General features: G+C 45.6%; 5 protein-coding genes across 7 annotated transcripts; 3 read left to right on the top strand and 2 right to left on the bottom strand.

The window, feature by feature from the left end:
- Nucleotides 1–3963: 3963 nt before the first annotated feature.
- On the bottom strand, nt 3964–4755 carry Iqcf6 (IQ motif containing F6). 2 transcript variants are annotated; one of them, XM_028895356.2, is made up of 2 exons: nt 4559–4755; nt 3964–4400 (listed from the first exon to the last, which is right to left on the bottom strand). In XM_028895356.2, the coding sequence occupies exons 1-2, from the start codon at nt 4661–4663 to the stop codon at nt 4032–4034; spliced, it is 474 nt and encodes a 157-aa protein (XP_028751189.1). In that variant the 5' UTR covers nt 4664–4755; the 3' UTR covers nt 3964–4031. The 2 variants fall into 2 exon arrangements, with proteins under 2 accessions (XP_028751189.1, XP_037064159.1); XM_037208264.1 differs by having other exon boundaries at nt 3964–4396; nt 4559–4639.
- A 49884-nt stretch (nt 4756–54639) lies between these two features.
- Nucleotides 54640–56737, top strand: LOC114711004 (IQ domain-containing protein F5-like; the record flags this gene model as incomplete). The annotated part of the gene is given in 3 exon segments (XM_037207901.1): nt 54640–54727; nt 56274–56507; nt 56510–56737. Coding segments are annotated over 3 exon segments (537 nt in total), but the record flags the coding sequence as incomplete, so codon positions are not given.
- Nucleotides 56738–68594: 11857 nt separating this feature from the next.
- LOC114710993 (IQ domain-containing protein F5-like) lies at nt 68595–70617 on the top strand. Its single transcript, XM_028895344.2, has 3 exons — nt 68595–68751; nt 68898–68996; nt 70102–70617. Exons 1-3 carry the CDS (start codon nt 68734–68736, stop codon nt 70594–70596), a joined length of 612 nt encoding a protein of 203 aa, XP_028751177.1. The 5' UTR covers nt 68595–68733; the 3' UTR covers nt 70597–70617.
- Nucleotides 70618–83699: 13082 nt separating this feature from the next.
- Nucleotides 83700–115275, top strand: LOC114710970 (IQ domain-containing protein F2). 2 transcript variants are annotated; one of them, XM_037207900.1, is made up of 6 exons: nt 83700–83740; nt 86299–86400; nt 95083–95171; nt 95315–95362; nt 113686–113769; nt 114828–115275. In XM_037207900.1, exons 3-6 carry the CDS (start codon nt 95154–95156, stop codon nt 115212–115214), a joined length of 537 nt encoding a protein of 178 aa, XP_037063795.1. In that variant the 5' UTR covers nt 83700–83740; nt 86299–86400; nt 95083–95153; the 3' UTR covers nt 115215–115275. The 2 variants fall into 2 exon arrangements, with proteins under 2 accessions (XP_037063795.1, XP_028751136.1); XM_028895303.2 differs by lacking the exons at nt 113686–113769; nt 114828–115275 and adding an exon at nt 95911–96366.
- A 9392-nt stretch (nt 115276–124667) lies between these two features.
- On the bottom strand, nt 124668–127282 carry LOC114710950 (IQ domain-containing protein F5-like). Its single transcript, XM_028895269.2, has 2 exons — nt 127197–127282; nt 124668–125206 (listed from the first exon to the last, which is right to left on the bottom strand). Exons 1-2 carry the CDS (start codon nt 127198–127200, stop codon nt 124680–124682), a joined length of 531 nt encoding a protein of 176 aa, XP_028751102.1. The 5' UTR covers nt 127201–127282; the 3' UTR covers nt 124668–124679.
- Nucleotides 127283–128856: the final 1574 nt, after the last annotated feature.

Here is a 128856-nt window from a genome sequence, read left to right as displayed (position 1 = left end):
ACCACAACATTCTTTCTCTGTTCTTTTTACCTTCTACTTCTTGTCATCCTCTGTATTCCAACTCGGAGAACTTCCTTTTGATCAAAAGTCTCTGTTCCCCCAACATATCTACTAGTATCCCTTTAACTCTCGCTCTCTTCAGTGTCAAATTCTAGGCTAAGTCTTTTATTGTCACGTGAATTCACATGTCACAGCTTTGGCAGTGACCAGAAACCTTTCTCCCTTTCAGTACGCTCCAGCTCCTCTATATAACAGACATTTGCTTCTAGACTTTCCATCAAACTCAATTTTTAGAGACAAAGCTAATCAGATTTTATTTGCTTAAGGTGATATATATCTCAGAATCTGCTTTGTAGCTGCGCCTGTCCTTGAACTTCTGATCTTCCTTCCTCCACCTCCAGAGTGCTGGGATTACAGGCACATGCTCCCATGCCCAGCATTTGTAGTACTGGAGATCAAACCCAGGGCTTTGTGCATGCTAACCTATGCCTACAAGCTAAACTACATACTTAACCTGACCAAAGACTCCTTCCTGGACACCAGGCATTTCTACCCTGATGGCATGTGGACGGGGATTGTGTTCTATTCAGTCAATGTACCAATGATGACATGGCAGTGGCTGTGGCCACCTGATCTTGATTGTATGCATGACACAGAAAAGCAGAAGATATGACAGGATAGTGACCTTGGAGCTGTGTGATCAGAGCTGTTTGGTGATTTATCAGGTGAGGAACTTGAGAGCACAGGGTAAGACTTTGGGGACAAGGAGACTAGATGCCATCTGGGGAGCCATTGCATGACGGGCCTTTAATGTACTGGATACTTAAGAATCCTATGTAGTCTGAGCCAGTCTGAGGGTTAATATCTCTTTATTAATAGGAGAACAGTCTGGGGCACACAGCTCCTGGTAATGCACACGTCACCAGGGGAAGTAGCAAGAGTGAAATTCCAGGTCCTCCCAGAGTGCACTAGGGCCCACCCCGGCCCTGAAGCTGCAAGCGCTCCCCTTCCCACACTGAGTATTTTAGTGGGTATATTCTCAAGAGTTCGTTATGCAGCTTGGTTCTGAGCAATGGTGAGGAACAGCAGGGGCCTGTGGGGGCTGCCTTTAAAGGTTTCACCTCTCACCTCTCCCCTGCTGAGGAAAGGGGGCTCATCTGAAGGGCTGACACTGGCCACAGGTCTGACTGCCAAAGGGAGCGTCTCTCCTCACTGCTCACCCACTCACTTCCTCTTCCTTGGAGCTCTCTAACGCACCCCTATAGCTCCAGACCGTCCTTGGTTTCGTGGGACCCCAGACTACTGGCCAGATGCAGCTTTGAGTCTCCATTGCTTGGACCTGTATGGTCTCATCTTCCGGCTACATACCTGGTGGGACAAGAGACCCTGTCTACTTCCCCTCCAAAGCTCTTCCTATGCCCCCCACTCAGGGACCAGGAAGGCCTGTGTCTTTCTGAGCCACACTTCACTGTGCACTCTTGGGTCATTGGAGAGCACAAAGCTTTGATGACCTTGAACCTGCTTGGTTTAAGTTGGAATTCTACATGGCTGTCTCCAGGTAAGATCACAGAAGCTCATTGAAAAGCATCTACCTCGCCAGGTCCCATTTGTGACCACACATTGGACTTTTTTTTTGTTTGTTTGTTTGTTTTTGTTTTTCAAGACAGGGTTTCTCTGTGCAGCCCTGGCTGCCCTGGAACTCACTTGGTAGCCCAGGCTGGCCTTGATCTCACAGAGATCTGCCTACCTCTGCCTCCCAAGTGCTGGGATTAAAAGCGTGTGCCACCACCGCCTGGCGCACACTGGACTCTTGATGCCGACCTCACGCCAGCATACTCAAAAGGAGACTCTCTGACTGGATGGTATTTTTCAACGGCTTAGGAGAGGCTAATGTTCTATCAGGAGGATCAGAGTCTTAACCCTTGCCAGCCCAGGTTTTAAACACTTCTCGCTGTTGACATGGTAACAACATGGCCAGTCTAGGAGGACCCCCTCCTGCTCAGCTTCATGTCTTACCCACCTCACCTCACTCGTTTCGTGGAAAGCGGGAAGAGAGCTGTGTCTGGAGTTTGTAGAGGGGTCCTTTGGAAGAACAACATCCATTCAGAAAGTCAGATGCCCAAAGGCATCACCGTCATCTGCAGCTGTGGGCGGTGATGAGAACAAACTGAACTCTGAGCCCTCACAGCGGCCTCTGCTACTCTGGAAACTACTACACACACACACACACACACATACACACACATGCACACACATGCACGCACACACTTATACATATGCACACACACACTTACACATATGCACACACACATATGCACACACATATACACATACTTACACATATGCACACACACTTACACATATGCACACATACATACACACATATGCACACACATGCACGCACACACATATGCACACACATACACATACTTACACATATGCACACATACATACACACATATGCACACACATGCACACACACTTACATATATGCACACACACATATGCACACACATATACACATACTTACACATACTTACACACACTTACACATATGTACACATACATACAACACATATGCACACACATACACACACATGCACACACATGCACGCACACACTTATACATATGCACACACACACTTACACATATGCACACACATACACATATACACATATGCACACACACACATATGCACACACACATATACACATACACACATATATGCACACACACACTTACAATACACACATATGCACACACATACACATACACACATATGCACACACACACTTACACATATGCACACATATATACACACTTACACATATGCACACACATACACACACATACTTACACATATGCACACACACATATGCACACATATATACACACTTACACATATGCACACACATACACACATACTTACACATATGCACACACACACACACATACACAGCACACACAGGGGGAGTTGGGGTTGGGGAAAATCTTCTCCAGCAACAATGCCACGAAGACTCCTGCCTTCTGCACACCTACAAGCTGCCCTTCCTGCCCTCCATGCAGAGCCAACCACCCACAGATTCTCAGGAGAGGAACATCTGAGGTTTCTCAGATTTTCAGAATCTGAAATTTTCAGACTCCTGAGGGAGAGGCACCTCAAGCTTAGAAACAAGGCAGAAATGATGAGAGACGAGCCAAGACTGTGAGAGACCCAGCAAAGCCGAGTTCTGGCAGCAGCCACTGCCGAGGCTGGCCCTGCAGAGGGTGGCAGTCTGAGGAGGGATCAGCCCAGCTGCTTCTGAGGACAGTAGGATTGGGGGGCTGTGACCCCCAACCCATGGCCTCCAGTCCTCCTGCTTGTGTGTCCACCCCATCTGCCCCTCTCCCCTCCCAAGCCCTGCCTGCTTCTCCCAGGGAGTGGCCAGCAGAGGCAGGGAAGCCTTGATGCTCAGCCTCAGGGGACAGAGACAGCAGTCACAGCTGCTGCCCTTCCACTCAGCTCTGGCCCTCCACAGGGGCTGGCTCTGGAGCACAGCTTCCCCCACAAGCCCACGGGACACGTGTGTGCCCTGCTGCTGCTCCGCTGAGGTGTGCAGTCCTCCTGGCTCCCTGCCAAGCCCTGTGCGGGCCTCAGGGCCCTGTGGTTCAGGATGTGGAATCCCTGGTTTCCCAGATGGCCCTGCTGCAGACAGACTCTGTTAAGCTGAATGGAGATGCTTCGGCAGGAGTTGCAGGAGAGCAGAAAACAAGGCCTCTTCCCATGCTGGCGGAACCCCAATCCAGCTGGTGGAGGCGCCAGCACCTGGCCGGAGCCCTTCAGTCCCTTTTGTGTGAGATTGGCTAAGTATGACATTAGGAACCGGGGCCTGGGGTGGGTCTCAGGACAAGGGCACTCTGCCACACCAGGGAATATTTCTGAACGGAAGGTGAGGAAGTTAGAGGCTAAGTTCCCTCTGAGGGTGAGTCTATGATCAGTAAGTGTCTTTATTGGGAGGGAGATCCAGCCCCCCATGGCTTTGCCAGCACCCTAGGTCATAAGAATTTCGATGTCAAGCTCCAGCTGGCTGGCTCTGACCTCATAGTGGCCCCGGATCATGCCTCGGGTTTGGCTGGCATGCCAGCGCCAGTGAGCCTGGATGATGCAGGCAGCTTGGCGTGCCTGGAGGAATCGTCTGCGGGTCTGCCACATGCGGACACGCGCCTGCACCGTCACCACTGCCCATTCCTGGCAGGTGTAGAGTTTTAGTGCCAGGCACCGTCTTTGCTCCAGCATCTTGGTTTGCACCGACCTCCACCAGCACTGGATGGCCCACGCTCCAAGTGCTGCATGCAGTAGTGTTCGCCGGACCATGTTGCCACGCCACCATGACTGAATCTTTATGGCTGTCTTCTCTAACTGATGGGGGTGGGGAGGAAGAATGTGGAGATGTTCAGTGGGGCTCTCTGACATTTCTATCCCCACTTCTGGTACTCGGGAGGAAAGGGGACTTGGCTTGGGCTGTCCTGCCCTCTGGTCTCTAGACCCCACTCATCTTATTGCCAACCCCTACTCACCTTTACACACTGCTCGATATCCACTAGGCAAGTCTCTTCTGAAAGGGCTGTACTCACAGTTTGTATGTCCATGGCCTTGGTCTTTAGAGTCCACTCATCTGTCATTTAGGCTATCCTAGTTTTTGGCCCCGCCCTCAACTATTAGTCACATGCCATCATTAGACTCCGCCCATCTGCACAGGAGTCTTCTCATCAGGTCCTGTCTGCCTGCATTTTTAACCACAGCCTTGCTTCCTTCTGGATTGGGCAAGCTCTTTACTCATGTACTCCCATCCTGGGGGTCTACAGTTTTCTGTGGCTTCCAGTTGCTTCTCAGACTCATCTCTACCCGCTGGTAGCAGCCGAGAGCCATAGAACTTTCTTGCAGGTAAGAAGGTCTTCAGTTAAGGCTGCTCAGAGCCGTTGTGGGTTTGGGCAGGCTTCAGTGTCAGGGTTCCTGGGAGGGTGCCAGGCGACATGAATCAATAGAAATGTGGCTTTTTTGTCCAAATCTCTCAGCTTTGACAAGAGAGGGCCTCTGCCCTTTCTTCCCTATGCTCCTCTGCCATGTCTCCGCGGGCTTTGTGCGGAAAGACAGCTTCTTTGAGTATGCAGTGAACTGAGCTGGGACGCGGCTGGTTGAGATTAAGAGCAGAGGCCTGTGTGAGTCACAGTTGCCTGGGAGAGCAGAGACTTCTGCTATTCCTGTCATTCTGCATCTGCTGTGTTCATTCACCCTTTGTCACAGCGTGAAGATGTAAGGACAGAGGTACCGCTATTGTGACATCGCGTGTCCCGCAGAACCTGGCACCAAAAGTACGTGGACTGCGAAGGAGAAGTGAGGTCTGGAAAACAGGGGGCCAGAGACCTACCGGAGAAAACCCTTCCAGCTGCCGGCCGCATGATTCCCCAAGCTGAAGTTTCTATTTTCATCAACATTTCAAAATTGATTTGTTCTTTACCTATGTGTGCCCGAGTGAATGTCTGTGCACCACGTGCATGCAGGGGCCTGTGTAGGCCAGAAGAGGGCGTCAGGTGCCCTGGAACTAGAGTTACAAGGTTGTGAGCTGTGGTGTGGGTGCTGGGAACCAAATCGGTGTCCTCTACACGGACAGTCAGTGCTCTTAACTGCTGAGCCATCTCTCCAGCCCCTTACCAATGTTTGACTAGAGTTGAAGTTCTGTGCTGTTGAAAACATAGTTGGTGACGCAGGGCTACAAGTGCACACATAGACCATCACCTTTCTCTTTTCTCACCTACTTTTTTTTTTTTTTTTAATGTAGAACTGGGAATTAAACCGCGAGCCTTCTACATACTAGGAAAGCACCTGTACCCACATACCTGGGAGAACGGATACAGACAGGGGACTCCTGGGTGCGCACTGGCCAGTCAGTGCAGCCAAAATGGTGAGCTCCTGGTTCAGTGAGAGGCTGTCTTAAAAGGGCGGGGGGTAACTAAAGAAGGCTTCTGAAGAAGTTGACCTTTGGCCGCCACATGTGCAAGCATAGGTGAGCAACTCCCCTCACCTGCACACACACACACACACACACACACACACACACACACACACACACACACACTTTTTAAGAGAATTTCTCAGGATCTCTGATTATTGGGCCAAGCCCAGGAGAATAACAATGTGTGGGTTTGCAAGAAAAACATCTCACGATTTAAGCAACCCAAGTGTCAATAATAATTTTTTTTCAGAAAATGATATAAAATCATTGTATGAAGGAGTACTTAAAATATGTACAGCTCAAGGTATAGGAAAGTATTACCGGGGTGGGACAGTTAATGTAATGAAACATCATGAGCATTCAAAAGCTGGTGATTGGCAGTGACGTCCTGTCCTAAAGGCTCACTTGACTTTGTATCTGCAGTTCTGTGTGCTTTGTGCTTTTCTGAAAATTGACCTTTTGAATGCTATAAGCTCTAAGCCCCACAAAACCTGAATCTGTCCCTCCATGCTGGGAGCATGCCATTGTGTAGCCAGATCTCCTGGGAGCTCACCAAGTACTATGTTTCTAAGACTCAGCATTGGGATTGGAGCCCAATGACCCAGGGACAAAAGAAGGATCAATACAGAGACGACACAAGCCCTGTGGGGTTTGGGAAGCCATTCTGATTTCAGCGTGATTGCTCCTTTTTCTTCGTGGGAGGTTTCTCTGGGTGTGGATGGCTGTGGGACCATACACAGTCCACAGCGTCTGTTTATGTGTATTTGAGGCTCCTACTGCCTCACACACAGCATGGAGCTATCCATCTGGATGTGTTTCAGGTCCAGCCAAGCAAACTCTCCGCATCGTGTTCAAAGTTCTGAAAAGAATTCACCTTTCTCCTGTTGATGGCTCTCTAGCCGGATTGTCAGTCACCCCACAGGCGTTTGTCTTTCTGGTGAACCCCCAGTGCTGACATGAGAAGTCTGTTCCTCCAGGACGGCTCACACAGAGGGGGCCATGGACATGACCATCTTTCCAGACTCAGCCATTGCACCAGGTTGCTGTGACCCAAATGCCACTTCCCTCCCCATTTTCCTTATGCATCTCCCCCTCCATCCTGGCTTTGGGGGAGGTTGCCATGGTATCCTGGCTTCATTGCCTTTCCGGATGAACTTGAAAAAACCCCGTTTGTCCTTTTATGCTCACATATTTTTCAGTTACACAGTGGCAGCTGGCGTGCTGGGGAGTACGTGGTCTGACTCTGGTTCGAGTGTGCTCCATCCTCTAAAAAGTTCATGTCTTGTAAACTTGGTCCCTAAGATGGCTCTGCTTGGAGATGAAACATCTACAAGTAAGGTCTTAGTGGGAGGTCTCATTACTGGGGTGCTGCCCTACAAATGGATTCATAGTTTGGGAGTCCTGAAAACCCCCAATCAAAGCTGTTGAAAATGAAATCGATTTCTCAACTACCCTCTGGCTTCCCCATAGTTCCACCATTCAGATGCCACCCACCCTGAGCCAACACTGGTGACAGGCCCTTGAATCTCAGTAACTATGAGTTAAGTGAACTTCTTTCTTTGTAAAGGTGCTTGCCTCCAGGTCCTCTATTACAGCAATAACAAAACGGACTAAGGCAAGAGGTGGGAAGAACTCCCTGATTTGCACTAAGTAGTCACGGACCATGAAGTTTGCTGTTTCATTATGGCTCCCTCCCCATACAAATACACTGAGGCCGGAGGGATGATGTAGGGTGTCCTTCTGTATCGCTCTCCACCATATTCCCTTGAGGTGGGGTCTCTCACTGAACCTGTAAGCTAGGCTAGGTAGCCAGCAAGCCCCAGCAATTTTCCTAGCTCTGTCCCCCACAGTTCTGGGGTTACAGGAGTCCATGCCGCCAAGCCCGGCTTGTCGTGTGGGTGTTTGGACCTGAACTCAGGTCTTCAGGCTTGTCCTTCAGGCTTGTCCTTCAGGCTTGTCCAGGAGGCTTGTCCAGGAGGCACACTCTTACTCACAGAGCCACTTCTCTGCCCCTCTGCTTGCTTAATTTTTTTCTGATTAAACATAGGATATATTTTTTTATTTTTATTTTTATTTTTGCCTAAAATTTTGATATACAGAAACATCAAAAGTGGGAAGTAAATAATTTCTTAGGAAATTTACCCTCAAATATATCCCTCTGTGCCAAGCATACACTGACTTCACTTGTTACAGTAGTTAAAGCACTCAAGAGATTTTGATAACTGAGTATTAGAGCATAAACATGTATGATAATGCCATAATAGCATTCATTACTTTGTATGCTAACCTAAAAATTAATAAAAGACAAAAGTTAAAAAGTAAAATCTAGAAATGCTCAAAAATCATGAACATACACTGACTTACATAAAGTGATTGATAACATAGAGCATAAACGTGTAGACAATGCCATATAGCATTGTATGCTAACCTAAAAATTAATTTAAAAAAAAGACAAAAGTTAAAAAGGTGGACACACTCACATGAAAATGGAGACATCTGGAACCAAACTTTCCCTTGGCAATCAGTGGTTCTCCTTTTACCACAGCTGCGCCCAGCTTGGATGGTTCCTAGAAATTTATAAACAGCAACCTGTGGCCTAAGGAGATAGATAGATATATTTCCTTATATATGCTTATAAAGAAGTTGTATTTATGTTTATAATATATAGTAGATGTATTTCTGTGTATCTTTTAAGATCAAAGTTTAAAAGCATCTCACAACATCAGGCATTTAACCCTCTAAAACTGCCCCATCCAGAGGCTTGGGCACACTCTGATATTTAAGAATCACCTCCACTTCCCAGTTCTGTTTTCACCTAAACCAAAAGGAATTCTGTGTCCATTGAGTGGCCATCCCCATCGCCTCTGCCATCCCAGTCCTTCAGTCTGTGCGTTTGCCTGTTCTGGAAATTTCATGTAGGTGGAATCATATCGCAGGGGCCTCTCCTGGCTGACTTCTTAGAGGAATGATTTAAAATGTCATCGATGGGGCAACACCTGCCAGTATTTCGTCCATTTTTGTGGCTGAGTAGCATCCTGCTGTGTGGCCATATCACATTCTGTTTAGATATTCATCTGACGGTGGACACTTGAGTTATTTCCACATTCTGATGACTGTTAATGGTGCTGCCACAAACAGGCATGTACGAGTCTCTGTTCGAACACCTGTCTTCAGATGCTGGGAGATGGCAGTTAAGAGCACAAACTGCTCTTCTAGAGGACTGGAGTTTGGTCTAACGCCCACATCAGGTGGCTCACAGCTGCCTATAACTCTAACTACGGGGACTCCGACAACTTCTGGTTTTCATAGGTACTTGCACCCACATGAACACATCCACACATAGGTACATGCATACATAAAACTAAAAATAATAAAATGAATTTTTTAAGGATGAGGGGGAGAGGGGAGCTGGGGTAGGGGCTGGGAGGGGAGGAGGGAGGGGAAACTGTGGTCAGGATGTAATATATGAGAGAGGAATAAAATAAAATGCAAGCCTCCGTGCAGTGGTTTCTGCCTCCCGAGTGCTGGGGTTACAGGCGTGCGCCATCACCTCCTGGCTCTGACTTTTGTTTTTACACAACTGAACCATTTTCCGTGCCCATCAGTCTCTGCATTCTCACATATACTTGGTATAAGTCCCTTAAGACATTACAGCCACCTTGGATGTGAAGTGGTAGCTCACTGTGATTTGGGTTTTCACATTCCTGGTTTTTTGAGACAGGGTTTCTCTGTATACCTCTGGCTGTTCTGGAACTCACTTTGACAACCAGGCTGGCCTCAAACTCACAGAGATCCACCTGCCTCTGCCTCCTGAGTGCTGGGATTAACGGTGTACACCACCACTGCCTGGCTCATTTGATAACTTTTTAAGCAGTGCCTATCAAAGTTTTTCTTGTACGTATCCAGCCATAGGCTCCTATGTTTGAGTACTTGGTCCCCAGTTGGTAGAACTTGATGTTTTAATGATGGAGAAAGTGAAATTATTCTTTCACTTACATTATTTGATATATAAAAGTTTTTAATTTTCATGAAATCTGTGATGGTTTGGATGAGAGTGGCCCCCATGGGTTCATATGTTTGAATACTTGGTCCCCAGTTGGTAGAAATGTTTGGGAAGGGTTAGGAGGTGTGGCTTTGTTGGAGGAGGTGTGTCACTGGAAGCAGGTTTTGAGGTTTCAAAAGATGCGTGCCACCCCCAGTCCCTGTACCCCACAACCTGCCTCCTATTTGTGGATCAAGATGTGAGCTCTGTGCTGCCCCTGCCACCATGCCTTTGTTCCACTGTCGTGGACTCTAACTCTCTGAAACCATAAGCCCCAAATTACATGCTTTCTGTTCTGAGTTGCTCTGGTCATGGTATTTTATCACATCAGTGGAAAAGCAACACAAGATCCAACATCTGCTTTGCCTTTGCTGTTCGTGCTTTGGTGTCCTAACCAAGGAACCTTTCCAAAACCCAAGATCATTGGAGTTAGTTGCATGCTTTCTTTTAAAGGAATTTTATACTTTTTTATCTTTCACAGTAACACCTTCAATAGACTTTGAGTTGGTATTTGTAAATGGTGCCAAGTTAGAACTTAACTACTCACCTTCATGGTGTTACCCAGTTGTTATGATGTTTTTGGTAAAGAGAATACTACAACCCCCATCTTTGAATTCTTGTTAAAAATCAACTGAACATAGCCAGGTTAGGTGGCACATGTCTTTAATCCAGCACTCAGGAGGCAAAGACAAATGGATCTCTGTGAGTTTAGGGCCAGCCTGGTCTACAAAGCGAGTTCCAGGCCAGGACTATGTAGAGAGACTCTGTCTCAACCTCCCCCCTCAAAAATGAACCAAACATAGCTGCATAGGCAGGATTATTTCCCGTCTTTCCATTTCATTCCAGCAATGTGTATGACTACTCTTCTACCAGTACCATACTGTTTTGATTACCGTAGCTTTATAATAAGTGTTAAAATTGGCAGTTGAGAAGCTTAAGTCCTCCAGTTTTGTTTTGTTTTTTTCCAAGATGGTTTTGGCTCTTCTGAGTCCTTTGTGTTCCATATAACTTTTGTCATTAGCTTTTCAAGTAATTTTTTTAAAGACAGTGGGAATTTTAGTAAGGATACATTGAATCTATAGATTATTTTTCTACCTGTGAAATTGGGATGTCTTTGTACATGCTTAGATCCTCTTCAACCTCTTTCCACAGTGTGGTATGGCTTTCTGAATACAAGTTTTTGCACATGCTTGATTAAATTTATTCCTAACAATTTTATTCTTTTTTTGGTGCTCTTGTGTTTTTTTTTGTTTTAGTTTTTCAAGACATTGTTTCTCTGTGTAGCCCTGGCTGTACTGGAACTTGCTTTGTAGACCTGGCTGGCCTCCAACTCACAGAGATCTGCCTGCCTCTGCTGGCATTAAAGGCAGTATGCCACCACCTCCAGCTTTTGGTGCTCTTGTTTATAGATAGAACTGTAGCTGGAAGTTTTCTCCATCCTGCCCCGTCCCACCAGGCTCCATGTTCTTCCAGTCTAGTGGCCCAGCAGATACTTATAAAATAATTACTCAGAGGCTTCTTATATTAATTATAACTGCTTGGCCATTAGCTCAGGCTTATTACTGCCTAGCTCTTACACTTAAACCAACCCATTTCTATTAATCTATGTTTTGCCATGTGTTCTGTGGCTTTACCAGTCTGCTGGCATGTTGTTCCTTCAGCTGCGGCTGGCATCTCCTGACTCAGCCTTCCTCTTCCCAGAATTCTCCTCCTCTGCTTATCCTGCCTTTATTTCCTGCCTGGCTACTAGCCAATCAGCACTTTATCACCCAATCAGAGTAGCACACATTCACAGCATACAGAATGACATTCCCATCATTTATTGCTAGTATGTAGAAATGCACATGGGTTTTACATGTTGGACTTCCAGCTTGCAGATTTGCTGAGCCAGTTTCTCAGTCCCAGGATTTCCTTAGATCCTCCTAGACTTTCTGTCCCAAGGCCTTTCATCTGCAAATGGAGATTGGGTCTGTCTTAGTGTGCTTCCTTGCTTAATTCTCTGGCTAGAGTTTCCAGGACTATGCTGAGGCAGCTGTGAGGAAAGAAGCACCTGATTGGCTGATTGGAACTGCTGATTAGCTAGACTGGCTGTCTAGTGAGTCTCCAGAGAGCCTCCTGTCTCTAAATCCCAGCACTGGGATTACAGATGTGTGTCACCATGCTGGTTTTGCCATGGGTGCTTGTTACCTGAGTCATCTCCCCAGCAGCCCCTGCTTTTTGAAGTAGGGTGTCACTATATAGCTCCAGCTAGTCTCAAACTTTCAATTTAGCCCAGGCTAGCATATGGAGTATTGGGATTATGTAGGTAAGTAAGGGTTTGTGTGTGTGTGTGTGTGTGTGTGTGTGTGTGTGTGTGTGTATACCATGGCCCAGCTTCCTAGCTGATTCTTTATCTCTTTTTAATACACATTTATTTACCAATTTCTCACTTGCTCTCTGTATGTATGAAAGAGAAAGAATTCTAAAAAATCACTCTCCTTCCTCAGAATGTTATTGCTAATTGTTTTAGTAAATTTTCTGAATAATTTTATAAAAATCTGCATGTTTTGTTGTGTAGCTAATGATATCTTTGTCCTGCTATCTTAGTGGCCATTTTGTGGTTCAAACAGATTTTCTTTAAGGCAAAGAAACGTCCCACCCCAACTCCCAGTATTTGCAGAGGTGCTCTATGTGGATTTGGGGGGTATTCTTTGGCTTTCTGCCAGTTTACAGCTGTGAAGAACTTTATATTAGCCTTCACTTTCCGCTTGTGCAGAGTCTGAAGGTTAACCAGAAGAAGGAGATGAGGTGCCGCCATAATGCTTAGGCATTAGACCTTGTCCATTGAGATGGATACTGTATGAATAATGGAGACATTAAGGCCATGGGAACAGCATAGTTCAACAGACAATATGAAAACACTTGCTATGAACCAAAATGCTGTACACAGCCACTCACCCCATTATGGAGAGTTGAGCCAAAAGAACAGGTCACATTCTTTACTCAGAGCCAGGGTGAGAATGATGTTATTAATATCTGTACTTGCTGAGCCACAGCTGTTAGATTAGCTTGTGCTTGGCCAGAATTATTTATACCCTCAGCAGGTTGTTCTTCGATGGCATGGACCCCTTCCCTATAATCTAGGCACGTGACATAGATGCTCACACAGACAGAGACACAGGTACACAGGCACAGGAACACACAGCACAAGTCAGCCATCTGACACCAACCATCTGGGCCAGAAACACATGCAAATGTTTCATCAACCCAAGGCTACGCTACAATAGATTTGTGTGTTTGTTAAATTTGCATCCGCCTGACAACTTGAATGGGTAGAGCTGGGATGCTCAGTTCACTACCTGCCAGTAAAAGCAACAGGCTTATGGGAATAAACACAGCTTACCTTTGTTGGGATGGACATGTCCTAATGGGGGACGGAGGGAAGGAGGCTTGGCTAGCTGTCTACAAAGAGAGGTCAAAAGACACTGGAGCCATGCTGTGCTTTCTAGACACTGTGTTGTGATTCTTTTTAATTCCTGGGAAGGTCAGATATAGATAAAGCACCATTAAAGCCACTATACACAGGAATTTCAGTGGATAGATGGATATAATTGGGAAGCAACATTGTAGGGTTGCCTTCAGGAAAGGGCTCCTCACCTGTCTCCAGTTGGGTGACCAATGGATAGCATAAAGCAAAACAACTGATATTTTAAATTCATAGAGGGAGTTGTTGGAGAATATAAAGATAATACTCCCCATGGAGACATTACTGATTACCCCTGAATTACCAATATGGGCTATGTGACTGTGCAAACCCAATTACAGTGAGGAGAACAGTGATAATATGGCCTGGAATTTAGTATAGTTAATGTCCCAGAACAAAGGGACATCTACTAGACAAGGATTTTAGCAGTCTAGGGGCCAGAAGCCTATGGACAGAGGGAATTGTACACCCTGTATAAAGAAACACTGTCTCCCAGAGTATCACAAAGGCTACATGCTTTGGCTCATACCAACATTGCCATTCTTAAGACAATGTTTACCTGTAAGGCTGATATCCACAGATATTCAAGACATTACCTGTTCTGGTCCACCCACATCGACTGCTCTTCCAGGCTCCCTAATGCAACCACGCAGCCTTCCTGAGCTTCCTATAGCCTTAATGATTGGCCATTTGGCCACATCTTTTCAGATGAAGGCATTCCACAAAGATGAGACTGGATAGAGGATTTCTCTCCTTGCTACAGGGTAGATCAAGCACACGATTCATTTGTGACTATCCAAGAGTCAGTAAAAACGTGGACGGAGGGCTGACTGTAAGCCATAGTGTTCTGCATGGCCAAGAGAACTGCATCTAGTTCCACAAGGTGGTCGTGGCAGGGGAGTTTGTTCCGCAGTACTGAGTTTTGGTGGGAAGGCGAGGTCATGACCTGGCAGCTGAAGCTTGCACAAAATGATGCTACAGACTGCCAGCAAATGCTGATGCCTTCCCAAAGGAGAGGGGTAGTTAGAGGATGCAGCTAATAAGCACTGTGGAGATGTGTAACCCGTGCAAAGCATCCCATCTTTGTCATTGATTGACTTAGAGCACTAAGGCAGCCAGCCAGCACTCTGCCCTAAGGGTGAGAAAAAAGAAGTAGGTCCAGGTGTTTGTAGTGTGCCTTCCATAGGCACTGCGCTTGCCTGGCAAGCAGGCCTGTTGCCTGGTTGTTGGACTATGGCTGGGGGTCCTTCACAGGGGCTGTTTGTACTGGGAGATGCCTTTGTAGCTCTTGTCTTACAGATGCCCACTTCTGTCCTCATCGGCCATCAGTCTGGTGCTCCTGTTGTCTCCTGGAGTACTGGTGAAGATCTGGCCTGGGGAAGCTGTTGGTTCTTCAGATGGAAGGCATAGATTAACACATATCGCCACATAGGAAACTAGTTAAAAAGCTTAGTACTTACAGATCCTGATCAGGAGGGATCAGTGAGTTGGGCGAGGAGTCTATCTCTAGGTCACTAGATGAAGAATGAAGAGTCAGTAACTTGTAGGTGAAGGGGAAGGGAGAGAGAGGGAGAGGGAGAGGGAGAAGTGAGAACACATGCCAGCAGTATGTATAGGGAACAGGATGCGGATCGCTTTAAGTTCAGTGCTTGAATGCCCACATAATAGAAAGAGGGAAGCAGTGAGCCCGTTTGCTAGGCCCAAAAAACTGTCTGTAAGGTCCAAGAGAGCGACGAGCCATACCATGCCTGGAAGACAGCATTCCACATCATCCAATCCCTTCCTCTGCCTCCTACAGTCTGTCTGCCCCGGCTTCCATGATGTTTCTGTGCCTTAGAGGGGCTGGCGTAGCTGTCTCATTTAGAACAGCCTCTTTGTCTCGGCACTCGGACCAGTTATGAGCCTCTGCAGTAATGGGGCCCACTGCAAAAACAAAGCTGCTCCGACCAAAGCCAACAGCAACCTTGATCTAAGTAAGGGTGGTGGTGTTTGTTTTTTACTCTTTTGGGGGACCCACCACCCAGCTCCCAAATAAATCACACACAGAGGCTTATTCTTAATTATGAATGCCCAGCCTTAGCTTGTTGTTTCTTGACAGCTTTTCATAACTATAAATTAACCCATCTGTCTTCTGCCTCTGGGCTTTTCCCTTTCTCTATTCCTGTATATCTTTCACTCTTACTCCATTGCTGGTTGTGTAGCTGGGTGGCTAGCCCCTGATGTCCTCCTCCTTCTCTTACTCCTCTTTTCCTCCCAGATTTCTCCTTCTATTAATTCTCTCTGCCTGCCAGCCCCGCCTATCCTTTCTCCTGCCTTGCTATTGGCCATTCAGCTCTTTATTAGACCATCAGGTGTGTTAGACAGGCAAAGTATCACAGCTTCACAGAGTTAAATAAATGCAACATAAAATAAAGTAACACACCTTAGAACGGTATTCTACAACATAAAGGCATAAACATAACTATTTAGAAAGCAATTTGCAGGTGCATCATGTCCATTTAGCAAAACAACAATAGTAGCTTTCCCTCCTAGGACCTCCCCAGTCACAGGCCATGTCTATAGTACCAGGTCAATAGCACTAGATGCGAATCCCTTCCCATGAAGCGTGTCTCAAACCCAAGCAGAAAGTAGTTAGTTAACCCCATCACAGCCATGCCGCTGCTGCACTCTTGAGCATATTTTGCCTGGCAGGTCAGTAGTTTAGCATGCAGGCATCACAGCTGAGTAAAACGGATAGCGACATTTTCCCCGAGTGGTGGGCAAAGCACCTTCTGACAGTGTGAATACTAACCAGCAGGGAGGAAGCTTCCAGTTCAGTTCCAGCTAATTTCATTGTGTTCTGCAATCAAAGCACATGGTGCCTTAAACAATAGTGTCTTATCATCTAGTTCTGGGGACAGGAATAACAGTATCAATAGCTTATACTGTTTTGGGGAGGGACCTCCATGGACTCTGGCCAACAGCTCATAGAAAGGTAGCCTGACCCGGCACTGAGATCTTCCTTTATATCCTTATGGATCCTGGGAACGGCTTTACCCACAGGTATGTTCTGCTTCTGATGCCCAGCGGCGATCTTTGATGCATCATTCCCATTGTAAAGCTCCTCATCTCTCTTCTGTGTGCATCTTCCAGAATGACAGGAAGGGGGGAGCTGGTCAAAGCCTGCGTTCTCCAAAACGTTCAATCCCTGGGCTCTTCCACCCAGTGGTTTCGCTTTGTTTTGTTTGTCCTACCATTACCGCTTGCGCCAGGGGGTAGTGGCTAATGGATTTGCTTCCAGTGGTTTCCACAAACACCCCTGGGCAGCTGCGCAGTGGAGTCTGGCTAAATAAAGGCAAGCCCTCTAGGCCAGTACTGTGGGGAGACAACAGACAGACAAAGTAAGTGATCACAGTTCTTTCAGAGTAAGTCCATGCTGGTGTCGCTGAGCCTCTGCTGCGGGCTGTAAGGCTGCCTCTGAGCTAGGGAGCAAGGGTGAGGTGGGTCCAGGGTGAGTTAAACACGCCACCAAGCTCTCTGATCAAGAGTCAAGGTTTGCCTTGTTCGGTTTTCCTTCATTAAGCACTCACCCAGCTGCTTTAATCTTTTGACTGGTTTCCAGATTCCAAGAAAATTGACTCTAACAGTTTTGGACAGTGTTTACTGTTTTGGTAGAGGGACTTTTTATTTCAAGTACTGGAGATCAAACCCAGGGCCTCCTGAATACTGAAAAAGTGCCCTCTCCCAGCTGTGTACCCACTGTTGTGTTTTTAACATGGTAGCATTGACCATGAAATGGCTTTCTCTTTTTCAAAGTATGTCAGGACAGAAATGACTTTTTAAAAATGGTGTGTGTGTGTATGTGTGTGTGTGTGTGTGTGTGTGTGTGTGTGTGTGTGTGTGTGTGTGTGTGTGAGAGAGAGAGAGAGAGAGAGAGAGAGAGAGAGAGAGAGAGAGAGAGAGAACTAACAATTGCTACTTAACAGTTTCTGTGAGTCAGGAATCCAGGAGAGTTTTACCCAGATGATTCTGCCTTGAGGCTGCCATTTACATGATGACTGGATTGTTGTCATCTCAGGTCTGGACTGGAACTGAAGAAGCCTCATCTAAGCTCATGCGCCCGCCTGAAGCTCCTGCGCCCGTCTGAAGCTCGTGCGCATGTCTGGTGGCAGAAGGCTTTAGTGCACATTGGTGTCCTTGTTTCTTTGTGTTTGATTTTTCACTAGACTTCTTGACTCTGTGAATTTAAAATTTTAATCAACCCCTCATCAAAAAAGCTTCTTTTTGCAGCAGAAGAAAACAAAGCCCTAACTAGTCAAAATGCAGAGAACAACTGGTCCTGAGGTTCCCAGCCCCAGAGCATACATCTGCAATAGCACCTCTACACTTGAGACTCAGGGAACATCTGGGGAGAGAGGGCGGAGAGATTGTAAGAGCAGAGGACTCTAGGAGGATGTGCCTTCTAGCTATGACAGGGAAGCAACACCCGTGATGTCTCAACAGCATGGCTGCCTAAACAAGACCTGAACAACTCCAACAACAGTTGACATCCCAGCTCGGATGGGGGAAGACTCAAAGGCTCATAAGGCCCCATCCCTAGAGGAAGAGCTACAAGCGATTAACATCTGCTGAGAAAGCAGGGTGAGTTTTCCAGCAGGAGGAGACCCCTAAGTGTTATCCACTACCAGCTGGTCAGCTCTAGAAACATCCATGCAGGCGACACTGAGCAGACTCAGCAGTTTGTATTTAGATGTTGATTTGTTATATGTTGATGTTGCCTTGGATTTGGGATTGGACAGACAGGAGGAGAGGGAGGGGAGAATGACATAATTATATTTTAATTACATAAAAAATTTAAATATAAAAATGTCATCATTTTGGAAATTTCTCAGCCATATTTTTCAGCAAACAATTTTTCTGATTCCTTTTGCTATGGTTTGGCTAAGTGCCCTGCCCCTCACAGGTGGTGGTCTCTGATCAAGGCTTGGTCCTTAGCTGGGAAAATGATGGGGTCTTCACAAGGTGAGACCTAGTGTAGGGGTTTAGGTCCCTGGGGGCATGCCTCCGAGCAGGCTGTGAGGCCATGGTCTCCTGCTCATTCTCTTTCATCTCCCTGTTATGTATGACATGAGTGGTCGTCTTCTCTGCGTGCACGCCCAGCATGACTGCTGGTCACATGCCTGTCAACCACGGAGCAGCAGATCACAGACTGACAACTCTGAATGCATGAGCCGAAATCAGCCCTCTCTGCATTTGCTGTAGTATCAAAAAGCTGGCTCGACTTATCTCCCCTTCTTCCCTCCCTCCCTGCTTTCCTCCTCCTCCTCCCCCTCCTTCTCTCTCTCTCTCTCTCTCTCTCTCTCTCTCTCTCTCTCTCTCTCTCTCTCTCTCGTCCTTTGTAATCTGTTAATCTGCCAGTTATATTTTTCAACTCCGACACTGTCATGTTCATCTCTAGGAGTTCAATATGGATCTTTTTAAATATCTCCCATGTCTCTATATTTAAGCTTTTGACCATATGGAGTGCAGTTACAGTAACTGTTTTAATGTCCTTGCTTTCTAAGTTTGGTATTTGGGTCAGTTTTGATTGACTGTTACCCCCACCCCCCAAATATGGGTGGTATTTTCCTGTTTCTTTGCCCAGTAACTTTTTGGTTGGATGCCAGTCAATGAGAATTATACTTTGTTGGATGCTAGATATTTTTGTGTCCCTATAAATACTCTTGGATTTTTCTTCCCCTGGGATACCATTAAGATACTTGGAAACAGTTTGCTCCTCTTAGATCTGGCTTCTAAACTTTATTAGGAAACGAGAGAGTCATGTTTAGTCTTCCTTATTCCTTGCTGCTGACAGAGGCCATTCTGAGCACCATATCTGGCTTCCTAAGCTGTAGGTCACGACCCCCAGGGAATTGAATGTGGGGATTGTACAACATTTAGCAAGAGGAAAAGGTTACTGAAGGTGCAATGGCCAAAATGCGTTCGAATTCCGAGGTGTTTGGGCAGCGCTTACCCATGTTGCATTGCACAGCTTCCCTGCAGCTTTGGTTCTGAACATGCAGCATTGTGTGCTTTGCACTGCGTGTGCCGTCACTCTGGCAGGTGAGAGGAGGGCGGGGTTAGTACCACGGGACCTCCATTTGGTTTGGGGTTGTGCACACACCCCTCTCTGGCAATAACACACTTGGCAGCCCAGTTCCTTCACCTGCATATATTATGCAGTCTATATTATGCGCAATACCCATCTCCAAACAGTGCACCTCGCGATCTCAGAAGCCTCTGGAACCCACCTGCATTAGGCTATGTACACTTCCATCTTTGCTCAATGTTATAGGTTAGACAGCGTCTATTCAAGTACATTCCCAAAGTATCTAGGTATGAAGAACAGAAGTACCAATCTGGCCTGGACTGGCTTACCATCTTATGCCTATATACAATTGGGCATGTACATAATTAAAGTCAGATGTATTATGGGAAGGGACATGTTCAGTAGAGAAACCATTATGTAACTCATCAATCAAAATAGAAAACTGCCCAAACTACACCCCTTAGTAACCAGCCCCTCTTGAACCCCATGAAAGGAAGACCTGACTAATAACCAAGGCCCTTGCATGTCCTTACTCACACGCCCACATCAATCTTGACAGTGCATCTCTCTATAAGCTGCATGCACTCTTGCTTTGCTCCAAATGAAATTATCTTGCTTTTTTTTCACAATTCTGTGTGATCCCTGATTTTCAGTTCTTTGGATCAGACACCCGCCAAGAGCCTGGAAATATCTGGCCCCAAATCCAGCCCCCAGCAGCATCACCAGGCAATAGCAACAAACAGCCTGGGCCACCTAGGCTCCAGGCAGACTGCGGTGTACTTTGATCTGCAACATTTTTACTCTACTCCGGAGTCTTCTGCTCTTATAGAAGCAAAACCAAATACCGAATGTTTTCCTACAGCCATTCTTCAGCATGTATCACTTTAATGTATCTTTGGACTATATAATGTTAGAATGTTTAATTTGGGGAATTGCTATCTGAGTGGCTGACTTGACTTTCATTTAAAAAAAAAATCATTAGATGAATTTTGGCTTGAGATGAAGGCAGAATTTCCAATAATTTCTGAAAGATTCCCAAACATACTTTTGTTGTTTTGTGCTATGCATTTATGTGATACTATTCACATAAATTGATAATTATAAGATGAAAATATTGACCAACTCTGGAAAGCATTAACAATGCTCTTCATCCCACAGTGTCAACTATCCTGCCAAGATTTAACTCCTTTTGCAAAACTAAAAAACTACACCCATCTCACTAGCATACAAATTTGATTCATCTTTAATACATGATAAAATATATATACATCTACATTTATTTAAAATAAATTCCTTTATGATTTATTATCAGTAAATAATTGCTTCATATATCTACTTTTAAATGCCTAATATCCAGGGTCACCTAAAAGTTTTTGGGGCAAAAGAGGTTATGAGTAGAAAAGTTTAAGAAACTCCGCTTTGTCCAGTGTCCCATCCACCTGATCTGGGTGCTGTTCCTGACTGTGTGGGCACAAGACACTGTCTCACTACCTGTTATTTTCACCTGTCTCAGGTTTCAGGCAGGTCTGGACGGCATACTACTGAATACTCAAGGAAGGATCATCTAAAGATCTGCAAACCTCTCTCTCTCTCTCTCTCTGCGGTTTTCTTCTTTCCCATGGTCTGCACTGTGAATTCCAGCCTCCTTGGCTCCCAGTCTTATTAAACTACATTAGATGATGCCAGATTGTTAGTTTGTTTTCTAGACTATGTAGCCCAGGCTGGCCTCCAACTCTATCCTTCTGCCTCAGCCTCCCCAGTGATGGGATTACAGACAGGGACTACCACACCAGGCTCACGTTGCTCTTTTGAGAGCTGTGTTAACTCCCATTGCTCTGCCATCCATGGCTGAGAACACTCATCTCTGCCAACAGTACTTATTATCACACTTCTGCAAGATCCTTCTCAATCTCCAGGGTGGAAGGGATTCCCACAGTCACTTTACTTTGCATTCTCAGAACAGATTGAGCACATTTTTCTAGGTTGATTGATAAAATATTTGCTCCTCTATTCAAATCTTTTTGGCCCATCTCCCATTTGATTGTATTTTACTCTGTGACAATTCCAACTCTAGACATGGAAGCTTCATCTACCAACTACTTTGTAATCCTGCCCGCCCTGTCTGTTTTATTTTCCTTTGATATGTTTCCAATGAAACCTTTAAATTTTGATATAGTCAAAATGAATATCTTTTTCTTTTTATTGTTTTCATTGGGGGGGGGGATGTCTTGCTATGCATCCCAGGCTGACCTTGAACTCCTGTATCCACACCCCACAAACTGAGATGATTACAATCATGAACCACCATACATGGCTGTAGCTGTGTTTTTCTTTCTTAGTTTCTAGGTTTCTACCTGGACTAGATAGTTCTTCTAGTTAAAAACTAGAAGGCTCTGGGCCTGGTGCCATGGCCCTGTAATCCCTTGTACTTACAAAACAAAGCAGGAGGTTCACAAGATCAAGGCCAATCTGAGAAACTTAGGGAGGTCCTACCTGGAAAAAAAAAGGGGTGGGGTGGGGGCTGGGATACCATTCAGTGATCGATGCTTGCCCAGCATCTATGAGGCCCCCAGGTTCGATCTCCACTGGTGGGCTACTGGGAGAAGAGACCTGCTGTGGGCAGGCAGCATCTGAGAAACTTTGTCTTTCATAATCACAGTACTAAGGTAGTCAAGGTCCTAATAAAGGCTGCCCTGATGCTGGCCTGTTGCAAACTCCTCTCTCAGTCCCTCTGGCACCAGCACTGTGACCTCCCGGATCAGAGAGTGGCAAGGAGAACATGGAGGGACCGTTAGCAAGACGGGCTGTCAGGTGAACCCTGGCTGGGGTGCATGTGAAGAGATGTCATCTAGACTGTACTTTGGTGTGAAGGAACATGCTAGAGCTTTGCTGGTGGCTCCTCGCCATGCCTAGCTGGATCCAAGTCAGAAACCCCAGCAACTGGGAGGACTCTCTCAGCCCCCTAGGAAGGGTCTAGACTGCCCTTAAGCAGATGAGAGGGTGGGGTGGGGGAGGAGTAGCTAGGAAGTCTGCCGTCCTGTAACCCAAATAACGAATACATAAGACGGATGGAAGGGAGTTGCTCTGCATGGCCGGATGGAAGCAGTTCCTAGAAGTAGAGGGTGGCTGATGACAGTCCCCAGTGTCAGGAGTTGAGATAACTCCATAGGAACTGGTCAGGGGGACTTCAAAGCTCCCCATCCCAAACAGTGTAACATCATGCGTCTCATCAGAACTAGAGGAGAAGACCGTATTTCAGAAGACACCACATACCTTAGAGCAGAGGTTCTCAAACTGTGGGTCATGAGCCCTTTGGGGGAGTTGAACGACCCTTTCATAGGGGTCACCTAAGACCACTGGAAGACACAGGTATTTACATTACAATTCATAAAAGTAGCAAAATTGCAGTTCTGAAGTAGCAACAAAGTAATTTGTGGTTGGGGGTCAGCACAACACGAAGAATTGTATTAGAGGGACCCAGCATCACCATGGTTGAGGACCACTGCCTTAGACAGTAGACAGAGAGAAAGTAAGCTAGGACCAGAGAACCCTCCTCCCTGCTGGCTAGCCTTTAACGTGTGGAAGGGGGCCGTGGGGGCTGCTGGGAAGAAAAGCTATTATCGGTCTTGCCCTGCTGCGAACCATGGGTCCGCCGTAAGGCAAGATGTGTCTGTCCACCTGTACGCTAGAGTCTTAACTGTTATGGGGGTGGGCAACTGGCCTCTGATTAGATTTGAGGCTTGCTCCATGGTGAGGGGAAGGGACAATGCCTGGTACTGTAAGCCCGACTAACAACCCAGGCTTTGGGAGGTCATAGTTAGGGAACTTACTACTGTTGCTTAACTAAATTGACATGGCATCAGACTGCCTTCTGAATAGCTATGCTCATACCCATAACTCCTTACATTGAAGGGCAGTGACTGCAGAGACTCATGGGAGCTGAGAACACCAGCCCTAAATGAGACATTCACACTTCCTCCTCTGTAGTGATACAATGTGTACCCTAACAAACTTGCCTGGGGATCAGAGGACAGAGCCAGCCACTAGATTAGACACAGAGGTCAGACAGTGGTGGCACACACCCTTATCCTATCACTCAAAAAGTGGAGATCATCTGGATCTCTGAGTTCAAAGGCCACACTGGAAACAGAGCCAGGCAGTGGTGGCACTCGCTTTTAATCCTAGTACTGGGAAGCACACACACCTTTGTTTGTTTGTTTGTGTGTTTGTTTTTTGTTTTTTGAAGACAGGGTTTCTCTGTATAATTTTGGTGCCTATCCTGGATCTTGCTCTGTAGCCCAGGCTGGCCTGGAACTCACAGAGATCCACCTGGCTCTGCTTCCCAAGTGCTGGAACTAAAGGCGTGCGCCACTGCCCATCTTTTTGTTTGTTTGTTTGCTTGTTTGTTTGTTTTCATACACACCTTTAATCTCAGGAAGTAATATGGCAGGACACAGAAAGATATATAAGGCATGAGGAAACAGGAACTAACTCTCTCTCTCTTTCTCTCTCTCTACTGAGGATTTCCTAGAGGTAAGAACTTGTGGCTGGCTTGCTCTGCTTCTCTGATCTTTCAGCTTTTACCCCAATATCTGGCTCTGCGTTTTCTATTAATAAGACCTTTTAAGATTCGTGTTATACTCCTCTGATGTTCATGGAGCTTTATGGATCAAAGAAGAGGCAGTATATGCAAGAGCTGGAAAACAGGGTGAAAACGCAAACTGCCGTTCCCTGGACTCCATAGAACCATGCTCTTAACTCACAGTATGGCTGCCGGCCCTGGGCTCCCGTAAGACTGGCCCTGTCAACAGTGCTGGAAGAGGGTGCTCACGGGGCCGTGCTTTTGGTGCTGAACTGCTAGCTGGTGAGCAATGCTGTCTCCTGTCCTGTGTACACTGCTGAGCCCACCAGGCTCCTACAGGTGGCTCCAGAGCCATGGTCGCGCAGAGGGTCCTAGTTAAGCCCAGTGAATCACAAAAGAAAAAGACATGAACACGAGAGGGATTTGTAGGCCGTAGTGGAGGGGGAGGATGGTCAGGGTGGCCCTGAGACAGGACAGGGTGAGAGCAAGGGTGGCTGGTGTGCATTGGGCATGTGCGTGAAATTACCCAAGAACAGGTTTAACTAATCAAAAAGTGAAATAAGATGCCGAAGGCAATGGGGAGCCAAGTTTGAGAACACCGAGGGAGTGAGTGGGCCCCTAGCGAAAAGCACAGCCCCAAAATCAACCAGGAAAAAGAAGAAAACCTCAGCAGACCAACCAGTGGAGGCGATGAGGTGGCCCTGTGTTAAATGTTGAGCTGTTCTTAGAATAAAACTTGTTCTTATCATGTTTTGAGGGGCGGGGAGGGATGTTGAGACAGAGTCTCTGGTAGCCCAGGCTGGCCAGGAACTCACTGGTAGCCTAGTCTGGCTTTGAATTAATAGCAGTCCCCCGGCTTAGTTTCTTAGTTTTATTTATTTATTTATTTATTTATTTATTTATTTATTTATTTATTTATTTATTTTTTGGTTTTTCGAGACAGGGTTTCTCTGTGTAGCTTTGCGCCTTTCCTGGAACTCGCTTTGGAGACCAGGCTGGCCTTGAACTCACAGAGATCCACCTGGCTCTGCCTCCTGAGTGCTGGGATCAAAGGCGTGTGCCACCACCACCCGAGGCTTAGTTTCTTAAGTGCAGGATTATAGATGTGCACCACCACACACCACCTTTATTCTCACTCTTGATGTCTTGTTCTTCGGACTCACTGCTGGGCCCTACTTTGTGATGTCTCATTTCATATTTTCATTTCTATAATCAAGAGTGAGGTTGTCCTATTGCCAAGGTCAGCAAAAATACCCCCCATGGGTCATCTAGCCTATTGCTCATGTGAGTTGGGAGTGTTTCTTACAGCGCCCGGCCCTTGCCGGGCCAACACAGTGCAAGGAAGTATGTGGTGGAGAGATGGGAGAGGAAGAGGAGCCGAGCATTCTGTGAGCTGTGAAGAGAGGCTGAACTGGATGGAGCTGCTATGGCAGTGAGGAGCACTCTGATGTGAGAGCCCTGCACAGTCACCTGAGACCGTGGTGATGTCTGGGTCCACAGTCCTTATGCAGCCAAGGACTATATTGATGTCAGTGGCCTGTGTTACCCTCGAAGCCTAAGGATGTCTGGGGTATGTAATGCGGCCAGAAGCCATGGTGATGTCTGAGGATCACCCTAAGCTGGCTCCACTGCCACCAGCCACTGCACAGTGGTACGAGCGGTGACATGGGCTTGGGAGAGGAGTTGGCCCTGATGGCATGGATGCGGGAGAACCCTCACTGGGCGGCACAGGAGAGCTGGCGTTGATGGTGTGGGCATGGGTGAGCTGGTCCTCCCCTCACCTGGGCGGTGTGTGAGAGCTCATGAGGCTGGAGAGCTGGCCCTGCCCAGGGGCACTGGAGAGCTGGCCCTGGTGATAAGGCATGGGCAAGCCAGCCTGATGCCTTGGGTGTGAGAGCTGGCCCCAGCTCTCCCTGGCTGCTGCAGGAGAGCCGGCCCTGCCCCTCACCCGGGCAGAGGGTGAGCCATCTCTGGCGGTGTGGATTCGGGAAAGCTGGCAGGCTGACCAACTCAATTACCATCTAGGCCCTGATCCAGGGCTTTAAATTGGCCCACCCCAACATCTTTCCCATCTAGGATCTGCTGGAGGGCATGAAGGGCCCAGCCCTGCAGATCCATAGCTGGCAAGATCCCCCCACCTCCCCCACAGTGCAGGGCAACAGCAGGGTATCTGAGAGTCTCTATGAGGGTCCAGGATTGACGTTGAAGCTGAAGCCAGAGGACTTGAACTAGCCTAACGATTCACGGCGATGAACATCCTTAAGGAAGGAAAGCTGTTTGGGCTGATTTGGCAAAGGGGTATACAGCACGACACACTGCAACTTCCAATGCCACTACAGCGGATGAGCACGTGATGGATGCAGGAGAGATGGGGGAGTGGAGCGGTACATGCACAGAAGACTACGGATGATGGAGGAGCAGGTCGTTGCCCAGAGGGGTTGATGAGATGTTTTCTGGGTTTTGTTTTTTTCATTTGTTTATTTTTTAATAACTTTTGTTGGGGGAGGCTACCAGGGTGGAGAGCAGATATGGAAGGACTGGAAGGAGAGTGGGATTTGGGTACACGGTGTGAAATATCCAAAGAGCCAATAAAAAATTATATTATAAAAGTATGTGTGTATGTATGTATGTGTGTATGTATGTATGTATGTATGTGTGTATGCATGTATGTATGTGTGTATGCATGTATGTATGTGTGCATGTATGTATGTGTGTATGTATGTATGTGTATATATGTATGTATGTATGTGTGTGTATGTGTATGTATGTGTGTATGCATGTATATGTGTATGCATGTGTGTATGTGTATGTATGCATGTGTATGTATGTGTGTATGTATGTATGTATGTATGTGTGTGCACCACATGCACACCCAGTGCCTGCACAGGCCAGAAGAGAGCATCGGATCCCCTGGAACTGGAGTTACAGGCAGTTGTGGGGCACTGTGTGGGTGCTGGGAATGGAACTCAGGACCTCGACAAGAAGCAGCAGCAGCAGCATCTTAACTTCTGAGCCATTGCTCCAGCCCCTGCTCTTTACCTTTTTTAAAAGTGGCTGTGAAAAAAATAAAGATATTTGACAATTACCTCAAATTTAGATTTCAATGTCTATAAATAAAGACGAACTGAATATCACTATGTAACTTACTTAGTTAAGAGGTTGGAACAAGGGCCACGTGCTTGCAAACCTGGAGTGTCTAGTTCTTCGGGTCTCCACAGAAACCTAGTCTACTTTCTTGGGGAGCCTTGTTTCATCAGTTGATGCTGCAGTTAAGCTGCTTTGATAAAATGCAGGGATTCCTTTTCCTGTTAGGTAGAAGAGTACAGAGCTTTAGATGCCAGGCATGCAGCTCATGGTTAAGCACGGATGTGGGCACAAGGCCCTGGATCTGGGGCAGGGGGAGAAAATGATGGATCTTTGGAATTATCTCCTCTATACATTCTGCATAAAACTTACCTATGAAACCATTAGGTCCTAAAGCAGTGGTTCTCAACCTTCTCAGTGCTGTGACCCTTTAATACAGCTCCTTATGTTGTGGGAACCCTCAACCATAAATTATTTTTTTTTTGCTACTTCGTAACTGTTATGTTGTTATGAATTGTGATGTAAATATCTGATATGTAAGATATTTGATATGTGACCCCTGTGACAGACTGGTCCACCCAAGAGGTCACAATCCACAAGTTGAGAACCACTCTTTAAGGCAATATGTGTAATTTTTTTCACCCCCTCTCTCTTTATTCTTTAATGTGGGTCCTAAGAGTCCATATATTTTGTTGGTCTCTACAAACCATCAGCTTTTGAGCTTCATTATAGTTCCTGAAACTTTCATTGTTTGCTCTTCCATTTCATTGACTCAAAACTCCTGTCACCTCCTCATCCCCATTCATTTTGTTTTTATTTTTATGATCAATGCTAAGCTTTCTTTCTGTCTTTCTTCCACAACACTGAAAGCATCTGAGGGTGAAGTCCCTGCCAGTTCCAGTGGTGACTGGGGATGGGTTTATTTTATATTTGTGTGCTTTTGAAATTTCACTTGGATTTTTTTCATCTACCAAGGGCTTTAACTTCCAGTGAGGAAAGACATTAAGTTTTTAATTATTACATTGTGATTTTTATAAGATATGGCCACCAAAATTACTTTTAAAATTACTTTTGTATTGCTTTCAAGCATCCTGTGGTAGCCAAGTGTATGGCTCCTGTTTTATTATTCTGGGGCAAGTAAGTGGTCACACCCTATGTGAAGGAGCTGACAGATCGGGATTCTCGTCTCCCTCCCTCCCTCCCTCCCTCCCTCCCTCCCTCCGGTCCTGCCTCCCCATCCTTCCTCCTTTCCTTCTGCACAAAGATGGGTATGATGTTGAAGAACCACTGAGGGAGTGGCCATTGCTTCCCCTGACATTAACAGGACGTTTCCTAGGCTTTTCCCTTATCGAGCATCTTAAAGTCCCAATCCAGGTCCATTAAAAAAAGAGATTTATTTATTTATTTATTTATTTATTTATTTATTTATTTATTTATGTACTTGTTATTTATTATATATATATAGTGTTCTGTGTGCAGGTCAGAAGAGGGCACCAGATCTCACCATAGATAGTTGGGAGCCACCACGTGGTTGCTGGGAATTGAACTCAGGACCTCTGGAAGAGTAGACAGCGTTCTTAACCTCTGAGCCAGCTCTCCAGCCTCACCAGGTGCAGTTTTTTTAAATCAAGAATTTATTGGACTTACAATGTATAACATTAATTACATGATTTCAGAAAGAAAAAGCAGCAGGTTCTCCTGCATGCTCAGGTCCGAGCCTATAATACATATGTGCATAAGTAACCAATGTTGAATATAACATGTAGAAAGGAGAACAGGAAAGGTTCATATTAGTGGTGAGGAAGGGCTGGGTGCAAGTGAGACACGTGAGTCCTCAGAGAGCTTAGGAAGCTGATTCAGCCCTGTCATGGATTTTTAGGGGGAGGTTTTTTTTTGTTTGTTTTTCTTTTCCTTTTAATTTAAAGACTTATTTATTTATGTATTTCATGTATATGAGTTCTCTGTCTCCACATATACCAGAAGGAGTCAGATCTTATTACAGATGGTTGTGAGTCACCATGTGTTTGCTGGGAATTGAACTCAGGACCTCTGGAAGAGCTCTGAACCACTGAGCCATCTCTCCAGCCCCTTTAGGGGGCAGATTTTGGCTAGAGAACAAGTGCATAAAAATATATTTGGTGTGAAAGTGTAAACCCAATGTGAGCACAGTCGCAAGGCAGCTCTTCTAACCGTGTGGATGTTAACTGAGCCGTGCAAACTTCACATGTGGTTAATTTCTCTCTCTCTCTCTCTCTCTCTCTCTCTCTCTCTCTCTCTTCTCTCTGTGTGTGTGTGTGTGTGTGTGTGTGTGTGTGTGTGTGTTTTGTTTCTGTTTTATTCACAGGTTCTTTTTGATAAAGTTTTAATACACACTTTAAAAACTATTATTTTTCTAAAGGAATGACTTTTCCCTCGCAGACAGGATTGCACAGTGTTTCTTTTTGACCTATTAATATGGCAGATTGCATTGACAGATTTTTCTACAGTAGAATCCTCAACACAACAGTAGACCTTGGCCATGTGATACTTGAGCCCCTCCCCATGTGGTGTGGACTACCCATCTTACTTGTGTTGGTAAGAGTCTGTCTCCAGTTATAGACCTGAAATGCCAGGTCTTCACTCACCAGCTGTCTGGTACTTCAGTGGACATTTGACCCATCAAACCTGTGAGGTGTTTTTTTGTCTGAGCTTGGGATCCAGAACACCAGGATAACACCATGGATATACAACTTCCATTGACCTGCCTATTTTCTGGGCCTGGTCACCAGACTTCCTAACAGTTGGTGAGTGACTGAATATTGCTTCAGTATGTGTATGTTCCTACTTAAATGAAAATGAACCAGGATATGTTGTTTGTAATTACAAGCAATGCATGGGTGAGATAAGCTATGTTCATTGGTTTGTTATTTGAAACTACCATGGATTCAGGTGTCAATATGTGTAGATGAAGTTATTCTGATCATTTCCTACGTTTGCATCTCCTAATCTGATTTTCTTTTTTTTTTTTTTTTTTTTTTTTTTTTTTTTTTTTTTTCGAGACAGGGTTTCTCTTTGTAGCTTTGCGCCTTTCCTGGAACTCACTCTGTAGACCAGGCTGGCCTCGAACTCACAGAGATCCGCCTGCCTCTGCCTCCCGAGTGCTGGGATTAAAGGCGTGCGCCACCACCGCCCGGCTCCTAATCTGATTTTAGTGCCAAGTACATGCTTTTTGTCTTATTGTGTTGAACTCACAGTCCACCGGGCTCAGCCTCCCCTATAGATGGCATGTGTCACCATGCCTGCCAAGAATGTTTCTGTAGGAAAAATTCCAGGGGTAGAATAGCTACATCATAGGGTCTGTGCATTGTCACTCAGTGTCAAATTGTTATCCAAAGACTTTTTGCCAATTTACTTTCTGAGCAACCAAATCTATAAAGCTGCTTATTTCTCTCCCCCCTTGCCAACGCAGAGGACCTGCCACCAATATGTTCTTTAACTTTTTTGTGGATGAATTAAGCATCTTCACATATGTTTGGGATATTTTTCTCCAGCCCTTTCTGTTTCTGTGGAACTGTCTGTTCGTGTTTTGGACTAGGCAGTTGGTTTCTCTTCTCCTTTCAATTTGGGATGTCTTGGTTTAACCTCTGACCTACGGGCATCTGATGGTCTGGAATTTAGACTCAGTTGCCTTTATATTAATGGTAATGGCTGCTGGATCTAGGGCAGCCTTCATTCAGACCTCAACAGGAGGAAATGCTGTTTTAACTTGGGCACAGTGGCTGTGCCTTAATCTAATGCAACTTCAGCCAGTAATTGTGACTCCACAGTTACCGGCCTGCTTTTCTGACAGTGGCCTGGCTGATCCGGCCACAGCCTGGCCGGGATTCTGTTCTTGAAGGCACAAGCCCTGCCGCTGCCGCTAAAGCTAGCTTTAACTAAATCTCTATCGTTCTATTTATAACTAGGACTCGAGACTCAAAGGCTGGGGTGAGAAACTGCTAGCTCAGAGAGGTTGAGGAACACCTAGCTCACCTTCTCTCCTTGCCGGTGTCTCCCCTCTGCCCCCCAAAAAAGTCCTTCCACTCCACCAAACAAAAAACCTGCACCACTCCAAATCCCTCCCTGCTGCTTCCTGTGTGTCTGTCTCTTCTAGATGCTCCCTGACACTCTCTAATCACTTTCTGTCAGCTAGTTGCTAAGTCAGCCTCCTGACTCAAGGTTAATTTTATTTAATTAATGCAAATGCAATTTGGGGTTCACAGTGTGATCAAATATCCCCCAATAAGGAAGGGAGTACAGCATCATTGGTTCTGTTTCCTAATTCAAGACATTTGCTTTCTAGCTGTAGCCACTGATTCTAGAAAGGCTTTCATTGAAGTCTGGCTAGAAGATTCCATGTTTCCTATTAATAATCATCTGTTCTGCAAACCAGTGAGAAAGTGTCACATAGATATGTTAGTATTTTAATGATTTTCTGCTGTGGGATGTCTTTCTGTATGCTGTGAATATGCATTCCTCCCATTGGCTAATAAATAAAGCTGCACTGGCCTATGGCAGGGCAGGATGGAGCCAGGCAGGAAATCCAAGAGAGATAGGAGAGGAGAAAGGAGAGAAGGGGAGATGTCAAACAGTCGTCCAAGGAGCAACATGTAATGGGACACGGGTAAAGCCATGGAACATGTGGTAATACATAGATTGATTGTTATGGGTTGAGTTAAGTTATAAGAGCTAGCTAGCAAGAAGCCTGAGTCATAGGCCATAGAATTTGCAATTAGTATTAAGCCTCTGAGTTTTATAAGCAGCTATGAGACCACAGGCCGGGCAGAACTGGAGAAACTTAAGGCTATCATTTTCAGTAGATTATATGAGTAGACCAGATTCACATATCATGTGTAAATAATTAGAAATCTGCTCCCTAGATTTCAATATTTACTTTATTCCCAATTTCTTTTAAAATATTGACTTTAAATATAAATATAAATATAAATATATATAGAGAGACAGACAGACAGACAGAGACAGAGACAGAGATACAGACACAGACAGACAGACAGATACACAGATAGAGTCTTGGTATACAGCCTTTGCTAGCCTGGAATTCACTGTGCATACCAGGCAGACCTTGAACTCTCAGATATCCACCTGCCTCTGTTTCCTGAGTTCTGGAATTAAAGGCGTGTACCACTATGCTTGGCCCCATTTAAAAAAAAAAAAAAAATTCCAGACAGGGTTTCTCTGAGTAGCCCTGGCTGTCCTGGACCAGGCTGGTCTAGAACTCAGAGATTCACTTGACTCTGCCTCCCGAGTGCTGGGATTAAGGCGTGCACAACCACTGCCCAGCTTTAAAAAAAAAATTAAACAAATAAATCAACACTACTTTTTGGGAAAACTGTATTTCCAAAAATTTGAGCATTCCACTAAGAAAGTTTGTGTTTTGCCTTGTTTCTTTTTTAATTATGTTTTTATTTATTCTTTGAAGATTTCATACAATATATTTTTGTCATCAGCTCTGAATTTTAATGGATAAACAATGTTCCTTTTGACAAAACCACATAAAGAAGGAAGACATTCAAACGTGCATTTCCCAGCATGGCGTGATTCGGCTGACGAGGAGCGCCCCCTAGGGGAGGCAAAAATAGCAGCAGCAGCTGCAGGATTTGTTTGTCCTTGCTGGTTTTAACAAATGTTTCAGGCCTGGGTTTTTATCGGAATCCTTTTAGACAATGGGTCCATGCTGGTAAGTGTTAACATTATTCAGACTAGATGATGGGATGTGCTCTTTGTCAGCTCAAGGCAATCACAAATGGCCCTTTCCCCAGTGCATGGGATCCTGGTTAGCTTTAAATGTCAACTTGGCACAGTCCTCTGAGAGGAGAACTTCAATTGAAGAATTGCCTAGATCAGATTGGCCTGCAGGGGTGTCTGGGGGTGAGTGGGGGGGTTGTGTTAATTGTTAATTGATGTAGGAGGGGCCAGTTCACCCTGGATGGCACCATTCCCTGGACTGGGGTCCTGAAGTGTCTAAAAAGCTAGCTGAGAATGAAACAGTCTATGAACCAACAAGTACTAGTCTCCATGGTCCCTGTGTGCTGTGCAGAAAGTTCCTTGGTTGGGGGTAATGCTGTGTGGAATAGTAAGCAAGCCCACCTTCAGCCTTGAGTTCCTGTCTTGACTTTCCTCAGTGATGGGCTGTGGCCTGGGGTTGTGGCCTAAAACAAACATTTCTCCCCTAAGTTGTTTTTGGAAAGAATATTTCACCACAACAGAAATGGAACCAGAGCACATGGGAAGCATATTGACAGAGTACAGGGACACACTGGCCTGTCACTCACAGGAAGGTGACCTTGGTCGAAGTTAGGGTAGCTATTTGCCTGTGACATTTGCCTACAATGGGATTTCAATACTTTGTCAACAAACACCCAGAACACAAGTTCTGAGCTTAGTGTTGCTTGGAAACCGGGACCATGCTCTCTGACTAAGGACAGACGAGTGTCTATAACCTGTGCTGAGTGGCCTGTACTAAGGATGGGAAGGCCGGTTTACTTAACTCAATAGTTATTTAGTGAGCGCCTCACAATGAGCCAGACACCATTGTAGGGGCTGGGGTCGCATCAGTGATAACATGGGCAAGATTCTAGCAGCTTCAAGTAGTGCTGGGGACAGAGAAGACGGAGCGGAGCAGGGAGCGGGAGCATGCCAGGGTGGAGAGGAGGCCCCAGTTCTAGTCACATGCAAAAGGAAGCTCCATTGAGAGGTCAACTGGGGGGTGACCACATCTAGTCCTGACGCGCGCGCGCGCGCGCACACACACACACACACACACACACTGAAGCTCATATGTATCTTGGCATGAATACCGAGGATCTTCCTGGTCCAGGAGAGGCTAGAAGGCTGTCAGGACAAACTCCCATCTCCTCTCAGGTCTTGACAGGGACATGCGGCTTCCTGACCATCACCCCTCCCCATACTGCAGCAGGATCTGTACCCCTTAGCAGCAGTCTAGAACTGGCTCCCATCGGTGAGGCATCCCACCGTATGTGTGGCAGTTTCTGAGCCTCTCTGTTGTCCGAGCTGAGAACCACATTATCATCTGCATCTAAAGTGGCTCATGGTGTCTTTACCAATTGGATCAATCGGTCCTTGACCTTGATTTTCTCCTGTTATGTGTGCTTTTCGGAGCACTGTGCACCACAGACGAATTCCCATTCCTGACCACTCTGAATCCGCTAGACTAGGAGAGCTATTGTCATGCTGACCACATGCCTGTTGCCTAGAAGGACATCAAAGGCCAGTCAGAAACAGAACTGTTTACACCTTGATCTCCAGCAGTTGTCTGTGTTCCCAGAGAGAGGAGGAACCTGAGTCTGCCTTCTGTGAGTCGCTGGGACTCTGAGGGGATGGAAGCCCTGGGCAAACTGGCCGGTTTCTCCTCTCAGGCTGAGGAACCCAGTGCTCATTAACGTCTGCAGTGAGGAGCTCTGACTGCCAACCCAGCCGGCTGGTAATGGGCCAGATTTGACTCTAAGGCTGAAGACGGAAATAGTCCCAAGGAGATTAATAATTGCCGTCTATGCAGTCGGTAAAATGTAATGATTAAAAAGCAGGTCGGTAGTTTTAATTAAATACGCCAAACAGATTTGTATAATATCTTCAAAGGTCAAAATAAAACAAGGTAACACAGAAAGCTTAAAAACATCAGGAGAGGGGCCGGAGAAATGTCTTTGCAGTTAGGATCACTGGCTGCTCTTCTCGATGACCTGAGTTTGATTCCCAGCACCCACGGGGCAGCTCACAACCATCTCTAACTCCAGCCCCAGGGGATATGATGGCCTCCCCTGGCCTACGTGGGTACCAGGCACAGACATATGTGCAGGCAAAACACCCACACACATGGAATAATAAAAATGTAGAAGACAAGGATAGATAAAGATATGTCTAGCAAATTCGAACAAAATGAACTGTTATAACAAAAAAGAGTTTAAATGTTATAAATAAGAGGGATGTTTTACAGTACGAGTTGGCAACCAAACCTATTGCCTGTTTTATTTTTGTTTGCTTTTTGTGGAGGATGACCTTGAACTCCTGATCTTGGGCAGCTCTCCAGAAATCTTCCAGGCCTTTGGTACTGGTTCAGGACTGCTGAGGTACTCAGCCTTGAAGATGGAGGGTTCTCAGCCTCTCTGGCAGGAGGCAGCCATATTTGGGCTATTCCATCTGTATCACGTAAGCCAATCTAGTAATTTCCCCTTAAATAGATCTTCATGCCATTGGTTGTGTTGTTCTAGAAAACACAGAGGAATATAAATGGTGGTGTGCTGAAGCCTAGGAGAACCTGCTAAGCCAGGAAGCTCTGTAACTCACCCCCTCACCTGACACTGGTATTCACGGAATGTCACTGGTAATCATGGAGCTGAGCCCTGAGTGATGGGCACAAGCGTGTAGCAGTTCCCTGCAGAGCTCACACCGGTAAGGAACTGGGGCTTGGGAATGGACACTGTGGAAATGACAAACTTTCTCACAGTGCCCATCCATCCTCCTCTGTGTCTGAAATCTTGAAATCTGTATTTATCTATGAGGAACATGCTTGAAAGCCCACAGGAGTGAAAAAAGACTAGACTCAAAGATGAGGGTGGGGACCAATAAAAGACATAGGCAAGATGAGCTAGGAGCAGTGTGCGGGACAAGGGCCATTGTGGTCTTAACCCTCTGTCTTCTTTATCACTATGCAAGGACGGGACTCCGGGGGCCACATGGGGGCGATAAGAGAGGGCACATATTTATACTTACCCCTCTAACTTATTTCTGTTGTTCTTGTAGAGGTCTGCTTTGTTTTGTTTTAACACGTAGCTCAGGCTAGCCTTGAATTCACTAAGTAGCCCAGCTGGGCTCCACTTCTCCAGCTCCTTGCCTCTGCCTCCTGAGTGCTGGGCTAACAGACATGTGTGTAATTTTGACAGACAGAAAACGGGTAACTGTTACATGCTTCCCACAAGTCTCTTCCTGAAGAAAATTCAACTGTGACCAGTTTCTTAATCCCTGGACTGTGGTCACTCTTGATCTCATAATGTCCCCTTTTCTCTTCTTTCTCACGCTAGGTGGCTCAACCATCCAGAAGGAAGCTAAAGGAATTTATTATTGTTTAGGGGTTGTAACCGTATCCACCCATTTGGCAGGGAGTTAGTAGCCAAGCGAGAGAAAAGTGAACTGTAAAACAAGACTTGTCTCTTCTGCCTGCACTGGCTTACGTTCCTCTTAGGCCAGAAGCTGGCCAGTCCTGGTCATGGCTGAGTATTGTCCCAGCAGCTGGACCTTCTATTTCTGAACATCCCACCTGTAGAGGGAGACAAACGGTAATAAGTCACTCCTGCTGGCTGCTCCCACACACGGTACACCTCCTCACAGATGGCTGATTGTCTCGCGGGTGGACATTTGCCCAGTGTATAGGTATTCCTGTATGGCTGCATGCTGTTAATGGCTAGACATCCCCATTCATTCCATAACAATTGTCAGTGACAGGCATCTCCTCGTGTGACTGTACATTGTCTTCCACCATGCACGCTTCCGTCTGGATATCTCCACAACGGTACAGGGTAAGGAATGTGTTGATTTATGTGACCACCATGACAAATCACCACTCACTTGCTGACTAAAGGCAACAGAAATATGCTGTTACAGTTGTGCAGACTAGAGTCTGGGGTCTGTAGGCCTTGGCACCCCTAAAGCTCGAGGGGAGGATCTTGTCTTGCCACAGCTAGCTTCTGGGGGTCACCAGCACTCTTTGGCTGGAGGTCACACTCTCCAGTTCTGTAACTATCTTTATGTTGCTTTCTCTTTTTTGTCTCTCTCAAAACTCCCTCTGCCGCCTCCTGTGTGTGCGACATGCACGTGCATGTCTAGGTGGGTGCCCATGTCCACACAGGCCACAGGCCAGAGGACGACACTGGATATCGAGTATCCTGCTTTATCGACACTCTGCCTTCTTCCCTTGATGTGGGTCTCTCACCGAACCTGGGGTTAGGCTAACAGACAGCAAACCAGCAATCCCCCTGTTCCCACTCCCCAGCACTGGGGTTCAGTGTATGTGAACACACCCGGCTTTTTATGTGGCTTCTAGGGACTTGGACTCTTTATGCTTGGGCGGCAAGGGCTGCTTCCCACTAAGTCCTCTCTCCAGTCCTCCCTGCGCCTCCTTCAGATGAGAAGACATGTGACTATATTTAGTTCACACCCAGACAATCCGGGATAAACTCCTTTCCCTCCCAAGGCCCATAAGTTAAACACGTTCGCAGATTCCAGGGAGTGGACAGGGACGGCTTCCTGAGGACCAGCTTTTTTAGCTACACAAGGCCTATTTTTGAGCTGTCAAATGCAGCCTTAGAGGCAGTTAGATTCGGAGCCCCAGACGATGTTCCCAGCCTCTCCTCTCTTCCCGTCACATCTGCTCAGGCTTCAGTGACAGCAAGCCAGATGCGCTTGAAATAGAGACACCTTTGGCACAGAGGCCTGGCTGTCAGAGAATCCAGCTCATCAGCAACCAGGCTGTTGCTCCCAATGGCAGACCGGGCAAGGCTCGTGTCTGAAACTGACCCTAGGACTAAGGCCCAGTGCCAAGAGAGACAGGAAGGAGCCTATTGCAATCCCCCCCACCCCCACCCCCCAACCCCGCCAAGGGAATGCAGACGTTGGACTCTGCTCTTCGCAGCTCCTGCTGAGGTGTTTCCATTCAGAGTCTCGCTTAAGTGAGTCTGGCCAACTAGGAAACCAGGGATTCCGCATCCTGAACCACAGGGCCCTGAGGCCCGCACAGGGCTTGGCAGGGAGCCAGGAGGACTGCACACCTCAGCGGAGCAGCAGCAGGGCACACACGTGTCCCGTGGGCTTGTGGGGGAAGCTGCGCTCCAGAGCCAGCCCCTGTGGAGGGCCAGAGCTGAGTGCAAGGGCAGCAGCTGTGACTGCTGTCTCTGTCCCCTGGGGCTGAGCATCAAGGCTTCCCTGCCTCTGCTGGCCACTCCCTGGGAGAAGCAGGCAGGGCTTGGGAGTGGAGAGGGGCAGCTGGGGTGGACACACAAGCAGGGTAGGACTGGAGGCCATGGGTTGGGGGTCACAGCCCCCCAATCCTACTGTCCTCAGAAGCAGCTGGGCTGATCCCTCCTCAGACTGCCACCCTCTGCTGGGCCAGCCTCGGCAATGGCTGCTGCCGGAACTTGGCTTTGCTGCGTCTCTCTTGGCATCTGTGACTCACTCTCTTCTCAGCTGCCTCTCAGAGTCTCTGCTTCATTATCTAGATCTGAGGTGCCTCATTTTCACCGGGCTCCCTCAGGTGTCTGTGACACTTCAAACGCCTGAGGTCTGCCCCTCCCCGGGTTTTTAAGCAGTTGGACCCTGGAGAAGGGCTGGACCAGCTGGGAGCTGTGCAATGGTAGACAGGTCTTCTTCCCGGGCTTTGCAACTGAGGGAAGCGTCTCCAAACCCCAAGCCTCTTCTGTGTGTGAGGGTGGTGGCGTCTCCAGGTCAGCTGGGGCATGGTTTTGGGCTCAAGGTTCAGTCTGATGCCCAACACCATGCTGCAAAGACTTAGCCCCAGACCTTTGAGTTTTGTTTTGTTTTTATATTTGTGTGTGTGTGTGTGTGTGTGTGTGTGTGTGTGTGTGTGTGTGTATGCCTGAGGAGACCAGAAGAGCCCCAGAAGTTGGAGTTACAGGTGGTTGTGATGTGGGTGTTAGTACTCCTTACTACTGAGCTGTCCCTCCAGCCCTCATTGGTTTGTTGTATCTCTAGTGTGTGTGTGTGTGTGTGTGTGTGTGTGTGTGTGTATGCTCATGCACACACACACACACACACACACACACACACACACACACACACGTATGCACTCCAAGTGCAGTACCCATGAAAACCAGCAGAGGGTGTTGTATCTCCCAAAGGTGGAGTTATAGACAGAGTGTGTCCTGATGTGGATGCTGGGAACTGAGCCTGGGTCTTCTGTAAGAGCAGTACACACTATAAAGCACACAGCCATCTCTCCAGGCCCTGGCTTATGGTTCTTAAGATAGGTTCTGAGCCAGGCGGTGGTGGCACACGCCTTTAATCCCAGCACTTGGGAGGCAGAGCCAGGCGGATCTCTGTGAGTTCGAGGCCAGCCTGGGCTACCAAGTGAGTTCCAGGAAAAGGCGCAAAGCTACACAGAGAAACCCTGTCTCGAAAAACCAAAAAAAAAAAAAAAAAAAAAAAAAAGATAGGCTCTGAGCTGGCCTCAAACTCATGACCTCCCTGCCTCAGCCGTGTGAGTGTTGTGATTCCAGGCACCTTTCACCACACCCAGCTCAGGCCTACAGCCTTGACTCACTTCTTGGTCTGCGGGGCTCTCTTTGGGCATGTTCAGATAGCTTTCACCTCTTCTACTCGAAGCAATGAGAGAGAAACCCTGTGCCGTCATTGTGAGAGCTCCGCCTGCTGTCACTGAATAGCTAAGGTCACTGTGCCTGGAATTCCATAAGTCCCTGGAGAGATCACTGATGTGGTGTGTGTGTGGGGGGGGGGGGTTAAAATTGGCTTTGAAGGGCTAAGCCAAGCACTCAGTGAGCCCAAGTGACTCATTCTTTCTGCTCTACAAATGATCCAAATACAAATTTGAAATGAAATTAGATTCTAAGTTGGGGGGAGCACATAACCTTTGCAAACATCTGCTGACTAGGGTTTGGAGCCTGATGGGGGCAGGGCAGAAGAGAAGGCCGCACCTGGTGAGACCGTCTCCCAGGTAGGTGGCACCTGCTATTGGAGTCGCATAACTCCATAATGTGTCAGGAAGAAAGGCAGGAAGTTAACGATGCCTTACCATTTACCTGGCATATGCTTTTAAAGAAATCCCCAGGCCTGTGCCAGAGGGTGGGTACAGTTTATCAATAGTCAGCCCTGGGAACTGGACCTGAGCTGAGGCAGAAGATGCACCTCAGGAGAGAGGTTCTGTTCTTGACTGGGGTCAGCTGACTCTCCTCCATTCTCACGAGCTCTTCAGAGCTCTCTTTGCCTTCAGTTCAGCGTTTCAGCCCCTCTGCAGTCCTTAACATGTTAACAAGCAGTGACTGAGGCTAATTCCCTAAAGAAGAGGCAAGTGGGTATACCCTAATCCATTGGGGGGGGGGTGTCTAGCTTCTTGTTTCTAGTTCTTCAAAGTCCACAGTGTCTGATTAAATCCCTGAACATGTACACACACACACACAAACACACACACACACACACACACACACACACACACACACACTGTAAGGCTGAGAGAATAAAATGGCTAGAGACCTCAGATCCAAAACAACACACCCAGGGTGAATCCCCTGACATTTCTTTGGCCAGGGTACCCTTTATTTACTTTTCTTGCCTTATAGCAATGACTGTAACTTGTAGCATTCGTTGAGTAACAGTGGGGAGGGGCAGCTTCCTGGCCTTACTCTTAATTTAGAATTGGCATTGAAGACTCCGGAAATACAAATGGTCAAGGACAAGAGCCACCCCCTCCCAAAGTCCTCTTTAGCCAAAACACCAGAAAAATGCAGACCAAGATAAAACTGTTAGGTATGACCTCTCTACTCCAATCAAGTGCCCAACAGCCCACCGTGACCCATGCCATCCAAGGCAGAGTGGGCAGCCTAGACTCCTACCTTCCCCAGGTGGCAATAAAATCCTCCAGCCCTCCTGCTGGGATGGTCTCAAAGAAAATTGTTGTAGGTAGAAACATTTTAAATGCAGGAAAATTAACATATTTACTATGTTGAGTCTTCCAGTTGGCATGCCTTGTCTCTACCTATTTAGATCTCCAATTTCTTCCATATGTCTTTTGTAGTTTTTACCATACAAGCTCTGCGTGTTTTTTCACTGTACTAAAGATATAAATGGCATTAAAATTTGGGGGAACCATTTGCTCATTCAATGTAAAAATAAAATTGACTTTTTGTATGTCTTGCATCCTTGACTTTGATGAATTCACTTACTAGTTCTAGAAGTTTCTGTTTTATTTCTGTGTGTCACATGGGATTTTCTGGATATGAAATTGCGTCACATGCAAAAATGGTTTTCTTTTTTACATTATGGTAGACTTGCTCTTTAATTTACTTTTCTTGCCTTATTACACTGGCTACTCATAGCCCTCTGTTGAATAAGATTGAGAACAGTTGATATATGAAAGGCTACTGAGTTTTGTCAAATGCTTTTGTGTGTGTGTTATGTGTATACATACTGTGTTTTCATGTGCAGATGCATGCATGCATGTGCACATGGAAGCCAGAGATCTATGTTAGGTGTCTTCCTTAGTTGCTATCCACCTTATTTTTTTGAGACAGGATTTTGCACTGTCTTAACTCTTACTCTCTCATTTGCTCAGTGACTTGGCTAGGCTGGCTGGGTAGTGAGTTATCAATTGCACCACCTCCCCAATACCTCAACTATTTTTATGCAGCAATTAATATGACCATATCTCCTTTGACCTGTTAATATAGTGGATAGTTGTTAGTTGGGTTTTGAATGTTGACCCTGTGTGGAATAAAATATGCTTGGTCATATTATGTAACTATTTTTGCATGCTAGGTTATAGTTAATATTTCTAAGGACTTTTGCCTTTATGTTCATGAACATAGTTTTCTTTTTGTTAAATTTTTCATTTTGGTATCAGGACAATATTAGTTGCATTGACAACTTGGGAAGAGTTATCTGTTCTTCCATTTCCTAGAAGAGGTTGTAGAATTCCAGGAAAGGCACAAAACTGCACAGAGAAACCCTGTCTCGAAAAACAAAAACAAAAAAAAACAAAAACAAAAAAAAAAAAAAAAAGTTGTAGAAATTGGTTTTAATTATTTAAGGGTCTGTTAAAATTGGGGGTGGAATTTTTTAAATTGTAGATTTAATTTCTGCCACAGTGTAGCACTGTTCATTTATGTATTTCATATGGAGCATATAAAAATAGTTTGTATGTTGAGATATTTGTTCATTTAATCTAAGTTTTCATGTTTATGTGAGTAGAGTTGTTTTGGAAATCCTGTGTTATCTTTTGAGTATTTATAGTGCTGGCAGAGATAGCCATTCTACATCCTTTCTTTCCTCCTTAAAGTATGTCAGCTTCATTGGTCTTTGCCTAGAACCAAGTCTTAGTTTCATCACTGCTATCATGTTTTGATTTATAGTTTTATGGATTTCTGTTCTTGTCTGCATCATTTCCTCTATTCTATTTACTCTGCCCTTCTTCCCCCAACTCTCCATATGAGAGCTCAGGATGTTGATTTAGAGGTGTTCTAAAATCCCCCCTCTCACAGCTTTAACAGCCTCCCACAAACTTTGGTGTTATATACTCACAACTTATTGCCCTGGAAATTCCCTTGGGTATGCAAATATTTAGATGTGTGCTACCTATGATCAGCAGGAAGAGAGTGGAAGGGTTAAAGAAGAAATGTGGAACATAAAAGACCAGATGTGACAGACAGCCACATGTGTGACCTGTGAGGACATAATGTCTTGTTCTTTTCTAATGTGGATGGTATGGCTCTTTTAAATTAGGGCCAGAATTAATTACTGATCCTCCTCCTTGTGTAGTTTTTACCTGAAATCAATTAAAAGTATATTTGTTATTTAAAAAAGCTATGATTGTTTGCTTCTGCTTACTTTATATAACCTCCTTTGTCTCTCTGTATAGTTCTCTGAGATAGCTACTCCTACTCACTTTGGTTTCTATTTGACTAGAATAGTTTTTCCCAACCCTTTACATTTATCTCTGTGTATCTTTACTAGTGGAGTGAGTTTCTTGTGGATAGCATCACTGGGTCATTTCTTGACCATTTGATTAGAAATTTAATCTATTTACCTTATAAAGTTATAAGGATATGACTATTTTGCATTAGTATTCTTTTCCATCTCTCTCTTCCTCCCCCCTCATAACTTTTGTAGTTTGGTGGTATCCTGGTTCATGTATTCTTGATTTCTATTGCTTGCTGAATTCTATTGCTCTCCCTCAGCCACCCACTTTTTCTGTTGGTTTCCTCCTAAGGTCTAATTCTTACCTTTGAGAGCTAGACACCTGCTCTTTATTACTGAATGCTTTATTTAATCAATGGCCCCCTCTTTGTGATCAGCCATCCATTGCTGCTACTGGCCGTCCCACTCCCTGACTATTGTGTGACAAAACCTTTCCTAGGGAGATGCAACATCCACATCTACGTGCAGGACTCTGGCGGCCATGGCTCTGCAGGCCTTGCCCTTCTCCCATCCCCTCGGCCTTGCTAAAAACCGTTAGATTACATTCCTAAAGCTAGCCACCAAAGTCTATTCCTTTATTTGGCCACTTCCTCTTCCTGAGACTGACGGCCAACCTCCAGCTATCAAAGTATTGAAATCCAGCAATCAGAAGCCCCATTTGGCTCACCTAATTAATGTGCCCAATTAAAATTAAACACCTCACCTAAACACAGGGTTTCCCATTGTACCTTTATAAGCCGCCATTTGCCTATGTGCCACATCTATCTCCCATGTTTATTTCTTATTCTCTATCCTCTGTCCCTCTGGGGTAAATACATCTTCTTTGTGCTGAGAACTTGGCCTTGGGAGTCCTGAGCCGATACTGTGCCTTTTCACTATGATTCACCCCAGATAGGGAGCCCATGTCAGACCAAAGAAGGATACCACCAAAATCCAACTTGGAGAACCATGAGTTTTATTTGGGTTACTTACGGGAATATGGGTGGGGGGTTACTTACGGCAGCAGAAATGACTCAAAGACAGCTACATCACCAAAGTTCACCCACCCCACCCCCGCATGGGTGACAGCTCATATAAGCTGGGAGTCAGGAGCACACTGCACAGCCTGCAGCCAGCTCAACAGGTTAGAGAATATCCTTTCCAAGTGACTCAGTTGGTCAAAACCTTTTCCAGACAGCTCAGCAGCTCTATGGGTTTCTGCTTCTTCCAGTCAAAGGCTCTGGTCTTAGAGTCTTGGCAGCTCAGCCTCACTTCCTTTGAGAAGGACTCTCAGCTTTTATTGTTTATAATAAAGGAGGGGCCTAGTGAATCTGGTCAGTTTCATGGACTTCCTGCAACTATTTTGAGTTGTTTACCTTCCAAGCTTCCTATAGTATGGAATGTTTCACTCCATGGAGGAACTCTTACACAACACTCCACCCCTTCTCTGGCTCTTATATTCTTTCTGTTCCCTCTTTTGCAATGATCCCTGAGCCTTGGAGGGGATGACTATAGATGTCCACCTTTGACTAAGAAACAGACACTTGTTTTCAGGAGCTTCATCATGGGCTATGAGTTGAGGCTGATAACTAATGTTTCTGTACTTGATAAATAGGTTTCATTGCTGGTGCAGTAAGTCAGATCAAGCCGAATTAAAATGACCAGGTTTATTGGGCCAAGCACTCCCGGTGACCTTTTCAGCCCCCAGGGACGAGGTGGGGGAAGGGAGCAGTAGAGGAATCACATGGTCATTCCAGAGGAGGGGGGGTTAAATACCCTGTAGGGCGGGAGTGATGACACATGACACATCTTCCACAAGCTGGGTTTGTACCCAATGATAAGCTTTGGGTGGGGACTTGGGGAGGTGGCAGCCTCAGAGGAGGAGCAGAACTCGACTTTTGGTGGTATTTCTGAGAGGGCAGGGTGTGGAGAGCGAGGAGTGAGGCCGAGCTAGAGATCCCAGCCGAACAAAAACAACCATGATACAGAGGAGTAAACACGCATTTAGAAGGCAGTTTGAGAGGTACATCCTATCCATCTAGTAGCAATGAAATAACTTATGGTTGGGGGTCACTACACCATGAGGAACTGTACTAAAGGGTCGCAACATTAGCAAGTTTAAGAACCACTGAAAATCATGGAAGTTGCTTCCACATTTGGACCTATGACCTCCCCAGCCACAGTTTTTTGTTCAAGCTTACCAGTACCATGCTTGAACTCCCTCTCATGGAGCGGGCCTTGAATCCAGTTGCAAGACTGTTGGGCTTACCCGCGCGAGCCAAGCCATTATTGCACAAGCAGGCACATCCTGCCTAGCATGTCAGTACCTCAGGAGGCAGGGTTCATAGCCAAGCAGGGACATTAGTGACAGTTCTCTACCAAAGTCTTCATGGCCTCCTCTGGCACTGTGAAAGCCAGCAGGCAGGGTGGGAGTTTCCAGTTCAGTCTGTTTCTCCATTCCTCCAGTCAAAGCACGTGGTGTCTTCAGCGACAGGTCTTCCCACCTAGTTCTAGAATACGGCCAATAGCAAGAACCTTTCTGGTCTGTAGGGCCTGGGGGGCTTCTCTGGCCAACAACTCATAGCGAAGCAGCCCACCCCTGGCACTGGGTTTTCATTCAATAACCTTATGACCTCTGGAGGGTACCTTTTGGATTTTCTTTTCCTTTCAATTAACCCAGCCCCGGTTGTAAGGCAGATGAATGTCTCACTGTACCCGGTTGTCTCTCCAATGGCTTCCCGAGTCTGCGAAACACCTAAGGGTTAGTGTTAGTCACTATAACAAAACCTGTCCAGAGGACAGACAGACAGACACGGCACGGCAACATCCTGAACCACCCTCCCATAACAAATAGTGGGGTTACAAAGATAACCCTGGCGAAGCACCATCAGAGTCCTTTGTCACCTGTTCTGAGCAAGTGCTGGGTGACCCCAGAGGTTCACAGCTAAGAAGATACTCAAGTAGAACATAAGCAGCGTCTAATACAGCGTGGGAAGGTTCCAGCCATTTGTTCCACTTACTTCCTCCACAGATCAAGGTTGGGTAGAAAGCGAACTTGATGAGTTTCCTGTGATCCTCAGCCCTTCTCTCTGAGGCATTACAGTTACAGCTATCCCGGAGCTCTTCTACAGACCTTCCCTACATCTCTCCACACCTGAGAGACTCAGTGAGCATGACTTAATCTGCTCAGGCCTGCCACCCAGGGCCAAGGGGAACTGGTGCTCTCTCCTGCTGCACCAGCCTGGCCCTGGTTATGGCTGTTGCCTCCCCATCTACCATTCCTGGCCTCTGGGGGAGTTCCTGACAGGGCAAACCAGCTCCACCTCTAGCACAGACGTTTGCTGGAGGGAGCCGGACCCTCCTTAGTCGAAGGGTATAATTTCCCACCCCTGGGGCAGGCTTGATCATCTTCACTTGTACTGTTCTGTCTCGGGTGTCTTCTGTGAACTGCTCTTCAGGCTTTAAAGCCTTCCAGAAACTCCTTAGCACATAATTTGGCTTTCTATCAGTTCTTTCCTTAGGAATGCCAGCTCAACATAAATCCTGCCATATTTGTCTTCTGTAGAAGAAAATTCTTAGTACTCAGTAAAATCTGCTTCATTATTTTTTACCACACACCCAAAAGGAAAAAAAAAGTATTTTAAGTGGTGTTAATGTGCTATTTGGGTTTTATCAACTTGACACAAACTTAGACATATCAGTGAAGAGGGAATCTTAACTGAAATAAAGCTTTCATAAGATTGGCCTGTAGACAAGTCTGTGAGGTACTGTCTTTATTAATGTTGATAGAGGAGGGCCCCGTCCAGTCTGTGCAGGTGGTCCTGGCTTGTATAAGGAAGCAGGACGAGCAACTCATAGAGATCAAGCGGCTGAGCAACGTTCCTCCGCAGCTTCTCTCTGCCTCCAGGTTCCCTCCCCGACTTCCCTCGGTGGTAATGGATGATCTGAGAGGGGAAGGCGAACTAAATCCTTCCCTCTCTAAGTTTCTTTTGGTCATGGTGAGTTGTCATGGCAATAGAAACTCAAACTAAGGTGGAAATTGGTACCAGGAGTGGGATGTTGCTGCAAGAGACTTGACCATGCCGTCTTTTGAGGAAAGTGGAAGGCTTTGAAACTCTGGACTAGAAAAGTGGTTGAACTGCTCTAAGCACAGCTTCACGGGCCATCCTAATAGAAGCTTGGAAAACAGTGCTGAGAGCAATGTGGACTGCGGAGGCCCAGCTCAAGAGGTTTCAGGGAGAACAATATTAGTAACAGGCTAGGGACTGTTCCTGTGATAGTTTGACAAAATAAATAATAATAATAAAAGTAGCTCCTAAGAACTTGCCTGAGGCTAATTAAAAAAGAAATGGACTGATAGATTTCTTTGGTGGAGAAGCTTTCAAGATCACCTAATATTGACTCTGTCATGTAGTTATTGGTATTTATTCTCAGACAGGTCTACAATGAAAAGGAGCAAGTGGGGAAAAAAATACAAAATGTGCCTTTTGAAATTAAAAAGAGCACCAGGAAACTTAATGTTGCAGGCCAGATTTTTGCTGAAAGAGATTAGATTAAACAGCCCTGACCTGTGTTACAGTAAAGGGGAGGATGCCCTCAGGGCAAGACCCTCCACCTCAGCTTCTAACTCCTGGAAGGAGAGGGCCTAAGGGATTTTCCGCTCCCAGAAACAACAAACAAAAGCTGCTGTAAATGTCTTTCAAGGCCCAGGCTCCATCCCAGCCTGGCAGTCCAACCTGGCAATGTTGCCCATGTGGCAAGGAGTCAAGAATAAAGAGGTCATGGAATCTACTGCAGTTTCGGAGAGCAACCAAGGCCAGACAACGTGGCAGGAGAGTGTCTTCATGAGGCCCTAAGCGTGCAAGAGGCCCTGAGAGGTCACCACGTGAGGCTGTGGATGTGAAGCCTGAGTTGCTTTGGAGACCTCAAGACACTGGACATGCCATGGGCGTGGACAGCTGCCAAAGACAGCTACACAGGATTAATAGAATCCGACCAGGAAAGAAGAACTGGATGCTGCAGGCAGCAGAGTCCGAAGTGTGGAGCCATCTTAGCCCATTGATAGCAGACACAGAGCTGGGGTTTGGCCTTTGGCCTGCTGGGGTTCGATCTTGCTTTGTGTTAGTTCTCAAACCCAGGACGAACTAATGAATGGCTAACTGAGGTGCCTATTAACATATCAAAGTGAACTCTGGACACCAGCTCCTCCCAGCATCCTTCAGTTCCTACCAGGCACAGGGTATGGCTGGCATATCTCACCCTCTACCCTGAACTCTCCAGACCAAGGACTAGGCTGCCCTTCCCCAGCTGCCCTTCCCTGTATAATCCAGCCATTTTGGCTATGCTGGCCCCTTTTACCTTTTTGCCTCTTGGCCTCTTGGTCACCCCTTTAGGTCCTCTGGCTCTCCCCTCCCCTCACATGGCCAACTTAGTTTGTCAGCCATGTCCACTCAGGATTTCCCATGTCTCTGCCTCTGCCTCTAGCTGTATTCCTTTATATCTATAATAAAAACCCCAACCCCTAAGGAACAGTCACGTCCTCCTTTTATTTCTTTCATGCTCCTGTATTTCCTCACTATGCCTCATTCTTTTGGAATGGTAATGTATATTCTGTGCCATTATATGTTGAAAGTATGTAATTTGTTTTTAGGTTTTGTAGGAGCTTGCAATTAAGAGACTGCCTTGGCTCTTTGGACTTCTAACCTGTGTTGAGACTGGAGGATTATGGAGAATTTTGACGTTGCACTAAATGCAGTTTACATTATGATATATGACCATGAGTATGAGAGTCAGGGAGTGGAATGTGGTGGTTGGGATGAGAATGTGCCTCCCCTCCCTCCCCCCATAGGCTCAGATCTTAGAATACTTGGTCGCTAGTTGGTGGCACTGTTTGGGAGGTTGAGGTGTGGTTTGCATAGATCACCGGGGGGTGGGCTTTCTGTGCTGTTCCCAATGCGTTTTCTCTGCTTTCTGTTTGAGGTTCTGGATGTGAACTCTCAGCTGTTCCTGAGACCATGTCTGTTGGTTTTATGCAGCGCTGTTTACCCTGTGAGGAAAAGTCACGAGGCACAACAAAACCCACTATGAGAGTTTTATTAGGAAAAGGGAAAGGCGGAAGACAATGTGCTCTTAGGCCTATGGAAATGGTTGTGCAGAGAGTGGAAGGAGGAGGAAGGGGGAGGAGTCTGTGTCCCGCTTTTTATGGATTTTCCTACACATGCACCATGACTGTGTGATCACGCTGTGCACAAATTACACGACCGTGCAGTGCACGGATTACATAGGAGGTAAAGCCCTGGAGTGACTAAACTTCTGAAGAGCGCATGTGCAGTCACTAATACCGTTGCTCTCTCAGGTGAGATCTGTCTGGCTTTGGGAAACATGTAAGGGCCTGGTGACAGGCGTCACCGGGTGGTAACTTGGCTCAGCAATGCCCCTGCCCAGGAGACCACATATTCCTGATAACTCGCCCACAGCAATGGAAGAACAAGGGGTTCCAGTGTTGGTCCAATGTGTGCTCCTCAGAAAGGAAGTATTGCAGAGAGGATTTTCTGCCATTGATGAGAGGGAGGGTCTGAAAGAGATTCTTTAGGAAAACCAGTGTGAGCCAGCCAGCCAGCTGAGCCAAGTGACTGGAAACAGATGGAACCAGACATGCTATGAGGCGCTGGAATGTGTGAAGAAGAAATAAAGCCAATAGTTACCTCCTGGGAAGTCAGTCAGCCTCTCAGCAGCAACAGCAGAACAGAGAAAGGAGCAGCGACTCAACTTCCGGAGAAATCTCTCTGTCTCTGTCTCTGTCTGTCTGTCTCTCTCGCTCTCTCTGTCTCTCTCTGTCTCGCTCTTGCTCTCTCTGTCTCTGTCTCTCTTGCTCTCTCTGTCTCTCTCTCTTTGTCTCTTTGTCTCTGTCTCTCTCTGTCTCTGTCTCTCTCTGTCTCTCTCTGTGTCTCTCTGTCTCTCTCTCTCTCTGTCTCTGTCTCTCTCTCTCTCTCTTTGTCTCTCTCTCTCTCTCTCTCTCTCTCTCTCTGGTTTTTTTGAGACAGGGTTTCTCTGTGTTGTCCTGGCTGTCCTGGAACTCGCTCTGTAGACCAGGCTGGCCTCGAACTCACAAAGATCCGCCTGCCTCTGCCTCCTGAGAGCTGAGATTAAAGGTGTGTGCCACCACCGCCTAGCCTCAGACCTATCTCTTAATACTGTTGGAATGGGATCAAATACCAAAAGATTTTTCAAATTTCAACCAACCTCATTGTAAAAGCTTTTCTATCAGTCAGATGAGGTGGTGCACACGAGGGAGCCCAGTATTAGCACCGGGCAGGAAGACTTGCTGTCTGAGTCACTGTTCCCTTGCTGTGAAGAGACAGGATGACTAAGGCACCTCATAAAAGAAAGTATTCTGTCAGAGACTTGCTTACGTCTCAGAAGGCGATCCATGACCGTCATGGCGGGGAGCGTGGCAGCAGGCAGGCAGACATGGAGCTGGAGCAGTTGAGAGGTCACATCTGATCTACCAGCGAGAGGCAGTAAGCAAGATCGGCCTGGTGTGGGCTTTTGAAACCCCAAACCCCACCCTCAGTAACACACATCCTCCAAGAAGGCCACACCTCCTAATTCTTCCTAAACAGCCCACCAACCGGAAAGCAAAACTTCAAATACAGCTATTCTCATTCAAACCACCACACCTGGGCTACATACTGAATTCCAAATCAAAAGGAACTACTTAGTCAGATTCTGTCTCAAAAAAACGGGGGCCCAGTGAGTAATGGCACTTGATCCTGACACCTGAGATCTAGTCCTAGGACTAGAGAAAACTGACTCCCAAAAGTTGTCCTCTAACCTATCCATACTCACAGAAGTATGCATGCTGTCATGTCTTGTGTGCGCACTCATGTACACACACACAGACACAGACATACACACACACAGACACACACACACACACACACACACACACACACACACACACACACACACAAAAGGGAAAATCAGCATGGCCTGGTAAACTGAAGATGTACAGACCGATGGAGCTCCAGGCACTACATGGTAGTGGGTGGGCAGACTGACCCCCATAGCCCCAGGTAACAAGCTATGATTCCTTACACGGTTCCACAGAAGACCCTTCTCGACAGTCAGTCATGGATGCGGGAGGGGATCGTGGAACCTTACCCCTTACTTCTAAACTGCTAAAAACTGGAAGAGGGGGAGCCGCCTCTTCAGTTACCCACTGCTGTACCCACCAGGCTCCAGGGGTAGTTCCACTCCCAAGGCCTGGCAGAGAGCCGTGGTCACTCAGAAAGACAGTAGCTTGAGGGAAAGATTAAGAGGGGGTTGACAAGTGAGGGAAGAGAATGGAAGACGAAGAAGAGCGATCAGAACACATCAAACAACGTGTATGAAATTGTCAACAAACGTGATCAATGAAAAAAATGAAAAGAAGTTATAGAAACTCGTGGTGATTAAACAACTCTATTGAATAAGTGGGTCATTGGAGAAATGAAGAAAAAAGTTTAAATTCCTAGAATTGAATGAAAACGAAAATGCACCATACCAAAACAATGGGGGTACAATTTAAAGCAGTCTTAAGAAAGAGGTTTATAGCTCTAAGTGCCTACATTTAAAAAAATAATCAGAGAAGTCTCAAATAAAAAGCTAATCATACACCTTAACGTACTGCAAAAACAAGAAGAAACCAAATCCACAAGCAGTAGATGATGAGAAATAACTAAGATAGACGTTTAATGAAATTGCATAGAAATTAATGAAATAGGAACAAAAAATACAATCAATGAAATGAAGAGTGGGTCCTTTGAAAAGATAAACAAGATTGTCAAGTTAGTGAAAAGGAAGAGAAGACCCGAGGTGACAGAATTAAACATGGAGAGAGAAATTACAACGGATAACAGTGGAATTCAGAAATCTATGAAGACGCGCCTTAAAAACTTACATTCCACTAGACAGGAAGATCTAAAAACGATGGATGGATTTCTAGGTGTATGTGACATGCCAAAGTTAAACCAGAATGAAATAAATAATTAAACATAAGCAATGCAACAAAGCAGTAATTTAAAACCCCCCTAAGATCCCAGCTGCTGGCCTTGGGGGGGGCATGCCTTCACTCCAGCACTCGGAGGCAGGGGGAGTGCCGAGACTTTGAGCCCAGCATGGTCTGCATAGCCAGCCCCAGGTCATCCAGAGTTACGTGGTGAGAGACTCTGCCTAAACAAACAAACAAACAAACAAACAAACAAATAATAAGCAACGAAGAAAAGAAACAGAAAGAGGAGGCTGGAGAAACCGCTCAGCGGTTAAGCGCACCGGACTCTCTCCAGGTTCGATCCCCACAGGGCAGCTCTCCATTGTCTGGAGGTCCAGTTCCAGGGGACTCAACACTCTCGCACAGACACAACAATGCATAGAAAAGATGAAGAAATCACCGAAAGAAAGAAGAAAAGGCCTCTGGCTGCAAGTTAGCTCCGTGGGTAAAGGCACTGCCCGCCAAACCTGAGGACCCGAGGCCAATCCCTGGGACCCACGTGGTAGGACAGAACTGGTTCCTGCAAGTTGTTCTCTGACCTCCACAGGCACACCATGGCACACATGTGCGCACTCACATACATATACACATATCAAATATAAAAAATATTCAATGCACAGGTCAAGATTAAGTATCCAGACCTTCAAAGAACTAAAACCAGCTTTGGATGTCCTCAAGAGTCCTTCATTGTTTTTTGAGACAAGGTCTCACTATGTAACTGCGGCTGGCCTGGAACTCACAGACACCTGCCTGCCTCTACCTCCTGAATGCCAGGGTTAAAGGCAAGTGCCGCCATGCTCTGTCCCAATCCCCGCCCCCTCCTTTGTAGTGATTTGTAACACATGCATATAAACACAGACCTTGTCCTTCCATTTGACTTGCTTGGCCGGCGCTCTTTCCAAACAGTACAGGGACAAGCTTGCTTTACAGCTTCATGAAGCATTTGATTCGGTGAGTTCTCGAACTGTCTAACCACCACAGCACACAGTCCACTGCTCTGTGCTTCCTCGTGCTGTTTGCAGGCACTTCCTCTATATCCTTATTCTAGCTGTAAATGGTGGTCGGATCTCTCCTGCCCGGGGATTAGATCTATCATCTTATATCCAAGGAGCCACTTGGCAGGTAATCTTACGTCGGGTTCATTTAGCACACTGTGTTACTGTGTGTCTGTATGTTTTTGTTGCCACTGCTAGAGATTATTTGGTTACATAAATATGATTAGTTTTCTGGTCATCTATACTGGTGGACAATTGGGTTGTTTCCTCTTGACTGGTCAAAAATAAAACTGCCATGGACATCTGTGCACACACTTTTTTCTCATTGTGCGTTGGGGAAGAGCATGCTATGGTGCACGTGTGGATGTCATGGGACAGTTTTGTGGACTCAGTTCTCACCTTTCACCTTTTCATGGGATCTGGGGATTGAACTCAGGTCCTTGGCCTTGTATGACAAGCACTTGACTCAGAGAGCTGACTCACTGAGACATCTTGTCAGCCATGTGTCGTGTGTGTGTGTGTGTGTGTGTGTGTGTGTGTGTGTGTGGTGTTTGTGTGTGTGTTTGTTGTGTGTGTGTGTGTGTGTGTGTGTAATTTTAAGATAGTGTCTGCTGTAACTAAGAGAGCCTCAAACTTGGTATACGTTGCAGAGAATGGACGGCCTTGAACTTCTGATCCTGTCTCTACCTCCTGGGTGCCAAGATTACAGGTATGCACAGCCACACTAAGTTTACAGAATGCTGGGGATTGAACCCAGGGCTTCCTAGGCAAGCACTGTACCGTCCACACTGCAAACCTTAGCCCGAGCACACACACTGTGAAGACACATTTTCATTTTCCATCTGTTCCCAGGAGTGGGACCTTGAGTTATAGAGCAGATGCGTATTTGGCATTATTGGAAATTGCCAAACCATCTTCCACAGTAGTAGTTTGGGTCACTTCTGCCAAGAACAGGAGACTATTACTTTTTCCTCCACCCCCTTTAAAGCTATCCATGTTTCTGATCTCATTTCTCTAGGATGGACATATTTTCAGGAGCCGTTCATGAATCTCCCTCTGCAAAGCGCCTGCTACGCATTTTGTCACAGGCTCATCATTTAGATCCACTGTGTGACCGATCCATGTACTGGAACCTCTGTTGATCTGTCAGATTGTACTAATTTTAATAATTTCAACTGGATCAAAGTAACTAAGATCTTCCACCTTTAGTCAATGAACCAGCGTTGCTTCATCCTGGTCTTGTAGCCCAACTTGGGGAATTTCTGTAGGAATGAATGGGATCCTAATCAACTCTTAGAAGCCATTCTGATTCCTGTATCACGGGCGCCCTTATGACATCATCACAGGCTCCCTCCCCTCACTCTTCCTGCCAGCCTCATGGCTAGAGGAGTATAGACCTGAGATGATGGCTCCATCGTAACCCCAGCCATGGGATAATTTAAAGGATTGCAGACCTGGGAGATTTGAACCATCTATCTCCAAACATGGGCTCTCATTGTAGTGTAAGTTGTAGGTTATAGAAGGTGGATTTCTAATTAATCAGGAAACAAGTCCTGTGTGTAGGGATGCTGGGGGAACTGGGCATGTGTTTAAACGGTTATGTAACTGTTCAAATAATAATCGGCTCACAGATGTCTCCTTTAACTCTGGTTATAGAGGGGGGATGGTTGCTGTGAAATCACAATTGATGAAATCTACATGATCAGGGAGCTACCAGTGTCAGCAACAACAAAGGAACGAAAGCCGAAGAAAAAGCCAATTCTTCCATTCTCTTCAAAGGTAGGTGGTGGCAGGTCTCGAGGTTGGAGGTACCCCTGGGCTGTGACACCTCTGACCTATGTCACCCCACGGTGGTATTCTCCATTGTTACAACACAGAATGGTCATGGAGTTTATGTTCCGCACAGATCTGTGTGAGCAAGGTGTTGGGATGCTGCTTGTCACTCAGAGCAACCATCAGAAACCAAGAAACCAGTTTCTCTGTCCAAAGCTGGGTTGGAGGGAGGTTGCTCTTCTTATCTGCCTGAGACATGATGACTGGTGTGGAGGGAAGCCTCAGAAAATGAGAACAATGCTCTGTGAACTGGGAGTGGGGTGTGAGATCTGTGTTTGGGGAACATATCTAAACAGACGAACTCAGACATCCAGGATTGTGTAAGAGTATGGGTATGTGTAAATATGCATGTGTGTGTACTTGCATGTGCATGTATGATTGTGTTAACTGAAGTTTAAGGTTTGGGAAGTAAAAGAAACAGATGAGGTTAGGACCCCAAGTTGTGTGGGGAGATAAATTTAATATTAGGACTTAACCGGGGGAGGGAGCAGGTTGGGAACTGTGGTAGAGGAAGAGAAGGCAGAGTGAATGAAGAATGCCAAGTTCCTGTTAGGAAGCCTCGGCCTCAGTATGTGGTCCTGCCCAGAAAGATCCGTGAATTGCAAGGGCTTGCTCTAAATTGGCCAGCCAGGTTCACAGACACCTCAGTGAGGGGCTAGAGAGACGGATCAGTGGTTGCTCTTCCGGAGGACCTGAGTTCAGTTCCAGCACCCACATGGCAGCTTACACTTGTCTGTAACTCCATTTCCTGGGGACCTGATGTCCTTTTTTGACCCCTGAGGACACCAGGCACACACATGGTGCAAACATACATGTAGACACAACATAAAAAAAACTTGCAAGAGTGAATGTAGCACATGATATAAGTGGGAGCACAGGGACTCAGAGGTTAAGGTGCTGATTGTTCATTAACTGATACGGCGGACAAAGGTGACCAGAGGTGTATGCCTTCCTGCTTTCGTGGCTCATTCTGTTGCCCTGCCCAGTGCTCGGGAACTTGAGAGGCATCCGTGGTTAGTGACATGGGATCAGGGCATCTTCTGAGAATACTGTGGGGAATATGATCTCTAGAGGCTTTCTCTTATATCTTTTTTTTTTTTTTTTTTTTTTGCTTTTTTTGGTTTTTTTTGAGACAGGGTTTCTCTGTGTAGCTTTGCGCCTTTCCTGGAACTCGCTTTGGAGACCAGGCTGGCCTCGAACTCACAGAGATCCGCCTGCCTCTGCCTCCCGAGTGCTGGGACTAAAGGCGTGCGCCACCACCGCCCGGCCTATATCTTTATTCTTTTTTCATGCAAATATATATAATGTACTTTGATAACATACTCTTTCTTAATCTCTCTTATCCCTCACCATCTCCCGTGTGTGCATGTGTGTGCGTGTGTGTGTGTGCGCGCGTGCGCGCATGACCACATGAGGAGGCATTTGTTTACATAGTTCAAGGTAACTTACCGGTAGCTACACCCCTGAAAACTGAAACCACTGTTTACTTTAGACCCCCAACACCCATTTCCACAGCCTTCATCTAACAAAGTACTGAAGGCCAGAAAGATCCAGGCCTGGTGGCGAGGCACCCTGGTGCGGCGCACGCTGCTGACGGCTGCCCTCAATGCTTGGATCATTCAGTGCTGGTGGAGACAGACACTGGCCAGAATGCTGGAGAAGAGACGGCTGACAGTTCTGCGCCGGATGGCACGGGAAACGAGGGCCTGTGCCACTATTCAGTCCTGGTCCGAATGCTGCAGGTCCGCCAGTGGTACCTCCGCTTGCGTTACGCTGCCCACATCATCCAGGTGTCATGGCGCTGGTACAACTGCCATTCCCGTGGCTATTTTGAGGGCACCTATGAAGTCACAGGGGACAAACTAAGTCTGCGGCTTGACATCTTCCTGGGATCACAGGTTTGTCGTATATCAGACTGCATATCCTTGCCAATAAAGAACTGATCAGGTCTTCTAACAGATGGCACTGGGTCTTTGTGACACACACCACTTGGCGTCCCTGTCCAGCAGCAAGTCCACACAATGGCCGCAGACACAAAGCACCACCCGAGCTTGTCCTGCGACAGCAGCAGCATGTGTCTGAACTCACAGGGTCAGAAGATGTGAGAGCCCTGGACCACAACAGTGTCTGTGTCTGATTAGCAAAGCCTGCATGGCGGAGAGTTGGGATAAAGTCACCAGGAACACTGCTAGGTGGCAGTTCCCCTTGGCTGTCCAATGTGCCACTCTCTCGTCGTCGTCATCCTCTAAGGTCTCCCCACCGACTTAGAACAAGTCTGACAGCCTACTCTCCCTCTCAACCGCCATGTCCACAACCCTACATGGTGCAGCCATATCCTTCAAATTCTCCCAGTGTCCTCTTGGACACTCTGTCAGTCATTAAGTAGAACATGCCAGCCTTTTTCCTGTTCAGAATTTAGAGCTTGTCTCCTGTTCCCGCAGGGCAATGGTTCTCAACCTGTGGGTCTTGGCTCCTTTGGGAGTTCACATATCAGATATTTACATTATGATTCGTAGCAGTAGCAAATTAGTTATGAAGTAGCAATGAAGCTGGGCATGCACTCGAGAGGCAGTGGCAAGTGGATTTCTGAGTTCAAGGCCAGCCTGCTTGATGGTCAGGTTGCTTTCATTTGGGCTCTTATAAATAATGTCACTATGAACACTGAGCAGTTTACAACCCCACCAGTCATGGGATTGTAAAACTAAGGGTTTTGAGCATCCTTATATGAATAGTGGCCATCTGTAGAGTATCTATTTGAACAAATGCCTGCCTATTCAAGGATTTGAAAATTACTTTAATTGAGTTGCACTTACCTTTAACAGTCACAATAAGCATTTCTTTAACACATAAATACACAGTTCTTGATTCTACACAGGACCTGGATTTGTGGCTCCATCATGGATGAAACCCTGCTCTCTAGGAATAACTTCCTCTCCACTCCAGGACAACTCTCTTGGAGACAATCAACTCAGTAGACGTGGTTGTCTCAGCTCATCTGAATCGTCATCTCTTTAGATGTTTCTCTGCTCCTACTGCCCTTTCTCCCCTTCTTCCTCTTCATTCTTACTAAAGTAGAGGGCACCAGTCATGGGAAATGTCAGAGCAAATCACAGCTTCATCCGTGGCACACGCCTGAAAGCACTTTAGGGCCACTTCAGTTACTGAAAAAGATTCCTGAGAGAGGAAATTCTAGGTGTTTTGATGGGGTCACCCCCTCTCCCCTAGTCTCTAGTTAGTCTCCATGCAACAGGGAAGAGTGCAAACACCACATGCAATGCTGTTAGTTCCTGCTGCAAGCCGCAGGAACATGGAATGGAACTCAGCTCCTATCACAAAAGCTACTACTGGAAAGGTCAAGGACTTTTCTGAAGGTCAAGCCATGGCTTAAGAAGCCTTGGTGATATTTTAGCTTTTGTATATTAGCTGATTCCTGCAATGATTTCCTTGTATGCTATATATGCCCCCAAGAACTCATAACAGTGTATTTTATCTGAAATACCTACAAGCATCTAAGGCCAAATAATCTCCTGAATTAAGGTAAATTAAACTCAGACCCTTCTTTCTTATACAGCCTTAGTGGTATTTATACTAACATTATAGACTCCTAACATTTACCTAATCACTTCTAGGAATGTAGATTGAACACATAAATTCCCTTTTTGATATATTAACCAAATTTAGCTCTCAGTTGACCTCCTCCTTTACCACTCCCCTTTGGGGCTGTAAAAGAAAGCCTGGTGGTCACTGCCTGAGGAAAACTCTTGTCTGCCTTTATGACCCTGTAAGAATTCAAGCCTGGTGACCTTGCTTTGGCTAGAGCACTGCTATTGTAGGGTATATAACTGTAAACCGCAGAGACTTAGAGAGGGTTTAAAGGATTTTGACTAGACAACTAGATAGAGAACTAGAAGAATGAGATGGAAGATGAGGACGATGGGTAAGAGTGAGATAAGAAAGACCAAGATGGGGCAGAACTAAGATGAGAGAATCAAGATAGAACTTAGAGGGGACAGTAGATAAATATAGAGAGAAATCAGGCAAGAAAGGAGCTGGGCACGAGAACAGAACTGGAGCTGTGTAGATAGGATTTTACCCCAGAGGAATAAAGTAGACGGACTAAGAGCTCGGTGTACTTAGATTCTTTCCCCGAAAATAGTTCTCACCATTTGTAGCTTCTATTCTGGGCCCCTGGGAAGAAGATTGTTAAGGCTGGTCCTTAATAATATTTGAGAAGTTCCCTCTGCTTTTCCTCAGTTCTCATACACTTAAGATTTAACACAAAATGAGATCCTTAATTTCTAAAGCACTGTGTATTGTATCTTACAAATATATAACTTTTCTGCTTTTGCCTGTTTCAAAATGACTATGATCCTGTTTAGTGAAATTATAAAAAAAAATTAGATTTATTTTTATTTTATATGTATAGGTATTTTGCCTGCATGTATATCTGTGCACAACATGTGTCCAGTGCCTTTAGAGGCAAGAGGGCATCTGATCCTCTAGTTATGCATGAGTCACCAAGTGGTTGCTGGGAACGAAACCTAGATCCTTTCCAAGAGCAACAAGTGCTCTTAACCATTAAGCCATCTATCCAGACCCTAAGCAAATGGTTTAAACCTTCTGACACTTTTGACAAATCTTTCCAAATCAAGCCTTTTGATCTCAAACTAAGTTTGGAAGGTTCCAGAGGCCTCAGAAAGTATCTCCAATGATTTGTAAAAGACGTGAGTGGCTGGAGAGAGGTTCAGTAGTTAGGAGCACTTGCTGCTCTTGTGGAGAACCTGGGTTTGATTCCCAGCACCCATATAGTGACTCACAACCACCTGTCAGCTCCATTCTGGGGGATCTGACACCCTCTTCTTACCTATGAGGCACTGTATACGTATGATGTTTGTATATACATGCAGGCAAACATTCATACACATAATTTTTTGAAAAAATAAGTATATAAAATATTTGGAAAAGAATTGAACTAATGAGGCTTGATGTTACATTCTGTGAGAATAATTGTGAAATAAGTGATACTAACCCTTCTTTAAATTACACTGCGAGTGTATGACATTGAGATGAGCGTTCTAGAAATCTGAGATGTCCTGACATGTTATCAATCATAACTCTCATTAAATGTTGGAATGCTGTAGACCACAGAAATAGAAAGAATTCTGGTTAGAGACTGTCTCCAGGTAATAGACTGGGGAAAGCTGGGGAATAGCTATCCAGGTGGGTGGTCCCTGAATACTTTAGCTGAGACAGGAAACAGGAAACAATACAGTAAGAGGGCAAGTCCAGAGCATATCCCAGAGGGATTGGCTTAAAGTGAAGTGCTACCTACTCCCCCACCCCCACCCCCGGGAACTCTCAAGAGCAGACACAGGAGCCACAACTTAACACAGAGAGGTTCAGAAAATCTGCCCTGTGCTTTTTGTTCTGGTTAGAGTTTTGGTTTCAAGACAGCATTTCTCTGTGTAGCTCTGGCTGTCCTGGAACTCATTCTGTAGACCAGGCTGTCCTTGAACTCTTGAGATCTTGAGATCTGCCTGTATCTTTGAGTGCCAGGATTAAAGGCATGTTGTTTGAGTTTTTCTGCCTGGCCCGCAGTCAGGACAAATTTCTGTCACCCGCCAGTCCCACAGCCGCTCAGACCCAACCAAGTAAACATAGAGACTTATATTGTTTAAACTGTTTGGCCTAATGGCTCCGGCTTCTAGCTATCTAGTTGTTACATCTTAAATTAATCCATTTCTATACATCTATACCTTGCCACGTGGCTCATGGCTTACCGGCATCTTCACATGTTGCTCAGCCTTCCACTTCCCAGAATTCTCCTCTCCTTGTCCCGCCTACTTCCTGCCTGGCCACTGGCCAATCAGTGTTTTATTTATACAGAATGATATCCACAGCAAAGGCATGCCCAGCTGCACTGTGTTTTTAAGGAATAGAAAAATAGGGGGCACTTCTTGGCCCTGGGTGCTCAGCACTTTGTGCTCAAAACCCAATATTCAATGGAGCAGTGGCAATTTGGAAACACTCCTTCTGTAAAGGTCATGACTTTGGGAGCAGGGAGGGGCACAGGAGGAGCTGGAGAGAGGGAGAGTCTGGAATTATTTAGGTGCACTGCTTATATATGAATTTCTTAAAAAGATAATAAATAAATAATTATGTACGTAGACCCCTTCCCTGTCAGTGGCCCAGCCGACCCAGACCATGGCGTCATGGGACGATATACTAAAGCCTGGACAACAGGACTGTGAGATTACAGGAAAGAAACTTGGAATAAGAGCTACTAAGAATTTGGTGAGCTGGGAACCTGGTCCGAGCCAGAGTCTGGAAAGAAGCTCACCAGGCTCTAAGCTTGGGGAAGATGACACAGAATCAGTGTGGTGGGAAAATCTTTTTTACACTGTGAAGATGCATCTCTGCCAAGGCGCCTTCTGATTGGTTTGATAAAGAGCTGAAGGGCCAGTAGGCAGAAGAGGATAGGCGGGACTTCCAGGGAGAGAGAGGAACTATGGGAAGAAGAGAGGTGGGATTCGCTAGCCAGACATGGAGGAAGTGGGATGTATAGTATGGAGGAGAGGTAACAAGCCATGTGGCAGAATGTAGATTAATATGAAGGGCTAATTTAAGTTTTAAGAGCTAGTTGGGAGGTTGGAAAGATGGCTCAGTGGTTAAGCATACCGACTTCTAGAGGACCCGGGTTCAATTTCTAGCACCCACATGGCAGCTCACAACTCTCTTTAACTCCAATTCCAGGGGACCATGACAAAACACCAATGCATATAAAAAAAAAAGAAAGAAAGAAAGAAAAAGAGCTAGTTGGGAATAAGACTAAGCTAAGACTTTTATTAATAATTAATGAAAAGCCTCCTTGTCATTATTTGGAAGCTGGTAGTCCAAAGAGAGTCTGACTCTATTTAGCGTCCAATGTTAGGCACGTATATTCAAGCACAGAGCAGCTGGTGTGCTACCTGGTGGGAGACCAGATACAAGTGCCTGCCACAGTGTGCGGCCCAGTAACTCCCAGAGCTGGGGTGGGTAAATGCAGCTTCCAGCTGGTACCCACAGCCTTGAGGCTAGGCTCTCACTGAGAGTCAAGCAGCGGCCCAGAACCAGTGTGGTAGCCTGCTGGACCAACCTGAGGAGGGCAAAGCCAGCAACTAGCACCATGTGCTAGCTGCAGGAGCATAGAAAACCAGGTCCAAAGAGAAATAAACACCTCTGAACAGGTACAGTACTCTTGAAAATGCGCTTAGGTGATGAAGAAAGAAAAGAAAATGGGAATAGACAGTCATAAAAAAATGAATAAATATAAATAGCTTAAAAATGATAAAGTTTTTAGAGAGAGTAAAGTACTTATTTATATAAGATATAAAGTAAAGATATAAAAAATAAGCCACATAAAAATGGAAAATATTATAACACAAGGTGTCTGGATCCTATATAGTGCTTTATTGTTTTAAATTTTTAAAATGCTAATGAACAAAAAACCAACAGCTGGTGAGAGACATTGGATTGTAAAAAACAAAACTGCTAAATTAAACTATTCTATGTATTTTAAGGATGTCTTAACTTCATAATGGAAGTCAGAAATGTGTTGCATTGGGCAATAGGTTATACCTTTGTTTCCACAGGAAATGAAAAGCTATGAATTTCTTCAGAATTAATAAAGATCAGGAGACCTCCTGAAAATCTTGGCTGCAGACATAAGGGATGAAACCAAGAAAAACTACAGGACAGGTGACGTACATGCCAATCCCTCTACATGAGAACGGCTCTGAGTTGGATGAAACATGATAAATTTTGTTGGCTACAGAGTCATCATGCCTTATTATTACATGCCATCCTTTCCTATGACGTAGATAGAGGTTTGGTTATGCAGTCCAAATGGATTTATAAAGTTGACAGATGACTTTTACCTGCCCAAACTTAGAGCAGAAAATCATCTTTAGCTGATTTATACACGCTGCACATTCCATACTTGTGTTAATGTAGATATGTGTGTCACCTTTAAATTTTTGTGTGATTTCAGAACGAAAGGACTAGACACTAATGAAGACAAGACAAGTAGGCCAGGTGATTCAGCCTCACAGAATGCCTCTGTTGCAGTTTCCTAAAAAATCTGCATCCAGAGCAACTTCAAAGTGTCTAGCTGAGATAGTCCAGCCTCACAGACTATTCCAGCCAGGACTTCAGATAAGCCCTGCATTTTCTCATCTCACAGAGACTGGACAACAAATGATACAGCTAGCTCTCCCAGGACTTGACCATTATCTCAATTTCCTCAGGGTCCTCTGACAACAGGAAGTAATTTTAAGAACATGACACCCAGCTGGGTGGTGGTGGCTCACGCCTTTAATCCCAGCACTCGGAAGGCAGAGCCAAGTGGATTTCTGTGAGTTCGAGGCCAGCCTGGTCTACAGAGCGAGATCCAAGACAGGCACTAAAACTACATGGAGAAACCCTGTCTCAAAAAAACAACAAAAAAAAAAAAGAAAAGAAAAGAAAAGAAAGAAAGAAATGCAGGTTAGTAGTTGCTTGGAAGCTATTATTACAAACTTTTTAGGATAATTAAGAAATGCAGATTAGTAGTTAGTCATGTATAACAACCAAACTTATAGTCATGTTAGATATGTTTTCAAGGTCAGACATATTTTAGATAGATTAGGTGGTCATCAAACACTTCAGAGATTTATATAATATGGCATTTAAAATGTTTTAATAACACAGGGCTTTTCATGACTGTGAGATACATCTGCTCCTGGCAGCACCAATCTACTTCAGAGAAGATGATGGGCACTGAAGAAGCTGCATATGGAGTTTGCTTTCATCGTGGCAAAGCTGGCCACTGGGAAAGAAGCTATCATGCCCCCTCCACTGCTGACAGATTGCTGTCCAAACTGGACAAGCAGGACACAAAGGAAGCTGACTGCTGAACTTTGCCAAGACAAGGTAGGCCAATCCTTCAAAATTTCTCCTTCACAGGAATTTTAGGCCTGTAGGCCGAGGGTGGATGCCCTAATGTTGCAGAGGAAACTTGGGTGGCTATCCAGGCAGCCAGATGTCTCCGTCATTTCTATAGTTTTTGGAAGTTGCTTGCTCTGTATTCCCTGTTTACTCAAGTAATATTTTATCTTTCTTGGATCTCTGATGAGGGTTGAAGATTAGATAGTCTTACAGTTTTCCTTGTTATTAAGTTCAGAAAAGAAACTCACAAAGGAGATGTAAAGTTTATAAAGATTGAAGGACAAAAAAGCTTAAGTTGTTTATCTAAGAAAGTGCTTTAAGGTCTAAAATGTTATTTTTAGGCTGGTAATATAGATATGATAGAAAATGATCTAGGTACAAAACTTTGGACTCATCAAGATAGGATAGATAATAGAATACTTTTTCTAAAGTTGTCAAATACAGATGAACTGGACATTGTGAATGTAATTCTTACCTGATAATTGTTCTTATTGTATACAGTTTTACTGTGTTAGAGTTAACACTTTTTCCTTTTTATTTAGACAAAAAGAGGGAAATATTGTGAGATAATCGTTTTGTACACTACAAAGATGTGTCTCTGTCAAGGCACCTTCTGATTGGTTTAATAAAGAGCTAAATGGTCAATAGCTAGGCAGGAGGGGATAGGCAGGACTTCCAGGGAGAGAGAAGAATTCTGGGAAGAAGAGAGGTGGGATTCGCCAGCCAGACACGGAGAAAGTGGCATGAATAATATGGAGGCGAGGTAACGAGTCATGTGGCAGAAGGCAGATTAATATAAACAAGTTAATTTAAGTTTTAAGAGCTAGTTGGGAATAAGCCTAAGCTAAGGCTAAGCTTTCATACATAAGTCTCCATGTCCTTATTTGGGAGCTGGAGGTCCAAAGAAAGTCCGACTATAGAGCAGGGCTTGCATCTCATCCAGACTCCAGAAGGATGTGTCCAGATCTGAGATGCCACCTGGAAACACCACCTATGGACCAGACCAGCATCTGTAACCTGATCTCTTAAAAGAAGATCCACAGTGAAAACACAGTGATCAGAATGTGGTATATGAGGGTATGAAATCGACAGAGGACAAATTTAATAAAAGATTAAAAGAGATTAAAAAACGATCGCTGCTCTAGTGCCAACCATTTGGAATTTAAGGGACACGGAAAGGACTGTGTGCACTGGCACATTCATAAGGAGTCCCCGAAGCGAGAGAGACTTGTGAGTGTCGGGAAGGCGTGCCAAGAGACGGAAGCCAGCAGACACGGGAGTGTTCACACGCTGCACCTCCCTTCGTTCTCTCCTTCACATCTCCTCCTGTTCTCCTCCTGTATTGACACCTCCTCCCCTTCCTCCTCCCTCTTCTCTCCTCCATCTCCTCCCTCTCTCTCCTCCCCTCCCTCTCCTCCCCTCCTCCTCCTCTTTTCTCTTTTCCACTCTTCTCTCCTTTTTCATTGTCCATTCCCGAGGAACAGAGACTGGCCACGTTTCTAGTGTCTCTGTGCCGCAGCCTCCTGAGAGCTGGCTTCTTCTATGCTCCATGATCACTGCTTTGCACCCCACCTTTAGTCAAAAGTGCCTCCGCTCTTGTTAATATCATTCCTTCTCTACTTACGTTCCGCTCCTCTGCTGTTTCCTCTATGACCCCAAAACTAATCACTAGCCTTACTATGTTTTTTTTTTTCCTTCCCACATTCCTTCCTCGGTAAATGAGACTACAAAGAGATGAATGAAGGAAGGAAGTCAACACAAAATAAGAAAATAAAATTCAATAAAGAGAAAGAGTGAAGGAAATGCTTCATTTCCGAAATGCTGGAAATGGTAAGTCAAATGCAAAGCCCCATGAAGGTTTCCCCAATAGAATGGGTCACAAGCAGGGCAGAGTATCAGGGCTTGAGGACAAGGTAGAGGAACTGGAATATCCAGTCAATGACAAAGACAAATAAAAATATACAAATGTAATATGCAAGATCTGTTGGACACTATGACATGGCCAAGTTCATGAATGGTGGACACACAAGAAAAATTTAATGTCCAAAGTATAAAAGACATTTTCAGCCGGGTGGCAGTGGCGCATGCCTTTAATCTCAGCACTCGGGAGGCAGAGCCAGGCAGATCTCTGTGAGTTCGAGGCCAGCCTGGTCTACACAGTGAGATCCAGGACAGGCACCAAAACTACACAGAGAAACCCTGTCTCAAAAAAACAGAAAAAAAAAAAAAAAAAAAAGACATTTTCAATTAAACTGTAAGAGCAAGTTTCCCAAGGCTAGGAAAGAGAAGCTTATCCAAGTAAGGATAAGAGGCATTTAGAACAAAAGAAACAAGACCAGAAAAGTACAGTACATACCATATTATAGTTAAAATGCTAAATATAGGGAACAAATAAAATATATTGAAAACTGCAAGAGAAAACCACTAACCTACATATAAAGGTGGGCTCATCAGAGTAAGAGCAGAATTCGCAACAGAAAATTTAGAGGCTAGGCGGGTTTGGAGTGATGGATTTCAAGTTGTGAAAGAACGCAGCCACCAACCTACACTACTATACCCAGCATCGCCCGTCATGATCGGAGGAGCAACAAAAGCTGACTAAACAAACCCATGACCAGCAAGCCAGACCTCCAGAAGATACTGGAAGACATCCTCCAGACCAAAGAGAAAGATACACACATCCATGAGTCTGCAGGGAAGAAGCCGTGCAGGACAGCAGTTAAGCAAATGAGGAACAGAAAACCAAATGCTACAAAAACCAACAAAATGACAGGAATTAATACACTCTGAATATTAATGCTTCCAATTCCCCAATCAAAAAACACTAGCTAGAAGGCTGGATTTTAAAACAGAACCTGTGGGCCTTAGGAATTAGCACAGTGAATTGAAGTGCTTTCCATGAAAGCTTGAGGACCTGAGTTTGATCTCCAGGATCCACATTTAAAAAACAAAACAAAACAAAACAAAAACAAGCAAACCTTGAGCTTGGAGCAGCCATCTATTAATCATAAGACCGACCAGCCTGGGCTACAGAGTGAGACCCTGCCTCAAAAAAAAAAGTAAGACTTTGCTGCTTTCTCTGACTCAGCATACAACAATTTAGTTAACACAGCAAGCAGGAAGCTAAAAAATAAAGGATAAACATGCAGGAAGGAGGGACCCGAATTTCTGATAACAATGCGCTCAATGATGGTTGTGTCTCCTGCTAAAGGTGACTGAGAGAACCGATCAAATGGCTTGAGATTTTTCTTCATGAGTGAACTAGAGAAAAATGTGCATGCACTCATCTGTGTGTGTGTGTGTGTGTGTGTGTGTGTGTGTGTGTGTGTGTGCATGCATGTGTATGTGTGTGTGCATGTGTACTTGTGTGGGTGTGTGCATGTGTGTGGGTGTGTATGTGTTGTGTATGTGTATGTGTGTGCGTGTGTGTGCATGTGCATGTGTGTGTGTGTGTGTGTGTGTGTGTGTGTGTGTGTGTGTGCATGTGTTTGAAGGCTGGAGGTCAACCTCAGGAATCCTCAGGAATTCTTCACTATGTTTTTTGAGACAGGGTCTCTCCCTGTCTGGAACTCCCCAAGTAAGTTAGGCTGGCCCAAGGAATCTGCTGTCTCTGCCTCCCAGTGCTGGGATGACAAGACAGAGCTGCCACACCTGGCGTTCTCACGTGGGACGGGATGGAAACAGGGTCCTAACACTGGTAGGGCAAACACTTTACCACCTGAGCTATCACGCTAGCGATTATTTTAAAATTTCTGGGCTGTGATCCAAAGAAAGAAGGAAATCCAGAGACTCCAGTCTTCCATTTGGGGTTGTCCAACTCCTTTAAGATTCAACAAATGCGTCTTGCACATCCCAGGTCCCCTGTGCTTCTCCCCACCAATCTCCCGGGCCTCCTCCTTAAACACTACTCAACCTCTTAACTTCCTGAGGATTGGCATCCTGAAGTGGCCTCTGCCACTCCCCTCAGTCCCTCATAGTCCTAGATCAGCTTCCCACAAACTCCGAGCGCATCCCTCATTTTACCCCTGGGTGCTTCCTCTGAGGGGAACCAGGGTCTGAGGTCTTACTTACCAGCTTTTCTGCTCAAACTGCCCTTCAAGTGGGGTTTCCAGAGCCAGGAACAGATAGAGATGGGGCCCGGCTTCTGCCCAAGTGGCTGCCCCTGATCTGCTGCTTGCAAGGATAGAGAAAGACAAACAGCCAAAGGGGTTTGTGCCTTAGGTAGGGCCTAACGGTTTTCAGGCCTCGAGTGCCTTGTTTTCTGAGGAAGCTAATAACATGAGCCTTACAGATAATCCAGGATGCATAATGAAGATGTGCCTGCTTCTTACCTCTGTCCTCCACTCTGTGTGTGTGTGTGTGTGTGTGTGTGTGTGTGTGTGTGTGTGTACATTCAAGTTGCTGAATATAGTTGAGCATGGCCTTGAATTCCTGATCTGTCTCTACTTCCGGAGAGCTGGAATCACAAGTATGTGCACCCATATCATTTATACAATGCTGAGGATTGAACCCAGGGCTTCATGCTTGCTTGGCAAGCAGTCTGCCAGCTTATTACACCCTCAGCCCATGTGTATACACTTTGAAGATACACATTGTAATCTTTCACCTTTGCCCAGGAGTGGGACCTTGAGTTGTAGGGTGGATACATATTTGGCATTATTGGAAACTGCCGAACCGTCATCCACAGTAGTTTGGATGACATTTCTGCCAACAGGCTGGAAGAACTGTTACCTTCTGTCTCCACCCCCCATTTAAAGCCCAACTTTGGGGACTTCTGTAGGAATGAATGGGATCCTACCCAACTCTTAGAATGATTCCTGTATCACAGGCGCCTTTATGACATCATCACAGGCTCCCTCCTCTCACTCTTCCTGCCAGCTTCATGGCTGGAGGAGTATAGACCTGAGACGATGGCTCCATCGTAACCCCAGCCATGGAGGAATTTAAGGAACTGCAGACCTGGGAGAGTTGAACCTCTATCTTCAACCATGGGCTGTCTGTGTGGGGTAGGCTATAGGCTGTAGAAGCTGGCTGATTTCCAGTTAATCAGGATATGAGGCTGTGTCTAGGGAAACTGGGCATGCGTTTAAAGTAACATAGTTATTTAAAGGACAAGCCACTAACAGCTTTCCCCTTAACTCTTGTTATAAAGGTTGTTAAAGCCAACAAAACCCCTGTGGAAGAAGTATCAGAACCAAAATCCAAAAAGAAAAATGAAAAATCAAAGACCACACCTCCACCTGAAAAAAAGGTAGGTGGTTTGAGGTTGGAGGTCGCCTGTGATCTGTCACATCTCTGATCGATGTCACCTGGACTGATCGCGGTCTTCTCCGTGGCCTACACCTTAGGCAGTCATGGAATTTATGCTCCACACAGGATCCTTGTGTGAGAAAGAGGGTTGGGATGTTCACTGTCAACAACTGTCAGAAACCAAGGCTGTCTCCAGCTGGCTGGAATGAACAGCTGGCTGGAGTGAACAGCTGGCTGGAGTGAACAGCTGGCTGGAATGGACAGACAAGAGGCCGCTTCCCTGTGCTGTCTCCTCCAGTTGCCCTGCTGACCTGAGAAAGGCAGGGACTGAGGCCTGAAGATGGGTGTGAGGAAGAGAAACCTGCAAGAGTAGGAACAGCGCTGAGTAGGGGGGAGGTGTGAGGGCAGGATTTGGGCTGTGTGTTGTCAGAGCGTACCTCACAACCAGAACTGTTGAGGAGCATGTGCGTATCTCTCTCTCTCTCTCTCTCTCTCTCTCTCTCTCTCTCTCTCTCTCTCTCCCTCTCCTCTCTCCCCCCCCTCAGTGTGTGTGTGTGTGTGTGTGTGTGTGTGTGTGTGTGTGTGTGTGTGTTGAAGTGCAAGGTACTAAAAGCAAAAGAAAAGTGATAAAGGCCTCAAATTGTATGGACAAGGATGCTTAACATTAGGACCTGACAGGTGGCGTTACCAGGCTACAGGTTGAGGTAGAGGAGAGAGCAGAGTGAGCAGAGAATGCTAGCTTCCCATCAAATAGAGGGTCTTCTGGGAGGCTGTGGGCCCTGTATGGGATCCAGTCCAGATGGATCCTCTTAAGTCACAAGGTTCTTCCTCTACACGGAGCAAATGTCTCATTCTATAGGTTGAGACTCAGGGCACAAGGTGATGTGTGCTCATTAATTGGCATGGCAGAGAGAGAAGATCAGAAACAGAACAGAAATAGTACTGGCGTTATTCCCTGGTCTCCTGGGTCAGGGGTTGACTGATCAGGGTTCCTCAACTTGAGAGGAAGCGACGGCCATTGACTTCGAATCAGACCCCTTTCAAAATTACCCCCGGGGCTAAGTGGCGATACGCCTGAATAACCTTTCTTATTTTCCCACCCTCAGACCAAGGAAAAAGAATCACCACGGCCAAAACGACCGCCGCCGCCGCCGCCGCCGCCGCCGCCGCCAAAACTACCACCACCACAGCTGGCAGCCAAAACGATCCAGGCCTGGTGGCGAGGCACCCTGGTGCGGCGCACGCTGCTGACGGCTGCCCTCAATGCTTGGATCATTCAGTGCTGGTGGAGACAGACACTGGCCACAACACTCCAGTGGAAACGCATGGAGGCTCTGTACCGGATGGCACGAGAGACAAGGGCCTGTGTCACTATTCAGTCCTGGTTCCGAATGCTGCAGGTCCGCTGGCGGTACCGCCGCTTGCGTTATGCCACCCACATCATCCAGGTGTCATGGCGCTGGTACAACTGCCATACCCGTGGCTATTTTGAGGGCAGCTATGAAATCACAGGGGACAAACTAAGTCTGCGGCTTGACATCTTTCTGGGATCACAGGTTTGTCGTATATCAGACTGCATATCCTTGCCAATAAAGAACTGATCCATCAGGTCTTCTAACAGATGGCACTGGGTCTTTGTGACACAAACCACTTGGTGTCCCTGTCCAGCAGCAAGTCCACACAATGACCGCAGACACAAAGCACCACCCGAGCTTGTCCTGTGACAGCAGCAGCATGTGTCTGAACTCACAGGGTCAGAAGATGTGAGAGCCCTGGACCACAAGAGTGTCTGTGTCTGATTAGCAAAGCCTGCATGGCGGAGAGTTGGGATAAAGTCACCAGGAACACTGCTAGGTGGCAGCTCCCCTTGGCTGTCCAATGTGCCACTCTCTCGTCGTCGTCATCCTCTAAGGTCTCCCCACCGACTTAGAACAAGTCTGACAGCCTACTCTCCCTCTCAACCGCCATGTCCACAACCCTACATGGTGCAGCCATATCCTTCAAATTCCCCCAGTGTCCTCTTGGACACTCTGCCAGTCATTAAGTATCTCAAGTAGAACATGCTAGCCTTGTTTCCATTCAGAAGTTGGAGCTTGTGTCCTGTTCCCCTAGGGCATTCTCTCCTAAGAGCTCACTCTGTTCAGCGTGGTCTCTGCACAGACACTCCCTAGAGGGGACTCCTCTGTCTTCCTGGTTTATATGGCGATTCCTGCCCACTTTCTTTGGGCTCTAGTTGGTAACTTTAGAGTTACCTGGTTGCAAAGTCCTCATCGAACCGGAGGTGTCCACAGACCTTCTGTTAAACAGCCAGCTGCAAGGGGACAGGGCTCTGCACCCAGATTTTGTAAAGAGCATCATTCCTCCTTGTTGCCTCAGGGACTGATCATCACATTGTATGTGTGTGTGTGTGTGTGTGTGTGTGTGTGTGTGTGTGTACATGCACTTGTGCTTTTTGTGTGTTTAAAAATGAAAATCACTCATTTAAGAGTAGCTATTAAGGCAGTGCCATTTAGTGTGTTCAAATTGTTAAGCAGCCACCACCGACATAGATTTCCAAAGTATTTTTATCACACTACATAATCCCCTTCCCTTTTAGTGGCCAGTCCCCACTAACCTCTCCTCCAGTCCCTTGTGCCCTTCAAAATGTATCCTGCCCTTATAGAATTTATCTATTCTATTTCATACAAACAGTCATAGCCACACATCTTTCATGTATGGCCTCCCTCAGTACACAGTGTTGACTGACAAAACTCATTCACATCACAGTGAGCATCATAACATTACTGCATAATATTCTAGTGTGAGAATCTATCACACTGTTTTGCATGTGTTTGGGCTCTTACGACTAAAGACACTGAATGGTTAGCAGTTTACAATCCCATAAGTCACGGAAGAGTTGGGTGTATTAGAGTGTACTGTTGGGCAGGTAGTCAGCATGGTCCAGAGGATAGTTAAACATCATTAAAATCACCTCTAATGCATGGGTCTCAGAGAAGAGCCTCCTACACTTCACTAAACAGCATAATTGCTGACCACATTCTGATGCTTACCCTTATAGCCACAGATAAATGTAGCTCTCACTCCTCATCAAAGAGGCTTCTTTTTGCAGCAGACAGACCATTACAGAAAACCACAAATGTCATTTTTCAAATTATTGCCCTCCTATGCCCTGGAATGGTTCTTCATTGTGGGTTTTGATTTGCATTTGCTTAGTGACCAAGGATTTTGAGCATCCTTCCATGAATACTGACCATTTGTAGAATATTTATTTGGGCAAATGCCTATTTGAACATCCGAAAAGCATTCTAATTAAGCTGCACTTTTATAGTCTCAATAAGCATTTCTTTAGTGAAAAAAATACATGATTCAAGATTCTTCCCAGGACTTGGATTTGTGGTTCCACTGTGGCTCAAACCCTACTCCCTAGGAGTAACTTTCCTCATACCTCAACACACTTGAAAATTCGCTAAATCAACCCAGTAAACATGGTTGTCTCTGAATTACCATTGCTTCTCTTTCCCTTCCTTCACTCTTCTCCTTTTCCCTTCCTCATCTTTCTTCTTTGTTAAAATAAGGAATTCAGTCAAGGCACACTCCTTTTATGAAATCAGAATTACCCTGACAACAAAACTAGATAAAGACACAGTAATGGAGTAAAAACAAAATTATAGGCCAAGCTCCCTGATGGACATAGATAAAAATTTTCCCAATAAAATACTTGCAAACCAAATTCAAAAGTACATCATAAAGATCAAGTTCACTGCTGCGGGCCGCAGGAATATCATAAGAACTCAGCTGGTTATGGCGAAGTCACTATCTGGAGGAATCAGGGAATTCCTCCAGAGGAAGCCAAATCCCAAGGAGTTTTTGGTGTTATTTGGCTTGTTATATATCAGCTGTATTCTGTTATGAAAATCATGTGTTCCTTCATAGTTTTCCCAATTGATTTTTCCCTAAGAAGGGCTAACAATGTGGACTGATCACTCTCTAGACATACACATTCCAGGCATTTGGAGAACAGCCTCAGGAAAGGCTTTCTCTGGAATCAGATATCTCCTCTAGCCACTTTCAAGGACTAAAGGAGACATCACCCAGGTGGTCACCCAATTTCCGAGGATTAACAGTGATAACAACCCACAGGCGAGTCTCCTGACTTAAGGTAAATTCCACAAGGGGACACCGCCTAGGTCAGGTAGACATTAAGTAATAGCTTTACACAATTTAGCTCAGACCCCTCCTTTCTTACAGCCTTACTAACTTTATAGACCTCTAACTACTTACCTAACCACTTCTAGGAATATTTAGATAACCTTCTGTGCTAACAGTTATGTTCAGCCAGAACTCCCAGTTCAAGCCTCCCTGTAATTATCATTATTGGTAGCATCCGGCCAGGTCCATCACCGGATGGAGGAAAGTACCTTATCAGAGATACCTCTGTACTCTCTAAGAACAGACTTAAGCATCCAGGCTACCTGTTTGAGAAGGCCTGGTGGATGTGCTAATTAAACTTAACTTCCTCCTTTCCCAAATCTTACCTCCAGTTCCAGATCTCCCTTTAACTATCACCAGGGGCATCTAGCTGTACACAGGTTGCCTAGAGACTGAGCACACTTTCCCCCACCCTGCAGAAAAATGGCAGATAGCTTGGACAGACAGGAGCTACAGGAAAAAAGAAGACAGTTTTATTTCTCCCATTGACCTAGCAACTTATAGATTCTTAACACTTTCTACCAACCACGTTTAAGATTATAGTTGAGCACATAAGAACCCTCTTCTTAGATATTACCTGAATTTAGCCTTTAGTTAATTCATTTCCCCATTGGTCACTTCCCTTTGGGGTTGCAAGTGATAATTAACAGTTATTGCCTCCCTGTGTGATTCTTATCACCCCTCCATTTGACCCTGGAAGCCTTGTTTTGCACTGCTAAGGGAATACTGCTTGTAAGTGTATATATACCAGAACTCCCAAGGCACGAGAAGACAGAGAAGAGAGAAGAGAATGGAAGAACTAGATGGGTAAGAACTTGAGAGGAACAAACTGAGATGGGAGAGAAGTAGATTGAAGGGCTACAGCAGAGTACTAGAGGAACGAGATGGAAGATGAGGAAGAGCCAGATGAGAGAGAAGGAGACGGGAGAGGAGATGATATGGGAAGGAACAAGATGGATGAGAACCTAGAAGGGGCAGAACTAGACAAAGGAATTAAGATAGAACATGGGGGGGCAGTAGATAAATATAGAGAGAAATCAGGCAAAAAAGGAGCTAGACATGAGAACAGAACTGAAGCTGTGTATAAAGGATGTTATGCCAGAGGAATTAAAGCAAGTGGACTACAGAACTCGGTGTGCTGAGATTATATTTCCTGATAATAGTACGCCGTTAGTAGTTCTCTCTCCTGAGCCCTTGGGATGTATAATATTGAGGCTGGTTCCTCTAATATTATACAAGACCTCACATCAGTCTAAAAAAATTAGGGATAGTTTTATATGCACACATGAATAAATGTAATGTCTCACATAAATGGACCCAATGTAAAGAAATCACATGATCATCTCAATAGATGCAGAAAAACACTTTGATAAAATTCATCATCTCTTTATTATTCAGGAATTATTCTGAAGAGACTGGGATTGGTGAGAATATTTCTTGACATAATAAAGGCTATATATTACAAACCTACAGCCAACATCATGCTGAATGGAGGAAAACTCAAAGGATTTCCATTAAAAAATAAGAACAAGAAACCAGGCAGTGGTGGTGCACACCTTTATTTATTTATTTTTTTTAGTTGCCTACTCTTTTTTTTTTAAATTTACTTATTTAATGTATACAGAAGCGGGTGCCAGATCTCATTACAGATGGTTGTAAGCCACCATGTGGATGCTAGGAATTGAACTCAGGACCTCTGGAAGAACAGTCGGTGCTCTTAACCTCTGAGCCATCTCTCCAGCCCCTACTCTATTTTTTTTTTAAAACAAAGTCTCATGATATAGAAATGTAGGATATAGATATATGATAGGATAAAAGGGTAGATTATTGAATCTGCTTTTATTTTTTTATTGTTTTATTTTTTGCTTTGATCATGGTATTTTTTTGTATCTCTTTTTATTTTTTATCTTTTTATTTTATTTTATTTTATAATACCATTCAGTTCTATATATCAGCCACGGGTTCCCCTATTCTCCCCCCTCCCACCCCCTCCACTTACCCCCAGCCCACCCTCCATTCCCACCTCCTCCAGGGCAAATCCTCCCCCGAGAATGCGATCAACCTGGTAGACTCAGTCCAGGGAGGTCCAGTCCCTTCCTCCCAGACTGAGCCAAGTGTCCCTGCATAAGCTTCAGGTTTCAAACAGCCAACTCAGGTGCACACCTTTAATCCCAGCACTTGGGAGCAGATGCAGGCAGATCTCTGTGAGTTCGAGGCCAGCCTTGTCTACAGAGTGAGTCCCAGGACACTATACAGAGAAACTTGTCTCAAAAATCAAAAACCAAACCAAAACAAACAAAAAGTAATTCTACTGTTCCTTTTCTTTTTTTCTTTTTCTTTTTCCTTTTGGTGTTTTGAGACAGGGTTTCCCAGTGTAGCCCTGAGATTTTCTCAGAGTGACTTTTAAGCACAAAAACCATGTCCTGGGTTGACATACTTCAGTTAACAAGAACAGTTAGCCAAAAGAGGAATCACAGAAGCCAAAAAGCAAGGTTAGTCCATTTAGAGATCACCCCAGAGCTATGGTCTTTGATGGATTAGGCCTTTGTTTTAGTTTTGGAAGGTGGTGCTGTCTACGTGCTGAGTTTTATGGCCTAAATGGTATTTCCATTGTGGAGTCAGTTGCACTAAGGTCTGGGGGGTCTACTAATATCTGGGGCCCTATTGTAAAGAATACTTGTCGCTCCTTCAGAGGATTGGACTTTCATTTCCAACAACCATATTGAGCAGCTCACAATTATCTGTAATTTCATCTTCAAGAGATCTGATGACTTCTTCTGACCTCCATGGCACTGGCCCACACACAATTATACCAGACCCAAAAAAGCAAATATTGCATGTTTTCTCTCGAATATGGAATCTAGATTTAGCTACACACACACACACACACACACACACACACACACACACACACACACACACACGCTGGTGGCTGTGTCAGGGAAGCAACAGGTGTCAACTGAAGTTCAAGGTGTCAGCCCACCAGGAGGAAACCCTCTGATGGGTCAATCTCAGACAGGCAAGGCCCTGAGACTACAGACCCTGGAATGTCTTTTGCTTCTGCTGTGCCTTTACAAGTTTGCTACTGCTATCTTTCTCTGGTATCTGGCATGGTGTGAATGGGTGTGAGTAGATCCCCTCTGCCTGTAATGTAGTGTGTTTGTCTCACAAAACATTCTTTTCTGCTGGGCATTTTTACCTGTGGATTATTATGAAGATGATTCCTCCCTAAGCTGTAGTGTCTAACTGATAATGATAATGTTAGCTTAAACAGTTTCAATGAATAAAAATAAATACAAAAAAAAATGCCACACTGCTAGGGCCTATGAGTTTCACCTAAGGAGCTGCATAGATCTCAGTTCAGGTTAATGATTAAGGAAGACAATTGAGTCCCCAGGAGCCAGGCTGGCTCTAATTCTCTTAATGCTGAAAGATGCAGGCATGGGTTTCGGCGTGCATCATTAGCTGAAACAAAGCCTTAAAGTAACTTCAGGTCAGAACAAATGCTTTCATAATAGTTTTAAGATGAATAACCCTAGAAAATAATCTAAAGTTCACAAGGACACACAGCTGAGTTATAGATTCATTAGGTTGGGGACAAAAATACAAAGCAACCCAATTGCTGCTAGTACTTTCCTTGCTAGGTTTGGTTGGTGATCAATGGTAATGATTAATTCCTTGTGCCCATTTTTGCCCTCAATCTCCTGAGATAAGAAACTATTGATGAGTGTGTATGTGCCCCAAAGATTTAAAGTAGAGCTGACTGATTCTTTTTCGTATAAAAAAGTTTAGATTTGTGATTCCTTTAAGATTACCTTTCAAGGTAAGTAATAAAGTAATTGGCCCTTTCTTTATAACTGCAAAAGGCAGCCTGTCAGGAAAAGACCCGACTGAGAATACCTTCCTTGCCCACATGGTTAATCTATAACAAGTTGCTTGGGTATGAATGTATGTGGGTTCTTGGAATAATTTGTTTTTCACCTGTAATATGTGAAATGTTTAATCATGTAAGGAATATGGGAAACATGCTGTTTTTTACTGTTTGTTTTGTATTCATTGTAATCATTCACTTGAAAAACAGAATGTAACCACATTGTAATTTTTATACTGCCTGGAAGATTTTTACTGGGGTATATAAGCTGTAAGGGGAAGAATAGAGATAGAGTTAAAATGGGCTAGAAGGAAAATATCAAGAATGAGAGAAGGAAAAACCTCAAGAATGAGAGAGTTAAAGTTAGTTAGAAGGGAAACATCAGGAATGAGAGAATTAGAAGGAACTAGAAGGGAAACATCAGGAATGGGAGAAGGAAATCACTAGGAAAATAAAGAATAGAAAAAGCAAAAGAAGAATAAAGAAAAGGTCTGAAGGAAACCACCAAGAGAGTGTGTAAGCATGTTTTTTCCCTTAACCCCCTCAGATAGAAAAGTCTAGTATGTGCTGATGCTGTGGATTTCCCTTTGAACCCTGAGCTATCTAGAGGCTGGTCCCCCAGGCAGTGATACACACACACACACACACACACACACACACACACACACACACACACACTCCATGAAATCAGAGTAGGACTATTTGCAAGTAGGAAGGAGGGGGAAAGTGAGGACAGGAGTGTGATGGGGGTGAATATGAGCAAAGCGCAATGGTATACGTGTGTGAAAATATCATGAAATTCATGATTTTGTGCACAACCAAAAATATTAATTTAAAAGACTTCAGATGATGAGAGTGTTTTTTAAAAAATATACTAAAACTCCCAGAACGTAGAAAAACAAAACAAAACCAAACAAACAAAAAACTGTAAAACAGATAAAAGCTAAACCTAAAAAATTGGAGAATGCATCTTCCATATAATAAAGATATTCAAGATAAGAACTATCAAAAATTCAGTGTTTCTCAGAGTTAAATAAAATGAATTTCTAGCTAGGCATGGTGGCACACACCTTTGATCCCAGCCCTCAGGAGGCTGAGGCAGGTGATCTCTGTGAGTTCAAGGCCAGCCTGGTCTACAGAGTGAGTTCCAGGACAGCCAGGGCTACAAAAAGAAATCTCATATCAAAAACCAAAAAAAATTTTAAAAATTTTAAAAATGAATTTCTAAACCAAACAACTAACCAGGTATAGAACACAATAAATGTACAAATGTTCAATCCTGTCTCTGTATGTTTCATCTCATATTTTCAGAATATCAGGGATACAGGAAATGTTTCCAGAGAGGGAAAGTTAGGTCCTATCTCATAGACAAAGGAAACAGACAAAGACAAGATTTGAAACACAGTCTCTAAATTCTGAAGGGAAATTATTTTAATTTAAATTTTGATAATCTGCCAGGTATGGTGGCTCACACCTTTAACCCCAGCATTAAACCAGCAGAGAACTGCAGAGCTCTGTGAGTTCCAGGCCAGCCAGGGCTAGATAGTGAGACCCTGTTTCACATTTTTAACTTTAAAAGAAAACAAAATAAAATTTGATAATCTTTTTTTTTCTTTCTTCCCAACACAAGGTCCCACTTTGTAGCTCTAGCTGTCCTGGAACTCAATATATAGACTAGGTTGGCCTTGAACTCACAGATATCTGCCTGCCTCTGTCTCCCAAGTGCTGGATTAAAGGCATGTATCACTACACCCTGTTTAAAATATGATAATCTTAAAAGTCATCAATCAGAATTGTAGAACAGTAGTAATTTTCAGACATGCATTCTTTCCTAGGACCTGTCATAGGATGCACTCTATGAAAATAAAGGCTACATCTGAGAAAGAGAGACCTGTTTTGAAGGACAAGTTTCCTGTCACTCAGTGAAGACCTCAGTGTACAAAATAAATCAGAAGCTCACAGGAAGCCTGTAAGTGGAGATGAGAAAACACGTGTTTAAAACTACATGCTTGGGGCTGGAGAGACGGCTCAGCAGTGGAAAAACATTTGGTGTTCTTTCAGATGACCCCAGATCAATCCCCAACACCCATATCCAGTGGCTCAGAGCACCTGTAACTCCAGCTCCAGAGGCACTGATAAAAGGTTGCCTGCAACCCCGGGAATCCAGTACACAGAGGAGTCCACCTAGAGAAGAGTAGAAAACAGTGAGGAAGACCCCAACAGAGCAGCTGATGCAAATGAGGGGAGGAGGGAGGGGGAGGGGGAGAGAGAAACAAGTCCTTCAATTTACCCTCATTTATGAAAAGTCTGAGGGCAAATTAGGAAAAGCAAGGCAACCACTAGCTCCAAGAAAACCAAAGGAAAGTTCTGGAAAGGCTGTGCACTGGTGCTGTACCATTTCTGAGTCCAGAGCAGTATATACAGTTACAATGATGTAATACTGAGCTATTATAAAAAGAGGGCACTACAAGCTTACTGCGAGCAGGGTAGACAAGTAGGAACAGAGGAAGTCTTCATCCACACACAAAGAGCTCAACAGAGAACATCTAAATGCAGAAAATACAATTTTCAATAGAGCATGTTACTGAGGTGTACACTGTGGTGAGATTTTGTTTGTGCTCTAACAAATAAAGTTTGCCTGGAGATCAGAGTGCGGAGCTAGCCACTAGAGGCCAGGCATTGGTGGCACACACCTTTAATCCCAGCACTTGGGAGAAGCAAACAGGAAGTGATATGGCTGAGAGGAGAGAGGAAGTGCTAAGGTAGGGTGGAGACAAGAGTTCGGCCCCTTTCAGTCTAAGGATTCCTAGGGTGTGGTGATATTGTGTTCCCCAATATATCGTGCACCCTAATAAATGTATTTGGGTCAGAAAACAGAACAGCCACTAGACAGACATAGAGGCCAGAAAATGGTGGCACTCACACCTTTAATCCAGAGGCATCCAGAGGCAGAGATCTGCCGCCTGGATCTCTGTGAGTTCAAGGCCACACTGAAAACAGCCAGGTGTGGTAACAAGAGCATTTAATCCCAGGAAGTGATGGCAGAAAGCAGAAAGGTATATAAAGCTTGAAGACCAGGAACTAGAAGCTTTTGGCTGATTAAGCTTGTAAGCTTCTAGCAGCAGTTCAGCTGAGATCCATTTGGACAAGGACACAGAAGCTTCCAGTCTGAGGAAACAGGATCAGCTGAAGAACTGGCAAGGTGAGGTAGCTGTGGCCTGTTCTGTCTCTCTGATCTTCCAGCATTCACCCCAATACCTGGCTCCAGGTTTGTTTTTATAAATAAGACCTGTTAGGATTCCTGCTACACTAGAGGTAAGAAGTCTCTCTAGTGGCTGGTTGCTCTGCTTCTCTGATCTTTCAGCTTTCACCCTGGTATCTGACACCAGGTTTTTGTTATTAAGACCAATTAGGATTCGAGTTACAGTGTGTGTGTGGGGGGGGGGGGCATAGTTAAAAGCGACTGAGTGATGGGGAAGACACCAGGAGAAAATTAGGCAGGAGACTCTGGTTGTTTTCACTGTTTACTTAGGATCATTGAGTAAATGTGAACAACTGTGTTCATGATGCTAATACAAATGCTAAAATTAAATGTCAGCAAACCTCGACATCACGTCAACGCTGTCTGTGGACTGACAGACACCCTGGCAAAGTCAAAAGACAGATGACAGTCTGGGGATGGGTTCTAGCAAAACTTCTCCAGCAGGGGGCTGGGATTCTAGAGGAAGTTCACGGGAACAAACGTGGGACTCAGGACTGGACAACTTTTGTAAGATTTTGTTGTCTCTGCAACAAACACCTGTGACACCCAGTTGAAAGGAAAAGTTTGTTTTGTCTGACGGTTTGGGTGGTTTTAGTTCATCCTTGCAGGACCGATTACTTCTAGGTCTGCAGCCAGGTACAACTTCACGGTGGGATGGGAAAGCAGAAATGCCTGCCTCGAAGTAGCCAGGAAACACAATTAGACACAGAGGAACAGGCCAGGAGAAATACAACCTCCAGAACATGTGCCCAGTGACCTATTTGTCTGAGGTAGGCCCCACCAGCCGAAGTTCTAGCACCGCCCATTGTGGTGCCGCCTCCTGAGATCCGAGCCTTCAAAACATGAGCCTAAGAGGGACATTTCATATCCAAACCATAACACAAGCCTGGAGCTGAAGTTTTTCTGTGTCCTGCCTGCGACAAATCTTTCCCACTCGCGTCCCCCAAGTAAACACACAGAGGCTTAAATTAATTAAAGCTGCTCGGCCATTAGCTCAGGCTTACCACTGACTAGCCCTTACATTTAAACTCAGCCCATTTCTGTTCATCTATATGTTGCCGCGTGTTCTGTGGCTTTACCTGTGTGCCATTACATGCTGCTCCCTGGACTGCAGGCTGGCATCCTGACTCAGCCAGCCTGTTCCTAGAATTCTTCTTGTCTTTTTAATCCCACCTATACTTCCTGCCTGGCTACTGGCCAATCAGCTTTTTATTTGTCAACCAATCAGAGCAACACACTCACAGCATACAGAACATCCCACAGCACAGGCCAAGGACAGAATAGGTCAAGTGGCACAGAGACATCAATGGCCAGAATGTGGCAACAGAAACATCTTAAAAAAAAAAAAAAAAAAAAACCCTAAAACAGGTACCAAGAACTGGGTATTTGTAAGTATTTCCCTCATGGGAGTCCTCAGAGAGCTTGGCAAGGAGTCACAGGCACTATCTCCCTGTTACCCAGGAGCAGGCAGACACCACAAGGCCAGAAGACTTGCCCAGGGCCACTAGGCCTGAAGCTCAGACACTCACCCCAGAATCACACTGCCCAAGTCCTCACTAGAGACCCCGGGGGGTGGGCAGGTGACCCCACTTTCCATCTTCACAGCTTTGCAAAATTCAAATGGGCCGGGCAGATGAGAGTGGTTCCACTGGTGTAAGGATTGTCCAGAGGATTGTTAAACATTATTAAAATCACTCTAAGGCATGGCTCTTAGCGGGGAGCCTACTCCACCTCACTAAACAGCGTCATGGCTGACCACAGTGACGGTTGTGACAGGAGCAGAGTGACAGCGGAGACAGCGGCTACAGAGCTCCAGCGCCAGCGACATCAATAGCAAGCAGCATCGGCGATGGGGAAAGGTGCCTCCCCCGGGGGTGGTAACCGTGACAGCGGCCGAAACGTCATGTGTCATCCAGAGGGTGGCCCAGCAGGGAAGGAGGAGAGGCAGAAAGTGAAAGGAAGCAGAGAGTTGAGGCTGAAAGACCATGGAAGGCTGAAAATGACCAGTGAAGACCAGCAACTGCTGGGCCTGGTCACTGGGAGCTGACCAGGCGTTAGTGTAAGGCAAGTGTCTCAGACACCATGGAAGACAGGCAGAGAGTACCAGGGAAAGCCAGCTGAATCAGTACGGTAGCAAGGCCCATGTCCCTTCTTCCTGTGACAACATGAAGTATTCTCCTCAGTGACTAGTGACAGGATCAGCCCTGGTGTGGGTCAGAGCAGCGGTCATCACTGAGCCAGTAACATCTCCCATGTCCTGACATCTCTAGCCCATTCCTAGCAGGAGGGTACCAGACACGTGTTTCCTCTTCACCCGGTATCATTGAGGTAGGAGAAGAAAGACCACCTGGTCCATGAGTCATAGATATCCTTGTGATGTCGTGGTCATCTCCTCATTTCCCACCTGCCCTGCCCCTGCTGAAGCTAAAGGAGCAATACCAAGAGGGAAATGAACATCTGAACCCCTGTCCTCCACCATGGTCAGTCAGACTCACTTTCCCTGGGGTGGAGACTTATCCCTTGACAGAAGGAAGCCCTGGATGATGCCATGGGCTTCAGGAATAAAATAAGGAGCTGGGGCATTAGACATATCTTGGAGAAATTAGTCTTCACCCATGACCCAATGAAGTGTTTACCTATATTCTATTAATAAAAACTCAGGAGTCAGATATTGGGGTACAAACCTACTAGATCAAGAAAGCAGTAGGGAAATGACTAGCCAACTCTCTTTCTCCACTCTCTCAGATTGAAAAGCCTGAGAATCTCTCTCTCCAAGCCCCTCCCTTTCTCTTCCTCTATTTCTCTGTCTGGGCCCTCCAAAATCTGTATGGCTAATTCTGGTCAGCTAGTTATGGACTCCATCCCTTGATTCAAGGTTTAACTTTATTAACAGTCTCAGAGTATCGCTGTGCAATCAAATATCCCACAACAGCCCAACTATCAGAGTGTTCTATTTTTGTGAAGAGACACCATGACCACAGCAACTCTTAGAAAAGAGAGCATTGAATTGGGGCCTGCTTACAGTTTCAGAGGTTTAGTCTGTTATTATCATGGTGGGGAGCATGGTCGCATACAGGCAGACATGGTGCTGGAGAAGTATCTCAGAGTTCTACAAATGGATCTTCAGGCAACTGGGAGAGAGAGACTCAGGGCTTGGAATGGGCTTTTTGAAACCTCAAAGCCCACCCCCAATGACACACTTTCTCCAACAAGGCCACACCTCCTAATCCTTCCATATAGTGCCACCCCCTGGTGACCAAGCATTCAAATCTATGAGCCTGTGGGGACCATTATTATTCAAACTACCATACCAACCCTATTCTGGTTGCAGAAGTCTGATCAAAATAAGAAAAAGGAAACACCAGGAAAAAAAGAAAAAGCAGAGAACAAAAAGCAACTGAAGGTAGGTGAGGAACTGGAGAGGACAAACCCCATGATCTCACAGTCCTTGGACTTAGACGAGCCAGCTCTGCCCTGCTGGACTGGTTCAGCATTATCTGTTTCTGAAATCCACCCCCTGAGTAAACAGCATGCAGAGCACAAGGAAGGTGAGACCCAGGGTGGAAAAATGGGAAAGTGGACAAAGGTTGGCATGAGCCCCAAAGGCCGTGGAGTAACTTGAAAGGTAGGAATAGACATTAATAGAAACAAGGTGAGGGAGACCCTGGATGGCTAGGACACTGCGAGACGCATTGGTGAGCAGCATTCTGGGCTCAGAACCGAGTCACAGGCCATAAATTCAAAGTGTCTTCCCTGTAAGGGCCCTTTACTTCCTATACACAGAGAAAGGCATTTTCCCCCAATTCCACCTGTGAAGTCCATGCGGCAAGTGTAATCCTGCATGGTAGATAAGGATGCTGTAGCTCAGAGGGTGAGCCAGCGTGGCCCATAACCATGGGTAGACAAAGGCACAGGTAAAACCCCTCCTGTCTCCCCCTGTGTCCAGGAAGAGGGTTGGTTGTTAGAGCTCCGTGTGTTTGATCGACAAATGCACTGGGAATCCTTGTTAGTTGCTTCCTGCAAAAACATGCAGAAGAAAATAGTTCAGCTCTCACTTTTTGACCCCCCCAACCCCCCGCCGCTGCCGCCCCCCCCGCCGCCCGCCGCCCCTTAGTACTAGATTTTCTATGGTGTATACAGTCCCCTCCTCCCTAAGCATGGTGATATTCTTCAAGACTCCAGAACCGGCAGGTGGGGCTCACAACCACTCACTTCTCGTCTCCGGTGACTTTGGTTTCCATCTTATCACAGTCATCCATGCCTGGGCTTGCACGTAGACCCCAGTTTCACATGTGTAATCCTTAAAAAAAAAAAAAAGGTAATCCTTCACAGATCACTTCTTTTGAAACAATAAACATGGAGTTTGAGAAATGAGGCAAGAAAGAGCAGATGCACTCCGAACCCTGTTCTCAACCATTAATTACTCAGAGTAATTTTCATGGGCTCCTTCCCTCTGCCCTCTCATGACCACCTTTCACTACCACTGCGGCCCCATTCCTGTACCCTCCTCACCCCGCTGAAGCACTGACACCCTACGTCAGGTGTCCCTCTCTGTGGCTACCCTGCCCTGCTCTAGTCGGTCCCTCTGATCACCATGGCCTGCCATCCTCCACATTGCCATTCTTCTCACCCACTCGGGCCCCAGGACTGTGCCAGGCAACTTCTCCAGGTGAACACGGTCCTCACCAGGATGAGGCTCCTGCCTCCTCACTGGCCTGCTGACCCATGCAAAGGTCCCCTTCATTCACCTGAGCACAGAAAGTATCAGCCTCTTGTTGTGTCACGGTCTGACTTCCTGCAGACCACTTCTCATCCCAAGGATTTGATCCGCGTTAGAGCTGGGAACTTGGACCCCTGTGTGGACGCCTCCTGCATGGCCTGGGTTCCCTGCTGGAGACCCCTCTTATGACAATGCCTACTTACCTGGCTTGACATCCTCACTGGCTTTGTTTAAGGCTAACTTTTTTTTGCCAGCTGTATTTACTGCCCACTCTACTGAGGAGGAAAGGAAATTAAAAGGGGGGGAGATGAGAAGAAAGTACACTTTTAGATTTTTTTTTTTTATGAAGTAAACAAACAAGACACAAGACACCTGTGGAAGAAAATTCTCAGTCCCTGCCTAAAATATGCTTTAGGGTCCCTCTCAAAGGAAACATAAACATCCAGAAACTCAAAAACAACAACAACAAACAAACAAACAAACAAAAAACCAGAATGCTTGACACTGGACCCAAATGATGAGAGTAGCCTCTGACCGCCCTCTCCCTCTACACATTTCAAAAATATCGATTGCACCTTTCAAAAGAATGTGAGAAGGAACAATCCACAGGTAACAGCCATGTAGAATCCCTAAAAGATAGAAGGTAAATGTGACAAGACAAAGAAAATAAGTCAAAGTTGTAAATAATATATTTTTTAAAATAATTTTTAATATAATTGGGGAAGTGAAGAGAGTCCACGCTGGCCATCCGAGCTCAGAAGCCTCGGGCCCAGGGGCTGCCTGTGGGCTGTTTGGACTCTTCCTCCAAGAGGAGCGATTGACTTGTCGGTCTCCAAGAGGACTGAGGCTGGCTCAAGGAGCCCTAGCAGGGTCTAGTGCCACACCCTACCAGGACACTGACACCACATCCCCAACAGCCTCCCCATCCCACAGAGACAGACAATCCAGAGGTGAGAAAGGAAGCCCAGAGAATGGGGGAGGGAACAGCACACGGTCAGTCCTCAGCGGATTTCCCACTGTTGACAAGAGGCTTTGCCCGAGGCTTTAGAACAACCAGACTGAAGTCAGGCAGCTGACAAATGAGTTCTATGCAGGGGAAGTTGTATGCAGGGGGTTTTCACTAGTAGGAAACAAGGTCTGTGTTTAGGCTGGCAGTCCAAAGGAAGCGGTTGTGTGCGTATTAGAATCAACGCTGACTTGGCCACAAAACGATCTACTTTGTCCTTTGACTCTGATTATAGGAAAAGCAAACCCAAGATAAGAAAACTAAAGCTGTGAAGGCAGATGAAACCATACTTCAGAAAAGGAATACAGAGAAAATGGAACCCCCACCCCAGCCAGAGGTAGGTGGTATAGGGAGGGCCCCAATGTTAGAGGGGGGTGACCCCTGATCTAACACGTCTCTTGATCCACACAAAGTAAAGGCTTTGCTTGTGGCCCATACCATAGGGCAGTCATGGAATTAATGCTCCAAGCATGGCACATGTACAAGTAAAAGGTCTGAATAAAACCATTACCCTGAATAACCGTCGAAACCAAGACTGTCCCAGCTAACTGGGGCAGCTACACTCCCCAACATTGCTATGAATAGGGCTTGCTTGTCCTTGACTGTCTTATCCAGTCGCCTTGTTAGAGAGGCAGATGACTGAGGTACAAAGATTGGTGTGTGGGGGAGGAAATGTCCCAGAGAGTGGGGGTAGGACTATGTGACGCTGGGGGATGGTGTGTGTTTGGTGAATAGAGAGCCAAACAGGGAGACTCTCGTGTCCAAAATTATGCAAGCGTGGAACGTGTGTGTGTGTGTGTGTGTGTGTGTGTGTGTGTGTGTGTGTGTGTGTGTAAGATGTGGGAAGTGAACAAAGTAAGAGTGAAAAATAGAAGAGAAAGACCCCAGACTGTACAGAGGAGGGAGACAGTCTTAGGGCCTCACAGAGGGAGGTGGCAGGTTGTGTGGATTGAAGCGATAGGAAAGTGAAGTTCATACCTGCAGATGGGAGGTCTGAAGGAAGAGGTCAAGGGGCCCTGGTGGCTGTCAGATCCAAAGTGGTTCTATAGAACCCAGGGCTCTTGTCCTAAACTGGCCAGCCCAGCTCCCTGGAAAGCCAGAAGAGGTATCAAGAGCAGATGTCCCCATTCTATAAATGGGGACATTGAGACTCAAGGTGGTGCATGCATATCCATGCACATAATAAGCATTATTAAACAGAAAGAGGTAAGCAGAGGCCAAATGCTCTTCCTGATCTCTAAGGGCCCCCCTGGTTTCCCATCCTGAGGCTGAGGTTTCTGAGGACTATTTCCTGAGTGTCCTTTCTTTTTTATGCAACCTCTCCTCTTCAAAATAGCAGCTGCCTGCTAAGGTCATGCTGGCAAGCATAAAGATCCAGGCCTGGTGGCGAGGCACCCTGGTGCGCCGGACCCTGCTGACGGCTGCCCTCAGTGCTTGGACCATTCAGTGTTGGTGGAGACAGACAATGGCCAGGCTGCTGAAGAGGAGGTTACAGGAGAGGATGGACTGCAGCCTGAGACAAATATATGCAGCTGTGAAGCTGCAGTCCTGGGTGCGTATGTGGCTCACCCGGAAGCATTATCTCCATTTGCGAAACTCTGTTCTAAAACTGCAAGACTCTAGGAATTATGACTACATTTGTAGAAATCATAGTGCGATCCAGGGCTGCTATGAGATCACAGGAAAGAAGATAAAACTTGAGGTTGATATCTTTTTTGAATCACAGATTTGTCGGATTTCAGACTGCGTGCCTTTCCCAATAAAGAACTGACCAGGGTTGCTCCTAATAGCTGTCTCTGGGTCTTTGTAAGATAAACTGCTGGATGTCCCAGCCTCAGCGATGGGTCAGGAAAATGACTGCCGGCTTAAAGCACAAGTGTGCTCTGGAGAATCAAGAGAGAACATCTGTACTCCCGAGGGGGCAGAGAATGTGAGAGTCTCAAACTGTCTGATCAAGATCTTGATTGATTAGCAGTGTCTCCTGGTTGGAATATTGGTATTGTAAGGTTCAGGTGTTGCATGACCAACTCCAGAGACCCTGCCTCACTGATGCCCATTTAAATGATGTTCCTCAAGTTGTGCAATATGGAGGAGCTCATCTTCCAACATCTGGATTTAACTTTTCCCCATAGGGACCTTGTTTGGTCTGGCCTGGTCTTTTGCACCTCCTCAGTGTCCTTCCTGTGACATTGGAGAGGAGGCAACTTTGGTTTCAGTGACATTAGGATAAAACTCATGCAAAGAGCGTAAGTGTTATAGGCACAAGTGTTATGGAAGTGTTATAGGAAGGCAGGTTCAGCTGGAGCTAAAGGAAGCCAGCACTGACAGAGAGGACACTGGCTTGTCCATGCATGAAGAGACAGGCCTTGCAATGAGTTGCTGATATGGACTAGGGCCTTGAAATTTCCCATGGATCATGAATATGGCACTGTTTTCCATTTTTGTTTTGTTTCAATTTTTGAATCAGGTACTGCATTAATCAGGGTTCTCTAGAGGAACATAGAATGAATCTATGCATATATAAAGGGGATATATTTAAGTGGCTTACAGAAGGAAAGTCTGAGAATCCAGTTGTTCAGTCTACCAGGCTGGATTTCTCGGCTGGTCGTCAGTATATGTCAGAATCCCGAAGAAGTAGGCTCTGATGCCAGTGAATCGTAAGGGCAAGCAGGGAAAAAGCAAAACCTTCCTTCTTCCTTGCCCTTTATAGAGGCTAACACAAGAAGGGGTGGCCCAGATTTAGGGGGGTCTGCCTAGCTCAAATGATCCAATTAACTAAAACTCCCTCACAGGTGTGTCCAGTGACTTGAAGTTTTAGTTAATTCCAGATATAGTCAAGTTGACTACCAAGAATAGCCATCACAACTACTAAGGGTAGACTTTTAAAATTTTTTTAGTTTTTCTTTTTTATAGGTATAGGTATTTTGCCTGCATGTATGTATGTGTATCACTTTCATGCCTGGTGCCCTCAGATGCTAGAAGAAGTTATCTGATCTGGTAGAACTAGAGTTACAGATGATTGTGAACCATCATATGGATGTTTGGAATTGATCCCAGGTCTTCTGGAAGAGCAGTCAGTGTTTTTAACTGTTGACTCATCTCTCTCCAGCCCCTAGGTATGGTATTTTTAAAAGAACATCTTACTTGTATATAGTCCATATCAACAATCAGTTCATCCTTGGACACATTACAGCCCTACCCTAGTCCCTACAGTGCATCTGGCCCTTCGATAAGAGGAGAGTATAAAGAAAGACATTCTGTGCATTGTTGAAAAGGGGAAGACACAGTCACACATTCAGTGGATATCAGAATACGTATGGTATTAAAACCCAGAACTTACCCATCCCTTTTCTGGGTTCATAGTCCCTGTCCTGTAGAAGGAATCAAACTGAAGCCATTTTGAGTAAAACTTCCATTTTGAATAGGGCATCAAAGAAAGTTTAAGTTCCCAAGTCTGAGTGACTGACATCCTGGTTGGCAAGAGACATGAATGTGGGGGCAAGCCACGCAGCCAGAGTTGAGTAAACCAACCAATGGGAACAGGATAAGGGTACCACAAAGAAATGTCCCTAGGAGAATCCCCTTTCCTGATAGGTGGAAAATGTAACTTGGCACAGATGTTTGTGACTTTTGTGATTGGTGTGTGTGGTGGTGGTGTGTGTGGTGTGTGTGTGTGTGTATGTGTGTGCTTAAAAGCTGTGTAGCGTTCTGGCTCAGGACCACAGTTGAGCTCCTGAGTCTGTTCTGCGTCCCCGATCAATCAGTTGCAGTTTGATTACAATGAACTTTTCTTTTCTGCATTGACTTGGTGTTCGAGCCGTGTTGGATCCAAGCAGTCCCCATAGCAGTCCTGCCTATTCACTCCGTCAGTCTTCAAACATCCCAAGCACAACACCCCAAGCTTGCTCCCATCTCAGAACTTTCCCTCGCTGCCTGCTTCCCTGGAGAATTCTCTACTGAAGCTCTCCAAGTTTATCTCTGCACAAAGGCTTCAGGGTGGCGGGGTGTGTGGGGGTGTGTGTGGGGTGTGTGTGTGGTGGTGTCCTGATTTACATAGCTTTCCCTGACCTCCTCCTCTTGGCTCTAACTCCTAACTCTGCTGCTCTGCTATAAAGTTCTTATCAGGTCCTGAGCATCCAACCTCATTGTCTACTGACCTGTGATGCTCTTCTTGGTTGTCAATTTGACTACAGCTGGAATGAACTACAATCCAGAAATGGAGGGCACACCTGTGAGAGATTTTTTTTTTTTTTTGCTTGGTTTGGAGTGGGTGAATCTGCTTCTAGTCTGGACTTTTGAGGTGGGAAGACATATGCCTTTAATCTGGGCCACACCTTCTGCTGGAAGCCTATATAAAGAAGAAGGAAGCTCTTGTTCTTTGCCTGCTTGCCCTCACCTTGCTAGTTCATCCATTTTTTCACTGGCTTTGGAGCCTAGTTCTTTAGGAATCCAGCATATACTGAAGAGCAGCAGAGACATCCAGCCTTGAGGACTGAGCAAACTACTGGATTCCTGGACTTCCCTTTTATAGACAGCCATCGTTGAATCAAGTGGACTGAAGCCTGTAAGTCATTCCAATAAATCCTCCTTGTATAGATAGAGAGGGAGATTCATTCTGTGAGTTCTGTTAGAACCCTGACTAATACATGACCTCACACTAGAAGTCAACTTCATGGATGCAGAGCTCTGTGCCAGGACCTTGCTCAGTTCTGACCCCAAAGATTCTAGCACTTTCACCTAGCCAGTCCTAAACCATTTGCCTGCCCTGTCTGATCTCTCCATGGAAACACCAATATGACTGGCCTAACCTCTCTCCTTGCTTCTCTCTGTTGCCTTCTCACCAAACCTGGAAATTCCCCTGTGACCCTGAGGGCACACAAGGACCTTTTTCCATGACCTGGGAGAGCATGAACTTGGTTTTCCTGAGCTGTTTCTGTGACTATTTTTTTTTTTCATTTTACATACCAACCACAGATACGCCTCTCATCCCTCCTCCCACTCCTTGCTTTGCCTCCTCCAAACCCCCTCATCCCCTCCTTCAAAAGGGTAAGTCCTCCCATGGGGGAACAGCAAAGCCTGGTACATTCAGTTGAGGCAGGACCAAGCCCCTCCCCACTGCATCAAGGCTGAGCAAGATGTCCACCATAGGTAATGGAATCCAGAAACCCAGCTCATGCACCAGGGATAGATCCTGATCCCACTGCCAGGGCCCCCCCAAACAGACCCAGCTACACAACTGTCTCCCATAAGCAGAGGGTCTAGTCCAGTCCCATGCAGATTCCACAGCCGTTGGTCTAAAGCTCGTGAGTTCCTATGAGTCAGTTGCTGTGACTATTTCTGTGAAGTATTGCTCATGACACGAAAGAACACAGGATTTGTGTGTGGAGTAGGGGAGGGGGTGAGAAAAAGAAAGAGGAGGGAGTAGAGGAAAGCAGGCTTTGAGCAATGCAGAGGAGAGGCAGGGTACCGAATACATGAGCTGTGGAAAACAAAACGGGAGACTGTTGAGGGGGAAGAGATGAACCAGCGGAGGAGACGAGGGAAAGGGGAGGAGGACAAAGCAGAACAAAGTCTAATGACATCAATGTATGAGCCTGCCATCATGGCACCTGCTATTACTGATGTCAACTAAAAAAACAATTTAAAAAAACAGGAAAGGGTAAATTAGAGAGTGGCCCACACATAGCCACCAAAGGTCATGGCCATGTAAGTCATGTGACCTGCACTGACTGACAGACCACCTGTCTGTCACTCCTGTGCAGGAATGAGGGAGCCAGACTAAGGTGGCCTGGGGAAGGGCTGGATCTGGCCCATGTCAGAAGGAAATGAGCAGTGCTTTGAAAGGAGAAGATACAATCAGAGGTGGCAATGGAGACAAACTGGTAATGCTGGTTTGTTATCAGCCTAGAAAACTATCTGACCCCTTCAAACAGGTTACACAGAGGCCAGGGCACCATTCTCTTATACAATGGCTTCTGTTTGGAAAATTCCCATCAGAAAGAGTATTCAGATACAGGATGAAATGGCTTGTTAAGAGTTCAGCTGGGTCTGTGCAACATTTATTGGCCTCCTGAAATTCATTTAGCCCCCTTTGAAGATACCTTAAAATTTATGAGCCTGAAATGTAGCCATTATGAGACCATTAGCTATGCTCCTTGTGAGCTGCCTGGTTTTTTTTTTGTTTTGTTTTGTTTTTTGTTTTTTTTTGTTTTTTTTTGTTTTTTTTTTTTTGTTTTTGTTTTGTTTTGTTTTTTATGGTTCTTAGTTGTTCTTTTGCAGAGCTACCAGCTTAAGTTGTGCTGGGATCAAGAAAAATGGGCCTTGGTGGTTTGTGTTCCTGGAGTTGTATCCATGCCAGTGAATGCCCACACGCTCCAGAAGAGAATTTGACATCGCTGCTGCCATTGTTGCTGTTATAGCAGTGGCGGCTACCGCTGCTACTGTTTCTGGGATTACCATTTCATAATTGGTTACTACAGCTAGCACAGTGGAGACCCTGGCAGCAAAAGTAGCTATCACAGTTAGTTAATTTTTCATTCTATTGGGCATGATAAATTTAATTCAATAGTTATATGAGGTTTGATTGGCCTTGAAAATTATAAATTTATAAACTCAAGATCCATTTGCTTTTGGGATACCATCTTACAAAGACTCCAATTTGCAATAAGACTCGTTAAGGAAGGGAATGGCTCAGTTGCCTTTAGCCTACTGGATATGGGTAAGATAGGACCTCTGTTGGTCTTTTCTGTATCGAACACACAGATTGCAAGCCCAGCGCCACTTTGAGATCTTTGGCAGCAGTTAACTCTGCAGCTCACATGATTGAGCCTGTATGATGAGTATTCAGAGACGGGTAATGCCTGGGGGGCACTCACCAACCTAAGACAGAGTGCCTGTATGGCCTAGGCAGGTGTCTCCATGATGGGTAAGGTGACCTGCTGATGTCCCATGCAACTTAAGTCAGAAGCTCATTTTCTAGTAAAAGGGGGACCTGTAGGTCCTGGACCCCCTTTTGGGTAACTGTTGCCTTGTTTGCTGACCTTGACCTTGATATCCTCCCTATGCTAATTCCCTACCAGGTTCCACCCTCCTGAATGCTTAAGGGAAGTTCTTTGTCTGTGTATCCTGCATAATGGGTGTTAACAGCTTAGATGCAAGATTGTAAAACATCGGTAGCAAACTTCTGCCCTCTGGGGTTCCCCCATTGTGCTGTAAGCCTGTATTTAAGACCTCCTCCACCTTCAATAAACAACATTCGGCAAAATAAATAAATTAATTAATTAATTAAAAAAAAAAAGAGTTCATCTGGGAAACAAAGGTATCATACATACAAAAGGACCAGTTGGGGTGATAGCAACAGACAAGGAGCATAGATATTAGCTGAGGTTCTCCATGCCCCTGCTACCACCCTGTTATAGTTTGGATAGGAAGTACCACCCCCAATTATTCATCACTACAGTTCCAGGTCATCTGATGCCTTCTCCTGACCTTTATAGGCACACATGTGGTATACATACATACATGCAGGAAACACACACACACAAATAGATCTTTAACAAAATGAAACATGGGAGGGCAGGCAACATGTGGCAGGGGAGGAATTCTTGTGGACAGACAGACCCAAGAGAACAGTGGGAGAAGCTTCAGGAGTGAAATCAAAGCTGTAATGAGGACCCCAGAAGTCAGAGAAGCCAAGAATGGGGCAAGTCTGCAAGCCTGAGACAGGACATGTGAACTGCAGCCAGAGAGGTAGCTGGTACCCAAACCTTCCAAGCCTCACCTCCCACCAACACATACCCCAAATGCTAGACATAGTGCTCCAAGAGGTGACATTTGCCCTGGGTTCCAGCCTAGAAATCCTTCAGCAAGTGTCCCCTCGATCTACTTTCCTCCTGTTCCTCTCCTTAGGAATGGGAATGTTTGGTCTGTGAGACTGCATGTTGAAAGTGTGAGAATCGGCTCTCGCCATTACCCCAGCAGCTGCTCTGGAGGAGCCACACTTCCTCCCGAGCCAGAGCGCGGCTTGCGGCAAGAAACTCAAGAGATGAGCATCAGAAAGAACGGCTGTATGTCCAATAAATGTGCCCTGGAATGTCTGTAATTTCCATTATTAGAACCTTTTAAGAAAATATTTGAAGACCAATTCAAGATGGCGGTGGCCACTGGCACCCTTGGGACTGAAGAGCAGCTCGTAGGGCGGGTCCTAGGTCCCCTGGGAGGCTCAGGCCAGTGCACCCGTACCTCGGCATGGAGTTGCTACTGCTCACCCTGCTTGGGGGTGGAGAGCATGGGCCCCCGCGCTGCTGCCCTAGGGCTGCAAGCATGATGGTACAAGGTGAGTAGGCAAGGCAGCCTTCATCAAGGAGTGTGCAGCGGCCTGGAGCTCTCGATCCTGGGCAACCACAGAATCTCTGAGATGAGTCTCATTGATAGTCCAGTATCTATGGTGCTTCAGAAACCCTTGAACCAGATCAATGATTTCTTGCAATAAGTATTTGCATGTAAAGCTATTTGGGCAAAAAATATATATATACTGTGTGACACACTCAGTTTGCAATGCCATTTAGATGAATAAATAAATGCGATGGAGAGGTGGGAAAGATGGCCTAAAGGAGCAGCACATGTATGTGGATGATGGATGGGGGAGCATGGCATTGTGGAGAAGGGCTGCCGTGGGATGGTCTTTCTGTATGCTGTGAATATGTGTTGCTACCATTGGTTATCCCAAGGGAAAGGCAGAGCATAGGAGAAGACTATAAGTAAGGGAGGTCAGAGGCCCGTATACCTTCTTCTCACAACATGAGCTACTGTCCTCAGTGGCCAAGGACAGAATGTACCTGATGCAGCCAAACCATAATTCATCTTTGGGGTAGAGCAGATTCACACCCTAAGGACTCTAGTCCCTTCATGGCTAGAAACAGATATTTCTTCTTCAACCAAAACCTGTGATACTGGGGAAGACAGTCTGGTCCCTGGGTCACAGTCGCCCTTATGACATCATGGTCATCTCCTCCATCAGCCATCCTAGGCCTGCCGGAGTCAGATGAGCAGCAACCGACGGGGGATGATCACCTGAGCCCCTCCTCTGCCATGGGCTCTCAATGTTGTGTAAGAGCGTCATGTCCCCTGCCCTGGGTGAGGGATGCTACTTGGCCGAGGGAAGTCATGGGCTGCTCTAGGGGACTTGGGAAAAGACTGGGGAGCTGGCAGGGGTGCTGGCTTTTACCTGTGACTCCTCATTTCAATTGCAGAAGTCTGACGTTGAACTCAGTCTATATAAGGAAGAGAGGCAACCAAAGGTAAGTGTGACCCAGGACCATAAATGAACCAGAGTCCCCGAACCCCTGACCTCAGTGTTTGTAGAAATAGAGGCGCCTTCTTCGCTCCCACTCGGTATTGCTCTCCTGTCCCTTAAATACCCTCCCTACCCCGAGTGACCTGTGCACGGGACACAGGAAGGTGAGTCACAGAGCAGTGGGAAGTGAGGAGGTAGACGGGGTTGCCATGGGCCCGCATGATTGAGAGAGGTAGAAATGAGAGAAGAACTTAGGGAGCTGTGACAGCTAGCACAAGTGTGGGCTGGTTCAGAACTGAGATGCAGCAGATTGGAAATCTATAATCCTTCTTTGTGAAAGCTTCATGAGGTCTTCAGGATCAGAAAGTCTTCCCCCTGGGTTCCCCTGTGAACACCACAGTATAAGCAGACCTCACTTTATAGAGGAGGCCACTGTGGCTCAGAAGATGAGCTATGGCCGTAGCTATGGACAAGACAGAGGTGGAGACAAAAACTCTATCCCTCTCTCCTTGCATCCCCATCCACTGAGCATCCTGTCCTTTGCTTGGTTAGCCCCATCCTCCAAAACTACTGCACCAACGAAAAAGGACCCAAGCAGCCAGTAAGATCCAGGCCTTGTGGCGCGGATTCCTGGTGAGGCAAACCCTGCTGGTTGCTGCCCTCAATGCCTGTGTGATTCAGTGCTGGTGGAGGAGCATCCTGCACAGGCACATTCTTAAACAGCGCCTGGCCCTGCTGAGGATATATGTCATCGAGGAAGAGGCGGCAGTCAGGCTCCAGGCCTGGGTTCGCATGTGGCAGTGCCGTCGGTATTTCAGTCACATGTGCAACACGCTCTGCGTGGTCCAGTCCCTCGAGAGCAGAATTACCTTCCAGAACGATGACATTTTTCAGGTTCAATATGGAATTGTTTCCAAGCAGCCAGAGTTCCATATTGAAATCCTATCCCTCTAAAGGCCTGTAGCACAAAGAATTGGCTCTAGTGCATCAATAAATGCCTGACCTGGTTTTGTGAGTCTCAGTGATTGTCATGCCATAGGGACACCCCCACCCCAGGGGCTCAGACTCTACGTCTCTTCCTCTCCTCCCCACAGAGCCTGGTACCTCCAAACCAGGAAATTCGGATCAAGATGTCTGTATCTATGCAGAACCTGGCATCTCAGTACACAACTCTGGGACCATCCCTGTCTTTTGAAGTTGGCATTGAAGGGCCTAAGCTTCATGCTCCTAAAGCAACAGATGAGACATGCAGCCTCTCTGCCCACTACCAAGCACTTGGTATAATCATTATGAGCACCCTCCCACAGCAAAGAAAGAATAATTCGCCACCCCAGCCTCTAATTTGTTGTTGTTTTCTTGCCTTCTCTCTTCCAGGAGAAAGGTCAGACTATTATGGCCTGTACAGCAAGGTTGTTGCAATAGAGATGAACATTTAAGCCCAACATATATTATCCGGCCCTCGCTGACTTGCATACACTAAGCAAATATTTTCTAATGTCTAATCAGAACTCCTCAGAGACAGACATAACCAATTCCACTCACAGCTATACCATCCATGCTCTTGCCCCTCAGTATTCTTCTACAGTTTTATCCCAGTGACCCCTCTCTCCACCTGTGAATGAGCCTTGCTCTATCCTGCTTCATCCCCGCAGCAGATGAGCTAAAAGAAAAGTCTTGTTGGACGGGAGGAAACCGTTTATCAACTCCTCGCAAAGCTAAACAGAAACCAGATGTGGTGGTACACCTGTAATTCCAGTCTTTGCAAGGCTCAGTCAGGGAGTCCAACCTGGGCTACCTGGAGGAGCCTTGTCCAAAAAGGGGTGGTAAGCAGACTGGTGGCATGGCTCAGTGGGCAGAGGCTCTTGCCTCCAAGCCTGAAGACCTGAGTTCAATTCCCAGAATCCACAGGTTGGAAGAAGAGAACTGATTCCCACAGGTTGTCTTCTGGGAGGCAGACTGGAGGAAAGGGTAGAGGAAGGAAGACAAGAGGGATAACTAACACTAAAGACATTTTGAAAAACTCACATGGAAGTCTACTACTCTAGAAGCTTTCTAAAACATACACATATACACATACACATACACATACATATATAAAGAGTTTAAATAGAATTACCCTATTATAGGACAAAAATGCCCTCCTAGACAAAAGAGAACAACAAAAAGCCCAATGCTGGGAATGTGTTACATCTTTTGAAGTTGTTGGCAGGTGAGTCACATGGACCCCCCAAATATTATAGGAAATTGCCAAAGCTCTTGGTTACCTCCAGAACTTGATGGTAAGACCCTCTTGCTAAAGATAACACATCCTTGAGTCACAGAACAAGGAGCTACCAAGCGGATACCCACAAGGAAGCATTGCCCATAGTGTCTAACTTTCCTGAGCTGGAAGGTGCTATGCACACTACCAGAGGAGAAAAGGAATCACCACTCTTAGCCAGTTGTGAACCCTGTGAGTTACAATGACCTGGCAAGAGATGTCCACTAGCGCATAAGCATCATGAGTAACCAACCGATCTCACTGCACAAGCTGAATCCCATGCCTGGCACCATTACCTGTGGCCATGAACCTGTGGCTAGACAAGTCAGAGCCCCTATAAGAGGCTGCTATGACTCTGCTAAATAGACATAGTGTTAAACCGACTCCTAATGGCTTGTGGCTATATCCCTAGACTAGTGTGTCTCTCAACCCTCATCAGAGAAGCTGCTTTTTGCAGTAGATGGGAATTAACACAGAGACCTACAGCTGGTCAAGAGGATAACAAGCTGAAGAAGGTTCAGCCTAAATAAGACATCCATTTCATAGCCCCTCCTCCCAAGGCTCAGGCATTACCGCTGAAGAAAGGGCGGAAGGGTTATAAGACCCTGAGGTGATGGACGACCACCAGGAAATAGCGTTTCTGGACACAGCAGGGCATTTGCACATACGAATCCGTGACAGTTGAGACAGTGTGCACAAAACCTGCATAGGCTCGCATCAGACAAAGGGGAGGAGGGTGGGCATGAAGCCCCACCCCCAGCTGAAGAGCTATGGGCAACTGTTAGCTGCTGGGAGGGAGTGTGTGTGTTTAAGGGGAGGCCTGGGGAGTTGACCGCCCTTCAGTGAAGGCCACACATACGAGAGGATCCCGGCAGTACAAACTGTCCTTGACGGTGGTGGGAAGGACACTGTTGAGTCAGTTGAAAGGGGGGATGGATCTGGGAGGAGTGAGGAAGTGAATATGATCAAAATACACTGCACAAAACTCTTAGAAAACACAAAAGACTGAGGGGGGAAAAGTTGCCATCTGACCTCCACGTGCACACTGGGGTCCACACACACACGTTCACACAGAGAAAAAGAGAGGAGAAAGAAAGAGAAAAACGTGAAAAACAGAAGTTCTACGACATAAGTTAACTTTGAAAACATTATGTTAAGTGGGAGACAGACACATATTGCAGAGTTATATAAAATTTATATAAAATGCCCAAGAGAGGTAAATTATAGAGTTATAAATAAATTAGGATCTGCCAACATCAGCAGGAAAGAAGTGACTGCTCCAGTTTTTGCTGGTGGTGACTTCTGTTTTCGTTTTCAATGATGAAACTATCATAGAATGCGATCACAATGATGGCCACTGTGTTAGTTACCTTTCTGTTGTGATACAACCAATGACCTAAAGCCACTTATGGAAAAAAAGAGTTTCTTTGGGTTTATAGCTCCAGAGGGCTAAGAGTCCGTCATGGCATGGAGGAAGCGTGGCATCCAGTGCCAGGCATTGTGGCAGGAGCAGGAAGCTGAAAATCTCATCTCCAACCACAAACAGGAAGCAGGGAGAGAAAACGAGAAGTGAGGCAAGGCTGTGAACTCTCAACCCCAGTGTGGTGGTGTGAATGAGAACGCCCCCCCCCCAGGCTCGAGCATTTGAATGCTTGGTCCCCAGCAGGTAGAACTGTTTGAGAAGGATGAGGGGGTGTGGTTTTGTTGGAGGAGGTGCGTTTCCCAGTTAGCTCTCTTTCTCTGCCTCACGCTTGTGGATCAGATGTGAGTTCTCAGCTGCTACGCCAGCACCATGCCTGCCTGCCCACTGCCATGCTCCCCGTCGTGATGGACATGGACTCTAGTGCCTGGAACTGTCATGCCCAATTAAATATTTTCTTTTAAAGTTGCCTTGTCATGGCAATAGAAAAGTAACTAAGATACTCACTCCTGTGGTGGTATTGTGTTCCCCAAAGTATTGTGCACCCTAATAAACTTATCTGGGGTCCGAGAACAGAACAGCCACTAGATAGACATAGAGACCAGAAAATGGTGGCACACACACCTTTAATTCTATCACTTGGGAGGCAGAGATCCATCCGGATCTCTGTGAGTTTAAAGCCACAATGGAAACACCCAGAAATGGTGACACATGCCTTTAATCCCAGGGAGTGATGGCAGAAAGCAGAAAGGTATATAAGGCATGAAGACCAGAAACTAGAAGCTTTTGGCTGGTTAAGCTTTTAGGCTTTTGAGCAGCAGTTCAGCTGAGATCCATTCAGATAAGGACTCAGAGGCTTCCAGTCTGAGGAAACAGCATCAGCTGAGGAACTGGTGAGGTGAGGTAGCTGTGGCTTGTTCTGCTTCTCTGATCTTCCAGCTTTAACCCATAACTGGCCTCAGGTTTGATTTTATTAATAAGACTCTTTAAGATTCGTGCTACACACTGCCAGGTGAAGCAAAGATAAAAACAGAGGGAAGGAGAAGGGAACTCGGAGTGCAAGCCTGGGAAGGCAGAAAGTTCCAAGGGTACTGAGAAAAGACAAGACTGCACACAGAGACGCTGCATGTCGTGTTTAACCTACTTCAGAACCCTGAAGGCCCAGAGATCGCCTCTCCTGCCAGCCATTCTAAGTCTTGTCAGATTTACACACCTAATCCATATGGAGATTTGGGGAAATTGATTACTAGTTCTTCAAACTCTCAGAGGCTTTGATGACCTAGAGCTATCAAAATCTTCACTGAGTCCAGGCTGTACCACTTTTCATATTCTTTCTGAACAAGATGATATTCTAATGATTGGTCCAATAAAGTTCTCTATACCTCAGTATGGGGCCAGCGAGATGGTTCACTGGGTAAAGGCATTTGCTGCCAAGCCTGACAACCCAAGTTTAATCCCAAGACTCATGGGGTGGAAGGAAAGAACTGATTCCTGCAAATTGTCCTCTAACCTACACACACACACACACACACACACACACACACACACACACACATGCATACATGCACGCACATACAGATGCACACACACAAACATTGAAAAATAAAGAATATGGCCGGGCGGTGGTGGCGCACGCCTTTAATCCCAGCACTCGGAAGGCAGAGCCAGGTGGATCTCTGTGAGTTCGAGGCCAGCCTGGGCTACCAAGTGAGTCCCAGGAAAGGCGCAAAGCTGCACAGAGAAACCCTGTCTCGAAAAACCAAAAAAAAAAAAAAAAAAAAAAAAAAAAAAAAGGAAAAATAAAGAATACAATAATACATGGTAATAGAATCTGTTACTTTGTATACTAACTTTAAAAGCTAATTTTTTAAGCAAGAAATTTGATTTTTTTTTCTTCTTTTGGAAGTTGTTTTCTTAATGACATAGCCTCTAGAACACTTAGTATACTTACTAAGTTACAGTTAAAAAAAATCAGGGGCTGGAGAATACAGCTTAAGGGTAGAGTGTAATCCTCTAGCACAAGAACTCTGTCTCCAGCATCACGCGAGAATGACCCTCAGGCCAGATCTCATTACTGTGCACTAGTTTTTGTTTAATTTAGAACAGGGGGCGCTGGAGCGATGCTCAGCAGTTAAGAGCATGTACCACCCTTGCAGAAGATTAGAGTTAGGTGCCCAGTGCCCTTGTCCAGAGGCTTAGAAATATCTGTTACCCCAGTTCAGAGATACCTGACAATCTCTTCTGGCCTCTGTTGGAGCAACATTCACATACACATGAATAAAAATAAAATAAACCCTTAAATCTTTCTAAAAAATTAGCAGCCAGGAGGCAGTGGCGCACACCTTTAATCCCAGCACTCGGGAGGCAGAGGCAGGCAGATCTTTGAGTTTGAGGCCAGCCTGGTCTACAGAGCGAGTTCCAGGACAGCCAGGGCTACACAGAGAAACCTGTCTCAAAAAACTAAAATACATAAATAAAATTTAAAAATTGGAGCATAGATAACAGAAAACTCAGTATAATGCGAAATCTAATTTGGTATTTTAATAATAAAAAAAAAAAACCCTGTGCCAGATATTGGTGTAAATGCTGAAAGATCAGAGAGACAAAGGAACGGCCACAGCCACCATCTTTTACCTCACTGACTCCTCAGCCTGAAAAACCTCTAGCTGAAAGGACGCTTCTGCTGAAAAGCCTTTAGTTCCTGTCTCCTCTTATATAGCTTTCTCTGCCCTACCATATTACTTCCTGGGATTAAAGGTGTGTGCCACCACTGTCTGGTTCTGTTTCTCTCCTAGACTGAGTCAATCTCATATAGCCCAGGGTGGCTTTGAACTCACAGAGATCCACACGGATCTCTGCCTCCCGAGTACTAGGATTAAAGGTGTGTGCCACCACTGCCTGACCTCTATGTTTAATCTAGTGGCTTGTTCTGTCCTCCAATCTTCAGGCAAAGTTTATTAAGGTACATAATATATTATCACAACTCAGGGCTAAGAATGATTTTTACTATTCAGCTACTCTATAATAATACTCCCTAAATGTATTATTATACATAAACTGTGTAAATGCTATTTTCATTGCAGCACAGAGAAATGAACACTCTCAGCATCAGGGAGGCTTTTTATGAGGCTTTTTAGAGAAGTAAAGGTATCCAAAGGCAGGTTCATGTTCACTTGTTCTTGTGGGGTGAAATGACTCAAGAAGCTTCCTCATTGATCCTTTCTGTGAAGTAAGGAATCGGTGTTCTCATCTACATACTTACCTTTTTGTTTGTGTGTAGGCAGACACTGCACACACACGCGTGTGTGAAGCCAGAGGCCAGCATTAGGGAACTTCCTCACTCTCCACCTGCTATTTTTGAGATGGCTCTCTCGATGAACATGAGGTTCATGAACTGGCTAAACAGACTGGCCAGTGAGCTCCAGGGACCTACCTATCTCCACTGTCCCAGTACTAGGGTCACAGACACACCCCACAATACCCACGTGTGTGGGGGTGCCGGTGGCCTAAGCTCTGGTTCCCACGCTTGAATAGTGAGTGTTTTACCCACTGAGCCATCCCCCTTGGCCCTGTTTTTCTCTTAGGGTGTGTGTGTGTGTGTGCGCGCGCGCGCTCATGCATGGTCTCTGCCTCCTATCTCACTATCACTGGAATTTCAGGCACACACCACCACAGCGGCTTTATTTATGGAGTTGGGGTTCTCATTCTTGTGACGCCAGTGTTTACCAACTGAGTTGTCTCCTAAGCCCCACGAATGAGTTGTCTGTATTATGGCTACTTCTAAAGAAAATCCAAATGTGTTGCCAGTGTCTTTAGCATTCTGTGCACTTTCTGACACAGCCTGGACACTGGTAAAGAAAAACTTCATTTCACGCACAAAATGTACCCAGAAAGGAGCCTTTTTTTGTATAGGTAAAATGCCTATTGCTATAAATATAGTAATAAAGCTGCATCACTGCATTTTAGAAATGGCCTGTGGCAAGTATTTTTATCTATGTTATAAATATTTTATACTGCTAATAGTTTATTAAAATATTTTTCTTCTCCCTAAAAAAAATATTCAAAAATAATAGTGGTGCACATCTCTAATCCCAGCACTTGGGAGGCAGAGGCAGGAGGAGCTCTGTGAGTTTGAGGCCAGCCTGGTCTACAGAGTGAGTTCTAGGACAGCAGAGCTATATAGTGAGATTCTGTCTCTTAATTAATTAATTAATTAATTAATTAATTAATATTGATCCAGACATGGTGATACACGCCTGTAATCTCAGCGCATGGGAGGTGGAAGCAAGAAGATCAGGAGTTCAAGCCCAGCCCCAGCTACATGAGTGTCTATCTCAAAATATAAAATAAAATTAAAATGTTGACACTGTGTCAGTTAAACGGTTATAGCTTATTTTGTTCAGCAGAGCTACCACTCTGAGTTTTGGTCCAAGTTCAAAGACAACAGTGTTGATCTAGTATAGCTCTGTAGCTTACTGGCCACTCTTGGACACTTTGGTAGTGAATTAGAGCATCAAACAGACAAAGCTGAATGCTGGCCTACCCTAGCATGTCCCAACCTGAATAGATGCTTCTCAGTACATATTATATTTCAATCATTGGAAATACAGCTTAGGTTACAATTATTTTTTCCAGAAAGCTAAAAGAAAAAAGGAAGAAAGAAAAAAGTGTCGGCATGGTGTTGCATGCCTATAATCCTAGAACTATGGAGGTGGGGCCGAAGAGTTACAAGTTCAAGACCAGCCTGGGCTACCTAGAGAGACTCTATTTTAGGGTCTATTTTTAGGTCCCACCATTTTAGGGTTTTAGTACATCATGGCAGGCAGGGCAGCTCAGTTCCTGGCAGGGGCACTGTGTAGTAGAGCGCTTCCATCGTGCACATCAGGATGCAAAAACCAACAGGAATCAGGAGCCAGGCTACGACCTTCAAAGGCTCACTCACCCCTACCAACCTATTTCCTCCAGCTAAGACCCACCCCCTAAAAAAGTCACAACCTTTCAAAAGAGCTCTACCACCTGGGAAACGAGCATTCAAAATATGATCCTGTGGGAGACATTTCAAACGGAACCACGGCATTCCCCTTTCATATTTCTGTTCGGCTGCAGACCCCACAAAAGAACACATTAATTAACTCAGTTATGATCCCAGCAAAACCTCCACAGATGTTTAAAAACTTTTATCTGTAATGGTACCAAGAGACTCAATTACTCCATATTAAATAACAGCATCAACTTTTTTTTTCCTGTGAGGAGATAATTTTAACTGCTTTGTGTCCCTTTTTTTTTTTTTTGCATCTTTCTATTTTTTGAGCTTTATCCAATATTAGAATTTTTTCTCAAGTTCCTAAAATGACATTTCACCCTTAATACAATATTTCTAAAAATGAGAGGTTTTTTTTTTTAAAATTCAACATTTCAGAATATAATGGGAATGTTCTAAGCATTTAAAAAAAGATCCCAACTAAAATGCATAGAGAACCACAAAAGACTGTGAACAGACTAAACAAGCTGTAAATGGAGAAGTTGTAGGCATGCACGTTCTGATTTTAAAAATCAGAGGGGTGGGGAAGAAAATTTAAAGTAAGCATAAGACCTAAAAAGACATTTTCTTCCAAAGAAAGCATATTGCTGGCCAACAGGTACATGAAAAGGTAGTCAACATTACTAGCCATCTGGGAAAATAGAGACCAAAATCACAATGAGCCATCACCTGACATCTGTTAGGATGGTTATCATCCAAAGACAAGGGGGGGACGTGTGGGCAAGGGTGTAGAGAAAAATTGGGACAGCCATATGGGAAACAATATGGAAGATCCTTTATAAAAATCAAAATAGAACTACCATATGACCCAGAACCATGCTTCAGGGGGCATAGCCAAGAGAAGTTAAGTATCTGGAAGTAACAGCTTCACTCCCATGAACATGCACGGGATCCTCCTGGCTTGCCTCCCCAGCAGCTGGATTACAGGTGTGTGCCACCATACTGGCTATTTGTGTCAGTGGTAAGGATCCAAACTCGAGTCTTCCATGCTATCACACACGGTCAGTCTATCCACAGAATTGACAGAAAACGTTTCCCAGATCATAGATCTGATATTGAACTGGTGTCTGGCGCACACAACTCCTACTAAAATTCTGATGAGCCTGGCTGGAGCTTCTGGGTCAAGGCTAAGGAAGCAGAACAGCCCTGGAAGCAGTGAGGCTGGGCCTGTACCCTTCTGCTAGGCCCACCAGACAAAGTCCAGCCCTGAACACCCGCTGTGGACGGCCTGGAGGGCCTGGGCCAGGGCTGCTGGGAGAGCAGTGTGCTCATACAGTTCTTGCACCTTTCTGAGAGGCTGCTGGGTAAGGTGGTTTTAAGAACGTTGATGCTCAAATGCTTCAGAGAGCCAACTTTTGAAAGATGACTGGTGGTCTGAATAAGAATGGGCCCCATAGGCTCATATATTTGAATGCTTAGGGAGTGGCACTGATTTGAAAGCATTCAGGAGGCATGGCCTTGTTGGAGTGAGTATGACCTTGTTGGGGTATGTGTGGTTTTGTTGGAGAAAGTATGTCACTGGGGGTGGCCTTTGAGGTTTCAGAAGCTCAGCCAGGCCCAGTGGACCCCTCCTTCTTCCTGCTGCCCGTGGATCCCAGATATGGAACTGTTCATTCCTCCAGCACCATGTCTGCCTTTGTGCCTCCATGCTCGCTGCCATGACGACAATGGACTAAACTTCTGAAACTGTAAAGCAAGCCCCATTAAGTGCTTTCTTTTATAAGAGTCACCATAACCATGGCATCTCTGCACAGCAATAGAACAGGCCCTGAAGGATCTGTTTTTCAGGCACTTCCAAACACGCCACAGGGATGCTGCCTGTCCACTTGGCAAGTGTCTACCTAGCAGACCTCACTGAAGAGGGTCCTTGTTAACTGTCAACCTCATCAGTTTTCTTCCAGGTGCCACTGTATTCATGCTGTGCATCTATGTGGAAGTGCATGCTGTCAGTGTCCTGCTGGAGGGGCAGCATTTTTAGCGAACTTGGGGTCCTCTGCTGTGTAAGCCTGGCTTAGGCAGTGTACTCTTACCTCATGATCCTGATCTTTGAAAAATCCCTGGTCTTCATGGTCCTCCTCACACCCCAGTGGGAAAAGTCCTAATGAATCCTATTTATTGAAAACCCAGACCTAGGGCTGGAGAGATGGCTCAGAGGTTAAGAGCACTGACTGCCTTTCCAGAGGTCCTGAGTTCAATTCCCAGCAACCACAAGGTGGCTCACAACCATCTGTAATGAGATCTGGCGCCCTCTTCTGGCCTGAGGTCATATACGCTGTATACATAATAAATAAATAAAACTTTAAAAAAAAATAAAATAAAATAAAAAAGAAAGAAAAAAAGAAAACCCAGACCTAAAACTGGCCATTGCCATAAACATCATCTCCTTCTTTATTAAAATTTTAAAAAAAAAAACAAACAAATTTTAAAAATCCATGTTTTGAGTAGTTTTGAACAGTTTCTTCATGAGAAATGGGTAGACGAAGCCTAAACAATTGTCAAGAGTGGAAAGCCAGACAGGATGGAAGGAACAAGAGTAAGGTCCACAGCTAAGGGCTGTGTTTCTCTGAGAGACTGTGTCTGAAATTCTGATCTCAGTCCACAGGACGGAGGAGTCAGATGCCCAGGAGGACCTCCACAGGCTGACCCCTGTCAGGATGGAGGAGTCCATGCCTAGGAGGACCTCCACAGGCTGACCCCTGTCAGCATGGAGGAGTCGATGCCCAGGAGGACCTCCACAGGCTGACCCCCGACAGGACGGAGGAGTCGATGCCCAGGAGGACCTCCACAGGCTGACCCCTGACAGGATGGAGGAGTCGATGCCCAGGAGGACCTCCATAAACTGACCCTCCCTCAAACCGTGGAAGTGTCAAGTTTGTGAATGACACTTTCCCACACTGAGAATGACGGTCTGGAGTCCAGCTTTACAGAAGGATCCCTCCTTTTTGCCCTTCCCCTTCTGCCTCAGCCCCTCTTGCTGACTCTGCCTGCTCTGCTCTACTTCCAGACTACTGTGACTTTAAGGGAAATCTCATAAGGCCCACCCCTAGATGAAACGCTATGGGCAATTAATGACAGAGAGGGAAAATGGGTCTTCCTCGGGGATAAGCTCCCTAATTGGTTATCCAATACTAAGTGCTCAGCCAAAAAATAGCATGCAAGCGAAGGCCACCAAATGGTCTCAGTAGACTGCATCTATGAATGTATGTGTGTGACAGAGAAAAAGAAGCCGTGAACGTGAGAGGAGCAGAGAGGGAGGATACAGGAAGGGTTGGGGGGCAAAGGGAAGGGGGAGAAGATGAAAATATAGTACATGTGTCTCAAACTTTTTAAAAGGTTTTTCATTTTAAAAAAGGGACAATGAAAAGGTGCTAGAAGGGCCTTGGGTACTGGGGGCCCCTGACTCAGTTTCTCTACAAAGTCACTGGCTAGGCATCAAAAATCTTATTTGTGCTGGGTGTGGTGGCGCACACCTTTAATCCCAACACTCGGGAGGTGGAGGCAGGTGAATCTCTGTGGGTTCAAGACTAGCCTGGTCTACAGACTGAGTTCCAGGGCAGCCAGGGCTGATATACAAAGAAATACTGTCTCAAAAAAAAAAATTATTTGCTTTAATCTCAGCACTTGGGAGGCAGAAGCAGGTGGATCTGTGTGAGTTCAAGACCAGCCTGGTCTACAGAGCGAGATCCAGGACAGAAGGGTTTTGTGGAGAGACCTTTTCTAAAAAAAAAAAAAAAAAAAAAGAGCTTTATTTGTTGTTGAGATTAATACAGTAAGAAATTGTATTTGTATACTAGTATAACATAAAATATATACTTCCTTCCCTCATGATCCCCTTTCATGTTTTATGACCCTTCCACACACAGAAATACACATATGCATATGGATACACACATCCATACTTTTGGTTCTAGATTCTGCATACATATAAGAGAAAATGAGCGTTTAAATTGTTTTTCTTAGTTTTTCGAGACAGGGTTTCTCTGTGTAGTTTTGGTGCCTGTCCTGAGATCCGCCTGGCTCTGCCTCCAAGTGCTGGAATTAAAGGTGTGCACCACCACCACCAGGCTGGGTGGCTAATTTTTTTTTAATTAAAAATTGGGGTATTGTGAAGCCAGTGTTCTATGTCTGACCCAGTGTTCATGGTGGAAAGAAACACCACACACGGTTGTTGTAAACACAAGACGCTCTTGGAGTCAACAGTAACTCAATGGGCAATGTGGAACAGGAATGCTTTTCTTTGTGGTTAGAGACAAACAAGCTCTATACAGCCCTGGCTGTCCTGGAATTCACTATGTAGACCAGGCTGACCTTGAAACTCACAAGTCTACCTGCTTCTGTCTCCCGAGTTCTTGGATTTTAGGAGAACGACATAACATCTGGGAGCAATGCTTTCTCATTCAAAATAGCTTTTGTAGGTCTCATTTTCTAAAGCCTGTTTTCTACGTTTTGTCAGTACTGCTGCTTTTTTAAAATGTTTGTTTCCTTGACAGTAATCTACAGGACTGTTGGACGAAACAGATTCTCAAGTCTCTATTGCTATTTATTTGTCCCTTACATTTTAAACTGCAATTTAACTTTCACTAATTTATTGCTATTTTAGGTGTGTGTAGTGTTGTGGATGTGTGCTGTGGATGTGTGTGAGGTGCCCACAGCCAGTCTGTCTGCTTGCAGTTCAAAGACAGCCTCCAGAGTTGGGGAATCAGTTCTCTCCTGCCACCTTGTGGATTCGGGGATGAGGTGCAGTTCATCAGCCCCGTGTGCAAGCGCCTCTACCCACTCAGCCATCTCGTTGACCCTCTTATTGTGTTTTTAAGTTAATTTAATCCCCACTCAGAAAATTCTAATGAATAAATTAAAATAGGCAAAAGATCTAGAAATAGACATTTCTCTGAAGACACATAAATGGCCAATAAGCACACAAAATACTTTTAACATCATCAATCGCAAAAAAGATAAAACATATTAGCTGTGGCAGTATGAGTCTTTAATCCCAGCATTCAGGGGGCAGAGGCAGGTGGATCTCTGTGATTTTGAGGCCAGCCTGGTCTTCTACATAGAGAGTTCCAGGACAGCCAGGGATACATAGTGAGAACTTGTTTTAAAAAAATTAAATACATCTTCTCTTGTATGCATACAGAACCTAAGATTTAAAAATCCATGTGCTTGTAGCAATACCTACATGTGTATTTATATGTCTGGATGGGTCATGAAACAAGAAAGGGAATTAATTATGAGAGGGAAAGGAGAAATATAATTTTAAATATAATTTTATTAATTCTTTGAGAATTTTCTACTATGTTTTCCAATCATTTACTCCCCAGTCCTTCCTGTAACGCCTCCCAGATCCACTCCATCCCCAGCTAATCTAAAACATAATACTAAAAAGAAAAACTAAAAACTTCAAGATGATACCCCTACACACCCAGAAGAGTAATTAATCAAAGCATCAAGCAGTAGCAAGTGGTGACAGAAATATGAAAGAATAAGAACTTACACTAGCAGAGTTTTTAAATGATTGATCCCTGTGTAAAACAACGCCTCTGTTCCTTAAATGACTCCTCAGAGCTAACCATGAACCAGAAGTTCAATTCCTAGCTATAGAGAAATGGGTTGGAGAGATGGCTAAGTGGTTAAGAGCACCAGCTGCTATCCAGAGGACCCAGGTTCAATTCCCAGCATCCACATGGCAGCTCACAACTGTCTGTAATTCCATTTCCAGGAGATCTGACACCTTCACACAGACATACATGCAGGAAAAACACAAGTGCACATAAAATAAAATAAAGTCATTTAAAAAAATAGAGAAATGAAAGACTATTCACAGAAAGTTTGTGCATGGGTATTGATAGCTGCATTATTGAAAATCAAACAGCACAGAGCCCATGAAAAGGGTGTGCAGACAAACAGAATGTGGCTTGTCCATACAGCGGAATATTACTTGGCAACAGAAAATTATCCGGTACTGCAACATGAAAGAGTCCAGACAAAATGGAACACACATGTGATTCTAATAAGAAATACCCAAGTGCTAGGTTACAGAGGTCTGCCACCAATTCAAACTGTCCCTGTGAAATCCTTTTTTGGTTTTGTTTTGTTTTTTGTTTTTCTGTTTTGAAACAGGGTTGGGACTGGAGAGATGGCTCAGAGGTTAAGAGCACTGGTTGCTCTTCCAGAGGTCCTGAGTTCAATTCCCAGCAACCACATGGTGGCTCACAACCATCTGTAATGAGATCTGGTGCCCTCTTCTGGCCTGCAGTTGTACATGCTGTATACATAATAAATAAATCTTAAAAAAAAGCTTGGCGGTGGTGGCTCGCACCTTAAAAAAAAAAAAAATAGAAAGAAACAGGGTAGCCCTGGCTGTCCAGGCACTCATTTTGCAGACCAGGCTGGCCTTGAACTCACAGAGATCCGCCTGCCTCTGTTCCCTGAGTGCTAGGATTAAAGGCGTGCGCCGCCACCGCCCAGCTCCTGTGAAATTCTTTTTTTTTTTTTTCTTTTTTTGCCATTTTCATTTTTTTTAATTTTATATATCAGTCATGGATTCCCCTGTTCCCCCTGCTCCCACTCCCCTCCCTCCCCCCACCTTCCTCCCAGCCCACCCCCCATTCCCATCTCCTCCAGGGCAAGGACTCCCTGGGGATTCAGCTCAACCTGGTAGATTCAGTCCAGGCAGGTCCAGTTCCCTCCTCCCAGGCTGAGCAAAGTGTCCCTGCATAGGCCCCAGGTTCCAAACAGCCAGCTCATGCACTAAGGACAGGTCCTGGTCCCAGTGCCTAGATGCTTCCCAAACAGATCAAGCTAATCAACTGTCTCACTTATCCAGAGGGCATGATCCAGTTGGGGGCTCCTCAGCTATTAGTTCATAGTTCATGTGTTTCCACTAGTTTGGCTATTTGTCCCTGTGCTTTTTCCAATCATGGTCTCAACATCTCTCGCTCGTACAATCCCTCCTCTTTCTCACCAACTAGATTCCTAGAGCTCCACCTGGGGCCTGGCTGTGGATCTCTGCATCCGCTTCCATCAGTCATTGGATGAGATTTCTAGCACGACTGTTAGGGTGTTTGGCCATCCTATCACCAGAGTAGGTCAGTTCGGGCTTTCTCTCGACCATTGCCAGTAATCTATTGTGGAGGTATCTTTGTGGATTTCTGGGGACCTCTCTAGCACTTTGCTTCTTCCTATTCCCATGGGGTCTTCATTTATCATGGTCTCTTGTTCCTTGTTCTCCCTCTCTGTTCTTGATCCAGCTGGGATCTCCTGCTCCCCTAAGCTCTCTTTCCTTTGACCCTTGCCCTTCATTATCCCCATTCATGTCCAGTTTGCTCATGTAGATCTCATCCATTTCTCTGTCATTGGACGATCCCTCTGTCTTTCTTGGGGTCCTGTTTTCTAGGTAGCCTCCCTGGAGTTGTGAGTAGCAGTCTAGTCATCCTTTGTTTTGCATCTAGTATCCTCCTATGAGTGAGTACATACCATGTTTGTCTTTCTGAGTCTGGGTTACCTCACTCAGGATGATTTTTTCTAGATCCATCCATTTGCCTGCAAACCTCATGATGTCATTGTTTTTCTCTGCTGAGTAGTACTCCATTGTGTATATATACCACATTTTATTTATCCATTCTTCAGTTGAAGGACATTTAGGTTGTTTCCAGGTTCTGGCTATTACAAACAATGCTGCTATGAACATAGCTGAGCATGTGCCCTTGTGGTATGATTAAGCATTCTTTGGGTATATGCCCAAAAGTGGTATAGCTGGGTCTTGGGGGAGATTGATTCCCAATTTTCTAAGAAAGTGCCATATTGATTTCCAAAGTGGCTGTACAAGCTTGCATTCCTCCTGTGAAATTCTTGATGGAAATTCTTTTAGGATAGTTTTTAATGAGTAACATCTGAATTTCTAAGTTTTTAGAGATTCAGATTGGGTCTATCATGTCTTGGTGCCTATTTATGGTAGATCTTTAATGGCCTTCTCAATGGGTTCTGGGTCTCTGCATTAATCTCCATCTACTGTAAAAAGAAGCTTCTTTGATAAGGGTTGAGAGATGTACTAATCTATGGGTATAAAAATAAGAGTTTAGGGGGATATTTATTGCTATGACTATTTAGCAGAAAAATATTACTAGGTTCTCCCCTAGGGCCTATAACCTAGCCTGCCCTGGGCTCTTGGCTCAGTTAACAATGCCAGACATTGTGGTTGATATATTGTGTACCCCAATAAACTCATCTAGGGGTAAGAGAACAGAACAGCCATTATATTAAACATAGGTTTAGACAGTGGTAGCATACGCCTTTAATCCTATCATTCCAGAGGCAGAGATCCCTCTTGATCTCTGTGAGTTTAGAGCCACACTGGAAACAGCCAGACATGGTGACTTGCACCTTTAATCCCAGGAAGTGATGGCAGGAAGCAAAAAGGTATATAAGGTGTGAAGACCAGGAACTTTTTAAGCTTTTAGCTTTTAGCAGCAGTTCAGCTGAGATCCATTCAGGTGAGGACTCACAAGCTTTCAGTTTGAGGAAACAAGGTCAGCTGAGGAACTGGCAAAGTGAGGTTGGCTGTGGCTTGTTATGTTTCTCTGATCTTTCAGCATCACCCCAATACCTGGCTTCCGAGTTTTTTATTAATAAGACCCTTTAAGATTCGTGCTACAAGACATGGGTTCCATCTTGTAGAATGGGTTTCAAATCCAATCTGAAAGTGGCTGGTTGTTCCCATAATCTTTGTACCACTATTGCACTGATGGATATGTCTTGTCAGGTCAGTTGTTCCTGCAGCTCCCAGGGTTCACAGCTGGATAAGACCGTTGATTACTTTTCTCCCCTGGTACTACGCATACAACCTTTGAGGATTGTGAAAGCTAGCTAGAAGAATCGAAGCTTGTAGCTCTGACTACAGAGATACTTGGACATCTATGTTCATCAATATTCTATCCACATTAGCTAGGAAACAGTCAGCCTAGATGCCTACCAACTGATAACAGATAAGGAAAACGTGGTATATACACAGAACTGAATCTTGAATTCTGTGAATACACAGCAATTGTAAGGCTACTGGGTAATGGGAACTAGAAGGTATTTTACTGAGGGAAGTAGCCCAGGCTCAGAAAGACAGATACATGTTCTCTCTCATGTGCAGATCCTAGATTTGAATTTTTAGATTTGTGGGTCCCCCTCCCTTGGAATGCCTGTAGAGGTGAGAAGCTAGAAAGGGGTCACTGGGAGAAGAGACTTGAGAGGGGGGCAGTAGCACATGTGTGACATGGAAGCAGGCGAAGGAGAGTCTGAGGCAGATGTCTTAAGCGTATATCACAAAGCCATTGTGAATTCAGTTTCCCCATCAGACCACTCGGACCAGACCTTGGGAAGCAGAGAAACCAGGGCAAGCAAACCATCTAGATGCAGGCGGGTTAAGGTGCTTAAGTTTTGTGTAAACGACATGACAGGTCCAGCAGGTGGTTAGAGCAGGGTGTGGGTGGGTATCATCCTGGGCTTCCCAGGTCTAGGGAAAAGAGGGGATAGTCAAGCAGTGGGTGGTTTTGAACAGACCCACACAAAGAATGATTTTCTCACGGATGTGTCTTTCTCGTTTAATTCTGGTGACAGTCCAAGAGCAGTTTAATTTCATCTGTAACTGAAGAGGAAGATGAGATTGTTCAAAGGAAGAAGAAACGAAAAGCAAAAAAAAAAGTGAGTAGAATTACCACAGTTAAGAGAACTCCAAATCATCTGGATCCATGTCCTGGGGCGTGGGATTCCACCTCATATACACCCAAGTCTAAAACAACCAAGAGTCAAGTCAGTATTTGCTCATTCCTCTCTGTCTCCTCCTCCTCCTCTTCCTCCTCCTCCTCCTCAGTCCAGACACTTGGATCTGAGTCTGACTGTGACATGGTGACTGGAAAGTGGGAAAGCCATCAGAAACTAACTGCTTGGGGCTGGAAGTCGAGAACACGCCTACTCTGAATTAAGCAGAATGGCCTAAATACAGGAAGGCTGGTTGTAGAACATGCAGGAAATACTACAAACCACACCACAAAATAAAAATCCATGATTACTGCAGAGAGCCATCAGATGATGGGACACGAGTCAGCAAACAAAACCAGACAGAGGCATCAGGAGAGCAAACGCTCTCCAATCAGTGCGCCCCAAAGATGAGCTGTGACTTCAGCAGGGCTCCTCTCGTCCCCAGTGGACCCTTCCAGTGACTCTGGTTTTCTCCTGATTTAGGCAGCAGCGAGGTAGGCAAGAGAAGGATACTGTTAGCCAAGAGGGTACACGCCCCGTCATCCCAGCCCTTGGGAGATGGAGGCAGGAGGAACAGAAATTTAAAGTCATCCTCCACTGTATAAGAAGTTCAAGGCCAGCCTAGAATACATGGGATGAAAAAGGAAAGAACAGCTGGGCGGTGGTGGTGCATGCCTTTAATCCTAGCACTCAGGAGGCAGAGGCGGGAGGATCTCTGTGAGTTCGAGGCCAGCCTGGTCTACAGAGCGAGTTCCAGGACTCAAACTCTGTCTCGAAGAAAAAAAGAAAAAGAAATGAACTGTGCCACTGAGGGTGAGGTGATGTGTCCACAATGACAAAGAAGGTCCCTACCAGGTCTCCTGGCTCCTGATCAGAGTTCTGCTAGATCCCAGAACTCTCCAAGGAAGAGCCAATGTTAAGAGAGTCCAAAGCCCTTCCAAGGAGACCCTGAAAGTTGGTAGCAGGAAGGTCCTTGAGTAATCTCTCTTATCTCTGTCTAGAAAAAGTTTAAAAAAGCCAAAATCAAAGCAGCCATTAAGGTCCAGGCCTGGTGGCGTGGCACACTGGTGCGCAGGACCCTACTCCACGCAGCCCTCCGAGCCTGGATCATCCAATGCTGGTGGCGGTTGACACTCGGGAGGAATCTGGAGAAGAAGCGGAGGAAAGCGCTGATTGACTACTCGAACAGAGAGAGAGCGGTGGTCAAGCTCCAGTCTCTGATTCGGATGTGGCGCATCCACTGGCGGTACTGCCAGGTCCTCAATGCCATCTGCATCATCCAGGGCCACTGGAAATACCACAACTGCCAGTCTTGCTCCCTCCTGAGGGGTCACTGTGTGATCACCACCACTCACCTGCAGTTCCATATTGAGATCATTGACCACTGAGAGCTGATTAGAAGGAGCGCTATGTCTTCGGTCCCCAGTAAAGGTCTAAATGGTTGGTGTATGTTTATGTTTCCAACTAATGGAAGCCTTGAGTCTTGGGCCTCACTGACTCCTGTTGTCTCTCACAGAGAACGACAGTAAGGTTTTCCTGTGTTTGTGTATTGGAATGGTAATGGTCACATGCCACTCAATCATCAAAGCATCAGCTAGGTCCCAACCTGACCTGACCTCACAGGAGTCCAGTTCCCATCCTCAGGCCTATTCCTTTCTGCCAGTCACTGATCTAAAGACGACAACCCATGAAAATTCTTGATACCTCTGCATGCATAGACTGACTCTGGGGTCTGGAGTCAGGGCTGGCTGGGGTCTAGAGTGCCTCTGTTCCCTCTTTGGGAAGCACCTAAAGAAAATGTCAGTGTCTGAATGAGGGCATCACAATGTGGCCCCAAGTGAGGATAGGAAGTTGGCCTTAGTGCTGGGGCTGGGGCTGGGCATGTCAACAGGCAAGGAGATGACCCGGAGAACAAGAGGAAAAAGACACTCGCAGGGCTAGAGCAAGAGCTCAGTGGTTAAGCTGCTCTTCCAGACGACTCAGGTTCAATTCCCAGCACTCACATGGCAGCTAGTAACTGTAACTCCAGTTTCAGGAGACCCAACACCTTCACACAGACATACATGCAGGCAAAACATGAATGTGCGTGAAATAAAAATAAACTGTTTTAAAAAGACACTCCTGGCACCTCAATCCTTCTTCACAGTCTTCTCACCTCAACTCCTCTCCTGAAGGCTTGTGTAGCAAACAAGGTGCCCTCTAACATCCCTCCTTCCCAGCCCCTAAACGACCCTCCCAGGCTCTTTAATTCTGCTCCCATGGCCATACGAAGACAGCACTATTTTGTAGAACCTTCTGTGGCTGCGCTGTCTAGCACGAAAAAGCCCTGGAAATACACCTAGTGAAACTGAGGGAATGGGTTTTGAACTTCTTTAAGTTTAAATTTAGCTCTCCACACTGTGGCTAGTGCCTCCTGCCTTGGACAGTGAAGCTCTAGAAATGATTATCCCCTGTGATGGAAGGCTGCTCCAGCTGCTTCCTCCGGGCGCCATCTCTGGTTACTTCCTCCTTTCCTTCCGGTACAGCTTCCCAGTAACAGATGGAGTGTCTCTTCCGGTGTGTTAAGATCTTCCATCTCTAGACGCTGCCAGTCTTCCAGGCCATCACTCCTGCCGCGCCTAACTTTACCAGTCCAGACTCTGTGCTTCATTACAATCAGTGCTCTGCAGAGTCTGGCTTCTTCTCCCTTCCTTCTTCCCCTCCCTCTCTCAACAGGTGTGGGGTGAACCCACCCCCTTCCTTCTCCTTTGCCTGTAGTAGAGCGCCGTTTGAACAAGACTGTCTAGCCTCAAGACTATATCTCAACTGAATAGTTCCCCAGTTTTCTCTCATGTTTGCATTTCCATTTTATGGGTTGAATAACCCAAAGCCTCTCCTCTCCAAATACCCAATTTTGCTTCTTCTCCCTCCCACTTGATGGAAGCAAGGGGAACAGATTGGGTCCCCGATTTCCTATCCCCTTGTTCTCCATCACAGCTGTCCCTGGCCCCACACTCACTGCTTTCTCTCCAGTGAAATTAAAGTCTTTGTCCAGATCACAAGCCAACCCCTCAGATTATTCTTCTGCCTTCTCAAGCTACCTGATCCTATATATGGAGCCTAGCTGTCCAGATTATCAATATCTACTTCTCCTGTCTTTAAACATGCTTCCTTCATGCTGGGCATGGTGATACCCACCTTTAACCCCAAAGACAGAGGCTGGCAGATCTCTGAGAGTTCAAGGCCAGCCTCATTCTACAAAGCAAGTTGCAGACCAGCCAGACCTGCATAGTGAAACTCTCAAAAACTAGGTGAGGAGAGAGGTAACCAGAGAGATGGCTCAGCAGTTAAAAGCATGTGCTGCTCCTTCAGAAGTCCCAAGTGGGTCCCAGAACCCAGGTCAGGTTGCTCACCATCACCTGTAACTCCAGCTCCGGGAGATCCAACACGTCTGGCCTTGAAGAGTACCTGCACTCACATGCACATACGCATGCAAAGACGTGTACAAAGGATTTCACACGGATTTTAAAATACAATACAAATAAAATCCTCTTTGAAAAATGTTTCCTTTCATTTCTGTTCCGGCTCTTTGCTCCTCCTCCTGGTGAGACATGCTACAATTCTTTTCACCTCTGTTCTCTCCATTTTCCCTTTGATCCACACCCCACTGCCCCGGCCAGTGGGGTCTTCCACAGGGACCTAAAGAGAGGGCTGGCGAATGAGAGGGACAAGAGACACAAAGAATGAGAGCAAGACAGGACATCTGATCAAGCTCCCAAATTTTATTTTTCTCTCAAGGCATATATAGGTAGGCAAAGGGGGTTGAGAGCAGGAAGGGACTTAGTAATGGGGGTTGCAAGCAGGAAGGGACTTAATTATGGGCTGTTCAGCCAGCAGGAAATGTTGCTCTGAAGGTTATCTATCTACCCTTGTCTAACTGCCTAATTGCTTAACTGCAGCTCATTCACCTGATATCTGAGAAGAGGTTCTGGTATCTGTGGGAAGAGGTTCTGGTGCTATGGAGACTTAAGCAAGGCCTAGATCTAAGAAAAGAGGAGAGAAGCCCAAATATGGCAGCATGTGTGTCAAGGGTCGCTTAGGCTTATGGCTCCTGTCACCCTGCCCCATCTCTCTCTCTCTCTCTCTCTCTCTCTCTCTCTCTCTCTCTCTCTCTCTCTCTCTCTGTGTGTGTGTGTGTGTGTGTGTGTGTGTGTGTGTGTGTCTGTCTGTCTCTGTCTCTCTCTCTCTCTCTCTGTCTCTGTCTCTGTCTCTCTCTCTCTCACACACACACCACTTTAAAGAAGTTTTTTTAACTAAGATACTTGGTTAAGGATGCACACTGCTCTTGCAGAGAATGCTAGTTCAGTTCCTAGAACCCACATCAGCTGCCTCAGAACCACCTGTAACTCCAGCTCCAGGAGATCTGATGCCTCTGACATGCACACACACAAATCTGCACTCACACGGGCACATATCCAGGAACAGTGTCACACATCTACACATAATTAAAAATAAACTTTTTTTTAAAAAAGACACTTGACTTGAAGGGAAACTGTGGTCTGTTTTGCTAGAGTTGTTTACCTCCATTTAAAGACATGGTGGTGCATGCCTTTAAGCCTAGCACTCAGGCGGATCTCTGAATTCGAGGCCAGCCTGGTCTACAGAGCAAGTTCCAGGACAGCCAGAGCTACACAGAGAAACCCTGTCTCAAAAAAAGGAAAGAAAGAAAGAAGGGAGGGAGGGAGGGAGGAAGAAAGAGAGGGAGAGAGAGAGAGAGGGAGAGAGAGAGAGAGAGAAGAAAGAAAGAAAGAAAAGAAAGAAAAAGAAAGAAAGAAAGAAAGAAAGAAAGAAAGAAAGAAAGAAAAGAAAGAAAGAAAAAGAAAGAAAAATAGAAAGAAAATTGCTTATATGTAGTAGCCAGATACAAAAATGTTATGAAATTGTCCTAGTGATAAATGGGAAATAGTGAACTTCTCCAGTTGAACAAGAAATGCGGGAATCTTTATGTTGCTCGTGGTGGTGGAGAAAAGAACTTGCTGGGCTATAAGGAAGAGCTGAGCAGCACAGGGAAGAGGATGCCTCACAGGGCTGGTTTCCCTGTCAGCCTGTACCTGACCTCAGCAGGCAGATCTCTGTGAGTTCAAGGCCAGCCTGGTCAAGACAGGGCTACTTAGAAAAAGCATACTGTTTGGGAAGAGGGGGGACTGAGAAAATGGCTCGGCCAGCAAAGTACTTGCCTGAGTTTGATTCCAGCACCCATGTAAAAAGAGCCAGGCTTGGCAGGACACCTGTATCCTAGGCTTGGAAAGGCACAAACAGGAGGGTGCCTGGGCTTTGAAGGCCAGCCAGTCCAGCTAAATTGGTGCATTCTAGGTTTACTGAGAGACCCTGAGTCAAAACTAAGATGAGAAGGATCGGGAAAGATACCTACAGTCAACCTCCCCCCTCCACAAATACACGTACACATACGTATACACACACACACACACACACACACACACACGTACACAAGCACCCATACACATGTATACATGCATGCATATGAAGGCACACATTTAAAGAATAATTTAAAAAAATCAATTTTACACAATTTCATTAGAACAGAAATCAACTTTTGTGAGGCCACTGTTCATACCAAAGTGAAACCAGGGGATGGATGCAAAGGAGAGTTGTGATACAAGGAACTGTAGAACTCCCGGAGACTTACATGCCAAAACCCACAAGAAAATACCAGCATTTCCACCCCAGGACAGAGCCTGGCTCTCAGCACACAGTCAGAGAAGAGAGGCCGTGGTGAAAAACTGAAGCTGTTCTCACAGGTTTCGAGAATGGAGGCCGTGGCTAAAAGGAAGAGGAAGTGTTAAAATGGCAGTCTGGAGCACCAAGGCAGAGGGCTGGTTATGACACAACCATGTGTCCGCTGAGGAACACAAGCAAGGCACCATTGTTCTTTCACATGTCCTTGCTTCGAATACAGCTAGTTGTAACATTAAATGGGAGCTTCCGAGAAAGCCCCCCCATTCCCACCTGACCCCCATTTCAGGAAAGAGAAACCCATCTGGTGCACAGGAGTTATCCAACCAAACACAGCTAGTTCTTGGTAGATGTTTTGTTGGACGTGTGTGTGTGTGTGTGTGTGTGTGTGTGTGTGTGTGTGTGTCTGTTTTACCTACATGTATGTCTGTGTACCATGTGTATGCCTGGTACCCAGAGAGGCCAGAAGAGGGCATCAGATACCCTAGAACTGAAGTTATAAGTGATTGTGAGTCACCATGTGGGTGCTGGGAATCAAACCCAGGACCTCTGGAAGACCAGCCAGTGCTCTTAACCGCTAAGCCATCTCTCCTCCAGCCCTCTTAGGTAGGTTCGAGGAGCAAAACTAGCTTAGTATAATTAATAGCAATCGAGACACCTTCAAAGTTGGAGGTAACGATGCCAGCCAGTGTCTAAGGGCCAGCAGATAGTCAGGCCAACACCTAACAAAGTCAGAATCAGACATGGATAAAGAAGAGGCTTCAACCACCCCTAACGGAGGGACAGGACATGATCATCTCCTTGAGTGGGTCAGGAGGACATGCACAGAGCATCTGTGCCCATGATAGCAGAGACCAAACTACAATGTTACCTCAGCCTTTGTCCAGTGTCCGCCACAGCCCTCTACAAACCCCCAGACCAGGAAGGTCAATCAATAGCTTTTTGCCTCTGTGAGGACCCCTCTCACTCTTGACAACCTCTCACTTCCCCTCAACTTCTCACTTTTCTTTAACCCTAATAAAGCTTGCTTCTTCTTGTCATACTCCCACAAGTACCTGAGTCATTGGTCTTCACTGGCATGAGACCACAAACACAGAGCCACTGTCCCAGATTGATCCTTGAGGAGCACAAATGTCCAGTACCCTAGGTACTTAGTCACGTATAACTGGGCAATAAAATGTCTCATCACACTCAAAAACCACACATCAAAACCCAACAACATATAAAAGTGATTCTAGACCTCGAGCAAACCAAATTTAACTCTAGGAAGCAAAGATAAACATTAAAATCCATCAGTCCATATGTGACTATATTGATCAGTACAGAAAAGTAACATGGCAAATTTAGCATCTACTCATGATGAAAACTCTTGGGCATTTTAGAAGTCTGATGAAGAGGTTCTATGAGAACCCTACCACTAGCTTAACAGTAACCGAGCACACTCCGCCAACCCCACTTCCCTGCCAGACCTCAAGTGAGATAGCACATCTACTCTCAGAGGTGTTCACTGTGGTACTGGGAGTTCTAGCCCAGGCAATTGTCAATAAAGAGAAACGACAGGCAGACAGACAGACAAGGAGGAAGCCAAACCGCTCTTATTTGCAGATTATAGGTTTGAGAGTACAGATTCAAGAATCTAAATACAAACGAAAATCCACCCAAAGAAAAAGATTTAGAAAGTAGGGTAGTTCCTTTGGCAGAGTGCATGGCCAGCATGTGCAAAGCCCTGTGCCATGTAAAACCAGACATGGTAGTGCACATCGGTAATTCCAGCACTTGGGAAGTAGAAGCAGCAAGGTCAGAAGTTCAAGGTCATCCTTAATTTAAGGATAACTTAAGGATTTAACTTAATATAGTGAGTTCAAGGCTAGCCTGAGCTACATGAGAGCCAATCTAAAAAGAAAAAGGCAGAAAGAAAGGGAAGAAGCGAGGGGAAGAGGGAGCGGAGTGTAGCTAGAGTTTTCCTGCCTGGCCCACAGTCAGGACAAATCTCTGTCACCCGCCAGTCCCACAGCTGCTCAGACCCAACCAAGTAAACACAGAGACTTATATTGCTTACAAACTGTATGGCCGTGGCAGGCTTCTTGTTAACTGTTCTTATATCTTAAAGTAACGCATTTCTACAAATCTATACCTCGCCACATGGCTGGTGGCTTATCGGCGTCTTCACATGCTGCTGGTCATGGCGGTGGCTGCAGCCAGTCCTTCTGCCTTCCTGTCCTTTTATTTCTCCTCTCTGTTAGTCCCGCCTATCCTTCCTGCCTAGCCACAGCCGATCAGGTTTTATTTATTGATCAATCAGAACAACTTGACATACAGACCATCCCCCAGCACAGCCAAGTGCAGACCATCTCAAACACCTGCACTCGGGCCCATGGTCCTAATCATCCTCTATACGGACCTGCTGGGTAATGCCACAAAGAACCCAAGAAGGGCTCCCACAGGACATACAGATCATCCCACAGCAGCGGAGAGGAAGGGAGGAGGGAAGGAAGAAGGAAGGAAAAGAGAAAATTCATTTGGATAATCCTTTAATACAGTCAACGCAGATCTATATACTGAAAATTTAAAACTCTTGATATAAAACACCAAAGTTCAGCAGGCTCAGTGAAGGACAGTGTGTTCACGAGCTAAATGATAGGGAGGAAAGATGTCACGTGGTCACTCACTCACTGTCAAGGTTAGGTCACCAGGCTTGGTGACAGGCATTGTTATCCACTGAGCATCGCACCAGCCTGGAAGTCTTTTAGCTGTTTGTTTGTTTGTTTGTTTGTAACTTTTTGGTAGTTTTAAGTTCACAACAAATCAAAAGTATGGAGAGGTTTCCCCCTGCCCTGAAACACTCCTACCTCCCTTATAATCAACATCTTCCACCAGAGCAGCACATTTGTTACAGTAAGTCCACAAGCCGACAACAAAATCACCCAAAACACACACTTCCTGTTAGCATACACTCTTGGATTTGCCGTGTATTCACTGCTATGGAATCATGAATGATGGTATAACTTCCCTAAAAAAAAAAAATCCTATGTGCTCAGGTAGGTGTACACACGTGTAATCCCAGCACGCAGAAGGCAGAGGCTAGAGGATTGCAAGTTCAAATTCATCCCAGGCCACATACTTCTCAACCCCCACCCCCAAAAGCCTACGAATCTCTGACATTTACTTTATTTACTTCCTCCATAGTTTGTTTTTGTTTTGTTTTCTAGAACACTACATAGCTGAAGCACACACTGTGTATGTAGCCTTTCAGGATGCTTTCTTTCCTTGAGTCATATGCATGTAAGTTCTTCCATGTGTCATCATGGCTTACTCACTTTAACACCACAAAATATTCCACTTGAGGGACACATCACAGTTTATTCAACCCCTCCTATGCTGAAGGACACCTTGGTTGCTTGCAAATTTGGGCAGTTATGAATAAAACTTCTGAAATCATGCACGCTTGGGGTTTTATGGGGATGTAAGTTTTCCACTCCTTTGTGTAGACTCAAAGGAGCATATGGATACCAAGAGGACCTGAGTTCAAGGCCAGCTACACACTGAGACAGGTCTCAAAAAGCAAACAAACCTATAATGATGGGGGGGTATGTACCCCGTGATCCTAGCATTGGAGAGATGGAGACAGGAAGAGGATCAGAGGTTCAAGTTCATCCTCAACTACAGCGTGAGTTCAAGGGTAGCTTCGTGCATTTGCATGAGCTTGCACATATGCATGCAAACACCACACACACATATATACACACACACATGCGTACACCTCATACACATATACACACATATGCATGCATACACCACACATACACACACACAGGTGGAGTTTCTCTGTGTCTTTACAGCAGCTCCAAATAACCATTTAAAAACTTATTATTAAATATAAATTCTCGGCTGATAGCTTAGGCTTGTTACTAGCTAACTCTTACATTTTAAATTAACCCATATTTCTTATCTATGGTCTGCCACGTGGTGGTACTTTCTTTCAACACTGCATTTTTGTATTCTCTCTGCATCTGCTCATAACTCCTAAGACTCCACCCTTCTTTCCAGCATTCTCTCTGTCCCAAAACCCTACCTAGCTATCGGCCAATCAGCTTTTTATTAACAATGAGAGCAATGCATTTTCACAGTCTTCAGAAGGGTTATTCCACAGCACACAGACACAGACACACACAGACACAGACACAGACACAGACACACACACACACACACACACACCACACAAACATACACCACATACAGATTCTCATACACACATATATAAGCATATACCAGACACACATGCATACATGACACACTACACCACACAAACACACATACACATGCACACACCACACACACAAATTTTTTAAAAAGAAGGGAAAGTGCTATTTGTCCATCTGTGTCCATAGTCACATTGTTCAAATAGCCAAAAGGCAGAGTGGTACACATCAATCAGCAGGTGGACGCAGGCAGTACGTACATTCTCTGGGCTGTGATTCAGCCTTTCAAAGGGACGCCTGACACATGCTACAACCTGAACTTGGAATAAGTGGAATAAGCCAGTCGCTACAACATAGGTTTTCTGCGAGTTCTCTGGGTTCTCCAGAATGGGGACGGGGAAGGGGTGCCACTCATCAAAAGTTGAATGCATAAAGACAAATAAGTTGTCCAGGGCTAGAGGGAGAAACAAAAAATTGCTGTTTAATGGGTAAATTTTTAGCTTTGCAAGATGAAAACATGATGGAGATTGATGGCGACGGTCGCACAATGTAAGTACCTTTCAACCTAGTTTAAAAGAGTGAGTTTGTGTCAAATTTTTACCATGATTTTTAAAATAACTTTTGCAATTTTGTAGCAAACACAAAACTCCAAAATACAGACCTCTATGTTATGTTGTCAAGGGAGACCATTTATATGTTCTCCCTGGAACTGACACCTGGAAACCCTAAAATCCTAATGCTCCTGCCCATGGCAGACATTACTAATCTATCCCAAATCCGTCTCCTCCAGCACTGAGGCTCCTTTTCAATAGTGTCCCTCAGAGTTGATTTGCCAGACACCTGGTATTTGCCATATTGACTCCAATAGTGACCTGGAAATCCTGATAAAGAGAGCTGAGGACACGGGTGTAGCAGACCTGATCACTCTTTTATTGGTAGGTTTATACATTGCTGCACCTTGCAAGCCTGTGAGCCCAGGGAAATTTCAAGTTGAATATTCAGTTGGTTTTCTTTGATTTCATAGTTGCCCTGGATAAAACCGCGAGTGTGACAACTATGCCAACGCCAATAAACCTGGATGATACGGACAGCATTTAGCAAACGACAGTATCGTTGGCGGATGCGCCACATCCGGTACCAGGACTGAAGTTTGACCGTTGCCCATGTTTTTTTAGCGTACACCTCCAGAATCCCTCGCCGCCTCAGTTCCCACAACTTCACCAACATCCTTCTCCACCAGGACTGAATGATCCACGCTTTGAGGGCCGCATGCAGCAGCGAGCGTCGCAGCAGGGTGCCACGCCACCAGGCTTGAAGGAGCACCGCTGCAGATGTTTTTGTCAAGGCGCGAGTTTTTTCTGTCTTGGCGGGAGTCTTTTCTGTCATGGCGGGAGTCTTTTCTGTCATGGCAGGAGTCTTTTCTGTCACGGCAGGAGTTTCTTCTGGGCCTTGCAAGAGAGAAAAGACCACTTAGGACACTTAGGAAGTTCAGGGTGTGCCACACAGGAATCCTGATCCTCCGTTAAGGAGGTGCAGGACCCAGCCGGGCCACAGCTGTACCCAGGTGACCAGCTACGTAAGCCTTCCTCTGGTATATGCAGGTTAATTGGCGGGAATTCGTCAACATGACCTCTGAGTGTCTGGGCATGCCTGTCCATAAGACGGGGGCATTTGCCCTAGCTACCTCACCCAGTTTTCCAGGGGTTGTCTCATTGGTCAGTCTAGAGCAAGACACCGTGATTTAGAAGTAAAATGATTTTAAGATTCACTGGGGAGGGGGGTGGGACCTGGAGAGATGGCTCAGTGGTTAAGAGTACTGACTGCTCTTCCAGAGGATCCAGGTTCAATTCCCAGCACCCACAGGGCAACCCACAACTGTTAACTCCAAGATCTGACACCCTCACATAGACATACATACAGGTAATGCACCAATGCAAATAAAGTAAAAATAAATAAATTTGGCAGTTGAGATTACTGGCTGCTCTTCCAGAGGTCCTGAGTTCAAATGCCAGCAACCACATGGTGGTTCACAGCCATCTATAATGGGATATGACTCCCCCCTCTTCTGGCATGCAGGCGTGCATACAGAGAGCATACCATATACATAAATATTTAAAAAAAATTCACTTAGGCAGGACCACCTCCTTGGGATCCAGAACCTTCTGTCCAACAATCTACCAGAGAACTGTTACCCACCCATGTTATCAACAGTTGAAACTTCAGTTAGCATTTACATTATTGCAAACATACATGCCTGCACATACTCAGCATGTAGCATGTTTAGAACATGCTTCTTCATTTTCTTTAATGATAATTCATTTTTTTAAACATTTATTTATTGCTGGGTGGTGGTGCACATCTTTAATCCCAGCACTCGGGAGGCAGAGATAGGCGGATCTCTGTGAGTTCAAGGCCAGCCTGGGCTACAGAGCAAGATCTAGGACAGGCACCAAAACTACACAGAGAAACCCTGTCTCGGAAAAACAAAATAAAACAAAAGATTTATTTATTTTATGTGTATGAATACTCTATCTGCATGTATACCTGCATGTCAAAAGAAGGCAACAGATCCCATTATAGATGGTTGTGAGCCACCATGTGGGCCCTGGGTATCAAACTCAGGACCTCTGGAAGAGCAGCCAGTGCTCTTAACCACTGAGCCATCTTTCCAGCCAGATGATTTTTTTTTTTTTTTTGAGACTTTCATCCTATAGCCCAAGCTGATCTGGAACTCACTATGTAGCCCAGGCTGGCCTCAAATTCATAGCAATTTGTCTGCTCAGCCTCCCAGGTACTTGATTACTTATGCCTTGTTCTGATTATTATTTAATCAGCTCTCTTTCCTTATTTGGGAAGAAAATAGGGAAGAAGATAAAAATGTTTTTCCTGGTTCCAAGTCAACAAGACCCCACTTCTGGCCTTTCTTGTTTGTTTGTTTGAGATGGGGTCTTACTATGTGGCTCTGGCTGTCCAGTAACAGGCTGGCCTTGAATTCAGAGATATCCTTTTGCCTCTGCCTCCCTGAGTGCTGGGATTAAAGCTGTGGGCCACTACACCCAGCTATTTCTGGCCTTTCTTACACTACTAACCATGGAGGGGGAATCCCCTACTATGGTAACTAGGAGACCTTACCCTACCTTACCAAATGTATCCAACCTTCAGACATTGTGAATGACATTACCACCTACAAAGTTCACATGAAAAATACCACATAACTGAGTTACAAAACAAAATCAATCACACACATAAACCTCATAACATTTTAAGGAAGCTTCAAGTTTTATATTGGGCCACGGTCATAGCTCTCCTCATCTGCATGCTGCCCGTGGGCTGTGGGGTGGACACACCTGGACAGATCAATCTCTTATAAAGCATTCAGTGCCCTGACTTAGGCATGCATGGTTGAACCCCCCTCAGATCTATATTCTACGAAATTACCCATGGTTAGGGGCTAGATGTTCCCATCACCCTCTGGTCTGCGCTTCTCTAGCTCTGATCCAGCAGAGAGAATAGTAAGGACAGAGTGATGATGTCACAAGGGCCCCTATGACCCAAGCACCAGAATGGCTTCTGACAACTGGTATTCTCAGCCCCTGTGTGATGAGTCATCGGCTGGGAAGGGGGCTCCATTACACACATATACAAATCAACACAACCCATTTCTTTATACTGCTCAAATCTACTTGCCTCCCACGGTAAGTTTTCACTCCTCCAAAAGCTTCTTTTGGGGGGCTGGAAAGATGACTCAGTGGTTAAGAACACTGGCTGCTCCCCCAGAGGACCTGGGTTCAATTCTCAGCACCCACATGGCAGCTCACCTCTGTCTGTGACTCCAGTTCCTGGGGGATCCAACATACTCACACAAACATACATGTAGGCTAAACACCAATGTACATAAAATAAAAATAAATTATTTTTTTTAAAGCTTCTTTGGGGCTGGAGAGATGGCCCAGTAGTTAAGAGTCCTGGTCGCTTTCCAGGGGAGCTGGGTTCGATCCCCACTGCCTACATGGTGGCTCACAAGCACGTGTAACTCCAGTTTCAGAGAATCCAACACCCTCTTCTGGCTTCCATGAGCACTACCCACCCACATGTGGTGCGCAGACATACAGGCAGGCAAATACTCATACACATAAAATAAGAATAAAAAAAACTTGTAAGATTTACTTATTTTAGTGGGTACCGAGATGGGTGCCCTGTTTCTTTAGCCATCACAATACATCAATGTGAAAGTTAGTGTCGTCAACTTGACAGAATCTAGAATCACCTGGGAGATGGGCCTCTGGGTGTCATCTTAAGTTAGGGCAGAACCGTTCCCTAGGCAGGAGATCCCTGCCTGGGTTTATGAGTAAAGAGAGCTGAGCAGCAGCTGGCTTACTTCACTGCTTCTTGCTCTTAGATGCCCTGTGACAGCTGCGTCAGGCTCCTGCTGCTCTGATGTTCTGGCCATGATGGACTGTGCCTTGAACTCAGAGATACAATAACCTCTTCCCTCCTTAGGCAGCTTTTGACTGAGTATTTTATCACAGCTGGAGAGATGGTTCAGTGGTTAAGCACTGGCTGCTCCTCCAGAGGTCCTGGGTTCAATTCCCAGCACCCACATGGTGACCCACAACTGTCTGTAACTCCAGTTCGTGGGAGTCCAGCGCCCTCTTCTGGCCTCCAGGGTGACCCATGTGTGTAGTGCACAGACACACATGCAGGCAAAACACCCATACATACAAAGTCATAAAGAAATGTAAAGAAACTAAGATAAATCAATATTAGCAGGGCTAAGCAAACCACCATCTTTCCGGCTCACAGAAAAGCAGTTCTCATAAAGGTTGGAAATGTTCAGTACATATCTTATCACAGTGGAATGCTTCAAAAACTAAAATGTGAAAAATGAGACTGCAAAGAAAATGAATTTCCAACTTGCTGGTTTGCTAACCAAACACAGAAAGCTCTTACCGGAAGTGAGTTTAATTAAATCAGCTTGATTGCAGCAGCTGAAGAAACGCATCCAGAAAAAAACAACCGCAGCATTAGCTTTTCAATGAAAAGAGCTGCTGAGGAACTGAAGACATTGACGGGGGACATCAACAGTCAATTTTAAAAC

Source organism: Peromyscus leucopus, chromosome 7 (genome assembly GCF_004664715.2).
Source record: "Peromyscus leucopus breed LL Stock chromosome 7, UCI_PerLeu_2.1, whole genome shotgun sequence".
NCBI lineage: Eukaryota > Metazoa > Chordata > Mammalia > Rodentia > Cricetidae > Peromyscus > Peromyscus leucopus.
Note: the sequence above shows the minus strand (reverse complement) of the source record. Positions and strands in the feature narration are given on the sequence as shown.

What these genes read in the sequence shown, in the direction of transcription:
- Iqcf6 (XM_028895356.2), bottom strand. Translation starts at nt 4,663, where the DNA reads ATGACAGATGAGTGGACTCTAAAGACCAAGGCCATGGACATACAAACT. An exon ending in ATATCGAGCAGTGTGTAAAG is followed by an intron (nt 4,401 to 4,558) that starts GTGAGTAGGGGT and finishes CACCCCCATCAG; the next exon opens with TTAGAGAAGACAGCCATAAA.
- LOC114710970 (XM_037207900.1), top strand. An exon ending in AGGAAGAGAGGCAACCAAAG is followed by an intron (nt 95,363 to 113,685) that starts GTAAGTGTGACC and finishes TTCTGGTGACAG; the next exon opens with TCCAAGAGCAGTTTAATTTC. An exon ending in AACGAAAAGCAAAAAAAAAA is followed by an intron (nt 113,770 to 114,827) that starts GTGAGTAGAATT and finishes ATCTCTGTCTAG; the next exon opens with AAAAAGTTTAAAAAAGCCAA.
- LOC114710993 (XM_028895344.2), top strand. An exon ending in CACCTCCACCTGAAAAAAAG is followed by an intron (nt 68,997 to 70,101) that starts GTAGGTGGTTTG and finishes TCCCACCCTCAG; the next exon opens with ACCAAGGAAAAAGAATCACC.